This window comes from Chrysemys picta, chromosome 16 (assembly GCF_011386835.1).
Source record: "Chrysemys picta bellii isolate R12L10 chromosome 16, ASM1138683v2, whole genome shotgun sequence".
NCBI classification, from domain to species: domain Eukaryota; kingdom Metazoa; phylum Chordata; order Testudines; family Emydidae; genus Chrysemys; species Chrysemys picta.
Window position 1 is genome coordinate 29,099,951 of NC_088806.1, and position 140,166 is coordinate 29,240,116.

A 140,166-nucleotide genomic window follows, 5' to 3' on the forward strand; every position below is an offset into this window, starting at 1 on the left:
TTAGAGGGTTTTCAGGAGAGAATTTAGATCCTTTCACTTGTGTCCCCTTAAGAGAAGAGAGGACTGACTCAGGGTCTGTCTACACAGGGATAAAAGACCTGCAGCATGGCTGTGGCTGCTCTGGTTCCAGAGCTCGGGCTCCAGTCCAAGCCCAAATGTCTATGCAGCAATTTTTCAGCCCCGGAAACCAATCCCTACGAGACCTGGTCAACTGACCTGGGCCAGCCTCAGGATTTTTATCCCTGAGTAGACATAGAGCTATAGTTTAAATCCAGATGTATTAACCTGTAAATCTCCTTCTGCAAAGTTAATAATAAGACCTGGAACCACAGATAATTGCATATGGGAAACAGATCTTTATTAGGCAAGCACCGATTGGGTGGAGATTACAATTATTCACCAAGACAAATCATTCATTCAACACCATGGCCCAATGCAGCTGTCAGGCCCCAGCCAATCAGTTCAAACGGATCAATGTTGAAATCACAGCGAGGTTATAGCCAGTATTGAGGACGATGTGTAAAGTGTGAGCCATGTTCTCAATGTCGGGAGACGTTATGGCAGCTCTGAGTGGGAAAGGACCGGGATGAGGGCAGCTTTAGTGGCACAACAAGGGGTTCAAGCTAGTGCATCCTGAACAAACTGGTTCTCCAAGGTGCTTGGAGGTCATCAAAGATCCACAGCGCACATTGAGCTTCAGGCCTACCAGCATCTACAGCTAATCTATTCTGCCTCTCTACTTCCCTTGGGCTGATGTATTTTCTCTTTAATCTTCTTTGCCCTTCCCTTTGGAAGCAACTAGGTAAGAGATCTCCTCATGCTCTACCAAACTATCTGGATAGCATATGGGAGTCACCTCAAACTTCAAAATATCATAACCAGCCTCCTTCACTGCTTCCTCCAGAACCTCCTTCTCCAGAAAGAGGCAGGGAAACTTGTGTTGGCCAACTACAAAATGACTACACTTCATTGTGGTCACCATCAGCAAGTGACCCCCTGGCTTTAACAGGGAGCTGACATTCTTCAGTGCAGCACGGTAGGTACTCAGGTCATTGCAAATTCCTACTAAACAATGGCACATGAGCAGGCAGTCAGCAGGGGGCAGAGAGGCAAAAGTCAGAGGGTTGAATTTGGTGACATCACATTCCAGAACCTGCTTGACCGTTCTTCGTAACTTCTCTTCCTTCTCAGCCCACTTGTTCCTGGAAAGATAAATATAACACTGAAGAGAAATGTGCTACTGTTGTGCCAAAGAGCCCGTCATATCCAGGACCAATGCACAGTCAATATATCTGCAATCGGCTCAGTGGATGAGAGTTACATAATCACATGAAATCTCTGTTGGGTGCAATTCACCTGCTTAAGGCCAGATTTTCAGAAGAGCTCTGCTCTCATTTATCCAGAGTTGGTCACACTTTATATGAAGCTCCCATTTATAATGACACAGGGATCTTACAGACACAAATACTATGCATCGTAAATGTTCGGTTATCAGCAAATCTGTAGAAAATGGTGTAAATCTTTATAAGCTATCTATTGCTCTGTTGGGCCCTGTAACACTTTTGAGCAATAGACTAACCCGTTATTAAAACATGTACTCACCATTTATTCACCCTTTATAGCCCACTCATATAAATGGAAGATTATATAAAGTGTGGCCAATAATCTAAGGAGCTCAGCACCCCGTGTGCTGAGCTGTTTGGAATATCTAGTGCTTACAGCCCATTTTGAAGGCTAAAATGGGAGTGAAGGGGTGTCTAATCCTGAAATGTTTGCCACTCTGCCGGGGGGGAAATTACCCTTGTAGGAGTAAACCTTCCTCTTGTAAGCATTGCAAGTTCAAGCTCTGAGTCTGCTGAATTCAGAGGAATCCCTTGCTAGCGGTAGCTGGAGGGGAGTCCTGGTTCCAGACTTCTCTTAAATTTTTCCTTTACTTCAATCCAATCCACTTCTTTCTTTTTATACGTATTGAACACCACCATAATACATAACAATTATTAGGAAAAAAGTACCCCAGAGAAGATCCACAAATTAAAAGGTATTTTTACATTTTTTTTTAGTTGAATTGTAATAGAACTAGGTCTCCTCCCCATACCTGTCCCCTTCCAGTTCACACACGTATTTCACCACCGGAGTCCAGTTAAATGCTCCCGGCTCTTTCTTTAGCCATTTCTGCAGTTCCTGGCAGTTCCGATCCATATAGTTTGTGATGACGATCTCCTTAAAGGACTCACAGGCAGAGAGTAGTTCGAAAATGCTGGGCACAGCACCAATATGAATCAGGGTGTTGCCTTTAACGCCATCTGGTTTGGAATGCAAAATACCTGTGTATCAGCACATACAGCAGCAGAGGATGGGAGAGGAGGAGGTTTGGGGGGGCTAAGGGTACAAGCTGGACAATTTCCCCTCTGGGTTTATAAAGGGTTTTAAGAAGGCCAGTTCCAGGAGAGGTAAAATGCAGCGAAGGACCCCTGACTGGCTTCAAGACTGAGCTTGATAAGTTTATGGAGGGGACGGTATGATGACCTTGCCTTATAAACAGATTGAAAAGGATTAGATTTGTATCGCTAAACGTCAATAAACGTTGATTTCACCACACAAATGGAAACAGACTAAAAAGCATTTCCATTGATAATAACTGAAATATACAGATAGACAATGTAAGAGAAATCCTGACTTGGATTTAAGAATATTTAGCTGTAAAATATTTGACATGTGATATTGACAATTGGTGTTTTAAAGGTTATAAAACTTTTACTTTTTAAATCTCAGTGTCTACTGTCATTAAATAATTGTTGTCTGACTCTCCCCCGAGTGTCATATAATTTCCCACAAGTGTGAAAATTTAAATCAATAAAAATAAAGAAGCTTAAAAATAAACATTGATCTTATCCATTGAAAGTATAAAAAAATTAATATTGAATTCTGCCAATCCTGCCTGGAAGTCAGATTTTTAAGCCTTCTCTCTTTTTTTGTTGTTCTCCCCTGGGCCCTCTCCAATTTGTCCATATCTCTCTTAAAGCTGGCACCGGGAGATCTCATCTCATCTCTCATTTGAATAAATAAATTCAATTAAAGCTAGTTTCTAGCGTGAAGAGTTGTGGAGAAAGCTTAAAAAAATAACAACCCGAAAAGCTCAAAATCCAGAAGGCACCGAAACAAAACCCAAGATGTGTTGTCTTTTAAAATCTGTTATTTAAGCTCACTTGGCTTGAAGTTAGCAATACCCACACAGCCCAGGTAGCTTTAAAAGTACATTCTACAGGCCCACAAACCTAGATACACCAACAGCTTGAGAGAGAGTCCCTCTTTCGGGGACCGCTGGGGAGCTCCTTGACTGGCCACTCCTGGCTCAGAGGCACGAGCCGGCTTCTGATCTACCACCAGCCATTGGTCATCTTAATGCTGGGACCAGGGCTTGCTGGGGAATGGCACCAAGCTCTACTGCATGGGATGAGGAGCTGGTCAATCTTGTAGGGAGACTGTACTTAAGGCACAAACTAGTAAAGGAGGATTTGCTCTGTCCTGGTCTGTGCCATAACCGCTGTCACCAGTGATGTCGCCAACCACTGCACCCTACAGGACCCTGTGCACAAGCTCTGATGCATGCTCTCCCCCCCCCCCATTCCTCTCCCCTCTTCCATGCTGCCACGATCCAGGTGCACCTTCTCCGCTGTTGATTCTTCAGCCTGTAGTGGCCCCCATTTTATGCTTCATCTCAGACTCTCCTATTGACTTTGGGAGACCCATCTAGGTCATTAGCACAGCCCAGTGTTGTCATTGCACACACTAGAGGACAATACTACTCTCAACGCACCTATTGTGCCAGGCTTTTGTAATGACTATGACCAACTGTGGCCCATCATGCCATAAAGCAGGGGTAGAAGATAATTAGGGAAAATCTCCTCTGCTAAAAGAAATCCAGATCTACACACTCATGTTTCCAGCAACACGCATCCCACTATAAAACAGCCTTTGTGCAAACAGAATGGCACAAAACACACCCGACTCACCCAAAATGAAGGTCTTAAAGAAGTTTCTCAGAAGAAACATCAAAATATCATTTTTTTCACTGCTTGTGGAGTCAAAGGAATAATACATTTTCAAAAACTCTTTTGGATCAAAAAGTTTCTCCAAAGCTTCTTTCTTAGTGCGGCTCTGGTCCATTTTGTCTCTGAGTTTGCAGATGTTCAACTGCCCGGCTGTTCCCAATCTGGGTTAATATGGGGTTCCTCATCTCTTCCTGGCCATGACTCCACCTTCTTTTGTCCAAATATCAGATTACAGGCTTTCTTCATAACTCCCTCACACGCCCCTGTGACCTGGGGTGCCCGGGGCTGCCCTCACTGAAAATGCCAAGGTCAGGCCAGGCTGCAGAAGGGAGAGCAGATAGTCCCCAAACTAGTGGTTAACACTGAAGTTAAACTCACCAACCAGTCAAAGACAGTACTTCTGATCTCCCACGCTGGTTATCAAGAAGTTTAAAAAAAGAAATCCCCCCAGCCCCCTTACTGCATTCCAGTTCTCTGGCTCTCAATCAGCACCTAGGTCCAGTACAGTGAGAAGGTATTTAAAAACTCAGTTCACATATACCAAATGTTCTTCAGATCCCATAGGGTCAGCCACGTTACCAGGTCAATATTAGTTTAGATCCTACCCAAAATACCATGCTGCCAGCCAATCCTTTAGTATCTAATACTAAAGGTTTATTATAAAGAGTTATTAAATGATAAAGCACTCAAACACATATAGAGATTTCCAAGTACATATATCATGTTCTTGGGAGTATCGTGAGTTTGCTGGCTTGGAAGTCCCTCTGAAACACATCCACAGCTTGGATGGGTCTTTCAGTACTTTGTTTAGAGCTTCGTTTGTAGAAAAGTTACTCCAGTTACTACATGCCTTGCTGACTCATGAGGTGTATCCCTTGCCTTCTCTCAATGGGTCAACTGTACAGCCGATGATCCTTGATGGACCATCAAACAGACTAGGCGGTGCTGATGTCAAACTGCCTGGGGGTGTCTTCCAGAAACACAGCGGAAGTTTGGAAATACAGATATACCCTACATATCTCTAACTCACAATACAAAGGCAATACAAACATAAACAAGATTATCAGACTTGGCAAATCACCAACACCTTACACAGCATATCTAGCATAATTCATTCCAATTTTATAGTATTGCTGTTAATATTATAAATGGTCACCCATATTCCATACAGCGTCGAACTCCAGTGTCTCCCCAACCATTCATGAACCTTGAACCCTTTTCTCCCCTGGAAGGATTTTTCTCTTACTGACGCTGGCTTCCCCCAAGAGAAGTACAAAGTGGGATTCCATGGCCTTTCCTGTGGAATCTGGCTCATCTATGAGCCCTGGCTATCAGCAGAGAGGCAACTGCATCATCTCATGCCCCTCTCTAGATACTGGACAGGTGCTGTTCATCCCAACATGGCTCTGCTTGTAGGTTCTGATGCCACCATAGCCCATGATGGTGGCACTGCTGCAAGATATCCAAATGTACCACAAGAGGTTCCCTGCCTCTTTCTGGAGAAGGAGGTTCTGGAGGAAGCAGTGAAGGAGGCTGGTTATGATATTTTGAAGTTTGAGGTGACTCCCATATGCTATCCAGCTAGTTTGGGAGAGCATGAGGGGATCTCTTACCTAGTTGCTTCCAAAGGGAAGGGCAAAGAAGATTAAAGAGAAAATACATCAGCCCAAGGCAAGTAGAGAGGCAGAATAGATTAGCTGTAGGTGCTGGTAAAACTGAAGATCAATGTGCTCTATGGAGCTTTAATGACCTCCAAGCACGTTGGAGAACCGGTTTGTTCAGGATGCACTAGCTTGAACCCCTTGTTGTGCCACTAAAGCTGCCCTCATCCCGGTCCTTTCCCACTCAGAGCTGCCATAACGTCTCCCTGGCCTCCAACCCCACTGTGCTTCATCCAGTGTAGCTGCACCGCACTGGGCTTCATCCTCTCCCTGCTCTTGCCATGTTTTGCCTAGGCCATGCTGCAGCTGTGCAGCTAATTATAATTACATAATGAATCATACAAAGCTCTTCTCACTGCTAATGGACTGGAGCCTGCTCCCAGTATAAGGGGCAAAACTCCCATTGGCTTCAGTGGTGCAGGACTGGGCCCAATCAGTGCTGGGTTTGGAATCATGGGTGGATGGGGTTTAGAAAGAGGATCAAAACACATCTACAGGCCCAACCACCCCAGACTGTTAGGAACAGACATTCTGCCCCTGAGCTGCCTCTGGATTCAAATTCTGCAAATAGCTCCATTTGATAATGGGTTGAGCTACTCCTTTCTAACCCCAAATTTTGCAACTCGCTCCCATGTCATGTGTTTAGCTTTGTGCCTTTCTATGCATCTGCATTAGACTGTAAACTCCTTGGGGCAGCCATCCTGCCTACGTGGGAGTCTTGTCTCCCGGCATTGAGAACATGGCTCACACTGTACACATCATCCACACCTCCCACCGCTGCAGAATACAGCTGTAACAGATACCATTACTGTGCATTTAGCAGATGCATTATTGGGGATCCATCACGTATCACCAAAAATGATAACAGCGGCTCAGAGAGAGCCAGCAGCTTGCTCACGTGCCCTGCCCTAAGGCCCCTGAAGTTTCCTCTTAAACACTGACTCAGGTATATTTCATTCCCCCTCTCTTCCACCAACAAATACTTGCCCCCTGCCAGATTTCTGCCTTCCATTTAGCACAGAGAGTTTGAGGTTCTCGTCAGGGATGATAATATCGATGACAGCTCTGATTTCTCTGGGAAGTTCTTCATTCTCACTCGCAAAGAGGAAGCAATATAAATCCTTCGCTGAGTACGGGTAAAGGAAACCCTCCCCAAAAGAAGGGAGATAATATTTCTAATAAACATACCAATGAAATGAATGCAGTATTTTCTCCAGTAATGTTAAATACATTAACGCTTTGTTGTGAAATACACAATGTCCATGAGAAATTGTTACTGGCTAAGTACCTATAAATCAGAGCTAGAAATCTTGTTAAGTATTTTATTTTTTGTTCTTCTCTTTCTTGGATGCCTTAAAAATAGAACTTACCCAGAGATGTCCTTGTTAGGCATGAGGCTAACACAATGCAAACTTTTTAAGACCCTCAGATGCCCACAGTGAACATGTTGTTTGGTTGTGAGCAGACTGCCAGCTGTTCCAGGGACTGGGGTCCCACAAACTCTGCCAGGACATCTCAGTCTACACCCACAGCTACACCTGCTACTCCAGTGCTCGTCACCCAGAGCTCTGCTGCCCATACACCTCCCTCATACCAAGTGTGGCATTGTAGGGAGACAGGGTGGCTGCCCTCCGAACCTGAGGGTAAAGGGCCTTTCCCTCAGCCTGAGTGAGCGGGGCCAGCCCAAGCTCGCTCCACCCCCCGGAAGGGGAGGGGTGGAACAGGAAGTATAAAGGGCGGGGCCCTTAGCTCAGTTAGGGCAGCACCAGGGAGGGAGGCAGACGCAGACCGCGGGCTGCTCCCTTCAGACCCTGCTGCCACGCCGGGGGAGGCCCTGGCCCAGTGGAGACCTCGCCTGGAGGACGGACTGGGGCTGCCAGGACTGCCCGCGGCCGAGTACCCAGAGGAACTGGAGGAGCCGGAGGGGGAGCTGGAGCTGCCAGCCGCCGAGTATCCAGAGGAGCTGGAGGAGCCTGAGTCTGAGGGGGAGCTGGAGCTGCCAGCAGCAGACTATCCCGACGCACTGGCGGGACCAGAGGGATTCGGACGAGCGATCGGGTAGGAAGTAGCCCAGGGACAGAGCTGCACAGTGGTGAGTCTGTACTGCGGAAAGACCCCGCTGATCCAGTGGCAGGACCCTCGTCCTGCCACTGTCAGGGCCCTGGGCTGGAACGCAGTGGTGTAGGGTGGGCCTGCGTTCCCCTACCCGGCAGAGCCACGCCGGGACCTCTGCCGGCGCTCCCCTGCCTGAGGGGCGCGCTACTGACCTCAGCCGGCGCTCCCCTGCCTGAGGGGCGCGCTACTGACCTTTGCCGGCGCCCCCCTGCCTGAGGGGCGCGCTACTGACCTTTGCCGGCGCCCCCCTGCCTGAGGGGCGCGCTACTGACCTCTGCCGGCGCCCCCCTGCCTGAGGGGCGCGCTACTGACCTTTGCCGGCGCCCCCCTGCCTGAGGGGCGCGCTACTGACCTTTGCCGGCGCTCCCCTGCCTGAGGGGCGCGCTACTGACCTTTGCCGGCGCTCCCCTGCCTGAGGGGCGCGCTACAGACTCTGGCTGGCGGCTGCCCCGCCGCTAATTCCCCGCTGACGGAGGCGTGACCCAGGCCGGCCAGTGACCTCGTAGCTCCCCACCGCCCCCTAGCGGGTAGGTGGGCCGACACCGATCACAGGCATTCATCACACAAGTGCCTCAGCTTCACTAATTATATCCCCGTCACCGTTTTTCCTCAACATGGATTTTGAAGCCCATTGTGCATCAGGGAAAATCTTGACACAATTCCGCCTCCCCCCCTGTAATTCAGAGCTAACTTTGATTCCATTAGGAGTCCAGTTACAGGCTGCTGAGCTGAATTCACTTTGGGCCAATAGTGCAACAGCACTGGGGCTCCCCTATTACTAGCTGAAATCACAAAAGAGGTAAAGTTACTAAGAGCTGAGATCACTGAGTGCCGTGTTAACTAGTGGGGGAACCTGAAGCTATATTGCTCAGTGGCTGGCGGAGCAGTTTGCGGGGATAGCTGGAGGAGGAGCGGCTAGCAGAGCGGAGCCCTGTGGGGATAGTTGGAGCGGCCCAAGGAACGGGGAACGGAGCGGAGCTGTTTGTGGGGACGGCTGGAGCAGCTCACAGGTCAGTGAGCGGAGCAGCTGGTAGAGCAGAGCAATTCATGGGACGGCAGGAGCGGCTCACGGGACGGCTGGTGGAGTGGAGCGGCTTGTGGTGAAAGCTGCGGCAGAGCCCCACGGAGAGGCGGCCGGTCGGCCTCGGATCACGTAAGGTGCCCCTTAACACCCTGTGTGCCCCCCCCCTTTGAACTCTGGGGCTGCACTGACCAGGGACAGAGTCTTTGGGGGTGTTGGACTTTGGTGAATCTTGGGTTGCTGGACCCAAGAGACTTTGGGGGTGTTGGACTTTTGGGTGATTTTTGGGTTGCTGGTTTCAAGAACCAACGGGAAAGGACACGGCCCAATTTGCTGGGGTGGGTCTTCGCTCATGGTTTGGTCTATGAACTCTGTGTATTCCCAATTTAATGCTATGTCGTTTACCTCATGTTATTAAACATTTTCTGCTACACCGAGACTCTGTGCTTGCGAGAGGGGAAGTATTGCCTCTTCGAGGCGCCCAGGGGTGTGTGTAAGATTTTCCCAGGTCACTGGGTGGGGGCTCGAGCTGGTTTTGTGTTATGCTGTTGGGAGGGGACCCCTATGTACTGAACCCGGCCCTTGCTGCTATCAACTCAGCCTGGCAGAAGGGTCACATAAGCATAATCTGTTTTGTTGTCATCTTTGCAATTTAAACATGAGTGTCACAATATTTGGTGTTTTCTTAAAGCCCCAGCTGCTGAAGTCACCTGACGATGTGAGAATCGCAGCTTTCTTTTTTTGGAGGGGTGTGTGTGGTACAAGTGACTTTCTAGTCCTCATGGTTTTGGGGGAAAACCCTGAAAAACAAGACCTGACTGTACCCAACAGGCTCAGCAAGCAAAGAAAAAGGACCCAGCATATATTATTATTATTTTCAAGGCCCTTGATTTTTAAGCCGATCATGATTTTTTGGGGCCTTGTGGTGTTTCCATGCTTGGGGTTGTCCATACTGCTTTCCCTTGTCATTAGGGTTTCCCAAGAGAGTCCTGCTACCCTTCCCAGCAAGTCTCTCTTACGCCATTCACCTAGTTAGTGTGTAAACTTTCACACCTGGTTCCCTTTCCCCAGCGCTCTCAGAAACAGAGCGTGCGGGGCGGGCAGTCCCTTTTATAGCAGGCGTGCTTCCAGCCTGGACTCAGGTGATCCTAATCTCACGCTCTTAGGCAGTCCTGTGCTCCCCCTGCTCAGGTTTTCACCAGCATCGGCTCACCCCACCCTTCACTGGAAAACCAGGACAGTTAGAGACATGCCAAGCTGCCTTCAAGGGCGAGCTCACCTTATGATGGGGCCACAGGGAGGAGATGGAACACAGAAGCCAATGTACACAGGGCAGCGCTAGAACAAATGGTGCCCCAGGAGAGGAGTGTCCTCAGCGCCTCCTTCCCCACCACACACACACATTTGTTAAACTTTTGAATACCTTACAGCACCCTGAGCTCGGCACCCTCCCAATCCCAGCACCTGGGTCACCTTCCCCTAAATCTGGCTCTGAATGTATGTACTCCTGTCGGATTGTCACTGCACCCCTGCCCCAGATCCCTGGCTTGTGAAGTGCCCTCAGAGCATCAGTCGAACCTGTTTATCCAAGAACGTAACACGAGGCCAAGTCGGAGGTTAATCTAACTAACTGCAAATTACCCAAGAGAGTCAGGCAAGGGAACGTGGCTTAGTGGCACGTAGTCCTAGTCCACTTTCTCTGAGGTAAGATGAGGGGTTAAGTAACAAGTGCAAGAGCAATAAAAGTGTTTAGATACAAGCGATGTCAGAGCAGTGCTTCGATAAACAACATATTTCAGTTGACCTCTTCCCTCCTGTGCAGCTGGGACGCTGACCTGGTCGAGGCTGAAATGGAAGGGGTGCCTCTTCGGACACAAGGCCAAAGTCCCTGGGGGCTCAGTTGACTTTGGTGGAGTTATGCCACCAGCAGAGACTTTAGCCCAGTGCTCCTTCTACAGAGAGGCTCTTTTCCAGCCATTCGGCATCATGGCGCCTAACTTTTAGATGCCTAGAAAGTCACAGGAACAACACGGCGATCCACCAATGCAATGAATAGGGAGAGACAGGCGTCTTTGAATGGGAGCCACCAACGCCCGAATGCTAAGCACGGAGCTGCCCAAGCTAGCCCAGGGGAAATGCTGATGACAGGGCTTTGCATATTGGGGACTGCCCAGAATGTATGGAACTGTGCAACCAGCTCACCACAATGTCCCCACCGCTCCCATGTACTGTTTGTTCCTGGTTTGACTGTGATACATTTGGGTATCTTGCAGCGGTGCCACCATCACGGGCTATGGTGGCATCAGAACCTACAAGCAGAGCCATGCTGGGATGAACGGTACCTGTCCAGTAGCTAGAGAGGGGCAGGAGATGATGCAGTTCCCTCTCTGCTGATAGCCAGGGCTCAGAGAGGAGCCAGAGTCCACAGGAAAGGTCAGGGAATCCCACTTTGTACTTCTCTTGGGGGAAGCCAGTGTGAGTAAGAGAAAAATCAGCCTAGGGGAGAAAAGGGTTCAAGGTTCATGAATGGTTGGGAGACACTGGAGTTGGGGGCTGTGACATTCTATGTATTATGGTGGTCATTTATGATATTATTAACACCAATATTATAAAATTGGAATGAGTCATGCTAGATATGCTGTGTAAGGTATCAGTGAACATGTTCTGATTTGCCAAGTCCGATAACCTTGTTTATATGTTTATATCACTTTTGTATTGTGAGTTAGAGATATATAGGGTATATCTGTATTTCCAAACTTGTGCTGTGTTTCTGCATGACACCCCCAGACAGTTTGGCATCAGCACTGCCTAGCCTGTTTGATGGTCCATCAAGGATCATCGGCTGTACAATTGACCCATTGAGAGAAGGCAAGGGATACACCTTATGAGTCAGCAAGGCATGTAGTAACTTTTCTACAAACGAAGATCTAAACAAAGTAATGAAAGACCCATTCAAGCTGTGGATGTGTTCCAGAGGGACTTCCAAGCCAGCAAACTCACCAATACGCCTAAGAACATGATATATGGACTTGGAAGTCTCTGTATATATTTGAGTGCTTTATCATTTAACAACTCTTTATAATAAGCCTTTAGTTTTAGACACTAAAGGATTGGCTGGCAGCATGGTATTTTGGGTAGGATCCAAACTAATATTGACCTGGTAACATGGCTGACCCTATGGGGTCAGAAGAACATTTGGTATATGTGAGCAGAGTCTTTAAATAACTTCTCACTGTATTGGACCTCAGTGCTGATTGGGATCCAGAGAACTGGAATGCAATAAGGGGGTTGTGGGGATTTCTTTTTTTTCATTTCTTGATAACCAGCGTGGGAGATCAGAAGTACTGTCTGTGACTGGTTGGTGAGTTTAACTTCAGTGTTAAACACTAGTTTGGGGAGTATCTGCTCTCCCTTCTGCAGCCTGGCCTGACCTTGGCATTTTCAGTGAGGGCAGCCCCGGGCACCCCGGGTCACAGGGGTGTGTGAGGGAATTATGAAGAAAGCCTGTAATCTGATATTTGGAGAAAAGAAGGTGGAGTCATGGCCAGGAAGAGCTGAGGATCCCCATATTAACCCAGAACGGGAACAGCCGGGCAATTGAATGTTTGCAAACTCAGAGACAAAATGGACCAGAGCCGCACTAAGAAAGAAGCTTTTGAGACATGTTTTGATCCAAAAGATTATTTGAAAACTTATTATTCCTTTGACTCCACAAGCAGTGAAAAAAATGATATTTTGATGTTTCTTCTGAGAAACTTCTTTAAGACCTTCATTTTGGGTGAGTGGGGTGTGTTTTGTGCCATTCTGTTTGCACAAAGGCTGTTTTATAGTGGGATGCATGTTGCTGGAAACATGATTGTGTAGATCTGGATTTCTTTTAGCAGAGAAGATTTTCCCTAATTATCTTTCTACCCCTGCTTTATAGCGTGATGGGTCACAGCTGGACATCCTCATTACAAAAGCCTGCCACAATAGGTGGGTTGAGAGTAGTATTGTCCTCTAGTGTGTGCCATGACAACACCAGGCTGTGCTAATGACCTAGATGGGTCTCCCAAAGTCAATAGGAGAGTCTGAGATGAAGCATAAAATGGGGGCCACTACAGGCTGAAAAATCAACAGTGGAGAAGGTGCACCTGGATCGTGGCAGCATGGAAGAGGGGAGCGGAGGGGGGGGGGGAGAGCATGCATCAGTGCTTGTGCACAGGGTCCTGTAGGGTGCAGTGGTTGGCGACATCACTGGTGACAGCGGTTATGGCACAGACCAGGACGGAGCAAATCCTCCTTTACTAGTTTGTGCCTTAAGTACAGTCTCCCTACAAGATTGATCAGCTCCTCATCCCAGGCAGTAGAGTTCTGTGCCATTCCCCAGCAAGCCCTGATCCCAGCATTGCGATGATGAAGGGCTGGTGGTAGATCAGAAGCCGGCATGTGCCATTGAGCCAGGAGTCGCCAGTCAAGGAGCTCCCCAGCTGTCCTTGAAAGAGGGACTTTCTCCCAAGCTGTTCATGTATCTAGGCTTGTGGGTCTGTGTCATAACTATAAAGGGAAGGGTAACAGCTGTCCTGTGTACAGTACTGTAAAATCCCTCCTGGCCAGAGAGTCCAAAATCTTTTTACCTGTAAAGGATTAAGAAGCTCAGGTAACCTGGCTGACACCTGACCCAAAGGACCAATAAGGGGACAAGATACTTTCAAATCTTGGGGTGGGGGAAGGTTTTTGTTTGTGCTCTTTGTTTGGGAGTTTGTTCGCTCTTGGGACTGAGAGGGACCAGACATCAATCCAGGTTCTCCACATCTTTCTAAACAAGTCTCTCCTATTTCAAACTTTTAATTAAACAGCCAGGCAAGGCGTGTTAGTTTTACTTTGTTTTCTCAACTTGTAAATGTACCTTTTACTAAAGTGTTTATCTCTGTTTGCTGTACTTTGAACCTGAGGCTAGAGGGAGGTCCTCTGAGCTCTTTAAGTTTGATTACCCTGTAAAGTTATTTTCCATAATGATTTTACAGAGATTATTTTTATCTTTTTTCTTTAATTAAAAGCCTTCTTTTTAAGAACCTGATTGATTTTTCCTTGTTTTTAGATCCAAGGGGGTTGGATCTTGATCCACCAGGAGTTGGTGGGAGGAAGGAGGGGGGATGGTTAATTTCTCCTTGTTTTAAGATCCAAGGGGTTTGGATCTGTATTCACCAGGGAATTGGTGAAGAGTTTCTCAAGGCTTCCCAGGGAAGGGAATCCATTTGGGAATGGTGGCAGCGGACCAGATCTAAGCTGGTAGTTAAGCTTAGAAGTTTTCATGCAGGCCCCCACATTTGTACCCTAAAGTTCAGAGTGGGGAAACAGCCTTGACAGCCTGTAGAATGTACTTTTAAACCTACCTGGGCTTTGTGGGTATTGCTAACTCCAAGCCAAGTCAGCTTAAATAACAGATTTTAAAAAATAACATCTTGGGTTTTGTTTCAGTGCCTTCTGGATTTTGAGTTTTTCGGGCTGTTATTTTTTTAAGCTTTCTTCACAACTCTTCACGCTAGAAACTAGCTTTAATTTAATTTACTTATTCAAATGAAAGATGAGATCAGATCCCCTGGGGACAGCTTTAAAAAACATATGGAGAAATCAGGCAGAGCCCAGAGGAGAGCAATAAAAAAAGAGAGAAGGCTTAAAAATCTGACTTACCGGCAGGATTGGCAGAGTTCAATATTTTTTATATATATAGTTTTAATGTATAAGGTTAATGTTTATTTTTAAGTTTCTTTATTTTTATTGATTTAAATTTTCACACTTGTGGGAAATTATATGACACTCGGGTGGGGGGAGTCAAACAACAATTATTTAATGACAGTAGACGCTGAGATTTAAAATGTTAAAGTTTTATAACCTTTGAAACACCAATTGTCAATATCACATATCAAAATATTACAGCTAAATATCCTTAAATCCAAGTCAAATAAGTTCTGGAGCAGGATTTCTCTTACTTTGGCTAGCTGTATATTTCAGTTATTATCAATGGAAATGCTTTTTAGTCAGTTTGTGTGTGTGTGTGTGTGTGGTGTGAAATCAACGTTTATTGACGTTTACCGATACAAATCTAATCCTTTTCAACCTGCTTATGAGGCAACCTCATCATACCGTCCCCTCCATAAACTTATCAAGCTCAGTCTTGAAGCCAGTCAGGGGTCCTTCGCTGCATTTTACCTCTCCTGGAACTGGCCTTCTTAAAACCCTTTATAAACCCAGAGGGGAAATTGTCCAGCTTGCACCCTCGGCCCCCCAAACCTCCTCCTCTCCCATCCTCTGCTGCTGTATGTGCTGATACATGGTATTTTGCATTCCAAACCAGATGGTGTTAAAGGCAACACCTTGATTCGTATTGGCAATGCTCCCACCATTTTCGAACTGCTCTCTGCCTGTGAGTCCTTCAAGGAGATCATCGTCACAAACTATATGGATCGGAACTGCCAGGAACTGCAGAAATGGCTAAAGAAAGAGCCAGGAGAGTTTGACTGGACTCCAGTGGTGAAATACGTGTGTGAGCTGGAAGGGGACAGGTACGGGAGGGAGACCTAGTTCTGTTACAGTTCAACTTAAAATATTTTAAAAGCCCTTTTAATTTTTTGGTCTTCCTTCCCTGGGGTGCTTTTTTCCTAATAATTATTATGTATGGTGTTATGGTGGTGTTAGGGTGACCAGACAGCAAATGTGAAAAATCGGGATAGGAGTAGGGGGTAATAAGAGCCTATATAAGAAAATTACCCAAAAATCGGGACTGTCCCTATAAAATCAGGACATCTGGTCACCCTAGGTGGTGTTAAATAAGTATAAAAAGAAAGAAGTGGATTGAAGTAAAGGAAAAATTTAAAATGTCTGGAACCAGGACTCCCCTCCAGCTACCCCTAGCAAGGGATTCCTATGAATTCAGCAGGCTCAGAGCTTGAACTTGCAACGCTTATGAGAGCAAGGTTTACTCCTACAAGGGTAAATTCCCCCGCCGCAGAGTGGCAAACACTTCAGGATTAGACCCCCCTTCACTCCCATTTTAGCCTTCAAAATGGGCCGTAAGTGCCAGATGTTCCAAACAGCTGAGCACACGGGATGCTAAGCTCCTTAGATTATTGGCCACACTTTATATAATCTTCCATTTATATGAAGGGCTATAAAGGGTGAATAAATGGTGCACGATTTACACCATTTTCTACAGATTTGCTGATAACCAAACATTTACAATGCATAGTATTTGTGTCTGTAAGATGCCTGTGTCATTTACTAACCCTTATAAAACCATTAGAAATGGGAGCTTCATATAAAGTGTGACCAACTCTGGCTAAATGGGAGCTGAGCTCTTCTGAAAATCTGACCTTAAGCAGGTGAATTCCACCCAACAGAGATTTCATGTGACTATGTAACTCATCCACTGAGCCGATTGCAGATATATTGACTGTGTGCACTGGTCCTGGATATGAAGGGCTCTTTGGCACAATAGTAGCACATTTATCTTCAGTGTTATATTTATCTTTCCAGGAAAAAGTGGGCTGAGAAGGAAGAGAAATTACGAAGAACGGTCAAGCAGGTTCTGGAATGTGATGTCACCAAATTCAACTCTGTGACCTTTGCCTCTCTGCCCCCTGCTGACTGCCTGCTCTTGTGCTATTGTTTGGGAACAAATTGCAAAGACCTGAGTACCTACCGTGCTGCACTGAAGAACATCAGCTCCCTGTTAAAGCCAGGGGGTCACTTGCTGATGGTGACCACAATGAAGTGTAGTCATTTTGTAGTTGGCCAACACAAGTTTCCCTGCCTCTTTCTGGAGAAGGAGGTTCTGGAGGAAGCAGTGAAGGAGGCTGGTTATGATATTTTGAAGTTTGAGATGTCTCCCACATGCTATCCAGCTAGTTTGGTAGAGCATGAGGGGATCTCTTACCTAGTTGCTTCCAAAGGGAAGGGCAAAGAAGATTAAAGAGAAAATACATCAGCCCAAGGCAAGTAGAGAGGCAGAATAGATTAGTTGTAGGTGCTGGTAAAACTGAAGATCAATGTGCTCTATGGAGCTTTAATGACCTCCAAGCACGTTGGAGAACCTGTTTGTTCAGGATGCACTAGCTTGAACCCCTTGTTGTGCCACTAAAGGTGCCCTCATCCCGGTCCTTTCCCACTCAGAGCTGCCATAATGTCTCCCTGGCCTCCAACCCCACTGTGCTTCATCCAGTCTAGCTGCAATGCACTGGGCTTCTTCATCCTCTCCCTGCTCTTGCCATGTTTTGCCTAGCCCATGCTGCAGCTGTGCAGTTAATAATAATTACATAATGAATCATATAAAGCTCTTCTCACTGCTAATGGACTGGGGCCTGCTCCCAGTAGTCAGTGGCAAAACTCCCATTGGCTTCAGTGGTGCAGGACTGGGCCCAATAAGTGCTGGGTTTGGAATTATCGATGTATGAGGTTTAGAAAGAGGATCAAAACACATCTACAGGCCCACCCACCCCAGACTTTTAGGAACAGAGGTTCTGCCCCTGACCTGCCTCTTGATTCAAATTCTGCAAATAGCTCCATTTGATAATGGGTTGAGCTACTCCTTTCTAACCCCAAATTTTGCAACTCGCTCCCATGTCACGTGTTTAGCTTTGTGCCTTTCTATGCATCTGCATTAGACTGTAAACTCCTTGGGGCAGACATCCTGCCTCCGTGGGAGTCTTGTCTCCCGGCATTGAGAGCATGGCTCACACTGTACACATCATCCTCAATACTGGCTATAACCTCGCTGTGATTTTAACATTGAACCGTTTGAACTGATTGGCTGGGGCCTGACAGCTGCATTGGGCCATGGTGTTGGTTGAATGATTTGATTTGGTGAATAATTGTAATTTCCACCCAGTCAGTGCTTGCCTAATAAAGATCTGTTTCCCGTATACAATAGTCTGTGGTTCCTGGTCTTACTATTGCCTTTGCAGAAGGAGATTTACAGGTTAATACATCTGGATTTAAACTATATCACTATGTCTACACAGGGATAAAAATCCTGAGGCTGGCCCAGGTCAGCTGACCAGGGCTCATGGGGATTGGTTTCCGGGCTGAAAAATTGCTGCATAGACATTTGGGCTTGGACTGGAGCCCGAGCTCTGGAACCAGAGCAGCCCCGGCCATGCCGCAGGTCTTTTATCCCTGTGTAGACAGACCCTGAGTCAGTCCTCTCTTCTCTTAAGGGACACAAATGAAAGGATCTAAATTCTCTCCTGAAAACCCTCTAAAGCAGAGTCTCAATGCTGAATGTAAAAGGAAAGTTGAGTGAAATACCACTACACTTTTTCGCTCCCCAAAAGGGGAAAATTACAGCCAATGTACACCTCCCACCATTGCAGAATACAGCTAAAACAGGTGAAAAGATGTCGCAGATACCATTACTGTGCATTTGGCAGATGCATTCTTGGGGATCCATCACGCATCACCAAAAATGATAGCAGCGGCTCCGTGGGAGCCTGTAGTCTGTGACAGGACCTTGGCCTAATCTCAGAGCCCCCTCAATATGCAAGTATCTGCTTTTGAGCTCTAGAAGGGCAGAGGCTGCCTAATCTATGAACTATTTATAGAACTTTATATCAGCTTCCAGCCTGGGATTCCGTTCGGGACCTGTAATCTGCCCTGGAGTTGTGAAAAGCAAATGAGAGTAAGAAAAAAAGATTTTAAGCAACAGCAAGTTGTACATCTAACGTTAAAGACCGTAGGGGCTGAGTTCCACAGCTGCACTCTTCTTGCAGACACATGAAAGTGTTAAAAGGCAGAGTTCAGAGAGTGCGTCACTAGGGGCAGCTCACTGTGGGTAGGGGACCCTAGGAAAACCAGCACAGTTTATGTGCAGACTCGGAGCGAGCACCATGGCTCAGTTCACCGGAGGAGACGATTACCAGGCAGAGTTTGATCCAAAGGCCTATCTCGGATATTTTAAATTTGGAGAAGACACCTTGGGAGAGAAATATCTTAACTTTGCCCTGAAACACTATTGTAAAACCTTCACTTCAGGTATGGCCTGTTGGTGGGATCTGGGACTCATCCCTGGCTTGTCTATTCTTCTCTGCCGTGGCGCTGGAACATTTTTAATAGTGGGGGAGTTGAAAGGAGCCCCCTTCCCCAGTCCATGCCCCACCCAAGAGCTGGGGCTGGGAGCAGAGCCGTGTCTCCAGGAGGGGTGGACCCGAAAAGGGTAAGGGGAACGAGGCTGGGGCTGGCAGCTGGGAACCCAGGCGCGTGCCGGGAGCCTGCTGGGAGCCAGAAGCAGAGCCCCGGTGTGGGTCCGGCGGCTGCGACTCCATGTGCAGGGCCGGGAGCAGAGCCCAGCGTAAAATCTGAGGCTGCTGCAACACCTCCCACACCCCTGATTCCCGCGTCTATGCTTGTCGGTGACATTAGAAACCAGGTTATTGTCATGGCACCTTTTGGCCTGGGTTGTGGTGAAGTATCCTGTAATATGCATTAGTTATTTGGTTTCCATGGTCACGCCTATCTGATGTGCAAGAAACATGCTAGGGCAGTTCATCAACACTCACCTTGCGTCACAGGGGGGCTGAGGACCCGTCAGCTAGTGTGTCTAGATAAAAAGCCCATTAAATAGGCTAAATATTATTGTTCAGCCTTTGGAAGTACCACAGGTCCTCAGAAAGCTTTTCCCATCCTCCCCTTTCTGCAAGCATCCATGCACTACGGCCCTGGACTGAGACTCAGGACACCTGAGTTCTGTTCTCAAGCCTGACACTGACCTTCCCATTGACCCCGGGCAAGTCACATCATTGCTCTGTGCCTCATTTGTAAAACAGGGATAATGACATTAGTGTTCCGGTCCAAAGCGCTTGGAGCTGTACAAATGTAAAGCACTAGACAGAAAAGTTAGTTATTATTCATTATTATCTAGCAAATTTCCCCGTAGCCTTCTCCTGGGAGCGGAAATGAGGTCTTTTATGAAGAGCTCCAACTCTGTTCAAAAATCACCCCTGCAGTTAAATTTTTGAATATACTTGCTTGCATCCCTTACTACGAAGTAGATGTGATGCAAATTTAAATTCTGTTTACAAAGCTGTTGGATTGCAAGGGCCAGAGATATTGCATCATACTGTATTTTTCTAGTATTAACTATTGGTGTAACCATATAGATACATACATAATCGTGGGGATTGTCCTTCAGTTCAGTAACTTGTAAGGGGGAATTGCTTGGCTCATGGGGACTGGTAATAAACTTAGAGGATCTTACATTACAGAAAAACTAAAACTGAATCGAAATCTAAGTGCAATAAAAAGGGTATCTGATGCTAATTTGCATGTCAAGAAGCATTGAGGACTTGCAGCCAACGCTTTGTAACACTGAAGTCACCAGGCGTTTGGCCATTGTCTTCAATGGAAGCAAGATTAACGCTAGACGTATTAAACTAAATCAACTAAGTTTAATTGAGACGAAGTTGCATTTTGTCTGATTAAGATGCAATGAGCTCCAGGAATTCTTTATTGTGAAACAGGTGTGGTGAAAGGCGACACCCTGATTGATATTGGCAGTGGCCCCACCATCCACCAGCTCCTCTCCGCCTGCGAGTCCTTTAAGGAGATCATTGCTTCAGACTATACAGATTGGAACCTCCGGGAACTGGAGAAATGGCTGAAGAATGAGCCAGAAGCATTTGACTGGACTCCAGTGGTGAAATACGTGTGTGAGCTAGAGGGAAACAGGTACAGGGGCTGGAGAAAGCAGATTGTCTACAGTCCTTGTGTATTGCTTAGTTTGTCTGTGCATCATCATCTACTTATCCTCCTGGAAGCTGCAACATAATCAGTGGTGAATACAGGCAGAAATTTTGGGGAGAAAATAAAGAGCAGGGGGAATGTGGTTTTCAGTCATGGTAGGAGTCTGTATAGGGTCCCCAGGAGGTCTCAGCATCAAAGATCTTGGAGAGAGCTATCAACTGATAATGGCATTTTCCCGTCTGAAATGCAGAGGCCAGGGTAAATTCATCTGGTTTCAGATTTTTTAAAAATCCAAAATTCAGACAGAGGGTCCACTGAAAAAGTAGCCAGAGCTCATGTCCCGTGGAAAGGGAACTAAAGATAAAGTTAACGCAGGGTCCTACAAACACACCTCACTCTAGCGAATTATGTTTTCCTTCTAATACTCACACCTATATCATAGGAAGACACAAATTGCAGGTAACCCTTTGGAGTCCATCTTGTATTGTCCATGTGTATGTCTCTGCAGGGGAAAGGAGGCTGAGAAAGAGGCAAAATTAAGGAAAACCATCAAACAGGTTCTAAAATGTGATGTCCACAAAAGCAACCCCATGGATCCAATTGTCCTGCCTCCAGCTGACGGCCTGGTCTCATCACTGTGCTTGGAAGCTGCTTGCAAAGATCTGACCACTTATCGCATTGCTCTGAAGAACATCAGCTCCCTGTTAAAGCCAGGAGGACACTTGGTGCTGAGTGGAGTTTTGGGCTGCAGTTTCTACATGGTTGGCCTCAAAAGGTTCTCGTGTTTGGTCCTGAGAGAGGAATTTCTGAGAGAAGCCCTCAGTGAAAATGGCTTCATCATTCAGGAGTTTGAGGTTCTCGTCAGGGATGATAATATCGATGTCAGCTCTGATTTCTCTGGGAAGTTCTTCATTCTTGCTTGCAAAGAGGAAGCAATATAAATCCTTTGGGGAGTTTGGGTAAAGGACCCCCCCCCCCGAAGTAAGGGAGATAATATTACTACTAAACATACCAATGAAATGAATGCAGTATTTTCTGCATCAATGTTAAATACATTAACCCTTTCTTGTGAAATATACAATGCCCATGACCAATTGTTACGGGCTAAGTACCAATAAATCAGAGCTAGAAATCGTGTTAAGTATTTTATTTTTTGTTCTTCTCTTTCTTGGATGCCTTAAAAATAGAAGAGTATCAGAGGGGTAGCCGTGTTAGTCTGAATCTGTAAAAAGCAACAGAGGGTCCTGTGGCACCTTTGAGACTAACAGAAGTACTGGGAGCATAAGCTTTCGTGGGTAAGAACCTCACTTCTTCAGATGCCATCTGTTACTTTTTAAAAATAGAACTAACCCAGAGATGTCCTTGTTAGGCATGAGGCTAACACAATGCAAACTTTTTAAAACCCTCAGATGCCCACAGTGAACATGTTGTTTGCTTGTGAGCAGACTGCCAGCGGTTCCAGGGATTGGGATCCCACAAACTCTGCCAGGACATCTCAGTCTCCACCCACAGCTACGCTTGCTACTCCAGTGCTCATCACCCAGAGCTATGCTGCCCATACACCTCCCTCATACCAAGTGTGGCATTCATCACACAAGTGCCTCAGCTCCACTAATTATATCCCCGTCACCGTTTTTCCTCAACATGGATTTTGAAGCCCATTGTGCATCAGGGAAAATCTTGCCACATTCCCCCCCACCCCCGTAATTCACTTCACAGGCATGTCTCAGGATGTGCCTTCTGCTTTCTGAACATTAGGAGGCATCAGTGTCTAGAGCTGATCTGAAAGCAGAGTCTATAGGCAGACAGACCTGGACAGTCTGATTGATTTTTTTATTTTTTTAAGACTGAGCTCCTCAGAGCAAGGATTGTGCCTTTCTAGGTGTCTGTGCAATGCCTAGTCCACTTGGCTGCTACTGTAATACCAGTACAGATACTAACACTGCAAATGCTGGGTACCTATTAACCTAGCTAACCACTCATTCCCCTTAGGAGACGGTTGGGTTTTTTGCTTTGGCTTTTGCTCAGTGCCTTTCAGCCTGTATATTACTACAGCAGATCAGGCAAACCTAACCCGGTGAGCCAGCAGGTGGTGGAGCTGCAGGTCTTTTTGTCTTTGACTTTTCCAAGGAAAGCACATTCCCGGCCCCACAGCCAGCGTTGACACCTTCCCTCTGGCTCCCAACATTCTACTACTAACAGTCTCTCAGGGCAGACCAGCCTGGGTGGTTCACAGATGATGAGGCAGTTGCTGAGTGAGCCTCTCAGATCCACCTTGGAAAAGAGCGTGTGTGTGTGTATATGTGTGTGTGTGGGGGGGAGTGGCAGGAGTGATTGGGCACCACTCCCACCCCAGTCTGGGGGCACTGCTGTGCCTCAGTTCCCCTTCTTCTTTGCCCCCTGAGGAACTCACACACCCACCACAGGTGATTCAATTTAATCCCTCCCCCGCCCTTTGATTCGTGCTTTATTGAGCCAGAAACAAAAACACAACAACCAGTTTACTTGGCTCACCTAAGCATAATCTGTTTTGTTGTCATCTTTGCAATTTAAACCTGACTGTCACAATATTTGGTGTTTTCTTAAAGCCCCACCTGCTGAAGTCACCTGATGATGTGAGAATCTCAACTTTCTTTTTTTGGAGGGGTGTGTGTTGAGCAAGTGACTTTCTAGCCTCATGGTTTTGGGGGAAAACCCTGAAAAACACGACCTGACTGTACCCAACAGGCTCAGCAAGAAAAAAAAAGGACCCAGCATATAGTATTATTATTTTCAAGTCCCTTGATTTTTAAGCCGATCATGATTTTTTGGGGCCTTGAGGTGCGTCCATGCTTGGGGTTGGCCATACTGCTTTCCCTTGTCATTAGGGTTTCCCGAGAGAGTCCTGCTACCCTTCCCAGCAAGTCTCTCTTATGCCATTCACCTAGTTAGTGTGTAAATTTTCCCACCTGGTTCCCTTTCCCCAGCGCTCTCAGATACTGAGAGTGAGGGCTAGGGTGACCAGATGTCCCGATTTTATAGGGACAGTCCCGATTTTTGGGTCTTTTTCTTATATAGACTCCTATTACCCCCCACCCCGGTCCCGATGGTTCACACTTGCTGTCTGGTCACCCTAGTGCGGGCAGCCCCTTTTATAGCAGGTGTGCTTCCAGCCTGGACTCAGGTGATCCTAATCTCACGCTCTTAGGCAGTCCTGTGCTCCCCCTGCTCAGGTTTTCACCAGCATCGGCTCACCCCACCCTTCAGCGGAAAACCAGGAGAGTTAGAGATATGACCAAGCTGCGTTCAAGGGCGAGCTCACCTTATGATGGGGCCACAGGGAGGAGATGGAACACAGAAGCCAATGTACACAGGGCAGGCCCTAGAACAAATGGTGCCCCAGGTGAGGAGTGTCCTCAGCGCCCCCTTCTCCCCCCCCCCACATTAGTTAAACTTTTGAATACCTTACAGCACCCTGAGCTCGGCACCCTCCCAATCCCGGCACCTGGGTCACCTGCCCCTAAATCTGGCTCTGAATGTATGTACTCCTGTCAGATTGTCACTGCACCCCTGACCCAGATCCCTGGCTTGTGAAGTGTCCTCAGAGCATGACTCGAACCTGTTTATCCAAGAACGTAACACGAGGACGAGTCGGAGGTTAAACTAACTAACTGCAAATTACCCAAGAGAGTCAGGCAAGGGAACGTGGCTTAGTGGCACGTAGTCCTAGTCCACTTTCTCTGAGGTAAGATGAGGGGTTAAGTATCAAGTGCAAGAGCAATAAAACCGTTTAGATACAAGCGATGTCAGGGAAGTGCTTCGATAAACAACATATTTCAGTTGACTTCTTCCCTCCTGTGGAGATGGGACGCTGACCTGGTCGAGGCTGAAATGGAAGTGGTGCCTCTTCGGACATGAGGCCAAAGTCCCTGAGGGCTCAGTTGACTTTGGTGGAGTTACGCCACCAGCAGAGAATTTAGCCCAATGCTCCTTCTACAGAGAGGCTCCATTCCAGCCATTCGGCATCATGGCGCCTAACTTTTAGATGCCTAGAAAGTCACAGGAACAACACGGCGATCCACCAATGCAATGAATAGGGAGAGACAGGCGTCTTTGAATGGGAGCCACCAACGCCCGAATGCTAAGCACGGAGCTGCCCAAGCTAGCCCAGGGGAAATGCCGATGACAGGGCTTTGCATACTGGGGACTGCCCAGAATGTATGGAACTGTGCAACCAGCTCACCACCACATCCCCACTGCTGCCATGTACTGCTTGTTCCTGGTTTGATTGTAATACATTTGAGTATATTGCAGCGGTGCCACCATCATGGGCTATGGTGGCATCAGAACCTACAAGCAGAGCCATGCTGGGATGAACAGTACCTGTCCAGTAGCTAGAGAGGGGCAGGAGATGATGCAGTTCCCTCTCTGCTGATAGCCAGGGCTTAGAGAGGAGCCAGAGTCCACAGGAAAGGCCATGGAATCCCACTTTTACTCACTGGCATCCCCCAAGAGAAGTACAGAGAAAAATCAGCCCAGGGGAGAAAAGAGTTCAAGGGTCATGAATGGTTGGGGAGACACTGGAGTTCGGGGCGGTGATGCTGTATGGAATATGGGTTTATAATAATTTATAATATTAACAGCAATATTACAGATTGGAATGAATCATGCTAGATATGCTGTGTAAGGTGTTGGTGAAAATGGTCTGATTTGCCAAGTCTAATAATCTTGTTTATGTTTGTATTGCCTTTGTATTATGAGTTAGAGATATGTAGGGTATATCTGTATTTCCAAACTTGTGCTGTGTTTCTGGGTGACACCCCCAGGCAGTTTGACATCAGCACTGCCTAGCCTGTTTGATGGTCCATCAAGGATCATCGGCTGTACAGTTGACCCATTGAGAGAAGGCAAGGGATACATCTTATGAGTCAGCAAGGCATGTAGTAACTGGAGTAACTTTTCTACAAAAAAAGCTCTAAACAAAGTAATGAAAGACCCATCCAAGCTGTGGATGTGTTCCAGAGGGACTTCCAAACCAGCAAACTCACCAATACGCCTAAGAACATGATATATGGACTTGGAAGTTTCTATATGTGTTTGAGTGCTTTATCATTTAACAACTCTTTATAATAAACCTTTAGGTTTTGGATACTAAAGGATTGGCTGGCAGCACGGTATTTTGGGTAGGATCTAAACGAATATTGACCTGGTAATGTGGCTGACCCTATGGGGTCAGAAGAACATTTGGTATATGTGAGCAGAGTTTTTAAATGACTTCTCCCTGTACTGGACCTAGGTGCTGATTGGGAACCAGAGAACTGGAATGGAATTCGGGGACTGGTGGGGAGGGATTTTTTTTTTTTAACTTCTTGATAACCAGCGTGGGAGATCAGAAGTACGAACTGTGACTGGTTGGTGAGTTTAACTTCAGTGTTAACCACTAGTTTGGGAAGTATCTGCTCTCCCTTCTGCAGCCTGGCCTGACCTTGGCATTTTCAGTGAGGGCAGCCCCGGGCACCCCGGGTCACAGGGGTGTGTGAGGGAATTATGAAGAAAGCCTGTAATCTGATATTTGGACAAAAGAAGGTGGAGTCATGGCCAGGAAGAGCTGAGGAATCCCATATTAACCCAGATCGGGAACAGCCGGGCAGTTGAACGTCTGCAAACTCAGAGACAAAATGGACCAGAGCCGCACTAAGAAAGAAGCTTTGGAGAAACGTTTTGATCCCAAAGAGTTTTTGAAAGCTTATTATTCCTTTGACTCCACTAGCAGTGAAAAAAATGATATTTTGATGTTTTTTCTGAGAAACTTCTTTAAGACCTTCATTTTGGGTGAGTGGGGTGTGTTTTGTGCCATTCTGTTTGCACAAAGGCTGTTTTATAGTGGGATGCGTGTTGCTGGAAACATGAGTGTGTAGATCTGGATTTCTTTTAGCAGAGGAGATTTTCCCTAATTATCTTCTACCCCTGCTTTATGGTGTGATGGGCCACAGCTGGTCATCCTCATTACAAAAGCCTGGCACAATAGGTGCGTTGAGAGTAGTATTGTCCTCTAGTGTGTGCAATGACAACACTGGGCTGTGCTAATGACCTAGATGGGTCTCCCAAAGTCAATAGGAGTGTCTGAGATGAAGCATAAAATGGGGGCCACTACAGGCTGAAGAATCAACAGCGGAGAAGGTGCACCTGGATCGTGGCAGCATGGAAGAGGGGAGCGGAGCGGGGGGGAGAGCATGCATCAGAGCTTATGCACAGGGTCCTGTAGGGTGCAGTGGTTGGCGACATCACCGGTGACAGCGGTTATGGCACAGACCAGGACGGAGCAAATCCTCCTTTAGTAGTTTGTGCCTTAAGTACAGTCTCCCTACAAGATTGACCAGCTCCTCATCCCATGCAGTAGAGCTCTGTGCCATTCCCCAGCAAGCCCTGATCCCAGCATTGCGATGACGAATGGCTGGTGGTAGATCAGAAGCCGGCACGTGCCACTGAGCCAGGAGTCGCCAGTCAAGGAGCTCCCCAGTGGTCCCCGAAAGAGGGACTTTCTCTCAAGCTGTTCGTGTGTCTAGGCTTGTGGGCCCGTAGAATGTACTTTCAAAGCTACCGGGGCTGTGTGAGTATTGCTAACTCCAAGGCAAGTGAGCTTAAATAACAGATGTTAAAAGATAACACAACTTGGGTTTTGTTTCGGTGCCTTCTGGATCTTGAGGTTTTCGGGTTGTTATTTTTTTAAGCTTTCTCCACAACTCTTCACACTAGAAACTAGCTTTAATTGACTTTATTTATTCAAATGAAAGATGAGATGAGATCTCCCAGTGCCAGCTTTAAGAAAGATATGGACAAATCGGAGAGGGCCCAGGGGAGATGAACAAAAAAAGAGAGAAGGCTTAAAAATCTGACTTCCAGGCAGGATTGGCAGAATTCAATATTAATTTTTTTTATACTTTCAATGGATAAGATCAATGTTTATTTTTAAGCTTCTTTATTTTAATTGATTTAATTTTTCACACTTGTGGGAAATTATATGACACTCGGGTGGGGAGGGAGTCAGAAAACAATTATTTAATGACAGTAGACACTAAGATTTAAAACGTTAAAGTTTTATAACCTGTAAAACACCAATTGTCAATATCACATGCCAAATATTTTACAGCTAAATATCCCTAAATCCAAGTCAAATAAGTTCTGGAGCAGGATTTCTCTTACTTTGGCTAGCTGTGTATTTCAGTTATTATCAATGGAAATGCTTTTTAGTCAGTTTGTGTGTATGTGGTGAAATCAACGTTTATTGACGTTTACCGATACAAATCTAATCCTTTTCAACCTGCTTATGAGGCAACCTCATCATACCGTCCCCTCCATAAACTTATCAAGCTCAGTCTTGAAGCCAGTCAGGGGTCCTTCGCTGCATTTTACCTCTGCTGGAACTGGCCTTCTTAAAACCCTTTATAAACCCAGAGGGGAAATTGTCCAGCTTGTACCCTCGGCCCCCCAAACCTCCTCCTCTCCCATCCTCTGCTGCTGTATGTGCTGATACACAGGTATTTTGCATTCCAAACCAGATGGCGTTAAAGGCAACACCCTGATTCGTATTGGCGGTGTGCCCAGCATTCTCGAACTCCTTTCTGCCTGTGAGTCCTTCAAGGAGATCATCATCATACAGAATACGGATCGGAACTGCCAGGAACTGCAGAAATGGCTAAAGAAAGAGCCGGGAGCGTTTAACTGGACTCCGGTGGTGAAATACGCGTGTGAGCTGGAAGGGGACAGGTACGGGGAGGAGACCTAGTTCTGTTACAATTCACCTAAAGAAAATATGTAAAAATCCCTTTTAATCTGTGGATCTTCCTTCTCTGGGGTACTTTTTTCCTAATAATTGTTATGTATTATGGTGGTCTTCAATAGGTATAAAAAGAAAGAAGTGGATTGGATTGAAGTAAAGAGAAAAATTTAAGTCCTGGAACCAGGACTCCCCTCCAGCTACCGCTAGCAAGGGATTCCTCTGAATTCAGCAGACTCAGAGCTTGATCTTGCAATGCTTACAAGAGGAAGGTTTACTCCTACAAGGGTAATTCTCGCCCCCCCCCCCACCCTCCGGCAGAGTGGTGAACACTTCAGGATTAGACACCCCTTCACTCCCATTTTAGCCTTCAAAATGGGCCGTAAGCACTAGATGTTCCAAACAGCTGAGCGCACGGGGTGCTGAGCTCCTTAGATTATTGGCCACACTTTATATAATCTTCCATTTATATGAGTGGGCTATAAAGGGTGAATAAATGGTGAGTACATGTTTTAATAACGGGTTAGTCTATTGCTCAAAAGTGTTACAGGGCCCAACAGATCAATAACGATTTACACCATTTTCTACAGATTTGCTGATAACCAAACATTTATGACACATAGTATTTGTGTCTGTAAGATGCCTGTGTCATTTATTAACCCTTATAAAACCATTATAAATGGGAGCTTCATATAAAGTGTGACCATCTCTGGCTAAATGGGAGCTGAGGTCTTCTACAAATCTGGCCTTAAGCAGGTGAATTGCACCCAACAGAGATATCATGTGACCATGTAACTCATCCACTGAGCCGATTGCAGATATATTGACTGTATGTGCTGGTCCTGGATATGAAGGGCTCTTTGGCACAATAGTAGCACATTTCTCTTCAGTGTTATATTTATCTTTCCAGGAAAAAGTGGGCTGAGAAGGAAGAGAAATTACGAAGAACAGTCAAGCAGGTTCTGGAATGTGATGTCACCAAATTCAACCCTGTGACCTTTGCCTCTCTGCCCCCTGCTGACTGCCTGCTCTTGTGCCATTTAGATGCAAGTTGCAATGACCTGAGTACCTACCGTGCTGCACTGAAGAACTTCAGCTCCCTGTTAAAGCCAGGGGGTCACTTGCTGATGGTGAACGCAATGAAGTGTAGTCATTTTGTAGTTGGCCAACAGAAGTTTCCCTGCCTCTTTCTGGAGAAGGAGGTTCTGGAGGAAGCAGTGAAGGAGGCTGGTTATGATATTTTGCAGTTTGAGGTGACTCCCATATGCCATCCAGCTAGTTTGGTAGAGCATGAGGGGATCTCTTACCTAGTTGCTTCCAAAGGGAAGGGCAAAGAAGATTAAAGAGCAAATACATCAGCTCAGTGCAAGTAGAGAGGCAGAATAGATTAGCTGTAGATGCTGGTAGACCTGAAGCTCAATGTGCTCTCTGGAGCTTTGATGACCTCCAAGAACTCTGGAGAGCCAGTTTGTTCATGATGCACTAGCTTGAACCCCTTGTTGTGCCACTAAAGCTGCCCTCATCACCGTCCTTTCCCACTCAGAGCTGCTATCATATCTCCCTGGCCTCCAACCCCACTGTGCTTCATCCAGTCTAGCTGCACTCCACTCGGCTTCATCCTCTCCCTTCATCCTCTCCATCCTCTTGCCATGTTTTGCCTAGTGTCAGGCTACAGCTGTGCAGTTAATCATAATTACATAATGAATCATACAAAGCTCTTCTCACTGCTAATGGACTGGAGCCTGCTCCCAGTAGTCAGTGGAAAAACTCCCATTGGCTTCAGTGGTGCAGGACTGGGCCCAATCAGTGCTGGGTTTGGAATCATTGGTGGATGGGGTTTAGAAAGAGGATCAAAACCCATCTACAGGCCCAACCACCCCAGATTTAGGAACAGACGTTCTGCCCCTGAGCTGCCTCTGGATTCAAATTCTGCAAATAGCTCCATTTGATAATGGGTTGAGCTACTCCTTTCTAACCCCGAATTTTGCAACTCGTTCCCTTGTCACGTGTTTAGCTTTGTGCCTTTCTATGCATCTGCATTAGACTGTAAACTCCTTGGGGCAGCCATCCTGCCTCCTTGAGAGTCTTGTCTCCCGGCATTGAGAGCATGGCTCACACTGTACACATCATCCTCAATACTGCCTATAACCTCGCTGTGATTTTAACATTGATCCGTTTGAACTGATTGGCTGGGGCCTGACAGCTGCATTGGGCCATGGTGTTGGTTGAATGATTTGTCTTGGTAAATAATTGTAATCTCCACCCAATCGGTGCTTGCCTAATAAAGATCTCTTTCCGATATGAAATAATCTGTGGTTCCTGGTCTTATTATTACCTTTGCAGAAGGAGATTTACAGGTTAATACATCTGGATTTAAACTATATCACTATGTCTACACAGGGATAAAAATCCTGAGGCTGGCCCAGGTCAGCTGACCAGGGCTCGTGGGGATTGGATTCCGGGGCTAAAAAATTGCTACATAGACATTTGGGCTTGGACTGGAGCCCGAGCTCTGGAACCAGAGCAGCCACGGCCATGCCGCAGGTCTTTTATCCCTGTGTAGACAGACCCCGAGTCAGTCCTCTCTTTGCTTAAGGGACACAAATGAAAGGATCTAACTTCTCTCCTGAAAACCCTCTAAAGCAGAGTCTCAATGCTGAATGTAAAAGGAAAGTTGAGTGAAATACCACTACACTTTTTTGCTCCCCAAAAGGGGAAAATCACAGCCAATGTACACCTCCCACCGCTGCAGAATACAGCTAAAACAGGTGCAAAGATGTCACAGATACCATTACTGCGCATTTGGCAGATGCATTCTTGGGGATCCATCACACATCACCAAAAATGATGGCAGCGGCTCAGTGAGAGCCTGTAGTCTGTGACAGGAACTTGGCCTAATCTCAGAGCCCTCTCACTATGCAAGTATCTGCTTTTGAGCTCTAGAAGGGCAGAGGCTGCCTAATGCTGTTAACTATTTATACAACTTTATATCAGCTTCCAGCCTGGGATTCCGTTAGGGACCTGTAATCTGCCCTGGAGTTGTGAAAAGCAAATGAGAGTAAGAAAAAAAGTTTTTAAGCAACACCAAGTTGTACATCTAACGTTAAAAGCCGTAGGGGCTGAGTTCCACAGCTGCACTCTTCTTGCAGACACATGAAAGTGTTAAAAGGCAGAGTTCAGAGAGTGCGTCACTAGGGGCAGCTCACTGTGGGCTGGGGACCCTAGGAAAACCAGCACAGTTTATGTGCAGACTCAGAGCGAGCACCATGGCTCAGTTCACCGGAGGAGACGATTACCAGGCAGAGTTTGATCCAAAGGCCTATCTCGGATATTTTAAATTTGGAGAAGACACCTTGGGAGAGGAATATCTTAACTTTGCCCTGAAACACTATTGTAAAACCTTCACTTCAGGTATGGCCTGTTGGTGGGATCTGGGACTCATCCCTGGCTTGTCTATCCTTCTCTGCCGTGGCGCTGGAACATTTTTAATAGTGGGGGAGCTGAAAGCAGCCCCCTTCCCCAGTCCATGCCCCACCCAAGAGCTGGGGCTGGGAGCAGAGCCGTGTCTCCAGGAGGGATGGACCCGAACAGGGTAAGGGGAACGAGGCTGGGGCTGGCAGCTGGGAACCCAGGCGCGCGCCGGGAGCCTGCTGGGAGCCAGAAGCAGAGCCCCGGCTCGGGTCCGGCGGCTGGGACACCATGTGCAGGGCCGGGAGCAGAGCCCAGCGTAAAATCTGAGGCTGCTGCAACACCTCCCGCACCCCTGATTCCCGCGTCTATGCTTGTCTGTGACATTAGAAACCAGGTTATTGTCGTGGCACCTTTTGGCCTGGGTTGTGGTGAAGTATCCTGTAATATGCATTAGTTATTTGGTTTCCATGGTCACACCTATCTGATGTGCAAGAAACATGCTAGGGCAGTTCATCAACTCTCACCTTGCGGCACAGGGGGGCTGAGGACCCGTCAGCTAGTGGTCTAGATAGAAAGCCCCATTAAATAGGCTAAATATTATTGTTCAGCCTGTGGAAGTACCACAGGTCCTCAGAAAGCTTTTCCCATCCTCCCCTTTCTGCAAGCATTCATGCACTACGGCCATGGACTGAGACTCAGGACACCTGGGTTCTGTTCTCAAGCCTGACACTAACCTTCCCATTGACCCCGGGCAAGTCACATCACTGATCTGTGCCTCATTTGTAAAACAGGGATAATGACATCAGTGTTCCGGTCCAAAGCGCTTGGAGCTGTACAAATGTAAAGCACTAGACAGAAAAGTTAGTTATTATTCATTATTATCTAGCAAATTTCCCCGTAGCCTTCTCCTGGGAACGGAAATGAGGTCTTTTATGAAGAGCTCCAACTCTGTTCAAAAATCACCCCTGCAGTTAAATTTCTGAATATACTTGCTTGCATCCCTTACTACGAAGTAGATGTGATGCAAATTTAAATTCTGTTTACAAAGCTGTTGGATTGCAAGGGCCAGAGATATTGCATCATACTGTATTTTTCTAGTATTAACTATTACTGTAACCATATAGATACATGCGTAATCCTGGGGATTGTCCTTAAGTTCAGTAACTTGTAAGGGGGAATTGCTTGGCTCATGGGGACTGGTAATAAACTTAGAGGATCTTACATTACAGAAAAACTAAAACTGAATAGAAATGTAAGTGCAATAAAAAGGGTATCTGATGCTAATTTGCATGTCAAGAAGCATTGAGGACTTGCAGCCAACGCTTTGTAACACTGAAGTCACCAGGCGTTTGGCCATTGTCTTCAATGGAAGCAAGATTAACTCTAGATGTATTAAACTAAATCAACTAAGTTTAATTGAGAGGAAGTTGCATTTTGTCAGGTTAAGATGCAATGAGCGCCAGGAATTCCTTATTCTGAAACAGGTGTGCTGAAAGGCGACACCCTGATTGATATTGGCAGTGGCCCCACCATCCACCAGCTCCTCTCCGCCTGCGAATCCTTTAAGGAGATCATCGTTTCAGACTATACAGATTGGAACCTCCGGGAACTGGAGAAATGGCTGAAGAATGAGCCAGAAGCATTTGACTGGACTCCAGTGGTGAAATACGTGTGTGAGCTAGAGGGAAACAGGTACAGGGGCTGGAAATAGCAGATTGTCTAAAGTCCTTGTGTATTGCTTAGTCTGTCTGTGCAGCATCATCTACTTATCCTGATCTGCTGGAAGCTGCAACATAATCACTGGTGAATACAGGCAGAAATTTTGGAGAGAAAATAAAGAGCAGGGGGAATGTGGTTTTCAGTCATGGTAGGCGTCTGTATAGGGTCCCCAGGAGATCTCAGCATCAAAGATCTTGGAGAGAGCTATCGACTGATAATGGCATTTTCCCATCTGAAATGCAGAGGCAAGGGTCAATTCATCTGGTTTCAGATTTTTTAAAAATCCAAAATTCAGTCAGAGGGTCCACTGGAAAAGTAGCCAGAGCTCATGTCCCGTGGAAAGGGAACTAAAGATAAAGTTAACACAAGGTCCTACAAACACACATCACTCTAGCGAATTATGTTTTCCTTCTAATACTCACACCTAGATCATAGGAAGACACAAATTGCAGGTAACCCTTTGGAGTCCATCTTGTATTGTACGTGTGTATGTCTCTGCAGGGGAAAGGAGGCTGAGAAAGAGGCAAAATTAAGGAAAACCATCAAACAGGTTCTAAAATGTGATGTCCACAAAAGCAACCCCATGGATCCAATTGTCCTGCCTCCAGCTGACGGCCTGGTCTCATCACTGTGCTTGGAATCTGCTTGCAAAGATCTGACCACTTATCGCATTGCTCTGAAGAACATCAGCTCCCTGTTAAAGCCAGGAGGACCCTTGGTGCTGAGTGGAGTTTTGGGCTGCAGTTTCTACATGGTTGGCCCCAAAAGGTTCTCGTGTTTGGTGCTGAGAGAGGAATTTCTGAGAGAAGCCCTCAGTGAAACTGGCTTCATCATTCAGGAGTTTGAGGTTCTCGTCAGGGTTGATAATATCGATGACAGCTCTGATTTCTCTGGGAAGTTCTTCATTCTTGCTCGCAAAGAGGAAGCAATATAAATCCTTTGCTGAGTACGGGTAAAGGACCCCTTCCCCCACCCCCGAAGTAAGGGAGATAATATTACTACTAAACATACCAATGAAATGAATGCTGTATTTTCTCCAGCAATGTTAACTACATTAACCCTTTCTTGTGAAATACACAATGCCCATGACCAATTGTTACTGTCTAAATACCAATAAATCAGAGCTAGAAATCTTGTTAAGTATTTTATTTTTTGTTCTTCTCTTTCTTGGATGCCTTAAAAATAGAACTGACCCATAGGTGTCCTTGTTAGGCATGAGGCTAACACAATGCAAACTTTTTAAAACCCTCAGATGCCCACAGTGAACATGTTGTTTGGTTGTGAGCAGACTGCCAGCTGTTCCAGGGACTGGGGTCCCACAAACTCTGCCAGGACATCTCAGTCTCCACCCACAGCTACACCTGCTACTCCAGTGCTCATCACCCAGAGCTATGCTGCCCATACACCTCCCTCATACCAAGTGTGGCATTCATCACACAGTGCCTCAGCTTCACTAATTATATCCCTGTCACCATTTTTCCTCAACATGGATTTTGAAGCCCATTGTGCATCAGGGAAAATCTTGACATTTCTCCCCCATCCCCTGTAATTCACTTCACAGGCATGTCTCAGAATGTGCCTTCTGCTTTCTGAACATTAGGAGGCATCAGTGTCTAGGGCTGATCTGAAAGCAGAGTCTATAGGCAGACAGACCTGGACAGTCTGTTTGTTTGATTTTTTTGTTTGTTTTAAGACTGAGCTCCTCAGAGCAAGGATTGTGCCTTTCTAGGTGTCTGTGCAATGCCTAGCCCACTTGGCTGCTACGGTAATACCAGTACAGATACTAACACTGCAAATGCTGGGTACCTATTAACCTAGCTAACCATGCATTCCCCTTAGGAGATGGTTGGGTTTTTTTGCTTTGGCTTTTGCTCAGTGCCTTTCAGCCTGTATATTACTACAGCAGATCAGGCAAACCTAACCCGGTGAGCCAGCAGGTGATGGAGCTGCAGGTCTTTTTGTCTTTGACTTTTCCAAGGAAAGCACATTCCCGGCCCCACAGCCAGCGTTGACACCTTCCCTCTGGCTCCCAACATTCTACTACTAACAGTCTCTCAGGGCAGAGCAGCCCGGGTGGTTCACAGATGATGAGGCAGTTCCTGAGTGAGCCTCTCAGATCCACATTGGAAAAGAGCATGTGTGTGTGTGGGGGGGGGGTGGGAGAGTGGCCGGGGTGATTGGGCACCACTCCCATGCCAGTCTGGGGGCACTGCTGTGCCTCAGTTCCCCTCCTTCTTTGCCCCCTGAGGCACTCACACACACACACCACAGGTGATTCAATATAATCCCCACCCCCTCCCGATCCGTGCTTTATTGAGCCAGAAACAAAAACACAACAACCAGTTCACTTGGCTCACCTAAGCATAATCTGTTTTGTTGTCATCTTTGCAATTTAAACATGAGTGTCACAATATTTGGTGTTTTCTTAAAGCCCCACCTGCTGAAGTCACCTGATGATGTGAGAATCTCAACTTTCTTTTTTTGGAGGGGTGTGTATTGCGCAATTGACTTTCTAGCCCTCATGGTTTTGGGGGGAAAACCCTGAAAAACACGACCTGACTGTACCCAACAGGCTCACTAAGGAAAAAAAAAGGACCCAGCATATATTATTATTATTTCAAGTCCCTTGATTTTTTTAGCCGATCATGATTTTTTGGGGCCTTGTGGTGCTTCCATACTTGGGGTTGACCATACTGCTTTCCCTTGTCATTAGGGTTTCCCAAGAGAGTCCTGCTACCCTTCTTCGCAAGTCTCTCTTACGCCATTCACCTAGTTAGTGTGTAAACTTTCCCACCTGATTCTCTTTCCCCAGCGCTCTTAGAAACAGAGAGTGCGGGCTAGGGTGACCAGATGTCCAGATTTTATAGGGACAGTCCCGATTTTTGGGTCTTTTTCTTATATAGGCTCCTATTACCCCCCACCCCGGACCCGATTGTTCACACTTGCTGTCTGGTCACCCTAGTGCGGGCAGCCCCTTTTATAGCAGGCGTGCTTCCAGCCTGGACTCAGGTGATCCTAATCTCACGCTCTTAAGCAGTCCTGTGCTCCCCCTGCTCAGGTTTTCACCAGCATCGGCTCAGTCCCACCCTTCAGAGGAAAACTAGGACAGTTAGAGACATGCCCAAGCTGCCTTCAAGGGCGAGCTCACCTTATGATGGGGCCACAGGGAGGAGATGGAACACAGAAGCCAATGTACACAGGGCAGCCCTAGAACAAATGGTGCCCCAGGAGAGGAGTGTCCTCAGCGCCCCCTCCCCCCGCCCCACACACATTAGTTAAACTTTTGAATACCTTACAGCACCCTGAGCTCAGCACCCTCCCAATCCCTGCACCTGGGTCACCTGCCCCTAAATCAGACTCTGAATGTACGTACTCCTGTCAGATTGTCACTTGCACCCCTGACCCAGATCCCTGGCTTGTGAAGTGTCCTCAGAGCATCAGTCGAACCTGTTTATCCAAGAACGTAACATGAGGACGAGTCGGAGGTTAATCTAACTAACTGCAAATTACCCAAGAGAGTCAGGCAAGGGAACGTGGCTTAGTGGCACGTAGTCCTAGTCCACTTTCTCTGAGGTAAGATGACGGGTTAGTTAACAAGTGCAAGAGCAATAAAACCATTTAGATACAAGCTATGTCAGAACAGTGCTTCGATAAACAACATATTTCAGTTGACCTCTTCCCTCCTGTGCAGCTGGGACGCTGACCTGGTTGAGGCTAAAATGGAAGCGGTGCCTCTTCGGACATGAGGCCAAAGTCCCTGGGGGCTCAGTTGACTTTGGTGGAGTTGCGCCACCAGCAGAGAATTTAGCCCAATGCTCCTTCTACAGAGAGGCTCCTTTCCAGCCAAGCTGGATATACGTGTATGTGGCTACCTGGGGCCATTGTCACAGTCATGGGGATTGCCGCAGGTCAGCGGTTCCCTTTGCCAGAATGGGTTGAGTGCCACAGATTTTGGGTCAGTTCTCCCAGGGGAATTAGCCAGAAGAGTTTTAGGCCCGGATCCACAAAGGGACTTGGGCGTTGCAGCATTCGGCATCATGGCGCCTAACTTTTAGATGCCTAGAAAGTCACAGGAACAACACGGCGATCCACCAATGCAATGAATAGGGAGAGACAGGCCTCTTTGAACGGGAGCCACCAACGCCCGAATGCTAAGCACGGAGCTGCCCAAGCTAGCCCAGGGGAAATGCTGATGACAGGGCTTTGCATATTGGGGACTGCCCAGAATGTATGGAACTGTGCAACCAGCTCACCACCACATCCCCACTGCTGCCATGTACTGCTTGTTCCTGGTTTGATTGTAATACATTTGAGTATCTTGCAGCAGTGCCACCATCATGGGCTATGGTGGCATCAGAACCTACAAGCAGAGCCATGCTGGGATGAACGGTACCTGTCCAGTAGCTAGAGAGGGGCAGGAGATGATGCAGTTCCCTCTCTGCTGATAGCCAGGGCTCAGGCTTGGTCTACACTAAACCCCCAAATCGAACTAAGGTACGCAACTTCAGCTACGTGAATAACGTAGCTGAAGTCGACGTACCTTAGTTCGAACTTACCGCCGTCCAGACCCGGCAGGCAGGCTCCCCCGTCGACTCCGCGTACTCCTCTCGGCGAGCAGGATTACCGGAGTCGACGGGGAGCACTTCTGAGTTCGATTTATCGTGTCCAGACTAGACGCGATAAATCGAACCCAGAAGTTCGATTGCCTGCCGCCGAACCAGCGCGGTAAGTATAGACAAGCACTTAGAGAGGAGCCAGAGTTCACAGGAAAGGCCATGGAATCCCACTTTTACTCACTGGCATCCCCCAAGAGAAGGCCAGAGAAAAATCAGCCCAGGGGAGAAAAGAGTTCAAGGGTCATGAATGGTTGGGGACACACTGGAGTTCGGGGCGGTGACGCTGAATGGAATATGGATTTATAATAATTTATAATATTAACAGCAATATTACAAATTGGAATGAATCATGCTAGATATGCTGTGTAAGGTGTTGGTGAAAATGTTCTGATTTCCCAAGTCTAATAATCTTGTTTATGTTTGTATTGCCTTTGTATTGTGAGTTAGAGATATGTAGGGTATATCTGTATTTCCAAACTTGTGCTGTGTTTCTGGGTGACACCCCCAGGCAATTTGACATCAGCACTGCCCAACCTGTTTGATGGTCCATCAAGGATCATCGGCTGTACAGTTGACCCATTGAGAGAAGGCAAGGGATACATCTTATCAGTCAGCAAGGCATGTAGTAACTGGAGTAACTTTTCTACAAACAAAGCTCTAAACAAAGTACTGAAAGACCCATCCAAGCTGTGGATGTGTTCCAGAGGGACTTCCAAGCCAGCAAACTCACCAATACTCCTAAGAACATGATATATGGACTTGGAAGTTTCTATATGTGTTTGAGTGCTTTATCATTTAACAACTCTTTATAATAAACCTTTAGTTTTAGACACTAAAGGATTGGCTGGCAGCACGGTATTTTGGGTAGGATCTAAACGAATATTGACCTGGTAACGTGGCTGACCCTATGGGGTCAGAAGAACATTTGGTATATGTGAGCAGAGTTTTTAAATGACTTCTCCCTGTACTGGACCTAGGTGCTGATTGGGAACCAGAGAACTGGAATGGAATTAGGGGACTGGGGGGGATTTTTTTTTTAAACTTCTTGATAACCAGCGTGGGAGATCAGAAGTACGAACTCTGACTGGTTGGTGAGTTTAACTTCAGTGTTAACCACTAGTTTGGGGAGTATCTGCTCTCCCTTCTGCAGCCTGGCCTGACCTTGGCATTTTCAGTGAGGGCAGCTCCGGGCACCCCGGGTCACAGGGGTGTGTGAGGGAGTTATGAAGAAAGCCTGTAATCTGATATTTGGACAAAAGAAGGTGGAGCCATGGCCGGGAAGAGCTGAGGAACCCCATATTAACCCAGGTCGGGAACAGCCGGGCAGTTGAACGTCTGCAAACTCAGAGACAAAATGGACCAGAGCCGCACTAAGAAAGAAGCTTTGGAGAAACTTTTTGATCCAAAAGAGTTTTTGAAAGCTTATTATTCCTTTGACTCCACAAGCAGTGAAAAAAATGATATTTTGATGTTTCTTCTGAGAAACTTCTTTAAGACCTTCATTTTGGGTGAGTGGGGTGTGTTTTGTGCCATTCTGTTTGCACAAAGGCTGTTTCATAGTGGGATGAGTATTGCTGGAAACATGATTGTGTAGATCTAGATTTCTTTTAGAAGAGGAGATTTTCCCTAATTATCTTCTACCCCTGCTTTATGGCGTGATGGGCCACAGCTGGTCATCCTCATTACAAAAGCCTGGCACAATAGGTGGGTTGAGAGTAGTATTGTTCTCTAGTGTGTGCAATGACAACACTGGGCTGTGCTAATGACCTAGATGGGTCTCCCAAAGTCAATAGGAGAGTCTGAGATGAAGCATAAAATGGGGGCCACTACAGGCTGAAGAATCAACAGTGGAGAAGGTGCACCTGGATCGTGGCAGCATGGAAGAGGGGAGAGGAGGGCGGGGAAGAGCATGCATCAGTGCTTGTGCACAGGGTCCTGTAGGGTGCAGTGGTTGGGGACATCGCTGGTGACAGCGGGTATGGCACAGACCAGGACAGAGCAAATCCTCCTTTACTAATTTGTGCCTTAAGTACAGTCTCCCTACAAGATTGACCAGCTCCTCATCCCATGCAGTAGAGCTCTGTGCCATTCCCCAGCAAGCCCTGGTCCTAGCAGTGGGATGACGTATGGCTGGTGGTAGATCAGAAGCCGGCTCGTGCCACTGAGCCAGGAGTCGCCAGTCAAGGAGTTCCCCAGCGGTCCCCGAAAGAGGGACTTTCTCCCAAACTGTTGGTGTGTCTAGGTTTGTGGGCCTGTAGAATGTACTTTTAAAGCTACCGGGGCTGTGTGGGTATTGCTAACTCCAAACCAACAGAGCTTAAATAACAGATGTTAAAAGATAACACATCTTGAGTTTTGTTTCGGTGCATTCTGGATCTTGAGCTTTTCGGGTTGTTATTTTTTTAAGCTTTCTCCACAATTCTTCACGCTAGAAACTAGCTTTAATTGACTTTATTTATTCAAAGGGAAGATGAGATGAGATCTCCCGGTGCCAGCTTTAAGAAAGATATGGACAAATCGGAGAGGGCCCAGGGGAGATGAACAAAAAAAGAGAGAAGGCTTAAAAATCTGACTTCCAGGCAGGATTGGCAGAATTCAATATTAATTTTTTTTATACTTTCAATGGATAAGATCAATGTTTATTTTTAAGCTTCATTATTTTAATTGATTTAAATTTTCACACTTGTGGGAAATTATATGACACTCGGGTGGGGAGGGAGTCAGACAACAATTATTTAATGACAGTAGACACTAAGATTTAAAATGTTAAAGTTTTATAACCTTTAAAACACCAATTGTCAATATCACATGCCAAATATTTTACAGCTAAACATCCTTAAATCCAAGTCAAATAAGTTCTGGAGCAGGATTTCTCTTACTTTGTCTAGCTGTGTATTTCAGTTATTATCAATGGAAATGCTTTTTAGTCAGTTTGTGTGTGTGTGGTGAAATCAACGTTTATTGACATTTACTGATACAAATCTAATCCTTTTCAACCTGCTTATGAGGCAACCTCATCATACCGTCCCCTCCATAAACTTATCAAGCTCAGTCTTGAAGCCAGTCAGGGGTCCTTCGCTGCATTTTACCTCTCCTGGAACTGGCCTTCTTAATACCCTTTATAAACCAGAGGGGAAATTGTCCAGCTTGTACCCTTAGCCCCCCCAAACCTCCTCCTCTCCCATCCTCTGCTGCTGTATGTGCTGATACACAGGTATTTTGCATTCCAAACCAGATGGCGTTAAAGGCAACACCTTGATTCGAATTGGCGGTGTGCCCAGCATTCTCGAACTCCTTTCTGCCTGTGAGTCCTTCAAGGAGATCATCGTCACACACAATACGGATCGGAACTGCCAGGAACTGCAGAAATGGCTAAAGAAAGAGCCGGGAGCGTTTAACTGGATTCCGGTGGTGAAATACGCGTGTGAGCTGGAAGGGGACAGGTACGGGGAGGAGAGCTAGTTCTGTTACAATTCACCTAAAGAAAATATGTAAAAATCCCTTTTAATTTGTGGCTCTTCCATCCCTGGGGTACTTTTTTCCTAATAATTGTTATGTATTATGGTGGTGTTCAATACGTATAAAAAGAAAGAAGTGGATTGGATTGAAGTAAAGGAAAAATTTAAGAGAAGTCTGGAACCAGGACTCCCCTCCAGTTACCGCTAGCAAGGGATTCCTCTGAATTCAGCAGACTCAGAGCTTGATCTTGCAATGCTTACAAGAGGAAGGTTTACACCTACAAGGGTAATTCCTCCCCCCCGCCGCCCCGGCAGAGTGGTGAACACTTCAGGATTAGACACCCCTTCACTCCCATTTTAGCCTTCAAAATGGGCCGTAAGCACTAGATGTTCCAAACAGCTGAGCACACGGGGTGCTGAGCTCCTTAGATTATTGGCCACACTTTATATAATCTTCCATTTATATGAGTGGGCTATAAAGGGTGAATAAATGGTGAGTACATGTTTTAATAACGGGTTAGTCTATTGCTCAAAAGTGTTACAGGGCCCAACAGATCAATAACGATTTACACCATTTTCTACAGATTTGCTGATAACCAAACATTTATGACGCATCGCATTTGTGTCTGTAAGATGCCTGTGTCATTTATTAACCCTTATAAAACCATTATAAATGGGAGCTTCATATAAAGTGTGACCATCTCTGGCTAAATGGGAGCTGAGCTCTTCTGAAAATCTGACCTTAAGCAGGTGAATTGCACCCAACAGAGATTTCATGTAACTATGAAACTCTCATCCACTGAGCCGATTGCAGATATATTGACTGTGTGCACTGGTCCTGGATATGAAGGGCTTTTTGGCACAACAGTTGCACATTTATCTTCAGTGTTATATTTATCTTTCCAGGAAAAAGTGGGCTGAGAAGGAAGAGAAATTACGAAGAACGGTCAAGCAGGTTCTGGAATGTGATGTCACCAAATTCGACCCTCTGACCTTTGCCTCTCTGCCCCCTGCTGACTGCCTACTCATGTGCTATAGTTTAGTAGCAACTTGCAAAGACCTGAGTACCTACCGTGCTGCACTGAAGAACTTCAGCTCCCTGTTAAAGCCAGGGGGTCACTTGCTGATGGTGACCACAATGAAGTGTAGTCATTTTGTAGTTGGCCAACACAAGTTTCCCTGCCTCTTTCTGGAGAAGGAGGTTCTGGAGGAAGCAGTGAAGGAGGCTGGTTATGATATTTTGCAGTTTGAGATGTCTCCCACATGCCATGCAAATAATTTGATAGAGCATGAGGGGATCTCTTACCTACTTGCTGCCAAAGGGAAGGGCAAAGAAGATTAAAGAGAAAATACATCAGCTCAATGCATGTAGAGAGGCAGAATAGATTAGCTGTAGATGCTGGTAGACCTGAAGATCAATGTGCTCTATGGAGCTTTGATGACCTCGAAGAACTTTGGAGAACCAGTCTGTTCAGGATACACTAGCTTGAGGCCCTTGTTGTGCCACTAAACTGCCCTCATCCCCGTCCTTTCCCACTCAGAGCTGCCATAACGTCTCCCTGGCCTCCAACCCCACTATGCTTCATCCAGTCTAGCTGCACCCCCCTGGGCTTCATCCTCTCCCTGCTCTTGCCATGTTTTGCCTAGGCCATGCTGCAGCTGTGCAGCTAATAATAATTACATAATGAATCATATAATGTCCTTCTCACTGCTAATGGACTGGAGCCTGCTCCCAGTAGTCAGTGGCAAAACTCCCATTGGCTTCAGTGGTGCAGGACTGGGCCCAATCAGTGCTGGGTTTGGAATCATTGGTGGATGGGGTTTAGAAAGAGGATCAAAACACATCTACAGGCCCAACCACCCCAGACTTTTAGGAACAGAGGTTCTACCCCTGAGCTGCCTCTAGATTCAAATTCTGCAAATAGCTCCATTTGATAATGGGTTGAGCTACTCCTTTCTTACCTCAAATTTAGCAACTCGCTCCCATGTCATGTGTTTAGCTTTGTGCCTTTCTATGCATCTGCATTAGACTGTAAGCTCCATGGGGCAGCCATCCTGCCTCCTTGGGAGTCTTGTCTCCCAGCATTGAGAACATGGCTCACACTGTACACATCGTGCTCAAAACTGGCTATAACCTCGAGGTGATTTTAACATTGATCAGTTTGAACTGATTGGCTGGGGCCTGACAGCTGCATTGGGCCATGGTGTTGGTTGAATGATTTGTTTTGGTGAATAACTGTAATCTCCACTCAATCGGTGCTTGTCTAATAAAGATCTGTTTCCCATATGCAATAATCTGTGGTTCCGGGTCTTACTATTACCTTTGCAGAAGGAGATTTACAGGTTAATACATCTGGATTTAAACTATATCACTATGTCTACACAGGAATAAAAAACCTGAGGCTGGCCCAGGTCAGCTGACCAGGGCTCGTGGGGATTGGTTTCTGGGACTGAAAAATTGCTGCATAGACATTTGGGCTTGGACTGGAGCCCGAGCTCTGGAACCAGAGCAGCCCCGGCCATGCCGCAGGTCTTTTATCCCTGTGTAGACAGACCCTGAGTCAGTCCTCTCTTCTCTTAAGGGGACACAAGTGAAAGGATCTAAATTCTCTCCTGAAAACCCTCTAAAGCAGAGTCTCAATGCTGAATGTAAAAGGAAAGTTGAGTGAAATACCACTACACTTTTTCGCTCCCCAAAAGGGGAAAATCACAGCCAATGTACACCGCCCACCGCTGCAGAATACAGCTAAAACAGGTGCAAAGACGTCGCAGATACCATTACTGCGCATTTGGCAGATGCATTCTTGGGGATCCATCACGCATCACCAAAAATGATAACAGCGTCTCAGCAAGAGCCTGTAGCTTGCTCACGTGCCCTGTCCCTGAGGCTTTCCCTTAAACACTGACTCAGGTATATTTCATTCCCCCTCTCTTCCACCAACAAATACTTTTCTGCTTCCTGTGGGTTCTGCAAGTGTCTACCTCGGTGTGAAGAATGAAACTCCCCAATGGATACATGAAGAATGCAATTTGCATGTGCAATAAGGGGTTAAAGTGTCAACCGGAAGGACTACTGGTATCCAGCAGGATCAGAGGGCAGGACACAGATCCATTGTGTAAGATGTAATGTCCAGATACGTTTATCCCCCGTTATGCTACCAGACATGGGCAGGAGATAGTGAATAGAAATGGATGAGAAATGCTTTCCTGTCATGGCCAAACTTATGGCATTTTAGAAATGTTCCTGTTCTGCATTGCGAGGGACCTGAGACATCTCAAGTTTTCCTCAAATAACTAGCGGTAGTGAAAGACCAAGCCCAGACTAGCCTGAGGGGTAAGGCATTCACCTGGAAACACCAGGTTCAAAGTCCTGCTCTGCCTTATTTAAAGCACTGACATAAACTTCTCCCACACCCCCGCTGATTGCCCAAACCACCAGGCTATTAGCTATTCTTAGGTGGTGAATCTCTGCTGTGTTTTGCTCTGCGCTGTCTACACCAATGCTGCATTTTAGCTGTAGATATTATAACTGAAACATGATTGCACACCTGGAGATTGTCTTAGTTACCTTTCACCTCTAGTGGTAGGATGGGATGGGTCAGTCATTCTTGTTAAAAGAGCCTGTCAGCACAGCTGCACTGAGTGTAGCATTGTCCTCCAGAAAATGGCCACAACATGACTGTGCCCAGGAGTCAGGTGGGTCATCCACAGTCAATGGGAGAGGATGAGGGGAAGCATAAAACTGGGGCTGCTCCGAGTCCAAGGATCAACACTGGGGGAGGTGGAACAGTACCAGGCCATGGCAGCATAAAGGGGAGAGTGCAGGGGTCAGAGAGAGCATGGGAGATGGTGCTCACTGCCCAAACCAGGACAGAGTAAATTATCCCATCTCACCCCTTGCCTGGAATACAGTCTCTCTACAGGCGTGATCAGCTCCTCTTTCCATGCAATCCTCCATCCAGCCCTAGTCCCAGAATTGCACGGATGAGTCGGTGATATTAAACAGGGCCGGCTCTGGCTTTTTTGCCGCCCCCACCGCTGCCATGTACAGCTTGTTCCTGGTTTCATTGTGATGCATTTGGCTATCCATCACAGGCTATGGTGGCATCAGAACCTACAAGCAGAACCATGCTGGGAGGAACAGCACCTGCCCAGTAACTAGAGAGGAGAATGAGATGATGCAGTTCTCTCTCTGCTGATTGCTAGGGCTCAGAGAGGAGCCAGAGTCCACAGGAAAGGTCAGGGAATCCCACTTTGTACTTCTCTTGGGGGAAGCCAGTGTGAGTAAGAGAAAAATCAGCCTAGGGGAGAAAAGGGTTCAAGGTTCATGAATGGTTGGGAGACACTGGAGTTGGGGGCTGTGACATTCTATGTATTATGGTGGTCATTTATGATATTATTAACACCAATATTATAAAATTGGAATGAGTCATACTAGATATGCTGTGTAAGGTATCAGTGAACATGTTCTGATTTGCCAAGTCCGATAACCTTGTTTATATGTTTATATCACTTTTGTATTGTGAGTTAGAGATATATAGGGTATATCTGTATTTCCAAACTTGTGCTGTGTTTCTGCATGACACCCCCAGACAGTTTGGCATCAGCACTGCCTAGCCTGTTTGATGGTCCATCAAGGATCATCGGCTGTACAATTGACCCATTGAGAGAAGGCAAGGGATACACCTTATGAGTCAGCAAGGCATGTAGTAACTTTTCTACAAACGAAGATCTAAACAAAGTAATGAAAGACCCATTCAAGCTGTGGATGTGTTCCAGAGGGACTTCCAAGCCAGCAAACTCACCAATACGCCTAAGAACATGATATATGGACTTGGAAGTCTCTGTATATATTTGAGTACTTTATCATTTAACAACTCTTTATAATAAGCCTTTAGTTTTAGACACTAAAGGATTGGCTGGCAGCATGGTATTTTGGGTAGGATCCAAACTAATATTGACCTGGTAACATGGCTGACCCTATGGGGTCAGAAGAACATTTGGTATATGTGAGCAGAGTCTTTAAATAACTTCTCACTGTATTGGACCTCAGTGCTGATTGGGATCCAGAGAACTGGAATGCAATAAGGGGGTTGTGGGGATTTCTTTTTTTTCATTTCTTGATAACCAGCGTGGGAGATCAGAAGTACTGTCTGTGACTGGTTGGTGAGTTTAACTTCAGTGTTAAACACTAGTTTGGGGAGTATCTGCTCTCCCTTCTGCAGCCTGGCCTGACCTTGGCATTTTCAGTGAGGGCAGCCCCGGGCACCCCGGGTCACAGGGGTGTGTGAGGGAATTATGAAGAAAGCCTGTAATCTGATATTTGGAGAAAAGAAGGTGGAGTCATGGCCAGGAAGAGCTGAGGATCCCCATATTAACCCAGAACGGGAACAGCCGGGCAATTGAATGTTTGCAAACTCAGAGACAAAATGGACCAGAGCCGCACTAAGAAAGAAGCTTTTGAGACATGTTTTGATCCAAAAGATTATTTGAAAACTTATTATTCCTTTGACTCCACAAGCAGTGAAAAAAATGATATTTTGATGTTTCTTCTGAGAAACTTCTTTAAGACCTTCATTTTGGGTGAGTGGGGTGTGTTTTGTGCCATTCTGTTTGCACAAAGGCTGTTTTATAGTGGGATGCATGTTGCTGGAAACATGATTGTGTAGATCTGGATTTCTTTTAGCAGAGAAGATTTTCCCTAATTATCTTTCTACCCCTGCTTTATAGCGTGATGGGTCACAGCTGGACATCCTCATTACAAAAGCCTGCCACAATAGGTGGGTTGAGAGTAGTATTGTCCTCTAGTGTGTGCCATGACAACACCAGGCTGTGCTAATGACCTAGATCATAGAATCATAGAATATCAGAGTTGGAAGGGACCTCAAGAGGTCATCTAGTCCAACCCCCTGCTCAAAGCAGGACCAATTCCCAGCTAAATCATCCCAGCCAGGGCTTTGTCAAGCCGGGCCTTAAAAACCTCCAAGGAAGGAGACTCCACCACCTCCCTAGGTAACGCATTCCAGTGTTTCACCACCCTCCTAGTGAAATAGTTTTTCCTGATATCCAACCTGGACTTCCCCCACCGCAACTTGAGACCATTGCTCCTTGTTCTGTCATCTGCCACCACTGAGAACAGCCGAGCTCCATCCTCTTTGGAACCCCCCTTCAGGTAGTTGAAGGCTGCTATCAAATCCCCCCTCATTCTTCTCTTCTGGAGACTAAACAATCCCAGTTCTCTCAGCCTCTCCTCATAAGTCATATGCTCCAGACCCCTAATCATTTTTGTTGCCCTCCGCTGGACTCTTTCCAATTTTTCCACATCCTTCTTGTAGTGTGGGGCCCAAAACTGGACACAGTATTCCAGATGAGGCCTCACCAATGTCGAATAAAGGGGAACGATCACGTTCCTCGATCTGCTGGCAATGCCCCTACTTATACAGCCCAAAATGCCGTTAGCCTTCTTGGCAACAAGAGCACACTGTTGACTCATATCCAGCTTCTCGTCCACTGTGACCCCTAGGTCCTTTTCAGCAGAACTGCTACCTAGCCATTCGGTCCCTAGTCTGTAGCAGTGCATGGGATTCTTCCGTCCTAAGTGCAGGACTCTGCACTTGTCCTTGTTGAACCTCATCAGGTTTTTTTCTGCCCAATCCTCTAATTTGTCTAGGTCCCTCTGTATCCGATCCCTACCCTCTAGTGTATCTATCACGCCTCCTAGTTTAGTGTCATCTGCAAACTTGCTGAGAGTGCAGTCCACACCATCCTCCAGATCATTAATAAAGATATTAAACAAAACCGGCCCCAGGACCGACCCCTGGGGCACTCCACTTGAAACCGGCTGCCAACTAGACATGGAGCCATTGATCACTACCCGTTGAGCCCGACGATCTAGCCAGCTTTCTATCCACCTTACAGTCCATTCATCCAGCCCATACTTCTTTAACTTGGTGGCAAGAATACTGTGGGAGACAGTATCAAAAGCTTTGCTAAAGTCAAGAAATAACACATCCACTGCTTTCCCCTCATCCACAGAGCCAGTTATCTCATCATAGAAGGCAATTAGGTTAGTCAGGCACGACTTCCCCTTCGTGAATCCATGCTGACTGTTCCTGATCACTTTCCTTTCCTCTAAATGTTTCATAATTGATTCCTTGAGGACCTGCTCCATAATTTTTCCAGGGACTGAGGTGAGGCTGACTGGCCTGTAGTTCCCCGGATCCTCCTTCTTCCCTTTTTTAAAGATGGGCACTACATTAGCCTTTTTCCAGTCATCTGGGACCTCCCCCGATCGCCATGAGTTTTCAAAAATAATGGCTAATGGCTCTGCAATCTCACCCGCCAACTCCTTTAGCACCCTCGGATGCAGCGCATCCGGCCCCATGGACTTGTGCACGTCCAGTTTTTCTAAATAGTCCCGAACCACTTCTTTCTCCACAGAGGGCTGGTCACCTTCTCCCCATGCTGTACTGCCCAGTGCAGCAATCTGGGAGCTGACCTTGTGCGTGAAGACAGAGGCAAAAAAATCATTGAGTACATTAGCTTTTTCCACATCCTCGGTCACTAGGTTGCCTCCCTCATTCAGTAAGGGGCCCACACTTTCCTTGATTTTCTTCTTGTTGCTAACATACCTGAAGAAACCCTTCTTGTTACTCTTAACATCTCTTGCTAACTGCAACTCCAAGTGTGATTTGGCCTTCCTGATTTCACTCCTGCACGCCTGAGCAATATTTTTATACTCCTCCCTGGTCATTTGTCCAATCTTCCACTTCTTATAAGCCTCTTTTTTGCGTTTAAGATCAGCAAGGATTTCACTGTTTAGCCAAGCTGGTCGCCTGCCATATTTACTATTCTTTCTACACATCGGGATGGTTTGTTCCTGCAACCTCAATAAGGATTCTTTAAAATACAGCCAGCTCTCCTGGACCCCTTTGCCCTTCATGTTATTCTCCCAGGGGATCCTGCCCATCTGTTCCCTGAGGGAGTCAAAGTCTGCTTTTCTGAAGTCCAGGGTCCATATTCTGCTGCTCTCCTTTCTTCCTTGTGTCAGGATCCTGAACTCGACCATCTCATGGTCACTGCCTCCCAGGTTCCCATCCACTTTTGCTTCCCCTACTAGTTCTTCCCTGTTTGTGAGCAGCAGGTCAAGAAAAGCTTTGCCCCTAGTTGGTTCCTCCAGTACTTGCACCAGGAAATTGTCCCCTACGCTTTCCAAAAATTTCCTGGATTGCTTGTGCACCGCTGTATTGCTCTCCCAGCAGATATCAGGGTGATTAAAGTCTCCCATGAGAACCAGGGCCTGCGATCTAGCAACTTCTGCTAGTTGCCAGAAGAAAGCCTCGTCCACCTCATCCCCCTGGTCTGGTGGTCTATAGCAGACTCCAACCACGACATCACCCTTGTTGCTCCCACTTCTCAACTTTATCCAGAGACACTCAGGTTTTTCTGCAGTATCATACCGGAGCTCTGAGCAGTCATACTCCTCTCTTACATACAATGCAACTCCCCCACCTTTTCTGCCCTGCCTGTCCTTCCTGAACAGTTTATATCCATCCATGACAGTACTCCAGTCATGTGAGTTATCCCACCAAGTCTCTGTTATTCCAATCACATCATAGTTCCCTGACTGTGCCAGGACTTCCAGTTCTCCCTGCTTGTTTCCCATGAGTCTCCCAAAGTCAATAGGAGAGTCTGAGATGAAGCATAAAATGGGGGCCACTACAGGCTGAAAAATCAACAGTGGAGAAGGTGCACCTGGATCGTGGCAGCATGGAAGAGGGGAGCGGAGGGGGGGGGAGAGCATGCATCAGTGCTTGTGCACAGGGTCCTGTAGGGTGCAGTGGTTGGCGACATCACTGGTGACAGCGGTTATGGCACAGACCAGGACGGAGCAAATCCTCCTTTACTAGTTTGTGCCTTAAGTACAGTCTCCCTACAAGATTGATCAGCTCCTCATCCCATGCAGTAGAGCTCTGTGCCATTCCCCAGCAAGCCCTGATCCCAGCATTGCGATGATGAAGGGCTGGTGGTAGATCAGAAGCCGGCATGTGCCATTGAGCCAGGAGTCGCCAGTCAAGGAGCTCCCCAGCTGTCCTTGAAAGAGGGACTTTCTCCCAAGCTGTTCATGTATCTAGGCTTGTGGGTCTGTGTCATAACTATAAAGGGAAGGGTAACAGCTGTCCTGTGTACAGTACTGTAAAATCCCTCCTGGCCAGAGAGTCCAAAATCTTTTTACCTGTAAAGGGTTAAGAAGCTCAGGTAACCTGGCTGACACCTGACCCAAAGGACCAATAAGGGGACAAGATACTTTCAAATCTTGGGGTGGGGGAAGGTTTTTGTTTGTGCTCTTTGTTTGGGAGTTTTTTCGCTCTTGGGACTGAGAGGGACCAGACATCAATCCAGGTTCTCCACATCTTTCTAAACAAGTCTCTCCTATTTCAAACTTTTAATTAAACAGCCAGGCAAGGCGTGTTAGTTTTACTTTGTTTTCTCAACTTGTAAATGTACCTTTTACTAAAGTGTTTATCTCTGTTTGCTGTACTTTGAACCTGAGGCTAGAGGGAGGTCCTCTGAGCTCTTTAAGTTTGATTACCCTGTAAAGTTATTTTCCATAATGATTTTACAGAGATTATTTTTATCTTTTTTCTTTAATTAAAAGCCTTCTTTTTAAGAACCTGATTGATTTTTCCTTGTTTTTAGATCCAAGGGGGTTGGATCTTGATCCACCAGGAGTTGGTGGGAGGAAGGAGGGGGGATGGTTAATTTCTCCTTGTTTTAAGATCCAAGGGGTTTGGATCTGTATTCACCAGGGAATTGGTGAAGAGTTTCTCAAGGCTTCCCAGGGAAGGGAATCCATTTGGGAATGGTGGCAGCGGACCAGATCTAAGCTGGTAGTTAAGCTTAGAAGTTTTCATGCAGGCCCCCACATTTGTACCCTAAAGTTCAGAGTGGGGAAGCAGCCTTGACAGCCTGTAGAATGTACTTTTAAACCTACCTGGGCTTTGTGGGTATTGCTAACTCCAAGCCAAGTCAGCTTAAATAACAGATTTTAAAAAATAACATCTTGGGTTTTGTTTCGGTGCCTTCTGGATTTTGAGTTTTTCGGGCTGTTATTTTTTTAAGCTTTCTTCACAACTCTTCACGCTAGAAACTAGCTTTAATTTAATTTATTTATTCAAATGAAAGATGAGATCAGATCCCCTGGGGACAGCTTTAAAAAACATATGGAGAAATCAGGCAGAGCCCAGAGGAGAGCAATAAAAAAAGAGAGAAGGCTTAAAAATCTGACTTACCGGCAGGATTGGCAGAGTTCAATATTTTTTATATATATGGTTAATGTTTATTTTTAAGTTTCTTTATTTTTATTGATTTAAATTTTCACACTTGTGGGAAATTATATGACACTCGGGTGGGGGGAGTCAAACAACAATTATTTAATGACAGTAGATGCTGAGATTTAAAATGTTAAAGTTTTATAACCTTTGAAACACCAATTGTCAATATCACATATCAAAATATTACAGCTAAATATCCTTAAATCCAAGTCAAATAAGTTCTGGAGCAGGATTTCTCTTACTTTGGCTAGCTGTATATTTCAGTTATTATCAATGGAAATGCTTTTTAGTCAGTTTGTGTGTGTGTGGTGTGAAATCAACGTTTATTGACGTTTACCGATACAAATCTAATCCTTTTCAACCTGCTTATGAGGCAACCTCATCATACCGTCCCCTCCATAAACTTATCAAGCTCAGTCTTGAAGCCAGTCAGGGGTCCTTCGCTGCATTTTACCTCTCCTGGAACTGGCCTTCTTAAAACCCTTTATAAACCCAGAGGGGAAATTGTCCAGCTTGCACCCTCGGCCCCCCAAACCTCCTCCTCTCCCATCCTCTGCTGCTGTATGTGCTGATACATGGTATTTTGCATTCCAAACCAGATGGTGTTAAAGGCAACACCTTGATTCGTATTGGCAATGCTCCCACCATTTTCGAACTGCTCTCTGCCTGTGAGTCCTTCAAGGAGATCATCGTCACAAACTATATGGATCGGAACTGCCAGGAACTGCAGAAATGGCTAAAGAAAGAGCCAGGAGAGTTTGACTGGACTCCAGTGGTGAAATACGTGTGTGAGCTGGAAGGGGACAGGTACGGGAGGGAGACCTAGTTCTGTTACAGTTCAACTTAAAATATTTTAAAAGCCCTTTTAATTTTTTGGTCTTCCTTCCCTGGGGTGCTTTTTTCCTAATAATTATTATGTATGGTGTTATGGTGGTGTTAGGGTGACCAGACAGCAAATGTGAAAAATCGGGATAGGAGTAGGGGGTAATAAGAGCCTATATAAGAAAATTACCCAAAAATCGGGACTGTCCCTATAAAATCAGGACATCTGGTCACCCTAGGTGGTGTTAAATAAGTATAAAAAGAAAGAAGTGGATTGAAGTAAAGGAAAAATTTAAAATGTCTGGAACCAGGACTCCCCTCCAGCTACCCCTAGCAAGGGATTCCTATGAATTCAGCAGACTCAGAGCTTGAACTTGCAACGCTTATGAGAGCAAGGTTTACTCCTACAAGGGTAAATTCCCCCGCCGCAGAGTGGCAAACACTTCAGGATTAGACCCCCCTTCACTCCCATTTTAGCCTTCAAAATGGGCCGTAAGTGCCAGATGTTCCAAACAGCTGAGCACACGGGATGCTGAGCTCCTTAGATTATTGGCCACTCTTTATATAATCTTCCATTTATATGAAGGGCTATAAAGGGTGAATAAATGGTGCACGATTTACACCATTTTCTACAGATTTGCTGATAACCAAACATTTACAATGCATAGTATTTGTGTCTGCAAGATGCCTGTGTCATTTACTAACCCTTATAAAACCATTAGAAATGGGAGCTTCATATAAAGTGTGACCAACTCTGGCTAAATGGGAGCTGAGCTCTTCTGAAAATCTGACCTTAAGCAGGTGAATTCCACCCAACAGAGATTTCATGTGACTATGTAACTCATCCACTGAGCCGATTGCAGATATATTGACTGTGTGCACTGGTCCTGGATATGAAGGACTCTTTGGCACAATAGTAGCACATTTCTCTTCAGTGTTATATTTATCTTTCCAGGAAAAAGTGGGCTGAGAAGGAAGAGAAATTACGAAGAACGGTCAAGCAGGTTCTGGAATGTGATGTCACCAAATTCAACTCTGTGACCTTTGCCTCTCTGCCCCCTGCTGACTGCCTGCTCTTGTGCTATTGTTTGGGAACAAATTGCAAAGACCTGAGTACCTACCGTGCTGCACTGAAGAACATCAGCTCCCTGTTAAAGCCAGGGGGTCACTTGCTGATGGTGACCACAATGAAGTGTAGTCATTTTGTAGTTGGCCAACACAAGTTTCCCTGCCTCTTTCTGGAGAAGGAGGTTCTGGAGGAAGCAGTGAAGGAGGCTGGTTATGATATTTTGAAGTTTGAGATGTCTCCCACATGCTATCCAGCTAGTTTGGTAGAGCATGAGGGGATCTCTTACCTAGTTGCTTCTAAAGGGAAGGGCAAAGAAGATTAAAGAGAAAATACATCAGCCCAAGGCAAGTAGAGAGGCAGAATAGATTAGTTGTAGGTGCTGGTAAAACTGAAGATCAATGTGCTCTATGGAGCTTTAATGACCTCCAAGCACCTTGGAGAACCTGTTTGTTCAGGATGCACTAGCTTGAACCCCTTGTTGTGCCACTAAAGGTGCCCTCATCCCGGTCCTTTCCCACTCAGAGCTGCCATAATGTCTCCCTGGCCTCCAACCCCACTGTGCTTCATCCAGTCTAGCTGCACCGCACTGGGCTTCTTCATCCTCTCCCTCCTCTTGCCATGTTTTGCCTAGGCCATGCTGCAGCTGTGCAGCTAATAATAATTACATAATGAATCATATAAAGTCCTTCTCACTGCTAACGGACTGGAGCCTGCTCCCAGTAGTCAGTGGCATAACTCCCATTGGCTTCATTGGTGCAGGACTGGGCCCAATCAGTGCTGGGTTTGGAATCATTGGTGGATGGGGTTTAGAAAGAGGATCAAAACCCATTTACAGGCCCAACCACCCCAGACTGTTAGGAACAGAGGTTCTGCCCCTGAGCTGCCTCTAGATTCAAATTCTGCAAATAGCTCCATTTGATAATGGGTTGAGCTACTCCTTTCTAACCCCAAATTTTGCAACTCGCTCCCATGTCATGTGTTTAGCTTTGTGCCTTTCTATGCATCTGCATTAGACTGTAAGCTCCATGGGGCAGCCATCCTGCCTCCTTGGGAGTCTTGTCTCCCGGCATTGAGAACATGGCTCACACTGTACACATCATCCTCAATACTGGCTATAACCTCGCTGTGATTTTAACATTGAACCGTTTGAACTGATTGGCTGGGGCGTGACAGCAGCATTGGGCCATGGTGTTGGTTGAATGATTTGTTTTGGTGAATAATTGTAATCTCCACCCAATCGGTGCTTACCTAGTAAAGATCTGTTTCCCATATGCAATAATCTGTGGTTCCGGGTCTTACTATTACCTTTGCAGAAGGAGATTTATAGGTTAATATATTTGGATTTAAACTATATCACTATGTCTACACAGGGATAAAAATCCTGAGGCTGGCCCAGGTCAGCTGACCAGGGCTCATGGGGATTGGATTCCGGGGCTGAAAAATTGCTGCATAGACATTTGGGCTTGGACTGGAGCCCGAGCTCTGGAACCAGAGCAGCCCCGGCCATGCCGCAGGTCTTTTATCCCTGTGTAGACAGACCCTGAGTCAGTCCTCTCTTCTCTTAAGGGGACACAAATGAAAGGATCTAAATTCTCTCCTGAAAACCCTCTAAAGCAGAGTCTCAATGCTGAATGTAAAAGGAAAGTTGAGTGAAATACCACTACACTTTTTCGCTCCCCAAAAGGGGAAAATCACAGCCAATGTACATCGCCCATCGCTGCAGAATACAGCTAAAACAAGTGAAAAGACGTCACAGATACCATTACTGCGCATTTGGCAGATGCATTCTTGGGGATCCATCACGCATCACCAAAAATGATAACAGCGGCTCAGCGAGAGCCTGTAGCTTGCTCATGTGCCCTGCCCCAGTGCCCCTGAGGCTTCCTCTTAAACACTGACTCAGGTATATTTCATTCCCCCTCTCTTCCACCAACAAATACTTTTCTGCTTCCTGTGGGTTCTGCAAGTGTCTACCTCGGTGTGAAGAATTAAACTCCCCAATGGATACATGAAGAATGCAATTTGCATGTGCAATAAGGGGTTAAAGTGTCAACTGGAAGGACTACCGGTATCCAGCAGGATCAGAGGGCAGGATACAGATCCATTGTGTAAGATGTAATGTCCAGATACGTTTATCCCCCGTTATGCTACCAGACATAGGCAGGAGATAGTGAATAGAAATGGATGAGAAATGCTTTCTTGTCATGGCCAAACTTACGACATTTCAAAAATGTTCCTGTTCTGCATTGCGAGGGACCTGAGACTTTTCAAGTTTTTCTCAAATAACTAGCGGTAGTGAAAGACCAAGCCCAGACTTGCCAGTAGCCTGAGGGGTAGGGCATTCACCTGCAAACACCAGGTTCAAGGTCCTGCTCTGCCTTATTTAAAGCACTGACATAAACTTCTCCCGCCCCCTGCTGATTGCCCAAACCACCAGGCTATTAGCTATTCTTAGGTGTTGAATCTCTGCTGTGTTTTGCTCTGCGCTGTCCACACCAATGCTGCATTATAGCTGCAGATATTATAACTGAAACATGATTTCACACCTGGAGATTGTCTTAGTTACCTTTCACCTCTAGTGGTAGGATGAGATGGGTCAGTCATTCTCGTTAAAAGAGCCTGTCAGCACAGCTGCACTGAGTGTAGCATTGTCCTCCAGAAAATTGCCAGCAACTCCAGTTTGTGCTGTGACAACATGACTGTGCCCAGGAGTCAGGCAGGCCATCCAAAGTCAATGGGAGAGTATGAGGGGAAGCATAAAAATAGGGCCTCTCAGAATCCAAGGGTATGTCTACACTACGGGATTAATCCGAATTTATATAATTCGAATTTTGGAAACAGATCGTATAAAGTCAAATGTATGCGGCCACACTAAGCACATTAATTCGGCGTTGTGCGTCCATGTTCCGGGGCTAGCGTTGATTTCTGGAGCATTGCACTGTGGGTAGCTGTCCCATAATTCCCACAATCTCCTCCGCCCATTGGAATTGTGGGTTGAGATCCCAATGCCGGATGGGGCCAAAAACATTGTCACGGGTGGTTCTGGGTACATCCTCCCCCCTCTCCAGGGAGGTAACGACAGACAACCGTTTCGCGCCTTTTTCCTGGGTGAACAGTGCAGACGCCATACCATGGCAAGCATGGAGCCTGCTCAGCTCAAGACAGCAGTCATGAACATTGTAAACACCTCACACGTTATCGTGCAGTTTATGCTGAACCAGAACCTGCAAAACCAGGCAGCGAGGAGTAGGCTACGGCAGCGTGGCGGCGAGCGTGGTGAGGACATGGACATGGAATTCTATCAAACCGCGGGCCCCGGTGCTTTGGAGATCATGCTGTTAATGGGGCAGGTTATAGCCATGGAACGCCGATTCTGGGCCCGGGAAACAAGCACAGACTGGTGGGACCGCATAGTGTTGCAGGTGTGGGACGATTCCCAGTGGCTGTGAAACTTTCACATGCGTAAGGGCACTTTCATGAAACTTTGTGACTTGCTTTCCCCTGCCCTGAAGCGCCAGAATACCAAGATGAGAGCAGCCCTCACAGTTGAGAAGTGAGTGGTGATAGCCCTGTGGAAGCTTGCAACGCCAGACAGCTACCAGTCAGTCGGGAATCAATTTGGAGTCGGCAAATCTACTGTGGAGGCTGCTGTCATGCAAGTAGCCAAAGCAATCACTGAGCTGCTGCTATGAAAGGTAGTGACTCTGGGAAATGTGCAGGTCATAGTGGATGGCTTTGCTGCAATGGGATTCCCTAACTGTGGTGGGGCGATAGATGGAACCCATATCCCTATCTTGGCACCGGAGTACCAGGGAACCCAGTACACAAACCGCAAGGGGTACTTTTCAATGGTGCTGCAAGCACTTGTGGATTTCAAGGGACATTTCACCAACATCAACGTGGGCTGGCCGGGAAGGGTTCATGACACTCGCGTCTTCAGGAACACTACTCTGTTTAAACGGCTGCAGCAAGGGACTTACTTCCCGGACCAGAAAATAACCGTTGGGGATGTTGAAATGCCTATAGTTATCCTTGGGGACCCAGCCTACTCCTTAATGCCATGGCTCATGAAGCCATACACAGACAGCCTGGACAGGAGTCAGGAGCTGTTCAACTACAGGCTGAGCAAGTGCAGAATGGTGGTAGAACGTGCATTTGGACGTTTAAAAGGTCGCTGGCACTCGTTACTGATTCGGTCAGACCTCAGCCAAACCAATATCGCCATTGTTATTGCTGCTTGCTGTGTGCCCCACAATCTCTGTGACAGTAAGGGGGAGACCTTTATGGCAGGGTGGGAGGCTGAGGCAAATCGCCTGGCTGCTGATTATGCGCAGCCAGACACCAGGGCGATTAGAAGATCACACCAGGAAGCGCTGCGCATCAGAGAAGCTTTGAAAACCAGTTTCATGACTGACCAGGCTACGGTGTGAAAGTTCTGTTTGTTGAAAACCCGCCCCCTTGATTGACTCATTCCCTGTAAGCAAACCACCCTCCCCCCTTAAATCACAGCTTGCTTTTAAAATAAATAAAGTCACTATCGTTTAAAAATCATGTATTCTTTATTAATTGATTATAAACATAGGGAGAGAACCAACAAGGTAACCCGGATGAGGTTTGGGAGGAGGATAGGAGGGAAGTAAAAGGTCACTGAAAAAATTCAATATAATGACTGCCTTTTGGTTGAGCTGTCCACTGGGGTGGAGTGGGAGGATGCACGGAGCCTCACCCCCCCCACGTTCTTACACGTCTGGGTGAGGAGGATATGGAACATGGTGAGGGGGGAGGGAGGTTATACAGTGGCTGCAGCAGCACTCTGTTATCCTGCTGCCGTTCCTGAAGCTCCACCAGACACCGGAGCATGTCCGTTTGATCACGCAGCACCCCCAGCGTTGCAGCCTGCCACCTCTCATCTCGAGCGTCCCTCATGACCTCACGTTCACTGGCATCTTTCCTGTACTTAGATACCGTGTCCTTCCACTCATTCAAATGAGCTCTTTCATTGCGGGTGCATTCCATTATTTCCGAGAACATCTCGTCTCACGTCCTCTTTCTCCGCCACCTTATCTGAGATAGCGTTCGGGATGGAGGAGGGAGGCGTGAAAAATTTGCAGCTGCTGGAGGGATGGAAAAAAGGAGAGAAGTTTTTAAAAAGATACATTTTACAGAATAATGCTTATACTCTTTCACGGTGAAAAACACTATTCACATTACATAGCACATGTGATTTCAGTACAAGGTCGCATATTCCATCTTAATATTGAGTGCCTGTGGCTTTGGTGTTAGAGATCACAGACGCAGGTCCGGAAAACAGAATTTGGCTTGCATGTGGCCATGGTAAGCCATTGTCTTTTGGCTTCTGCGCCCTCCTTTCCCACATACCAAGCAAAGCCCATTGACTGCTGCAGTTTTCCTGTTAACCTTCAGCAGCAGAAAACAAACTAACCCCCCCCCCCCATCTAATTCTCTGGGATGATCGCTTTATCCCTCCCACCATCACGTGGCTGGTATCAGGGAAGATCCCTGCAGAAACCAAACTAACCCCCCGATCCTCCCACCCGCCATGAATTATCTGGGATGATCGCTGTACCCCTCCCCCCACCGTGTGGCTGGTATCAGGGAAGATCCCTGCTAGCCAAAGGCAAAAAGCTCAGCACCAATCCCCCCCGTCCCCGCGCTTGGCTAACTCCAGGGAAGGATTTCTTTTCAGCCACAGGCAAACAGCCCAGTAGGAAGGGCCACCTCTGTCCCCTTAATTAAATTCCCATATTTCAACCAGGTTACCATGAGCGATATCACTCTCATGAGGATTACACAGCGAGATAAAAAACGGTGTTGCTTGAATGCCAGCAAACACCGGGACCATACGCTGCCAGGTTTTGTCATGCAATGATACCAGATTACTTGCTACTAGAATGGCATGGTCAAGTGTCCTACCATGGAGGATGGAATAAGGCTGCACTGCCCAGAAACCTTCTGCAAAGGCTTTTGGAGAAGGAGAGCTTCATGGAGATGTCCCTGGAGGAGTTCCGCTCCGTCCCCAGACATGTTAACAGACTTTTCCAGTAGCTGTACTGGCCACGAATGCATCCCAAGTCCTCAGGGCAAATTAATCATTAAAAACCGCTTGCTTTTAAACCATGTTTTATATTTTAAAAGCTAAACTCACCTGACGTCTCTTCCATGGGGTCATGGTCTTGGGTACTGGCTTGGGAGGGCACTTCAGTCAGGGTGAGAAAAAGATCCTGGCTGTCGGGGAGAACGGAGTGCTGTGTGCTCTCCGCAAGCTCGTCCTCCTCCTCTTCCCCATCCGCAGAATCCTCAGGTGTGGCTGATGAAATTACCCCCGCCTCGGAATCCATGGTCAGAGGTGGGGTAGTGGTGGCGGCCCCCCCTAGAACTGCATGCAGCTCGGCGTAGAAGCGGCATGTCCGCGGCTCTGACCCGGAGCGACCGTTTGCCTCCTTTGTTTTTTGATAGGCTTGTCTGAGCTCCTTGACTTTCACGCGGCACTGCTCTGAGTCCCTATTGTGGCCTCTCTCCATCATGCCCTTGGAGATTTTTTCAAAAGTTTTGGCATTTCGTCTTTTCAAACGAAGTTCTGCTAGCACTGAATCCTCTCCCCATATAGCGATCAGATCCAGTACCTCCCGTACGGTCCATGCTGGTGCTCTTTTTCGATTATCGGCCTGCATGGTTACCTGTGCTGATGAGCTCTCTGTGGTCACCTATGCTCTCCTGTGCTGGGCAAACAGAAAATGAAATTTAAATGTTCGCGGGGCTTTTCCTGTCTACCTGGCCAGTGCATCTGAGTTCAGATTGCTGTCCAGAGCGGTCACAATGGTGCACTGTGGGATAGCTCCCGGAGGCCAATACCATCAAATTGCGGCCACACTAACCCTAATTGGAAATGACAATATCGATTTTGGTGCTACTCCGCTCGTCGGGGAGGAGTACAGAAATCGATTTTAAGAGCCCTTTATTTCGAAATAAATGGCTTTGTTGTGTGGATGGGTGCAGGGTTAATTCGATTTAACGCTGCTAAATTTGAATTAAACTCAGTATAGACCAGGCCCAAGGATCAACACTGGGGAGGTGGAACAGTACCGGGCCATGGCAGCTTAAAGGGGAGAGAAAAGGTGCAGGGGTCAGAGCGAGCATGGGAGATGGTGCTCACTGCCCAAATCAGGGCAGAGTAAATGATCCCATCTCATCCATTGCCTGGAATACAGTCTCTCTAGAGGTGTGATCAGCTCCTCAGCCCATGCAATCCTCCATCCCTCCCTAGTCCCAGAATTGCACGGATGAGTCAGTGATATTAAAGAAGCCAGCGAGGGCCATCAAGCCAGGAGCTGCCAGTCAAGTAGTTTCCATGGTGCCACTCGCAGCGGGTGTTTGTCCCGGGCTGTTCATGCTCCAGGGCTTGTGGTCACCTGGAAGGTACTTAAAGTTCCAGCTGTAAAGAAAAATGGCAAATACTGCGAAACTCACAATTAATATGATAAGATGATGCAATGCTGCTGCTTTATTTCTTCCCCCACTTTGGACCCAGGGTACTTCTATGAGCAATGTTGGATGGAAGGTGAGCCATAGCCATGCCCTGTTTCTTGGCAGTGCACCATCTTGGCAGTGCACCAGCAGTGCATACAGCTACTGGGCATTGCAATCAAGGGCTGCCTATCCTGACCAGCGCAGGGCATGTAAGGGGACTCTTCCTACTTCAATGGGCCAGATCTCGAAGTTCTCATCTGAATGGGGCTCACGCAAGCCTAAGTGACAACCTCAGTTTTTAGCCATGTATTCAGACTGTTGTCTCTATTGAGCATTTTCACAATAGCCCTTTCACATGCTGATCTCAAAGCACTTTACAGACATCCCTGTGTGGGGGGAATGCGGTATACAGGGTCCTTTGTTGCGTTTTACCTCTCATGGGAAACGGCCTTCTGAAACCCTTAAGAAAGGTAGAGAAGAAATCCTTAAGCTTGCTAAACTCAGCCTCTATCCATCCAACTTTATCATCTATCCCCTGCTGCTGTATGTCCCGAGAAGTTGGGATTGTTTATTCCAAATCAGACGATATTAAAGGGGAGACCCTGATTGATATCTGCACCAGCCCCACCATATACCAGCAAAAGCTTCAAAGAGATCATTGCCACAGACTAGATGGATCAGAACCCCCAGGAGATGCAGAAATGGCTGAGGAATGAGCTGGGAGCATTTGACTGAGCTCCAGACCAGACCAGATCATCTGAGCTCAGGACCAGATCATCATCCCACGGCTAGTGTAGACGTAGCCTCAGACTAGGGTGACCATATGTCCCATTTTGGCTGGGACAGTCCCTTTTTAAAGCCCTGTCCCAACCGTCCCCACTTTTTTTGGCATTTGTCCCGTTTGTTCTTGCCAACTGATCATCAGTTGGCAACAGCAAATGGGACAAATGCCTAGTTTGGCAACAAAAGTGGGGTGCACCCCCTAGCGGGGCACGGAGGAATGTGCGGGTGGAGGTGGGAGAGTGGCAATGCCAGCCCTGAGAGGAAGGGAAGGAAGGCTCAGGAGAGCAGCTTGGGCTGGGCCAGCCCCATGTGGGTGGGTGGCAGGGGGCTTCAGGCTGGCCCCGTGCAGGGGGGCCTCGGGCCAGCCCCACACAGTGTCCCATTTTCCCTTTGGGACAATATGGTCACCCTGCCTCAGACACACTTTCTTCCCCGTATATTCTTTTCAGCTGCTGCTTCTTTTGATTCTGCAGACTGAGAAAATCTTGCAGAACCTGTGGGGGTTTTTTTCAGCCTGAAAAATGTCTTAGTCTGAAGTGAAATTGAAAATTGTCAGTACAAGGAGGGGTTAAAGTATCAACAGGAGGAGCTATCCGCCTCCTCTGGGAACAAACGCAGAGCAGAGGTTGTTTGTGCAAGATGGAATCTCCAGCTAGTTTCACGGGGGGAGAAGCTCACCAGAAAGATTTTGACCCTGCAGCGTATTTGAAAACCTACTATTCCTTCGGTTCCAGTCATTGCCAAGGGAATGAAATTCTGGAATTAAACCTGAGAAGCCTGTTTAAGATATTCATTTCAGGTGAGTATAGTGTCCTGCGGGCATAGTGCCCTAGGGCTGAGAAGTTCTCAGCTCCTCCCCTGTCCTGTCATCGCATGCTCGTTTAATAATGCTGTCTGGCGGGAAATGACGAGGCTCTATAAGGGTAGTAAGGCTTTGGGGACAGGCGTCTTGTCTTCATACTCATGGCATGTTCGGGGCATGCACATAATAAATAACATTGAGAGTGTTTCTTACTTTAATTAGCAGCTGCAGAGGCCATGATGGTTCAGTATGATGTGGGGTTTTGTATGTCACACACCCTAATCTCTAGAGCTACATACTCACACCAAGCTACTGAAAGTATGTCAGCCCCTTCATTTTCTAAGTGTTGCCGCTAGTGTTAGCTACTTGATTTTCCCCTTTAAAATCCATATGTCGGGGCAATCTCAATTTTGGAGAGGTCGAGGGCTGGAATAATGGGAGGTGCTGTGGGTCAGGATTGAGGGGTATTGGCAGAGCTGGGGCTGGGGGAGACCTAGCCTAGAGAAAGGTAGGGACGGTGAGTCAGGATTGAAGAGCGTCTGCAGAGCCGTGTATAGTGAAGCTCGGGATTAGAATAACAAGCGTATTGTAGTATAGGATTGAGCTGCATTAGCAGAGCAGTGTGTGGTCCAGCCCAGGAGGGGAAGAGCGAGTGGAAGCTGAGGCTCAAGAATAAGATGCAATGGCAGAATTGAGGGTGAGGCCCAAGGCTGGAATGGCAGAATCAGGAGGGGGGACCCAGAGTAGGGAGCCATCTGTGTCATCAACCCCAGACTTCCACGAGAATTAAAATCACTGACTCGGCTGGACTGCAAATTGCAACTAGTAAAAGGAGCAGGTGACCTGGCTCCCTGCATCCTGTTATGATCAATGTTGCAATCTGGAACTGTCCTCACTGTTGCACAAGCAGTTAAACCCTTGAATATCACAGGAATTAAAAAAAAAACCTGCCTCTTCATAAATTAATCTGATTTCTTTCCTGTTATATATTATGAAAAGTAACAGATGTTGCTAGCTGGATTCTAAACCTGGAAATGGACTAGGGGTGACTGATGTTACTACAAACCCTGGAGAACTTCTCCACAGGATTTTATAGCATATGATTGGGCTCACCGCTAAGCAGTTTATAACTCGGCTATTCTGGGTTACCTTTTCCACTGCCGGTTCCCTACTCTGGTTTTCTAGTTTTTTAATCTAACCTAGCAACATTTTTAAAGCATGTTCAGGATCATGGTATCAGAACAGCTATGATAATGAGCTTCTATAGAATGATTATTGTGATAGTGTAGAGAGTCCCCAGCTGAGATCGGGACCCTGTTTGTGCTGAGCGCTGTACACGCACATAGGAAGTCCTTTCCCTAGAGAGCTCTGAGACTGAAGTCGGTTCCTTATTCATGGTTCCTAGACCCTTATTCAAAGACCAACATTATTTAAAAATGTATTGATCAGTGTGATTGAACCGATGAAAATGTAAAAGATAATGATCTGATTATTCAATTACTAACGAAGTAAGGAGCTGGGTTTTGACGGGCCGAACATGACAAAATTAGTCTTGGGTCACCCCAAGTGACACACCCCGGTCACTGTTAGACTATTCCGAAGGAACTGAGGCATGCCGCTGGCTGAGTTTAAGTTTTGTTACTGCGCAATGTCACACTGCCAATCCACTTCTTTGGTCATTCAATTAATAAATAAGTAATCAATCATTTACATTTTTAGCACATTCAATCACATACATTTGATGAAATTTCTAAAAATAATTAATCTTACATTGACATATTTTTAAATAATTGTGGAGGTTAAATACACAGCTGGGAACAATGGATAGGAAGCTGGTACCACAAACAAGGAATTGGGAATAAGGAGCCAACTTCAGCCTTGGCAGAGAGTTTATAATCTAAATAGACAAAATGTACAAGGCAGGATTGTTATTCCCACTTAACACACGAAGGATTGAGGCTCAGACAGATTAAGTGACGCACCAAAGTCACACAGCGAGTCGGTGGCAGATTTATTTAGTCCTAGGCAAAGGCCCTAACTAGGACACACCTCCTTAGATGATGAGGCTGTTGCTGGAGGAGTGTTCCATCCTACATACCATTCGCATGAGGCATCAAAGGAGCAAATAAAACAAACAAACAAACAAAAAGCCCCCCCCCCCCCAGAAAACCCCCAACCAGCAGTGAGTACAACTTCTCCGACTTATGGGTCGTGCAATGCGCCAATGTAACTTCGTTCCCCGACGTTCCAAACCAGGTGGGGTGAAAGGCGACACCCTGATTGACATCGGCAGCGGCCCCACCATTTATCAGCTCCTCTCCGCCTGCGAGAACTTTAAGGAGATCATCGCTTCGGACTATACCGACCGGAACCGCCAGGAACTGGAGAAATGGCTGAAGAATGAGCCAGGAGCGTTCGACTGGACTCCAGTGGTGAAATACGTGTGTGAGCTGGAAGGAGATAGGTAAGGGAGGGAGACCTGGCTACTGATGATGAAAGGAAACATGTCTTGTCACTGAAATGAACCCCTGCAGGGGAGGGGACCTCTTACTAGAGTATGATGTAAAAACACAGGACTAGGTCACCCAACAGGCTGACATACGACAGACGCAGGGAGGCTCAAGAAATGAGAATCTACTGGAAGCGCTCGCTCATGGATCCAACTGCCATGTGTGGAAGCTGCCAGCTGAACCCTATAGGTCATGCGTCACTCTTATTATTAGTTATAATTATTATGATATTATCTTAATTACCATAGTACCCACAAGCCATAGCCACATAGTTGCTGGAACTAGGGATGCCGCAGTACCACCTGGATTGAACTGGTTTCCATCATATACAGGGTTTACAGTTTGGTTTAATGGCTCTCAGCACCTCCCCTATACAAATTGTTCCAGCACCCCTGCGCTGTAGTAATACAAATAATCAATAATAATACATTGCCTGAAGTGAAGCAGTGTATAAGTGTTTCAGGATCAGGGCTTAGGGCTTATCTCTGTGTTGTGTAAAATTTTTGACTAGAATAGTGCTGCACACAGAACAACAGTCCTCTCTTTTCAGCCTTTATTATAAAACAACTCAGAAGAATGATCCTGTCACACATTCTCTGTAGCTGCTATCAGGAAACCCTCCCATACCTCTCTCAGAGCGCTGAAGCCTGCATGCTTCTCAAACTTAAGTAACTAATTTTTTTTTTTTTTTTTTTTTACTAATTGCAGCTGGTTGGAAAACAAAAAAAAAACCATGGACATCTTCGTGTAACTTCCCCACATCATTTTCCATCAAAGTTGGGTTTGGACATTTTTCTGACCAATTCTGCACATTTTCCCAGGGGACTAGTTTTTTGGGTGCATTAAATGAGATGCTGTAAAAGAGGCCCAAATCTAGCATGTCCTAAGCACTTCCCACGTGAAAATCAGGCTCCCTTTAAGGTAGCTCAAGTTGGACACCCAAAAAGAGTCTCCCAAAATCACTAGTCACTTTTGAAAATGTAGAGCATCCATTCTCTTTGTGCATAGAATTTGTCATTTTTCCTTTCATGCTTGGTGCCTTTAATAATAATTCTCAGGACAAAATTTCATGTTGACACCCCTCTATTTCAAAAGGATCCACCTTAGGGAGACTTTTATAGGTAACATGATGCGTTGCATGCATTGGTGCTGGAAGTAAGGAGGCTGGGGATGCAGCAGTACCCCCTGGCTTGAAGTTGATTGCATTATATCCAGGGTTTACAATTGGGTTCAATGGCTGTCAGCACCCCCACTCTAAAAATTGTTTCAGCATAGCCATGGACCAGGGACCCCCTTGTGTTAGGTGCTGTACAAACATACAGCAAAAAGAAGGTCCCTGCTCCATGGAGCTTACAATCTAAATTTCACACTATTGTACTGAAATAACTATTCTAATATGTACTAATACTTCACAATTTTCAATCACCTTCCATCTCATAAGAACTGTCATACCGGGTCAGACCAAAGATCCATCTAGCAGAGTATCCTGTCTTCCGACAGTGGCCAATTTTTTATTTTTTTTATTGGATGGAAGTTGGTCCAATAAAAGATATTATCTCACCCACCTGGAGTCTCTAATTTCGTGTGACCAACATGGCTACAACTACACTGCATAGACAGATAAGGAAGCATTTTTATCTCCATTTTAAAGATGGGGCGACTAAGGTGCAGAGAGGGAAAGTGGCATGCCCAAGATCACACAGGAAGTCAGTGGCAGAGTGAGAACTAGAACGCCGGTCTTTGCTTTGACTGCATGACCATTGCTCCCACCATAGATGGAAAGGACTGAGTGTGTGTCTTTCAAAAGCATATGTGGAGGGATTTGAAACCTGAATCCAAAGTCATATTGAAATGAACAACCGGGACACAGACCTTTACTTAAATTCCCCAGTTCTGGTAAGCAGGTTTCTATACACATCACCTTTGCTGCGCCATGCCAGAGTTTCTCCTTACTTGATAATTTCCAGATTTGTAGTTCTGGGCATTACCCCTCCCAGGACATTCATTCAGTGGAGTGCAAGTAGTTACTGCCAACTGTGTAAGTGCAGCTGTACAAACACTGATCCCACTCCTGCTTCTCTCAATTCGTCCTTTTTCCGCTCTGGTTGAATACGGTTCAGTCATTGTAGCCTGCGGCTTGGCCAATGCAGGGAACGTGGATGCCTCTTGCTTTTTAGTTTCCTGTGGGGTTATGGTTTAAACAGGAAATTGAAATCTGGAAAACCACACAAACTGTATTTCCTAATAGCGTGTAAATATCTTTAAAATTCCACTCTGGGCCAGCAGGGGCCTCTCATGGGACCTTGTTGAGATCTTGTCTAGAATAAAGAACAGGAGTACTTGTGGCACCTTAGAGACTAACAAATTTATTTGAGCATAAGCTTTCGTGGGCTACAGCCCACTTCTTTGGATGAATAGAATGGAACATATATTGAGGAGATATATATACACACATACCGAGAGCATGAAAAGGTGGGAGTTTTCTTACCAACTCTAAGAGGCCAATTAAGTAAGAGAAAAAAACCTTTTGAAGTGATAATCAAGATAGCCCAGTCCCGACTCTCTGTATGTGTGTATATATATCTCCTCAATATATGTTCCATTCTATGCATCCGAAGAAGTGGGCTGTAGCCCACAAAAGCTTATGCTCTAATAAATGTGTTAGTCTCTAAGGTGCCACAAGTACTCCTGTTCTTTTTGCGGATACAGATTAACACGGCTGCTACTTTGAAACCTGTCTAGAATAAAAAGTTCTAGTTAGTCTTGGAACAGGGCTCGTGTCTTTACACAGGTCTGCAAATGGCCATGGTGTGAATGAGTTAACAAAACTGATCAATAATAAAACAACCGTTGTATCTAGATAGAGCATCTGTCTCTGTGTATGGCAGCGATGCTGTTTCAGTCCGATGTGGGGCTTTGTGTTGCAGAGACTTGCTATCTAATCTCTCTCCAGAGCTAAACATCCACATAAATATTTCCAAGTACATCAGCCCTTCTATTTTCAGAGTGAATAGTTGTAGCTACTTGATTTTAATTGAAATCCACACCAGTGGCAGTCTCAGTTCAGGAGAGGTGCCAGGTTGGAAGAGCAAGGAGTGCTGTAGGTTAGGACTCAGGGGCATCAGCAGAGCTGTGTATCTGTGTGTAGGGGGAGCAGGACTGGCCTAGCAAGGGTCAGGGAACGCAGGTCTGGATAGAGGTGCATTGGCAAAGCTGGAGGGGTGGGGAGAGCCCAGGACTGGAACAACAGGGGGGCTGTTCAGGCAGAGCTGTTGAAGGGTGCAGCCCAGGACTGGAATGATGGGGGGTTGGGGGAAGAAGGGCTGCAGAAGAGGCATGAGACTATTTATCTGAGAACTCATACAGCCCCAATCGCCATAGTGTCTGAGAGACTCTCTATTTTTATTAATGCATTGACTCTCAACACCCTTGTGACATTACCCCCATTATCCAGAGAGGGAACTGAGGCACAGAGCGACGGCGACTTATTCAAAGCCACGCAGAAGGATCTGTGGCAGAGCACAGAACTGAATGCAGGTCTCCGGGGTTCTAGGTTAGCATGCTAAACACTGGAGCCTCCTCCTTCCCGGCATAGATCAGAAGCACAGAAGGTGTTGAGGCAAAGAGAAAATGCTGAGCTGCCCAAAGCTCCGCATGCTCCTGGATCAGTAGGAATGGAGAGTCACACCAATATCCTCTCTTGCTACTGCTGCATTGCTCTGCAGTTTGACAATTGTGAAATGCCTAGCACCCAGGGAACGTTTCCTCCTAACTCCAGCTAGTCAGGGCTTCGCTTATGCCCTGAAGCAGGAGGGTTTATAGCCCTTCAGGGCTCAGTTATGATTAATCCCTACTGTAATGTAACTGGCTATTATCCATGTAAATATCAGATCCTTTTGTCTAATTCTTGGCCTCAGCGATGTCTTGTGACAATGAGTTCCACTGGTTAATCGCGTGCCGTATGGAAAAAGCGTCCCCTCTTATTAGTTTTAAATATGCTGCCTTTCGAGTCCATTGAACATCCCCTTGCTGCGATCTAATGGACAGACTGAAAATCATGCAATAGTACACAATATAACATTTCTTGCAGGGAAAAGTGGGCTGAGAAGGAAGAGAAGTTGAGAAAGAAAGTCAAGCAGGTTCTGAAATGCGATGTGTCCAAATCCAACATTTTGGCCCCTGCGTCTCTGCCCCAGGCCGACTGCCTGCTCTCCGCACTGTGCTTGGAAGCTGCCTGCAAAGACCTGAACAGCTATCGTGCAGCACTGAAGAACATCAGTTCTCTGTTAAAGCCAGGAGGCCACTTGGTGATGGTGATAGTCCTGAAAGAAACCTACTACATGGTAGGCCAACGCAGGTTCTCCTGCCTCTACCTGGAGCGGGAGTCGGTGGAGGAAGCCCTGAGAGAGGCCGGGTATGATGTACAATGTATGGAGGTGACTCCAAACCGTTCCCAACGCACATTTTCAGATTTTGAGGCTGTGCTGAGTCTGGTTGCGTGCAAGCGGCCTGCTTAGTCCTGCTGAAAATGAGCAAGAAAGAGCCTTGGCGCAAGGGAAAGGGCCGGGCTGGCCTTAGGGAAAAAGGCGCCTGGGGCAAACTTGTATTTTGGCTCTGTGAGGGGCAGGGAGTTGTAGGGAGCGTGGAGCACAGGGAGCTGGGGTGGGGGCTTCTCAGAGCCAAACCTGCACGTGATTTTGCATTGGCATGTGCATTAATCAAAGAATGTAGAATTGAGAGATAGGACATGTGACCCAAGGACCCCTTGATGCCAACTGGCAGATGGCCCCAGGGTACATAGGTGTAGAGGGATCTCCTGGGTTCGTCAAAAGGGGTCACGTAAGGTCTCTAATGAAGCCTGTGTCACACTGATCGTCATAATCATTGCAAGATATATGTATGGAAAAGATGTGAATAGTTATGGATCTATACTAAAAATGATGTTCCCTAGGACTGTGAATTAAGGCAGGCCACCAGGTGATCCACATACCTCTGTCATGCAAGACAGAGATGCGTATGTCACGCTGGCTCATCATGTGCAAACTGAGCATTGTGTGGTTCCCAAAGGACACCCATTTACAATCTGAGCCAAATGCTAATCAATTGATTGCAGGGGCTTCAGGAAAAAATAAGCCAGCAGGGGTTATCTTGATTAGGCATAAGGCAATGAACTTTTGAAACTATATCGGGGGTGCAGATGAACCTCCAGTTATTCCTTCAGTCTGTGAGGACTGCCAGCAGGATTGATTTGATGAGAAGGGATCTCAGCTAAACTGGTTGAAAATTCTGAGAAAAGGATGTGGGGTAAGCTATCTCGTAGGAGATAGCGGAATGCCTGGTTAGGTGAGTGCCGGCTCTAGAAAACACGTTATGATTTTGTTTGATATGTAACCACTGCTTTGCAATATCCTCACTTGCTGTCCTTGAATCTCTGTTTTGATAATAAACTTATTCCTGTTTTCACTCTGTGTATATATTGAAGTGTGTTGAGTTGAGTGGTGATCCTCAGTTGAATCTTGCAAGCTGGTGTGTTTTTCCTTTAGGGAGTAGCAGCTCAGAGTTCTGTAACTGTTCAGTGGAACATGGGCTGGGCGTACCAGAGGCCATTCCGAGAACTCAGCGGGAGGTATGTGCCCAGCGGTAATCTGTACTGAGACAGTGAGGCCTACGAAGGGCAGGAAGGCAGTGCTTCTGCTGCCGGAGGCTAGTGGTTTCACATTGCGTGCACAGACAAGACTTCCTCACGCTGAGGGCAAGCAGTGGCAAGGTGCCTGAAAACCCTGGTACCCGAAGGAAGTGTCACAATACAAGCACCAGCTATCCTATTCCTCCAGCCCCCTCAGCCAATCCAGGCTGCTCTCGAGAGTACAGTTTCCCATGCTGTGTCCAGTCCAGGTTTAAATGTCGCAAGTGATGGAGTTCACAGCTAGAGCTGGGCAAAAAAATTTTTGGCCAAAATTGTTTTTGGTGGAAAAAAATACAGATTCGGTGATACCAAAAATGTCACAAATTTGTGTTGGTTTCACTGAATTGTTTTGACCGAAAAAAACAAAATATCTGCTGTTTTGACTTATTCCAACCCTGGAATACTTTCAAAATGAAAAGTTTTAATGACTTTTCATTTCAAAATGTCCTTCAATTTACTTTAAAAATACAGCAATATAAAAACAAAACAAAAACAACAAAACTCAAAATCTAGAGAAAACACAGTTTCCTGTCGAACTAAATATTTCATTTGACCCAAAATGAATTTTCTTTTACTTTTTGATTCACCAAAAATTCAGCAAAATATTTTTTTTCAGGTCGACTCAAACGAATGTTTAAAAAAAATATTTCAGCATGGCCAGAGAACCCCAACATTCATTATTTGGAACTGGGATTCCAACAGAAAGTAGGCAGCCAATGCCAACCCTTGGAGCCAAGCTTTGAACGGAACCGGTTGGCTATTTCCATTGGCGGCAACAGGTGATCTTAGACAAGCTACCTAGCAAGGGGGTGGCTGAGCAGTAGTGCGCTGCAATGCCATGAGGGACAGACTTAGATTTGGTTTGAGCAGACCTGGAAAGCGTTTCAGGGCATGGCGAAGAGCACTGGTCTGGGAATGTCCAAGGTGAGGATCAACAAAAAGCAGATAGTCTGGGCTCAAAATCACTGCCTAATCCAGGCTCCAAGATTCATCTGACCTTTATTAATTCATCCTAAACAAATACTTCTATAACCCAGAGGGGGAGGCAGGTGACTCCCTGCAGCTTCTCCTTGTCTTTATGGGGCTCTCATCCAAGAACAGTGCTGGCCCCACCCTGCTTAGTTTATGAGACCTAAGGAGGTCACAATCTATCACAGCTCAGCTACACTCGGTGCTGAAAGTGTGTGTGGGGGTGGGTGCCTCAAGGGGGTCACAACCCCAACCAAAAACTGAAACCAACCTGGGGATGTACTTTAAGCACTGCTACTTGTAGATGATGATAGAGCCGCCAACCCCACACATTCTTTTCATGCTGCTTTAAGCCCCGGCTGCAAGTCTGAGCAGTTGTTGACACCAGAGATGCGAATAGCTTCAGAAAAGCGCTCCCTTTCTATCCAATCAAAAGCAGATTGTTCTTTCCAAGTTACAATTGCTAACTTGTGGGGGGAAAACCACCCCACCCTCTTGCGTGACACTCTCAAAGTGGTGTCACCCGGACTGGTGGAATCTGGAGAGAAACGACGGCTTTGTTTAGAATTAGTTGGACCAGGTCCACTGGGCTAGGGCTGTGCCTGCACATGGCCCCCATTAACTCGGCTGGGAGTGAGTTACAGGAAAGCTGATTAGCCTGAAGGGAAACTGCTGTATTCAAAACAGCCTATGCCTCACTTTCTCCATCTGTGCAGGACTGTAGCCAGTAGGTTGAGGGATTGGGCAAAGGAGCAATAGTGCTGGGGTATTTACTCGAGTTCTCTATCTATGGAAAAGGGACAACGTGAGCAGCAGTAAGACAATCTTTCCCCATACATACATCCTCTCCTTCCTGCCTAAGAACTTAGAAAACAGTCCTGGAAACACTCTGTGCTAGGGCTCGCAGCCATTTGCTGGTAACTGTACTGAGATCCATCAAATGATTTCACAGAGGGCGCCACCAAACAGCAGCAGTTTTTGGTTACTGTTGACCTGAGGCAGACAGAATCATACTAGGGAAATACTCCGTGGTCCACTCCCGATCCCCAGAGCCAGCCAGTTGCCCACAAGGGGGCTTTTTCATTAGGTTAATCAGGCTTGTAAGGCAAGGAGCAGCCCCAAACAGTCCCAAGGGTCTGTGAAAATATTACACACATACCTCCAGCCTGTGTAAATACCCTTTCAAAAACTTGCATGGGGGAGGCCCCTCCCAGACACACACACCAGCACCCGAATCCTCTTCCACATTACTGTAATTCTCAATGGCCTGAAAAGAAAGGACAAGTAATGGGAATGGGGAGATTCTTATGTGCAATATTTTCAACTGAGTCAGGCCATTCCCACCACACAGACTAGGGCCCCTAGTTTCTAATTACCGTAACTCATGCTTCACGAAAGAAAGAAATACACACGCTTCCTGGAGCATAGGAAAGAGTGATTGCAACAGAGATACAGTTTCCCCATCTGAATGTTTACCAAGCAGCAGGGGCTCCATTAGAGCACAGGGATTTTCTGCCCTCTGGAAGAAAAATGTTGTGGAGTGAAAGGTTTTGAGAAGCCCTGAAAAGAAAATGGATCTGAGGCTGAAGACTTGACCCCAGTAGATTTTTCCATTGATGGCAGCAGCAGGGAGAGCTTTACTGGACCCTGTGGGATCCCAGGTTCTTTACTTCAGCTCTATAAATCCTAGGGCATGAGAGCACCGTCTCTTGGTTAGACAAGTCACCTTGCATATTGATTAAAAATAAGGATTTTTGTATGGAAAAAAGCCAACCATCCTCTAACTGACTCTGAACTATGGAAGCTACAAACATGTGGCAAATGCTCGTTTCTGGCTCTTTTGAATGTGCAGATACCATAGGCCTAGCCACACCTTGTAAAGGCAGCTGGAGAATCAGCTGCAATATTCCACCGCGTGCAGTCACTTTAATCTGACCATTTTTTGCCCTGGGCATCTCTCTTTGGCAGCCATGCAAGAAGAGCTGGAATAAAATGTAGCTGCATCAAGTTGATGTTGCAAAAAAATGATAGTGTGTTTATTTCATTTTTATCTTTCTGAAAGGATGTGGGGCTTCCACCCCTAACCCTCCCATAGCTGTTGCCTTTCTTGGGTGGAGCCCTGCCTCTGTCTCCCTCCTGACTGGGGTATTTCCAGGCTGAACAGTTCCCGGACTTCATTGTGTTATTTCCAGCAAATGACAGTCTAACTAAGAAGGCCTGTTTTGCTTCCGCCTCTGAGGTTGACAACCGTGCAACTTCCCGCAGTTATAAATTACCACACAGCTCTTTCTAAACAAGCAGTCTCCTGGGATTTAGTGTGACTCCATTGTGCCTTTTTTGTCCTAATCCCAAGAGATGTCCTGACCAGACCAGGCCAAAGAGAGGGACCTCAGATGACCTCACCATGCCCACCAGATCTGGCTAACCCCTGAGCACTACCTGGGATGGGAAACTAGTGCCTCACATAGACACATACTCCTATGTGCCCTTTCCTTTCCCGCACCTTAGTTCTTTTCTTTCCTAGCCCTCTCCTTTTCCCTTCTGTCTAATAATAGTATGGCTTAGCTGGCCAAGACCATATATTTTGCAACACTTTTCCTTTTGTTTCTGTATCTTTAATAAAAGTTTAAAAGCATCTTTAGTGGTGTGTTGGCCAGGGTATTAAACAGGCTGAGGTCTCTGTACACAAAAACCCGAACCTTGTTTAATGTTGGGTAGTTTCATGGTTACATTAACACCTTTGATTCTTTGGCCCCGTATATTAATCCAACATGAAACAAACTTGTAGGGAGACACTTGTATACAAATCCTTTTTTATTGTATCTTGTTACAATATATTTGCGTACCAATAGAGAAAAACATGTTAATCTGGTTAATTCAAAAGCGCAAAGCAATTAATTATGGAGAAATGCTTCTAAAAGGACAGGCTGGTGCTTGTGCATGATGCAGCTTCTGGCTGGCAGTCTCAGTGGTGCCGAGGACTCCCCTTTCTGCGCCCAGTTGGCTCTTTGAGTAGGTAGGAGGGCTCGCACTGGATACATGGCTATTGTCCAGCGCCGGTGAGTTTTTCGAAGAGGACGCTGGCTTCTATCACTTGGCGGTTCTCCCCACTACCACTACGACAATTATAATGATGAGGAAAATTACTCCTATGACAATCCCGATGATATTCAGTATGCGGGCAGTGCGGGAAGCTTGGGACGCTCGCTCCATGTCACCTGTCCCAGCTGCATTCTCTACCTGGAAGGGAAGCACAGCCCACCCCACCCATCAAAACAGTTATTTAAATTCCAGGCTAATAAAACCCCACCCCAAAGGGCGTCCGTCCAACGCGCCGTGTGACGTCAATATACACAAGGACATAGGAATTACAAAGAAACAATCAAAAAGCAGCTGCATGTCTTCCTCTCACCTACCACATGTCAGTTGATTAAATGTCACATGACCAACGTAGCTTAAAACGCATAAGAACAGCCATATTGGCTCAGACCAGTGGTCCATCTAGCCCAGTATCCTGTCTTCTGACAGTGCCAGGTGCTTCAGTGGGAATGAACAGAACGGGGCAATTATCGAGTGAGCCATCCCCTGTCGTCCACTCCAGCTTCTGGCAGTCAGAGGCTTAGGGACACCCAGAGCATGGGGTTGCATCCCTGACCAGCTTGGCTGTTAGCCATTGATGGACCTATCCTCCATGAACTTATCTAGTTCTTTTTTGAACCCAGTTGTACTTGTGGCATTTTACAGCATCCCCTGGCAAGTAGTTCCACAGGTTAATTGTGTGTTGTGTGAAGAAGTACTTCCTCATATTTGTTTTAAACTTGCTGCCTATTAATTTCATTGGGTGACCCCTGGTTCTTGTGTTATGTGTTAAGGGGTTAGTACCACTTCCCTATTCACTTTCTCTACAACCTTCATGATTTTATAGACCTCTATTATGTCCCCCCTTAGTCGTCTCTTTTCTAAGCTTAACAGTCTTTTTAATCTCGCCTCAGATGGAACCTGTTCCAGACCCCTAATTCTAATATATATATTTTGAGATGAGACAACCAGAACTGCACACAGTATTCAAGGTGTGGGCATATCATGAATGTATATACTGGCATTATTTTCTGTCTTATCTATCCCTATCCTAGTGTCTCCTAACAATGTTAGCTTTTTTGACTGCCGCTGCACATTGAGCAGATGTTTTCAGCAAACTATCCATGATGTCTCCAAGATCTTTCCTCCCATATTGCATTTTTCCACCAGTCAGAAATCCCACCATTAGCTGTTTTAGCCTTTGGACATACCCATTCAAAGAGATGGGCTTTCCACCATGCTTTGAGGTTCAACAAATTCTGGGGGAATCCATCTATCCTAGGTACTTATCTGTCCCCATCACAATGGTAACTGAACCCCTCACAGTCACTAGTGAATTTATCCTACAGCACCCCAGTGAGGTAGGGGAGAGCGACTATGCCCATTTTACAGGTGGGGAAGTAAGTCACAAGGTGGCTAGCATCCTTTCCATCTGACCATCACGGGAGGAGGCTGAACACTCCAGAGGAAAGGGGGTTAGGTTTCCAGATGGAGGTCAGTGACATGCAGGACGAGAGCTGGTCAAAGTGTGAATGGAAAACATTAAAAAAAATTCATCAACATTCCTGTGATTTTTGGGGGGGAGTTCCTTTTATTTTTAATCAGCTCTCTTCAGGATCTTCCTGTCACACCCTGTTTGCTGCATTACACAGTATGGTTGGGGAGGAAGGGAGGGTGGAATAATACAAAGCAAGAAATTCAATCATTCAATCACCAAAAGAAAAGAAAAGGTTAAGAGATTCTGGGTTTTTTATAAGTAAATTTGACAGGCCTCAAGACTAAAGCCCCGATCCTGCAAAGCCTTACTGCATGCACATAGCTTTACACGTCTGAGTAACCCCATGGACATCGGTAGAACTACTCATCTTCACAGTGTTAGGCCTGTGCAGAATTAGGGCTTAACACCCTTGCTCCACAGAACAAGCATGCCTGGATAGAGCTGGGGAAGTACAGTCGTAATACGATTTATTTCCCAAATTTTACTCCTCCTGTCTGTGACTGGCCTGCAAACAGACTGGCTGTTATTTCATTATTGGAAGTTACTGGGTGGGTAGTTTTGTGAATAACTTGTGGTGGCTTGTGCCTCCGTAGGCAGCTTATTGAATGTTTGCAGTATTCAGAATGTGATCTACCCGTTTTCTAAAGAATTCAGAGCTTTTAAGGCCAGAAGGAATCACTCTGATCATTTAGTCCGAGCTCCTGTATAACACAGGCCAGAGAATTTCACCCTGTCATTCCTGCTGTGGAAGAAGTTGCTCTTCTCAGTATACAAGTGAACACTATTGAGACCCGTATCAGAGGGGTAGTGGTGTTAGTCTGGATCTGTAAAAAGCGACAGAGAGTCCTGTGGCACCTTATAGACTAACAGACGTATTGGAGCATAAGAATCCAATGCGTCTGACCAAGTGGGTATTCACCCACGAAAGCTTATGCTCCAATACGTCTGTTAGTCTATAAGGTGCCACAGGACTCTGTCGCTTTTTACTATTGAGACCAATAACTTGTGGCAGAACTAGAGCATTTCTCTTAGGAAGATGTGCACTGTCTGTTTAAAGACTCCTACGATGGTGAATTTAGCACTTTCTTTGGTAAGTTGTTCCAGTGTTTAATTACCCTCACTGCTAAAAGACTGAGTCTTATTTCCGATTTGAATGTTTCTAGCTGCAGCTTCCAGCCATTGGACCTTGTTCTGTCTCTGCTAGCCTAAAGATAGCCTTAATGTCAGATAGCTTCTTGCTGTGTAAGTACTCAGGGCAGATTTTAAAAAATATTTAGGATTTCAATGGGAATAAGGTGTCTAGGTGCGTCTGAAAATCCCACTAGGCGATTATCTGAATCTTTAGGTGCCTAAATAGGTTTGTAAATCTGGCTTTTAGCGACGGTGAACGTATCACCTTGCGACAACGGATGCTATGGAGTCATCACCAGTTTCATGAGCTATGTACATAATTATTCCTTCTTCTGAAAATCAACATCTGCAAAAGGAACTTTTGTTTCCATCACTGGAATTAAATAAGGAATAAGTTCTCTCCACTGCAGAAACCCTAAAAATCCATGAAGGAGGAAGAAACCCAGGCATACAGAGAAACTGATTCTCCTGGGAAAGTGACCTTAGATTAGATATCAGGGAAAGGCCTTCTAAAGGCCCTTAATACTGGGAAAAGAATGTGAGATCAAACCCAGCAAAATATCCTTAGCACAACTGTAATGGCAGCTGATAAGGCCAAGCACGAGCTGTGAGAAAAGAGCAGAAAATGAAGGTGACTGGAAATATTGCCCCTCGCCCTCCCTGACTTCTAACCTTTCAAATGCCTTTAACCCTCTTTCCCTCCCATTCCCTCCTCAAATTCCATAGTCATCTGGTTTGTGTTCTTCCCCATGGAAAGGACCTCTCTCTGATGAGATAACCTTACTCCCAGTCTAGTGGGAGAGGCTGCTGCCAGTTTAAACCATGTTTTCTAGTGGGAAGAAGCAGATCTGGCTAAGCACCGGTCACATGCCCCCTCTCCACTTGGCCAGTCACCAACCCTGTCACAGACCGGACACATGTTGGCATTGAAACCCAGCCACGCACTTCGTCTTTGCTCAAAGAGATTGCATGGCTAATTAAGGTGGAGCCACATTCCTCATCAGAGTATCGGTGGTGGCCATGCTGTCATCCCTGTGTATTTACTTCATCGAGCAACAAGTTTCTTAGGGCAATGACAGCTTCAATATGCCACTTGGTTATTGCTCAGAAGAAAATACACATCAGCTGGGTATCTCAATAAAACTGGGAAAAAAACGACCTTTCACAGACAAAGGTTTCAAGTAGAGGAATTTTCCTACTCAGCACATTAACCCTACTGATGGATTTGCCTATAAAATTCCATATCTGTGGGAGCTGGGAAAAAACCAGTACAAATGATTTGTATAGATGCAAAAATGCAATTCCTAATGAATCCTCATGAAAGAGGCAGTGCTGTCAGGGACTGATGGCCTCTGTTTACTCCCAGAATTGTCCCAGCACATATTCATAACTGTGACTATCTACATGGTTAGTTGTGTGATGTGAATAAACAGAAAGAGGATTAAGTATGCATTGGTCACAATGAAACTCATGGCAGAATTTGATCACTCCAGGACAAAGGTCCTCAGCTACTGTCCCAAGGAGGCGAAAATCCCCATCCTTAAGCTAATGGTCAGAACACTGGACACAGAACTCAGCGCTGCGTCTCTCCACTCACAAGGCACACAAACAGCCCACACTCCAGTGCTCACACACATCCTTCATTTACACCCAACACCACCACCAAAGCAACAGTTTAAGAGAAATGTCTCTTTCCAGTCAATTCAACTTTGGAAGCAACAATTCCCACAACTTGCTTAAAGTAGCCCTAGAAAATTGCACTGTTCCCTATAACTTCTGGGAATAAAATCCAAATGTTTCAACACCTTTGCATTGAAAATTAGGGTTAGCTTCTCCAACTCTCTCTGTAACAGACATTTTAAGACCATATTTGTAAATCAAAGTTTGGAAATGTATCAACGAAAAAATAAATACGCTTAAATAAATGCCAGACTTACTCTGAGAGAATAGATGAGAGCAGCTATTCCAAGTGGGAGGCAGCAACACAACAAGTTAAAGATCGACAGGGCAAGGTAAGTAGGGACATTTCTTTGAGTTGTCTCCATCTTCAGAAGCTTCCTGTTTAAATTCTCTATTGCTGAAGCTAGGAAGGCTTTGAAGAATAGTAACACTGCTTCCTCTGTTAAATCTTGCAATGGGGAGGGGGGAGTAACCAAGGGAAACACTGCTGAGCAAAGCATGCACTTGCGTGCATGGTTTACAGACTCCTTTCCCAATCCCATCCCATAAACTACTGGCTGCGTTTGTAACCAAGCTACACACCTGTTTCAAATTAAATTTCTGTGATGAATCTAGTAGGATTTTCAGACTAGAATTCTGTATGGGGGGGTGCGACTGGACTGCTAATAAACGCTTGATAGTGTAAACCAGAATGCTGTTCTTGAGGAGTGGGCAATTCAGCTTCCAGCTGTCTTATGATATAAAAAAATAGAGCTGCTCAGAAAAACTTCAGCTGAGCCATTCTCCATCAGAGACGGCAGTGCCATCAGAAAGGAAACACTTCTCAAAATGCCTATTTCACAGACATTTCATTTTGGAGAAAACCTGGGGGAAGGAGGGGGAAGTTGTCCCATTTCAACATTTGTAGAACAAAATATTTTTAGCTTCCATTTCAATATTTTTTGTTGTTTTGTATTATAAGATAGAGCAGGGGTCGGCAACCTTTCAGAAGTGGTGTGCCGAGTCTCCATTTATTCACTCTAATTTAAGGTTTTGCGTGCCAGTCATACGTTTTAAAGTTTTTAGAAGGTCTCTTTCTATAAGTCTGTAATATATAACTAAACTATTGTTGTATGTAAAGTAAATGAGGTTTTTAAAATGTTTAAGAGGCTTCATTTAAAATGAAATTAAAATGCAGAGCCCCCCTGACCGGGGACCAGGACCTGGGCAGTGTGAGTGCCACTGAAAAGCAGCTCGTGTGCCGCGTTCGGCACGCGTGCCATAGGTTGCCTACCCCTGAGATAGATTACACCACTCTACAGCCAAAATGCTTCTGAAATAAATGTAGTCAAACTTTACTAATTCTGGGTCACTGAGAACGAAAATGATGCTTAAAATTGTTGATTGGCTCTAGTTTTCAAGATATGCTATTGGGTCAGTATATACGACCCTTGACTTGGGAATGGTGGAGGATAAGTGAGTTATAAAGGGAAGAGATCTCAATTTAAACCAGAAATGACTAAAATACATCTTTGACTGGATCTATGAATAAATCTATGACTGGGTTTGGACAGTACTTGCTTTTTAAGCAAAACAATGAATGATGCAATCTGAAGCTGGTATTGCGTCATACATGATATGAATTGCATCATGTTATTCCTAGAAGTCATGGATGATACAATCATAACGAAGCTTACATCACTCTGCTGAACAAATTGCCCTAGATCAGCTCTAGAAATCATCCAGTGTCGTGCTCTCTTATTTGTCAGTGTTTGATTTTGCAAAGGGACACATTTCTGTTTAGCCAAAGTGAGCAGAGATGCCTCGTACTTGTGTGAACAGTGCAGATAACTTCTGCTCTGTTTGTGGTGAAGTGACTTTTGCATCACAAAAGCGCCGTATAACCACTATGGTTAAGAAAGCCTATCACCTTTATTTTGGCTGCAAAATTGGAGATCAGGACAAGAAGTGGGCCCCACACGTATGCTGCAACACTTGTGCAACAAATCTTCGCCAGTGGTTGAACAGGAAAAGGAAATCTATGCCTTTTGCAGTGCCAATGATTTGGAGAGAGCCAACAGATCATACCAGCAATTGTTACTTCTGCATGGTGCCTCCAATTGGGAAAGGTGTGTCAAAGAAGAAAAAGTGGACTGTGCATTATCCAAACATTCCATCAGCTATACGCCCCGTACCCCACGGAGAAGGACTGCCGGTTCCTGATGCACCAGAATCATTCTCACTTGAGTCAGACGAGGAAGAGGAAGAGGATGAAACTTCTGGTCCTGAACCATCAATGTCACAGGACCCACATTTTCTCCCATCCTCCTCCTCTGAACCACACCTCATAACACAAGGTGAACTGAATGACCTTGTCAGGGATTTGGAACTACCCAAGAGTAAGGCAGAGCTGTTGGGCTCCAGACTACAGCAGTGGAATCTCCTGGCAGGTGATGTTAGGGTTTCCATGTTCCGTGACCCTCAAAAGGATCTTGTCCCATTCTTCTTCTTGGAAGGTGATCTTGTAGCCTGCAACAACATCGATGGTGTGATGGCAGCCCTCAGCATCGTTCACGATCCAGATGAGTGGAGACTGTTCATGGATTCATCGAAGACCAGTCTTAAAGCTTTTTTACTGCATAATGGCAATGTTTTGCCATCAATTCCAGTTGGTCATGCAGTCCATATGAAGGAAACCTATGACAACATGAAACAACTTTTGAGGTGCATAAACTATGACCAACATCAGTGGCAGCTTTGTGGCAATTTGAAGGTTGTTGCTCTCTTGCTTGGTCTGCAGACTGGATACACAAAGTACTGTTGTTTTCTCTGCGAATGGGATAGTCGTGCAAGAGATTCCCACTACATCGAGAAAGATTGGCCACTCCGACAGTCATTGGAGCCTGGGAGGAAAAGTGTTCAGCATCCACCACTTGTTGAATCAAGGAAGATTTTGTTACCACCCTTACACATCAAGCTGGGTCTGATGAAGAACTTTGTCAAGGCCATTGACAAAACACAAGCAGCTTTCAAGTACCTCTGTGGAAAATTTCCAAGACTAAGTGAAGCTACGATAAAGGAAGGTGTCTTTGTTGGTCCTCAGATTCGTGAACTTCTTCGAGATGATGCATTTGACCAGGCACTGCGTGGCAAGGAAAAGACGGCATGGAAAGCCTTCCAGTTAGTGGCAATAAATTTTCTCGAAAACAACAAGGCAGACAACTACAGGTTGTGGGTGGAAAACCTCCTCAAGGCATACAAAAGCCTTGGTTGCAGCATGTCACTAAAGCTATATTTTTTGCACTCTCATCTAGATTTTTTTCCACCGACCTGCAGAGCAGTGAGCAACGAGCACGGCGAGCGATTTCACCAGGACATTGCAACAATGGAGAAACGCTATCAGGGCAAATGGAGCCCATCAATGCTTGCACACTATTGCTGAATAGTGACAAGAGATGCTCAATTTAATGAATACAAGAGACAAGCCAAGAAGCACCGAGTAGACACTGAATAGGACTAAACTATGTACAGAATAGTTTTTTGCCTTTTGTTTCATAATCAATTTTATTTATATAACCCTTTTGCTGATTTTTAAAGTGTTACATAAACAGGACAGGTGAAATATTATCATGTAAAGCAACCATAAACACATGAAAAGACCTAGGTTTACAATTTATGATTAAAACTCTACTATCTACACAATATACATAGACATCAAATGTAAAAACTTAAATATCTTAGAAACAGTAGCCAATCAGTTGTTTTAATTGTTAATATTTGAATTCAGCACATCAAAATACATAATAAATAGCACATTTTATCCCTGAAGCAGACGACTTCTCAAAAATTGTAGACCAGTGTTATAATATACATTGAAAAAGCCAAGAATTGTCTTTTGTGGAGAATTTCAAAGTTTGAATGAAAGCCAAATTTCAACACCGCAAAACCCCTTTGCAAAATGGAATTTCCATGCTCCTCGCAGACCTAACAGCAAGTTATTTACGGGGGCTTTTTCTATAGGGTTTTTTTTTTCTGGTTTACAACACCAAGCATCACCTGTGGCTTGAGCATTTCTTTCTTTTGGGGGCAGGCACTTCGCAACCCGCGGGGGAGTATCGGTTTCAAGCAGCCATGAGTTATTGTTTATATTACAGTAGCATCTAGAGGCTGCAACTGAGATCAGGGTCCACTGTGCTCCATGCTGCCCAGACACACGCTGAGAGACAGTCCCTTCCAATCTCAAAAGATAAAACAAAGGGAGGGAAGAAAGGAAATGTTATTGTTCTCGTTTTACAGAGGAGAAGCTGAGTTGGAGAGAGATTAAGTGACTTGACCAGAAAATCTGTGGCAAAGCAGATGCTGAATACAGATCTCCTGAGTCCCTGTCTAGTGCCCATAAAACTGTTATTCCCCTCCCACTCAGTCATCATCCCACCTCCTCCTTCAATTCCACTCTGCTATTCCCTGTGGCCCTGAGGAGGAACAGAAGAGCTCCTCAACCACTTAACAGCAGGAAGAGAAAGGCAGTCAAGATGAGAACATCGTGTCTTGCTCATGCACCAGTACATGATTATGTTGAATTGTAGCAGCACAACATTAAGATGCAGATGCTAACATGAGATGTCAAGAGGTTGTAACTGTACTTTATAGGGGCTCCCGCTGACTCCATGTGACAGCAAAGGGGCTCACTCTCAGGCAGGCAGGGATGAAGTTTTGCACCTGTGGAGGTCAACCTGGCTGTTGTGTTCATTGTGCAGCTGAACTGGATGTATGTTTATATTAGGGAGGCAACGAGAGTTATACTGCTCTTCCTCCCAGCTGACCCATGGACTCCCACTGGCCTAGCTAGGGAGAAAGAACATGCCTAACTCTGACATGTGTGGAGTCATTCACAGCGCTCGGGGTGCCAGCCTGAGCAGAACCGCTGCTGCATTATGGCACATGTCCAAACGAGGCTGACAAGTCCCATTGTCTTTTGGAAAGCAACAACAAATCCTACAAACACGGCACCACACCTGCATGCCCCCTACGCTTCCTCAAGCCCTCAGAGAATTTACTACATGACCTAACACCTCACTGGCTGGCTGCCCTCAGATCACACTTGGATATGGATTTCAGGACATGCATAGCCAGTGCAAGTGATCTTTGATCCCAACCCTTTGAATAAAAGCACACACAAGCTAGCATTGTCTTAAATGCCACTCTGACATGCCTTCTGCTCACAGAGGAGGGGACAAAATGGGTTGCAGCTAAAGCAGTGCTCAGAGGAATATAACAGAGCAACCACTGCACAAGGTACATAGGCATAGGGGACAACCCTACAGCCCCCGGCTTTGGCAAGACTCCTGATTCATTTGCCCAAGGCTCTAGGAAGAGCTGTGGTCTTCTGAACTCAAGACATTCCCTTGTGGGATTTGTTCTCCAGGACAGTGCGAGGTGGAGTTTTCTGACATTGAACGAGGAGAACAGGGAAGGGACTGTGGAGATTTGCTGTGCTTGGAAGTTCTGCAGACCCCTCTTTCCAGGGGCTTGGCTGGCTGAAAGAGTCAATGTGACAGGAATCCGCTAATGGCTGCTATATTCATATATTATATATTACAGTCTAGTTTAAATGTCCATAACTCCTTTCATCCCAAATTTCTAAACAAGCTGTAAGTGCTACGGACCTGAATTCCAGGCAGATGACACTCTGTGAGTTTGTTCACAACTTAAAAAACTGAGTTCCCCATTTCACCGACAAAATGCAGCCTCCTCTGGAGTGGAGCATAGTAATCAGAACCCTGCACAATAGTGAAGGGAAGGGCAAATGTTGGCCAAGGATATTGGGGCAGATCCCTGCCTCCATGAAAGTGCCCATGAGACATATCAAGTCCATGCAGAGTAGACAGAACCCAGGTTTTTAAGACCTCCTCCCCTCTGCTCTCCCCAAGAGAAGAATGGGTTCCAAGCAGGAGGAAACAACTTGTAAACAATGCAGCAAGCCCCTGTCTGAACTAGGGGTTTGCACAGGTGCAGCTACTGATGGCTGAGTAAAGCCTGAGGAACATTTTTGTGATGGACTCTAAGGAAGTGCTTTGGCTCTGTCCTGCCTTTCACTGCTGAGCTGCGCCTGCATCTCTCCAATGTGATTTGTGTGCTGGCAACCTACTGTGCGCCTGTGCTGACCCATAGTCAGCACACTCCCCTCTCTGGGGGGACTCTTCCCTTTCTTATGCTGGGAACATTGCTTGGCTGCAGGCATTGTTAAACACACTGGAATAAATTGCCTAGGCAGGTTGTGGAATCTCCGTCTCTGGAGATATTTAAGAGTAGGTTAGATAAATGTCTATCAGGGATGGTCTAGACGGTATTCGGTCCTGCCATGCGGGCAGGGGACTGGACTCGATGACCTCTCGAGGTCCCTTCCAGTCCTAGAATCTATGAATCTATGAATTGTTATTGCAGCTTGATCTAGGAGTGATAATACATGTGCATGCCTGTGTGAATGCTTGTAGTGGCAAAATGCTGCTCGGTCAGCACTTCCATAGAGTCCGTCAAAGGCTCTAGCCTCAGCAAGGATTGATACTGTAACCCTCATAAGCTTATTTCCCCACTGAAGCAATGAAATGAAACTAAGGCCTTGGAGATTTCATCACAATGGTAGCTGCATCTGTGCAAGTCCCCGGTATAAGCAGGCCAAGCGACTCTCCGTTAGGGTTTTGCCTCAGGTTCTGCTCAACCCTGATTGTGCCGAAGGGATGGAGACATAGAAGTCTTCACAGACCGCACACCACCTACCTGCTCACCAGGGAACCAGGCCTGCTGTATCCCATGCTGAAATGCAGACAGGTCAGCGAAACAGGGATTACTTTTACAATGGGAGAGCCCTGGTGCTAACCGTGATTGCCTCAACAGGTCCGACTCAGGTCCAAACCCTGCAATTCTGTTCCCTCCAAGGCAATAACAGTAGTAATCCATGACCAAAACCAAGAATCATTTATTTATAACCGAAGCATTTCAGAGAAAACAGATCTTAACAATTAAACAGATTATATGCCTGGCTGGTTAATCATCTTCCACACGGGGATCCTCATAGAGCTAATCCTTATTAACTCTTCCACAGAACCTCTCGCCTTGGTGTCAGCTTCTCTTCCTGACGGAGCTTCGCCCCGGCAACTCACCCTCCGTCACAGGAATCTAGTCACTTTTCCCACTGTTTATAGCCCTTCTCAGCCCTCGCAAAGCAAGGTTTGCAACTTGTTGGAAACGGGATCCTAGACGTTAATAGTTTGCCCCATTGTCTTTCCAGCGTGTGTTTTGCTGGTCTTATTTGGAAAGCAATTGTGTCACTTCTCTGCACAGATTCCCATTGAATTTGAGCATTGTAGGTACATAATAAACATCCCAATACAAGTTAGATCAGTACACTCACACACGAGATTCTAATAGCCCATTATACAATAACGCCCCCTCACTGACCTGGTCAATTACAGTGTTTATAAAATCGTTACATCTCCGTATTTGTAACATTATTACATACCAGCCCCAAGTCTGTCCAGACAATAATCTTTTTCTTAATCAGATAAAACATGCCTCAATAAGACAGGGATTTATCAACTGGAGCAGCACATGGGGAATAGGAGACTTTAGCCAGAAAGCACATGGGAACAAAAGAACCCAGTTAATTCAAGGGCTTCTTCCTGAAAAATATAGAGAATTAGTCTCTTCCATGAAGTCATATATCTGCAGGCTTGGTGCACAAGAAACCTCTACAATCTGCTGCATAAAGGGGAACAAAAAATTGCACATTCCTTTCCTTGCCTCTGTGACACCAGCGACTTTTCAAACACAGCTGCAACCCTTCCGTGTCTACTTTTCCTATCTGAGTCGAAACAGCAAAGACAGACATCCTGGCTATCTCGATTCCAAACTCCAGTGCCAATAGGAGCAATTTCCCAGGCTCCTGCCTCAGAAAGGCAAGTCTGCCTTTGAGTAAAACCAGAACTAAAGGTAAGACATGACATCCTCCCCACAGCAGAATACAGGAGATAAGAGAAACCAGAGAGTGAGATGACAAAAGAGAAGGCTATGGAGCATTGGGCTGATTGTGAAGAATAGAGGATAACACCCCTTCCCTCTGGAACAGATGTAGTTATTTCGTTTTGGAGCTTCTGGCGTGTTTCATTTATGAAAGGCCATAATTTGACAACCCTAGTGACTGCAGTCCTCTCTTCACCCACAGAGCAGTTACAACACAGTGCAAGTTCCTCCAGTCGATGTGCATCAGTCCTGCCATGAAAAAGCCACTACAAAAAGTGAAGGAGAAGTTCATTCTCCAGGGCTGAGTTGATCATTGGCCACTCTGATGAAGCACTAGCTGTGGTAGCTTTTGTCATACGGACATCTGTTTGCTGCTGAGTCCCACCAAACTCATTTCACAGAGGCTGCTCAACGGCCATCTGAAGGTAAATGATTTTCTCCTATGACACACAGGCCCAACTGGGTGCCAACTGGCAAAAGGTTCATTGTGCTTTATATGCAACTCCTGTCTCCGACCTGACAAACTCACTACATGGAATACATGGCTTTCATGGAATTTATCCCTAAAGGGTAGCATGTGAGGTCTTTCCTGAAAGCATGTAACTTATCAATATTCAAAATCACTGTGAGATGTGTGCATGGTTGATATTTAAGGAATAATGTAACTGTATTGAAAATTATGTCTTAGGGCCTGGAAATGAAAATGAGTCAACAGGGCATCACCTGTCTCATTGCTAGCCCATTCAAGTGGGTGGCGGGTAGCTGTCACCCCTCTTTGGCCAGATGATTTTGTAACCTGTTGCTCAACTGTCCACGATAGCAACAACCCAGAACAGTGGAAAATCATCAGAGAGAAACTATAAATATCAAAGTCACTTGGCAATGAAAAGGAATGACGAGAAGCAAGTGGAATCCCCTATCTGTGAATAAAAGACAAAAGGCCGATTCAGTACATCATGGTGGAGACAGGCACACTCTGTGTCCATTCACTGAGGAGTGGGGTGCTTCATGAAAGATTGGGTTCTGACTCCTTGGGGCCAGCAAATGCAGCAAAACACTGAACTGCGGGGTGAGAATCAACTTTATTAGACTGGAAAGGTAAAGGGTAGGCCCTAGGTTGCGGTTTTCTATTTTGTTTTGTATGTAACCATTTGATTCCATCCCCCACACTTGTTCCTTTCTATTTGAATCTCTATTCTTTCTTAAATAACTCTCCTTTTGGTTTAACATAATTGAACTCAAGTGCTGCATGTGATACAGGAGGGGTGGGCTAAGGTAAAACTGGGGTACAGTGTTCCTTTGGGAATAGAGGGTCTGGGATTTCTGTGGGTATCCAGTGATTAGGAGCTAGACACCACCAGAGGACATTTTGAAGAGGCTAAGTGGCACCTATTGTCAACCTACAGGGGAAAGGCAGGACTGGTATAGCCCAGAGTGGCTGATAGAATTAGGGGCTAACACTCAGCTGACACAGACAAGAATCCCGCACACAGGAGGCAGGTGGCAACATGTTGCCTCACAGCTCTAGAGGTGGTGAAATCACTTCCACCACTACCAGTATAGAAGTGGAAGGCTCTTTACCCCATTCCCAGTCCCCGTGCTTCCCATTATTGACCATTTAGAGTATTTTTAAATACATGCCGCTCCAAAGATTTGTTTCTGTCACAAAGAACAGTAAGCACATGCCATGTACATTGATTTCTTCTGGCTCACATTAGAAGCACGTAAATGCAAGAGCTTTATGGGCACAGAACTATAGGAAAGCTGGAAGAGAGCAGCTAGTAACAGAACATTCAGTCCATCTCTCCCTATCCTCAAGCCAGGACAGAGTTGTTCTCCACAGCACGAGCGCCGATGCTTTAAGGCTGCCACTGATAGGGCTCCCTCTCCTTCTGCTGAAAGACTCCCCCACTGCCTGTTCTATCTCAGGTCTGCTCTGCTATTCCCCCTACAATTTCCTTGCCTTCTCATTGCCCTCTTTTGTATAATTAGATAAATATTCCCCTTCCCTCATTGGGGCTTACTCCCCTCAGGTACTTGTAGGTAGCAGCTCTGTCTCCCCTGAGAGCACAATCGTGCAAAGATCTCCTTGCAGAAATGTCCCTGTTCCCTTGAGGATCATAGCTATTGCCATAGCCATAATCATCACTCAGCTCCACTGTTTGCATTTCACTCTCCTTTCTCCTCCTCACCCAGTCCCTCTGGCCCCTGGAGAATTTATCTAACCTCCCGCTATTCATTGCATGCTAGGAAGGGAAACTACTGATATAGTTTATGTTGTTGCTCAGTCGGCTCCACTCCTCTTAACAATACCTACAGGATTCTTCCCTTTTAATCATGTTCTTGCTTCTGCATCAAGATTCCCCTCTCCCAGCCCAGCTGAAGCATTTACCACACATCCATGCTACAAACATGAGCCACATGGTCTCAAAAAACTACAGCTTGGGTTATTCAGGGGCAGGAAAAGAAGCAACAACCAAGAGACATAGGGTTCAAATAAAGTAAATAAGATTCTTTACACCCATCCTCCTGAGACAAGTCTAATCCCCCCAGCTAAATCCAAACCTAGAATAAAAGTGGCACACATTCCTTTCTCTTTATGGTCTCTCAGATAATTTGCTTCAGCTGAGTTCAACCACATACTCCCCTTCTTGGCTGGGCCCTCAGGCAAATTTCTGCAATAATGGCCAACACCTGGCAGGCTCATTCAGCTCACAAGAAACGGTTTAACCCTTTCCCCAGTGCATGGGACCCACTCACTGCCACTGCAAGCAGGTTGGCAGTTTTCAGTTACGTAGCTGCCTTTCAGCCCTTGTATCTTCTCTACTGCTTCCAGTGCAGGCAGCCCCTCACCCTCCACATGGATGCACCCACCCATATCCCAGACTTCCTAGCACGCTATCAAAATATGGCTACTCTAGCCCTTTGTTTGCAGTGCAGTGTGGGAAAACTTGACTGTCCACCAAACTTGACCTGACCAGAGGACAAGGAAAGGCAGCCCATGGAATTGTGGGATATTTTTGGCAGACTCTTAGAGCGTGAGTCCAGTGGGGCTGCATCTACACTGCAAAGCAACAGGTCTTGAACCCTGGGTCCCAGCTTGACTCAGGCTTGGACCCTCCATCCTTGTGGGATTCTGGGACCCTGGGTTAGCACAATTTGTGTGTGGATAGAAGCAGGATTAGGCTTGATCCTGAGTTTAAACCCTGGTCTTACATTGCAGTATAGACATACCATTAGGCCTTGCAGTGCTGAGCGAAGCAATGTCTAGGTACATTTAAAAATGTAAGCCCAAGACCTTGGATTTCTCCCAGACATGGGATTCTCTTTGCAAATATTTTGGTTTGCTTAATTCATTATTAGTAATGCCGAGAGCACTACGCTAGGCACTGTACAGACATGCAGTGAGAGTCACTGGCTTGAAGAGTTTATCATCTAAAAAACAATTACTACAAATACAGCAGGCAAACTGACTGTTGGACTGATTGTTATAAGATATATCGTGTTGTACTGAATTCAGCCTCAAATTGTGCTAAATGCTCATCCTCAGTATGGCACATTTTGGTCCACGATGGGGTTTTAGGCTGAGACAGATCCCAATTTGTGAGAGAAATGTGTAAATGATTGTTGCTTTTTTAAAATGCCAAGTGTACTGACTCCTACAAAGGGCGGTGTGAGGAGATGTTTATAGAAAGTCGTCTGGAGTACAACGGGTAACATGAGGCTCTCCACAACAAGGTGCAGGGTCAAATTGAAGAAAGAAGGAATATTTTAAAGTGTCATCTAGTTCCATGATAGCAGCCTGGTTCCCACAACGATAACAGACAAGACAGCCATTGGATGGGACAAAGGAAGTGTGACGTTATTGACATCAACTGTGACTGTATAGATCATTGTTGCAACCAGGGTCCTATGGTTGCATCAGGTCTTGTATAGAGGAGGTCAAATGGGGTGTCTATGGAAAGGTTGTCAAGTATCAGGGGGTAGCCGTGTTAGTCTGTATCTACAAAAACAACAAGGAGTCTGGTGGCACCTTAAAGACTAACAGATTTATTTGGGCATAAGCTTTCGTGAGTTAAAACCTCACTTCTTCGGATGCATAGAGTGAAAGTTACAGATGCAGGCAGACTCCTTGTTGTTTTTATGGAAAGGTTGTAGTTTGCTGGGTATGATTTTGCTATCTGTATGTGTGTATCATTTTTGTATTTGAAGTTATGAATATTGGCTATGTACTTGTATCTTAATGTGTTTGATTCTAAGTAGCCTCAGTGAAGCATTTGGTCAGCTTCTTGAGAAAAGGACTATTCTCAGTAAGTGTCCAATCAAGAAACACTTAACTGACAATAAGAACAGGAGTACTTGTGGCACCTTAGAGACTAACAAATTTATTTGAACATAAGCTTTCGTGGGCTACAGCCCACTTCTTTGGATGAATAGAATGGAACATATATTGAGGAGATATATATACACATACAGAGAGCATGAAAAGGTGGGAGTTGTCTTACCAACTCTGAGAGGCCAATTAAGTAAGAGAAAAAAACTTTTGAAGTGATAATCAAGCTTGCCCAGTACAGTTTGATAAGAAGTGTGAGAATACTTACAAGGGGAGATAGATTCAATGTTTGTAATGGCACAGCCATTCCCAGTCCCTATTCAAGCCTAAGTTGATTGTGTCTAGTTTGCATATTAATTCCACCTCAGCAGTTTCTCCTTGGAGTCTGTTTTTGAAGCTTTTCTGTTGCAAAATTGCCACCCGCAGGTCTGTCATTGAATGACCAGACTGACAATTTGGGAGATGCCAATCCACATCTGAGCTTTCCTGGGAACGTTCAAACTAACATGTAAACAATGGTGTCGGCCTGCAAAAAGCTGAATCATTCATGGACATGTGACTTGCCCAGGTCACTACAAACTCCATCTTGTATCTGTGATTTTGCACAGGAGAACAAAAGGGGTTTCCGCCCACAAGAGAGAGAATATAAGAGGCCCTGGAAACCACTCCATTTTGTCTTCAGCTGGCTCAAGAGATGACCTCTCCACCCCAAAAAGATGCCTGAAAGAAACTGGAAAAAAGGATAGTAACTATGGGGGTGTGAGTGATTGCTGGACCCAGGCCATAAACTACAACATTGGTCTGAAAAGGATTAGGCCCAAACTGGCAGAGAAAATGGGCTCAGAGGTAGTCTCAGCACATCAGGTGGCAGTCCCAAGGGGGTCTCTGTGACTGAACCCGTCACAGGAAGCATTTTTAACTGCATTTAATTGACATGGAGGCTGAAGCAGAGGAAAATCAAGCCATTAGCCCAAGTATGGGAGGAACTGACCTCATCTCTCTGCAGTCCCAAGCTCCTGCCTTGTTTACAAAGCCATCCTTCCTCTCATAAACAGCCAGCAGGCAAGTAAATTCTACTAACTAATGGGAAAAAAAGTTCCCTATTTTATGAATTATATGTATATTATCCCAGTTTTAATAGAGGATGAAATTAAAGCCAGAAAGTTAAATGACTTTCCTACGGTCACAAAGTGACTCAGTCAGACAAGGCAGAGCTGGATTTAGCTCTTAGGAGCTCCTGGCTCCTAGCCCCCAGGCTGTGCCATCAAGTGCTTCAGATCCGAGCGAAGTGGAGACTTGCACTAGTACTAGGGTTACCATATCTAATAAATAAAAAAAGAGGACCCTCCACGGGCCCTGGCCCCGCCCATTTCCCCACCCCTAGCCCCGCCCAACTCCGCCCCTTCCCCGCCCTAACTCCACCCCCTCCTCCCTCCCACTCCCAGCCACGGGGAAAGGGCTGCCCCAGCGCTACCGGCTTCACGGTTTGCCGAGCAGCCCCCAGACCCTGCGCCCCCGGCCGGCGCTTCCCCAGCGTAGCTGGAGCCCGGGAGGGGAAGCGCCCAGCCGGGGGCGCAGGGTCTGGAGGCTGCCCGGCAAACCGTGAAGCCGGTAGCGCTCGGGCTTTGGGCAGCCCCTATGCTTCCGGACCCTGCGCCCCCAGCCGGGCACTTCCCCTCCCGGGCTCCGGCGGCGCAGGGTCCGGAGGCACGGGGGCTGCCCGAAGCCGGTAGCGCTCGGGCAGCCTGGCTCTTAAACAGAGCCGAAGAGTCGGGGAGGAGCAGAGCCACCATTTTCCCGGACATGTTCGGCTTTTTGGCAATTCCCCCCGGACGGGGGTTTGACTGCCGAAAAGCCGGACATGTCCGGGAAAAAGAGGACGTATGGTAACCCTAACTAGTACAATGGGCTGGCTGTGACACGCTGGCCAGATCAGGCCTGGTGTCTGTGAGTTTGCAAATGGCTGTGGGGCGCACAAGGGTGTTGTTTTTCTTTTCTTTAAAATGACTTGGTGCAACCTTTTCTCAATGCTATGTGAAAAGTCCTGTGCAAGACATCCAGAAAAACCATTTAATTGCGCCTCTCTACCTCCCAGCGTTCGACTGACTTTCACAGCAAAGTCTTTAATACCCTGAGCTGCTGGATCCGAACAGCACTCCCTCTTGCTTGGAATCAAGGGTTATTTGTAAGAGTGGAAGCAGAACCTTGGACAAATTATGGAAAGTAAACATTTAGTTTTCAGCACTGCCAGCACTAGTGGTCTGGAAACAACATTTCTTCTGTTGTTCAGGAAAAACAGGCGGAGGGGAGGGGAATCCTGCTTTTCACTGATAGCTACTCCACTTAGTGACTGTCAGGGGAGCTCGTGCCCCCACCAAGGTACAAGGGGCTTATGGACTTTGCTCAACTCTCACTGTTGGTTCCATGACAAAAGACTTTGAGGAGCAAGCCTCTATGTGAGATCTTTGCAAGATTTTACTCATATAAGTAACATGGCGAAGTCACATAGAGAGAGGCTGGTTTTCTGATCCAGGAACCAGATAAGAGGTACGGAGTAATTTCCCATCTCTGCTACAGACTCCCGGTGTGACCCTGGGCAAGTCACTTAGCCTCTGTGTGTATTGTGTGTTGTAGCCCACGAAAGCTTATGCTCTAATAAATTTGTTAGTCTCTAAGGTGCCACAAGTACTCCTATTCTTTTTGAGGATACAGACTAACACGGCTGCTACTCTGAAATTAGCCTCTGTGTGTCTCAGTTCCATACCAGTAAAACGAGAATGATAATGCTCCCATTGTCTGGCTTCTCAGTTTAGATTTTAGAAACTTTTTGGTGTCTCTTGCTATGATCTGCATGGCACCTAGTATAATGGGCTTCTTGGCATTACTCTAATGTAAATAACTTATTTATTGCCTTCCCTCTTCCTTGTGTTGGATGACTCCAGCAGGGTTTTGCAGCTCTAATACCCACTGAAATGATTTGGCAATAGATGAAAACCAAAATGGATCAGAAGGGATTCTCTCTGTCTCTTATATCAACGGTGGTGACTTTGGCAGCTCTGTCACTCACTACGTAGCCTGTATATAATGTTATTGTTTCCAAAAAGGCCGTCGTGGACTTCACTGTGGGAAAATAAATTCAGGAACATAGTTGTTGCAGGCATTTCCTTTGGAAAAAAACCTGCCTAGGTCTTGTATTGCTGGTGTCTTTAATGGCTGTTTACTGTTTGAACATCAGAATTGCTGGAGATTTTTATGGTCTGTTTAAACAGCACAATGATTCCCTACATGGAGAAGTGTGTAGCTACAATTGCCCTTCTGTTGCAGGCTGCCAGGTGTAATTGAGAGTTCTTTTCCAGCTAGTAGGCTGGGAGGCACTCTGATTGCCTTTTGAGCTCTCTGACAGAAATCGGGGGTGGCTCCTGCTGGAGTCAGGGAGAAAGGATACAAATCAGGGATACTGCAAAGGAGGAAGAATGGCTCAAAAGACTGTGGGTTTGTTTCTCCCCCTCTTTACACCAGTGTATAGTAAAGTAGAGGTGACTGCACTGCAATCAGTGGAGTTCTAGCAATGCATAACCAGAATACTTGAGAGGACAACCAGGCCCTGCCCATTAGAAAGACACGTTAGTCTAGTCACTTATATGAAACCTATTACCATAATATCAGAGCGCCTCACAATCATTGGTGAATTTACCCTCACAACAATCCTGTTCAAACCAGGTTCAATGTCCAAGTCCACCACAGATTTCCTGTATGACATTGGGCAAGTCACTTAAGATATGCGTACTTTGCACACAAAAAACAAGTTAAAATAGCAGTACTGACACAGGAGCTTGGTTTTTAACTCAGGCTAGCTGCTGGAGTTCAACCCCAGGTCGATTTCGGGTACACTGCAGCAGGGAGGTGTCCGATTCCCAGCACAGGAAGACAGACTCGCACTAGCTCAACTCGAGTTAGTGCACGAAAAAGAGCAGTGTGGATATTGTGCCAGTAGAGGCATCTTGGGCCAGCCACCCAAGCTTGGATCCAGGGGATTGAACAGCTACCATGAGCCACTACTACAGCCACAACATCCACACGGTTATTTCTAGTGCGCTAGCTAGTGCAAGTCTGTCTACCGATGTTGGAAATTTATACCTCTCAGCTGCAGTGTAGACAAACCCCTGGAGGCTTGAACTTGAGCTGCTAACCCAAAGACAGTGAGTTTCTGTGTCTTCACTGCTATTTTAACTTATGTTAGCTAATTCAGGTTGGCTAACCTGAGCAGTGCAGACATACCCTTGGTCCCTCTGACCCAGCTCCTCAAAAATATTTAGGCTCCTAACTCCCATTGAAATCAATGAAGGTTAGGGGTCTAAATACCTTTGAGGGTCTGGGCCTCAGCTGTGAAGTGGGGATAATAGAACTTTCATACCTCAGTATATATACATATATACATTAAACATTGTGAAGGGTGTCGCCCAATCGATAGCTAGCTAGAGGGGGTGTATGAGGATGGATGGATAGATAGATAGATAGATAACTTAAGAACCCCCCAGTTACTTTGAGGGTTGACAGGTTCTTGTCCCAAGACCAGGCACAGTTATTCAACTTATTATATAGTTGGGAACCCCAAGAAGCACAGTTGCAACACTTCCACTATAGGAAATCCTCTATATTTACAAATAGTTTATTAATACATTTTGCACAGCCACAAATATCCCAACTCAAATAAGGTAGATGAAGATACTACAGAATGTACATCTGCACATCCATTTACTCACACCATCCCTTGTTAGCCATCATCTTCTTCATCACCATCACCTTCCCCCTCATCACCAGTGTCCATCATTCTGATACCTCCTTCTCTTACTGCCCCTAGGCTGGGATGCAACTTTTATATTAGGATATGCTGATGCCCCCATGTTTGACGCATATTCAGTAGAGGTTTTTCCTCTTTTCTTGATGTGTATATTCTCACCTTACTAATGTTGGAGGGTCTTTCTCCTATAGGTTAATATACCAATGATTTCAACTTATTATCATAGACATCAATTTGTTACCATGGCCCTCTTATGGTTAGGTATGTGCAGATGTAGTTTGTGGATCTGTTATATAGGTCAATTCGATACCATGACACTCATGTGGCTGGGTCATGTTCCTGTGGTCAGAAATTCACCTTAAAACACTCTCTTGTCAGCTCCCCAGTACTTGGGGTTTTCCGTTGGTCTGTTCAAAATGTATAGGCCTCAAGCCTTATGATAACTTGCTGAAGCCAATGTCCTACAGGATACCGGGCTGTAGGTTCCTTGCATTACTGCTGAATATAATGCTAAGCAGTGAATATAATAAAGGCAAGCTAGCCCTATGGACTACAGTGGCTCAGATACTACATGATGAAGGCTATACAAGTACCTAATACAGATACACTAATGTTTCCTTTCATGCCACTATATTGGATATAAAGGATGGCTTTCAGGATACTCGCTGCTAGGACCACAGGCCTTTGAACTGTGTTTCCCCACCTTGATTTGTAAGAGCTCAAGTTTGTTACCCTTTAGGGCAAGCTACAAAGTCACTTCTCTGTTGGCCATGAGTGGATGGGCATTAGGCAGAGCCGAGTAGCGGTGGCATGGGGACTTTATGAGGGATCTTAATTAGCTTGTTGTATTTATATTGCTGGTGGGGGAGATGTTATTTGATTTGATAGTGGAGTAACTGATGGGCTGGTTTATTTGTTAGTTATTTCTAAAAGACTGAGGGCACCAGAGTGCTGGAATGGCACAGAGTAGTAAAAGTCCACAGAAAGGAACAAGCAAGGCTAAGTTATTAGACTTTCAAACAATATTCACTACAATAGAGCATTAACTGTGGGAAAGAAATACAAGGGCAAGAACTCCCCCATCTCTCTCTCTTCTATTGCTTTCATATTCATCATTCTTGCCTCCTTTTCTCTTCCTTGCCCTGTGTGTTATATTCTGTCTCTTCCATTTTCAGTTCAATGACTTATTCCTAGTCGCTCCCACCCCCCGCATATATAAATATGCAGCTGAGGAATTGAGGCAGAAAGACCATTTGCGTGCAGTTTATTCAGCAGAGACGGCAGCCGTCATCTTTCTCGGCCTCTCTCTCTCTCTCTTTGTACAGATGTCAATCAGCCCACAGATGTTCAATAGCAGTAATGAAAATTGCGAACAGGGGTAAGGTGGACTGTTATTGTATTAGCAAGTGTCACCCGTTCTTCTAGGCTCTCTCGTGAAATAACTGTCATTTGCAGTGGCTTTGCCCGACTGATCTCTCTATCATTTAGTGTAATTATGGGTAACCGTTTTCTGGTAGGATAGCGGGGCCCAGAGAATTTTCAAGTATCCACTTTTGATTGTGTAGCCCCCATTACCATAGTGCTGAAAAGATTGTCATCTGGATGGGAAAGTCATTCAAGCAGCTGAATAACCTGTGGAATGTGAATGCAATCAGACGACAGGAAGATACAGCTGACATCTGCAATCAGCTCTGAAGACAGAGGCTGCATATCAGTAATATAAATGACAGGCCTTGCTGTTGAATGCCTGCCAAGTTTAGAATACTAGACAGTCTGAGGTCTAGCACCTACATGTAGAAGACAGTACCTAGGGAATCAATAACTTTAGAATATTGACCTGTAAAACAGCCCAATAAAATGTACAAGCCTGGAAGCTCTCTGATGCATTTACTTAATCAGTGTTTTTGCCTGAAAAATTTCGACCTTTGATAAAAGGAAATACGCATTTTACCTAACATATAATTAGCCTGTGGGACTTGTTGCCACAAGGTATTATTGAGACCAAAAGTTTAGTATGATTAAAAAAAATAAAATAAAAGGGGGACTGGATGTTTAACATAAACAATATCCACAGATACATTAGAGACAATAAAACTGTCTGAAGGGACAGTGATTCAGAACACGCCCATGTTCTGAATCGCAGGGCCTAGGGAAAAGTCTCCTATTGGGCAGAATGTTACATAATTGTCCACTACAAAGTTTCACACACTATCCTTTGAAACATCTGATAATGTCAGTATCAGAGACAGATCATCAGACTAAGTCAACTATTGGTCTGATCCTGCATAACAATTCCTGTGTAAGATCAACAGACAATTAAAAATAGTGCACTTAAGCAACCTGCCTTTGCGTTCTCTATACATAATATACAAATATGGATTGGGACTGAAATTTATTGGTCAGTGCAAGGGACTAAGAAGGGGTTGTGGGACCCAGGCTTGTGAACTCAGCATTTCCAAGCCAGTGCTTCAACGCCCACATTGCATTGTAAACCTGGGTTTACAATGCAAGGACCCAGGTCTCACAGCCATGCTCATGTGTTCATACTGCACGGCACAGAACTTCTGACATGGGTCTGTCATTGACCTGTGTCCACACTGCAAAATGACAGGTCTTGGACCTGAGTCATACTCTGACTCACCCCCATAGTATGGTCCTAGGACTCAGGTCCTGGGGGCTTGGTGACCCAAGTCAGAATAATTTGTATGTAGACATAAGGGTGGCTTAGGCTCAAAACTAAATCAGAGCCCGGGCTTAGTGTGCAGCATAGACATATCCATAGATTCTGGTCCTTGGGGAAGGTCATAACTTGTTGGTGTCTCTTTGTTTTACCACCTTTATAACCAGTCGAATATTTATCTATTTTACCAGAAGTAAGAAGGCTGCACTTGTTAGAGCCAAGTCATCGGAGGATGTGGTAGAGCTTTGCCAAAGTATCACTATAAACTATGTTTCAGTTTTCCAAGAAAAAGGCACAGAGATTTTCATTCTTGTTTTCGAGTCTGTGATTAGTGAAAGCAACTCTTTGTACTATACTGTTACTGGCAGTAGGCCTTTAAAATGACCTCTCACTCTTTTTTTTAAAACAAGGATGGGAAATCTAGACAAGTCCCATATTGAAGTCAATGGGAGTCTTTCCACTGAATTCCATGATAGCTAGGTCAAGACTCTGGCTTTTGAGCATAAATTTAATCAAATTATGTAGATTCCTGAAGCAAATAAGCATTTGTTTATAGATGAGTGTTTACATATGATCCATGCCCTCCCCCAAAATTAAAGTTACTAAACACAAAACCCGTATGTAGGCATGTTCAGCCAAAGCAGCTTTTTGAACACAGACGCGGCCAAAAAAGAACAAAACCTTAGCTTGTTCCAGCTCTTATCCATCTGCACGTCCTTAAAACCAGCTCCCTAATGAATAGAGAGGTCAATAATAGGACAACTTTTGGAGCAGTGTTCCAAGTTCTAACCCTGTTTATGTCCAAGAAATCCATATGGCCACAGCATGATAAACAGATGACAAGTGGAAAGTTGTGCAACGGGATCTCATGACCATATGTTCTTGTTCACCAGAACGAATCACAATTACAGTCCATCAGATGCAAAGGCCACAATAAACATAAACCATCAAGGGCAGTGTCAAATATTTTAAATACTTTTTACTCTTTTTCATTATAGCTACATTCTTCTACTCACTTAGAATTGTTTCCACCCTAATTTGGGCAGAATTTTTGTCTCCACCACAGTTTATTTAACCTCCTTGTTTAGTTAGTAGCACAGTTGATGGCATTGTTGCTATCCACAATAGCTCTGGGAGTATGGTTAGGTCTTAATAGAGCTAGGCAATTTTTTGTGTGTGTGCGTGTGTGTTTGTGAATAGTCAATTCACGGTTGCCCACTGAAGCTGGGACAAGAATTAATGGGCTTAATCTGCAGCAAGACAGATTTAGGTTAGATGTTAGGAAAAACTTTCTAACTATAACGATATTTAAGCACTGGAGTAGGCTTCCAAGGGAGGCTGTAGAATCCCTGTCACTGGAGGTTTTTAAGAACCCATTAGACAAAACACCTGTCAGGTATGGTCTAGGTTTATTTGGTCCTGCCTCAGCACAGGTGGTTGGACTAGATGATCTCTCGAGGTCCCTTCCAGCCCTGCATTTCTATGATTACAATAGCATCTGAGTGCTCACAATCTTTAATGCATTTATCTTCATAACACCCCTACGAGGTAAGAAAGTACTACTGTCCTCATTTTTCCATATGGGGATTAATGTCAGACTAAAAGTATGGCTACACTGCGGTCATGGGTTGTGACTGCAGCTTGTGTAGATATACCTGAGCTAACTTTAATCTAGCTTGCTCGAGTACCACAGCAGTGAAGCTGCAGTAGCGTGACCTGTACAATCCCGCCTAGCATCCTGAGTAATTACTCAGGTGGCTACCGGTATCTGCAGCTTCACTGCTCTAGTACCAGATTAAATCGGGCTGAGGAACGTGTATAGGAGTTGCAATCACACCCCAAGACTGCAGTGTAGACACACCTTCGGTATCTTGCTCAACATCACACTGAAGTCTGCCAGAACAAGACATTGAACCTGGTCTCCGAAGTCCCAGGTCTGTGTCCTGACCACTGGGCCAGCCTCTCTGTTCTACTGTTAGCGCTTCACGGCTGAACTTGGAAAGGTTTTAGAAGCAAAACAAAACAAACTTCTGAACTACTTAAAACAAAAAATAGTCTAAATTCAAATTCTGAGAAGAGCATTTCCCTCAAATGAATTACTTGCTGATTTCAGCTCCAACAGCTCTTCAGAAATATATGTAGTTCTTCAAATCTGTGCCCAAATTCTACGTAATTAATGACCATAAGTGCTCAGAAATATGCGAGTGGTATTCAGAACAATAAAGACCAGAGCCAGCACGAATCAGGAAGGTACTGCCTTACTGGGGTTGTCTTCCCAAATCTTTTCACACAACATCATAAATGATAATTAATGGGGGGAAAGGGTGATTAGCAATACTGTAAAAAAATCATTAATGGTTTGATCCAAAGCCCACTGAAGTCAGTGGAAAGGCTCCCACAAGTAGAACTGTTTATAATTTTGTTTATACTTTTTTTAAATTTAAAAATGTCCTTTTTTGAAAATTAAGTTTGTTAAAAAAATTGTTTATCAAAATTTTCTCCTCCCCCCATGGGAAACACATGGTTTTTTATTTTCCTTTCTTTCCTTTTTCTGTTTTTTCAGTAGCAAAATGAAAAAAGTGGGAGAAAAGGAGAAAAAAATAAAAATAATGAAAATCAAAAAAAATGCTGGTAAATGTTTGCAAAAACAATAATAAAAAAAATCAATCCTTTTTAAAAATTTCAAAAATGTTCATGAATTTTTGTTGTTATTTTTTGACCAACGGATTATGCAACTACCCTGTGCTTGGGCACACTGCCCTTGACTTCAGTGGGGCTCCGAATGGGAGCAGCACCATATGGAGTAACTTACAGCATCGGGACGTTAGCTTGGAGATGCCAAGCTTTGGGACTGGGTCAGACTCCAAGAGACCAAGAACGTTACTTTTGGTGATGAGACGAGACATCAGACTAAGTGACAACAGAGTCCTCTGGCAGCTCGCTTCTAAGACTGTCTCTATCACACATGGAGAAAATCATTATTGATATAAATATCACACGCACACTCTGCTAGGCAAACCTGAGGGGATCCAACGAGAAAACTAAATGAGTCTCCAGGGAAATTAAGCCAAACTGAAAGTCGTGGCAGAGCTGGTTAATAATTTCCGCTTTGAATGAGTAATTGTTTAGAATTTAACCAGGCAAACATGATTAAAAGAAATCAATATAAATTCTAGGTCTGGTAATAATAAGTAATGACCTGAAGGAAATGAAAAGGGAACAATTAACAAGAAAATAGGATATTCCATAGTGCATTGAAATCCAATGAAAAATGCAGGTTTAACTTCCCCTTTCAAATTTTCTGCCACATGGAAAGAAATGTTCTACTTCTTACATGTTCTGAAATATCCAGAGGGCTAAATTTCCTGTCAAGAACTGTACTTACCATTTAATGAAACAAATGTAGGAAGGGAAACTGCTTTTGCAAAGCACAAAAGAAACCTCAATTAAGTCAGAGATCTGACGGTTCAGAACTCTGCCCGAATATAAAAACACAAATAGCATATTCACATTAAAGAGCAACCCAGCTGTTTAAAGTAGAAACACAAAGTCGCATGTTCCTCATTAGTGTCATTGCACGAGGCAATATTGTGAATGGTGGAGGCCATCAAAAGGAATATACACCAACGAAGTCGAATGAAGAAATGAAATGCTCCATTCTCTTGCTGTTTGCATATATGCATCTCCTTATTTATTATACAAGACTCTCTGGCTACATTTAGATTAGGAGTATGTCTACACTACAAGCTCTATAGCTGAACAGCTATAGTACTGTAGTGTAGACACTGACGACAGCAATGGAAGGGGGTTTTCCGTCGCTGTAGTAAATCCATTCCTTTTATGTAAATTGAAGAGATCCTCCATCTGCCTAGCTCCATCTACAGTGGGTGTTAGGTCAACCTAACTACATCACACAGGGCATGAAATTTTTCACAGCCCTGAGAGATGTCGCTAGGTTGACCTAAATTTAGATGTATACCATGCCCAGAGAAATGAATTAATGATAATTGAACTAGTGAGACAGCACTGCTGTTAGAAGTGTGTGTACCCTAGCAATTTTGGGTGTAGTTTTGCCCCATGTCCACACTTGGACCCCAATCTAAATTAAGCACATACATGTTTGCAGGATTTGGGCTTTGTATTACATTATACCATTGCCATTACACTACTCTTGAGATATCTATTCCCAGAAGAGTTCTTTGAAACAACTCCTTTCGGGAGATTTTTAAAAGGCTTTCTGAAAGCCCATGGGAGAAGCAACCAAGCTTCCATAATCCTCTGGTAAACTCACAACTCTCAGGAACAGGGGCCATTTCCAAGATACCAGGATACACACAAAGCTCTTGCCCCAGCTTGGCAAGAAAGGTCAATCACTGGCAAAATAGCATGCAAATGAGCTCCACAGTGCATGCTGCACTATTTGTGCAACTAAGTGGCATCTGGCAAACTTGACCCCTATGGAGTAGATTGTGGGATGATTGTTTCCATCACGGGGTCTTTCAGACCAATGATTCCCATCCACATTGCTATAGTACCTGTGGGGATTGACAAGGTGAACAGTGATCACTTGGCAGTATTTTTGTATGTGGGCACATGGAGGAAAATCCTCAGATGGCGTAAACTGTCCTAGCTCCATTAAGGTCAATTATGACAATTATTATTATGACAATTTACACCAAGGCTCTTCCCCATGACATGTTACAGGTGTGTTAGGGTGGTTAGCAGGACATATTTATAGATGAGACTATGTCTAGAATGGTCGGTAATTGCATATTTATATTGACCCGGTACGTTAGGATTGTTGTAAATATGCTGCAGCCTTCACTCAATTTAAAATTTAAGACCCTTTAAAAACAGTAATTAAAAGTTCACCTACAGGAAATTAGTACCAACCGTAGTCATAAAGCAATAATGGTATTGCCAAAGGCCTGAAAGGCTTCTGAGAGGGAAGTTGGACTAGGAAATATGTCTCATTTAAAAAAAAGATCAGTTTAGGTTTATAATTGTGTAGCAACATTGTTTTCCTCTTGTAGAAATTTTTAATGGCTTTTGAATAATATTGTACTAGGCAAGTTATTTTTATATTTATCGGGTATTTGTGTTCTTGAAGTGCAACATTTTGGCCTTTTTCCCTTCAGTCAATTGAAGTACAATAGTTTAACTAGGCTTTGAAAATAACCCTTCAGTGAGATCAATGAGCTCCTGGGATGATAGAATTCTCACCTCAGAAAGATGAAGTGGATGGAGTAAGTCCTCAACCTTTGCCCAGCTGTCATTTAGCTGAAAACAGTTTTCTGCAAGGCTGAGTTAACAAAGGGGCAAAAGAAGCCTAATTGATTTCAAAGGGCTTTGGATCAGGTCAAGAGCTTGTTACTTCCGTGATTGCTTTTGTCATTTACCTTTTAGTTTTTTTGTATATTCACAATATAAATGCTCTCATCCTCTACCTTAAATAAAATAAAATCACAGCCCGAAACCCAATTCTATAAATCTATATCAGAAATACATTTTAAAACAATCCTTAGCGGTTCAACTGATGTTTCCCACGCCCTACTCTAAAACTGTGTGGCTCTAGTCCCCCAGGACTGGCTGGAGTTGGCTCTACATTCTAAGAAGTGCAACTTGTTTCATGGGATTGCAGCACTGCTCAGGTTTGGCCCAGCTAATCCTCTGTCATGACGACTGGGACCGGCTGGGGCAAATTTGAGTGACTGGTGCTGCGAGCTCATATGCCAGGTCACAACAACACTCGCACATATTTTTCGGGTTATAAAAAAATACAAACCACACTGAATACAAAATAAAGACTTAAAAAAGAGAAGGGGAGCAGGAAACCTCCGAAAGTTATATTTGAAATGGCAGCACTCGCTTATTTTCCTGTATGGGGCAACTTTACATCTGTCCTTTCAGAATGATGGGCTAAAAACAACACATGCAAGGCTATTTTTAAAAAATATTTAAATAATCATAGACTAGTTTCCAGTAAACTTCAGGCATGGATCACAGACTGAATTTCACAGCAGTTTCTGTGTACAGCAATCTAGAATACTCTCAGCAGAAGTTTTGGTGGTGAATCTATCATTCTTAACTGTTTTGGGGAAACCATGATTATAAAGCCCCCTAGTGTTGTGAAAACTTTTAACGCTAGAAAGAAACAAGCATTTACAAAACTACCTTAGGGCTTGTCTAAAGTGGAGAAATTTAAACTGCTGTAACTACACACATCCTGTGTTACACCATTGTAGCATATCTATACTGAGGGTTGCATCCCTGAAGGTGCATGAGTGTACCACCACTGGGGGGGGGGTAAAGGGGGGGCAAAAAAACCTCAAACATCACAGCCAGGACATTAAGATTTTGTACAACCCAGCACCATAGTATCTAGGCACTGGAAAGTTTTTTTGTGTATGTGCGTGCGTGATCAGTTTCTACCAGAACTGGTTTTGCCATGATACTCCCATCAGTTCCTGCAGAATCTGAACTTTCCTATAAATAAGAAAATATGTAAAATTACCCCCATTGCCAGAATCTCCTGGAGCACCTTGTCTGATCTTTGCTTCTAGATTGTATGCCCCTGGGGGCAGCAGCCATGTTTTCATTTCTACCCGGTGTACTGTACTTCACCTCGACTGATTAACATCCTTCTGCAGGCTTCAATGCCCAGCTGTGTTCCTGAGTCTGCAGGGAATCAGCCTGTTGCCTTCTTTTGTGTCATATGGTTATGGGTGGTCTTCACTTTTATTCTGTCCCTTCCTTCTTCCCAGAGCTCGGCATTTCTCCCTCCGCTCCCCAGAACTGAGCAATTGAATTAAATTCAATGAGACTTCAGCTTTACCTCTTGGCACTGTGCAAGAGAAAGTCAGACCCCCTCAGGTATCTGTCAGAGGTGGGTACCACCCACCCAGAATAGGATTACATACTGAGTTTGGGGTATGAGTTTCTCTGCCCATTTGTCTTTACTGTCCATTCTGGATCAGCTGGCAGGTTGTTACACAGCAGAATGCCATCTTTCAAGGTAAGGCACAGGTTTGTTTGTTGTATGATAAATCTTGGGATTCCTGGTAGTATCTTTCTTACACTTTCTCATATTTGGTGTTATTGGGCATAATACTTTGTGTCACGCCCCTCAGCTATCGGTGTGGTTAGTTTCTTGCAAAACAAACGTCCCTTGCCGCTGCTGGGAAACATTCGCTCTCTCTCTCAACAACATGGCACATACTGGAACTTGTGCTTTCTACAGCTTTTCCTTCCCCCCCATATGCTTATACAGCACATCCCAGACATATAGATTTTAAAGGTCCAAAATGATCATTTAGGCTGAGCTCCTGCTAAGCAAGTCACCCACTGATTCCTGTATCATTTTACAGTGTTGCCAACTCTCACAATAGGAGGGGTTTCTCTAGAAGCCGCAGCTTCTGGAGTCATATGATTATATGAGACTTAATGAAAAACAGGTTTCCAAGCCCTGACAGTTGAGGGGAAATGCTTGAACTGTGCCCTAAAGGCACAACATCTGCAAGGCAAAGAAAGCCACCCCCAATTCACCATAGATTGGGAATTTCATTATTTTTAAATCAACCTCCTGATGTTTGCAGGACTATGGTTAACAGACAGTCCAGCTGCAGCCCTACGCCTGCCCTCTCCCACCTTAGCAGCAACCACTCCCCACACAGTGCCCCCCAGTCTCCTCACAAAGGTGGAACACGTGGCTTTTATACCATGCCTCCTAGGGCTGCGCATGCGCAGAGCAGAGACTCTCTCTTTCCCCCTCCCCCATGCTCTTGCCACCGTGAAGCTCTCGCGTGAAGGCGTAAAGGTCTCGCCCTGGCGAGCGCGCGACAAGCGACGCCTCGCCCTCAAACGGCTGCGCCTGCGCAATACACGGCCGGCGCCTGCGCAGTAAGTCGGGGCCCGTGTGTGGAGATGGGCGCGGCGGCGGCCGAGGCCAACCGGACCCTGTTCGTGGGGAACCTGGACCCCCGGGTCACCGAGGAGCTGATCTTCGAGCTCTTCCACCAGGTATCGGCTGCCGCGCTCCCCTGGGGGCGGGATCTGAGAGGGCGGGAAGAGACCGGGCGGTTTCCGGCAGCAGCCGCCCCCCCTCCCCCACCGCGCGCGCGCTGCGAGTGGGTGTCAGCCTCGCCCCCATGCCAGGCTCCGCCCGCGGGCCTGGCCGCACGGTCTGGCCCAGCCTGGGGTGACCAGACCCGCGGGGAGGGTGCCGCACACGCAGCCCCCTCCGCCCCGGGGCAGGCCGGGCTCCCCTTCCGCCGCTGCGGGGGAAGCGCCCGTGGGCAGCCCGGCGGAGGTCAGGACGGGTCTCCCCTGCGCGCTAACCCGCGCTCTGAGCCGGTGGACGAGCATCCACCCCGCACTGGAAAGCGGGGCTTGCGCTCCCTGGAGCCGGGTCTGTCGCGCGGCCTTGCTAACACGTCCACACGGCACTGGCCACGCCTGGCCTGAGGCTCTGAGCTGCAGCCACCCTGCAACATGTTACAGCGGGACTCGGATGCCGACCCACCCCTCCAGCAGGGTCCGGAATGCGTGCTGGCTTCAGTCAGATTGATTTGGACCACGGGGGGGGGTCTTAGGCTCAAACCTGAGTCAGAGCTTGGGCTTAGTTGTGCAGTGGAGACATACTCCGATTTTAAAGCCCGAAACAACCATTCTGATTATCTTGTCCAGTGATTCTCAAACTTCATTGCACACAAATTACTACACAACCCCACGAGGTGAGATCAAAGCCTCAGCCTGCCTGAACACCACCATCCCAGGTGGAGGGGCCAAAGCTTAAGCCTCACCACCCCATGCAGCGGGCGGGGAGCAAAGCTGAAGCCCAGGGCTTCAGCCCCCGGCAGGGGACTTGTAACCTGAGCCCCACTGCCCAGGGCTGAAGCCCTGGGCTTCAGTCCTGGGCCCCAGCAAGTCTAACACCAGCCCTGGTGACCCCATTAAAACTGGGTCGTGACCCATTTTGCGGTCCTGAGCCACAGTTTGAGAGCCCCTGATCTAGTCTGACCTCCTGCAAAAGGCAGATCAGAGCATTTTGCATGTCAAATCCTGCATCAACACCATTAAACTTTTACAATTTTATTGCCACGCTCATGATATTGTGTGTTTTTGTGAAGGCACAACAGCTGAAGTAGATTGAAGAATAATACCACACTTCTTACAGCACTTTATATTAGCAGATCTCAGAGCACTTTGCCATATTTTAATGTATTGTCCTCAATACTCTGAGGTGGAGGAATAGTCTCATTTTTATAGGTGAAGTACTGAGGGACAGAGAGGCTACATGAATTAACCAAGATCATACAGGAAGTCACCAGTCTTGAACTCTAATATCCCACTTATTAGGATAGGCCAGTGCCTCACCACTGAACCATCAACTAACACTTTAAAAAAAAAATCCATCATAATTGTGAAGGAAAGCTTGAAATGTGACCTGGTGGTGATCTAAAGGCTCAAACCTGGAAACATAGAAATCAAAACTTATTATTGTTAGATGTCATGATTTTTAAACCAATGTCACTATTTTTGATTGCTTGTGGCTGGCAGTATTGATCAAGCCTATTCCTTGGTCTCTTTCTTCCCTTTCTAATTTGATGTAGTCTTACCCTTCTATTGCAGTAAACGTTTTGCTCTTAGAGTGGCATAGGTGGCTTGCATAACTATAACTGCTTCTTATTACTATTACTCTTTGTATTGTGGTAGTGCCTAGAGGACACTATCTCAACATTGTATGCATGCATAATAAAAAGATACTCCTTGCCCCACACAGCTTCACTTAAATACAGATGCATGTAACCTGTCTCTGCAGAACGAGCATGGGTGTGGTGGTCTTTATGTGCTTGCTTATGAGTTTCTTGATTTCCCTTTTTCCATTTCTTTGTAAGAGTAAAACTCTTCTGAACTTGCTCCATTTTTATTTAACATTTTTTGTTTCTTGATTTGCAGGCAGGTCCAGTAATTAAAGTTAAAATACCTAAGGATAGAGATGGTAAACCAAAGCAATTTGCATTTGTGAATTTCAAACATGAAGAATCTGTCCCTTATGGAATGAGTCTGCTTAATGGGATCAAACTTTTTGGAAGGCCCATCAAAATTCAGTTCCGATCAGGTATCCATGAAATAAACATTTAAACAATCTAGTTGTTTTAGGCAAAGTGGAGTTATCTTTCCCCCCTTCACAAAAAACTTGACTATTTATATTTAATATTTTTAGATAAAAAGGATATTCATTGTAGGATATCAAATTGTCATTAACTTTTCTAATGGTTGGTATATTTGTGAAATGAAGGTGTCAGAACAGATGGTACACTAGCCTTTCCTTATTATACTTTTCCTGAAGCAAGAAACTTGTCTGTCAGTTCTGCCTGAACATAAGTTGCTTTTTTTGTGTGTAACTTTGATTTCAGGTTTTGTTTTTTACACTGCAAATATTGTGTGAATGGTGACTATAGTAATCCTAATCAGTCAATTACATCTGTGTATCTAGAGAACTTCTACATTTTCCTCAAGGCTGTTCAGATTCATAGTACGGGGGGGGAGCCTTCCGATTTAGTTGAGTATATACCCAAAGTTGTCTTAATAGCATTGAAACAGCAGAAATGGCTCAGACTCAAATGATGGGATTTGTTTTTCACAAAAGTCCTGGTCTCTCACCTCAGTTTTGATTATTGACCAAGAAGTGAGGTCTTGTATTAGTGTACAGGGAGTAACAAGGTTTGCCAGAGAGGAAGATACAGAGGGTGCAAATTATTGAAGATATTTTGGAAATGGATAGGATGGCAAATGAAGATCTCTCAAGTAGGGATAAATTGCTGCTGTTGAACAAATTCAAGAGAGTTGGAATTTGCATGTTCAGAAAGAGGGGAATCTTTTTGTTTTTAGTTTTTTTTTTTTTTTTCCCTGTGATGCTAATGAGGTTTTGAAGAGGCACAGTCATGAGGTTGTATAATGTTCTGGAGGCAACAATATAGAGTCTGAGTGAATGCCTGGGTTTGCCAGTGGGACTGACTGTGATGCCTGAAAAGAGGAAGGAAATAAATATTGGAATTCTTGGTTAAGAGTGCTCAAAAAGTGGTGGTAATCCTTTAGATCAGTGGTGCCCACCCTTATTACACAGGAGGGCCACATAAACCCAACTTTGTGTGGGTCAAACAGATTCTACATATTTTAGTAAGATTTAAAGTCACCTATATTGATTTATATTTTAAGTTCAGCATGTTTTGTATGTATTTAGATAGACAATACTGTACACAGAAAACCTTTTAACACACTTGTGCAAACTAAAATGATGCAAGCATGACAAAATGCTAATAAATTGGCTGTTAGCGTATTGTGTTGGAGCAGGCTGCGAGCCTTATGAAATGCTCTGGTGGTCCATGTACAGCCCGTGGGCCATAGAATTCATTTTATTTTCTTGGGTTTCATGCAAAAGGTTTATATATGTAGTACCAGATAAGTGGGGTCCGTAAACAATTAAATATATTCATGCCTATTACATCGGTGAAAAAATGGAGTTCAGTGAATGCACAGTTTAGTCATTTGGAGTGTAATACAGTATACACTGGAGTCAGAGGCAAAGCTCAGATTATTAATACGTTATGATAGTATCTAGTGGCTGCAACTAAGATTACTGCCCTATTGTGCTTAGTGCTGTATAGTAAAAGAGATGGTCCCTGCCTTGATGAGTCCATTGCTTTCAAGAGGTGAGGCTCAAAGCATTAGTGAAATGAGTTGCCTTAGGAAACATAAGCTTTCCTACAAGGTAAGGAGAGCTCACTCTAAAGGTTTCCTGCTATATGTTTAGATTATCTATTTTATAGCTCCAAGAGATACTCTAAACCAGTGGCTCTGAACCTTTCCACACTACTGTACCCCTTTCAAGAGTCTGATTTGTCTTGTGTAACCCCCAAGTTTCACCTGACTTAAACTTACAAAATCCGACATAAAAATACAAAAGTGTCACAGCACGCTATTACTGAAAAATTGCTTACTTTCTCATTTTTACTATACAATTATAAAATAAATCAATTGAAATATAAATATTGTATTTACGTTTCAGTGTATAATACACAGAGCAGTATAAACAAATCATGGTCTATTAAATTTTAGTTTGTACTGGCTTCACTAGTGCTTTTATGTAGCCTGTTGTAAAAACTAGGCAAATATCAAGATGAGTTGATGTACCCCCTGGAAGACCTCTGAGTACCGCCGGGGTACATGTACCCCTGGTTGAGGATCACTGCTCTAAACTCCTCATAGCTTTAGTTTTGTGGGGGGTAGGGGGGTATTGGTTTGATTATTATTTTTTTTTAAACAAATTACTGTTACTGGCATGTTAGTAACAGTTGCATCTGATTGCAGTTAAACTAGGTTTATTAGCAAGAATGTTGCAAGTTGATTGCATCTTTACCATTGGGTATTAAAACAATTGCAACACCCTGTTTTGTAAACCGGATTGTGTGCCTTGGCGGTTCACTGATGAAACCGCAAAGCTAATTAAGCAATGCAAAAGTGTTTCCATCTTCTAACAGATGTTCACTTCTTATCCGAACTTCCATTCATTCTTTAGGTTGTCTTTTAAAAATGTTTGTTTTAATTCAGGGAGTAGTCATGCATCTCAAGATGGCAATTCATCTTATTCCCAGCATGGAACTGCTAATACAAGTCCTTCCAGCACACCACATTCAACACCAAATTCCAACAGGTAAAGACTTCTGTCCCACCTCCCAGCAAGTGCTTATCAAATAAATACTTTAGTCATTTAATATATGGGGACTTTGCTGTAGTTGCTGTCCTGCTTCTGGGCAGAGTAGCAGTTGTACCTTCTTTCCAGTGTGAGGCCCTCTTCCTAGTCATTTATACCGTTTGTAGGTAGAGCACAGTTGTATCTCCTGGGCAACAAAATAAAAATTAGGAACCTACTGTGAGGAAAAGTATTTGGTGGGTTTTTTTTTTTTTTTTAAAACAAGTTTGAAAAATGTATGCCCCATGTGAAACACTACTTTCTAAAGCTTTCCACTTTATATGCTGTAGTGAGCTGTGTTCTTTTAGGGAAAATCTAGTGACATTTTGTAGTTATTTAGGGCAGGACTACACTACTGCTTAAGTTGATCTAACTTATATCACTCGGGTGTGGAAAAAGGCCCCCACACTCCCTCAGCGATGCAAGTTTCGTGCTGTCCACACCAGTGTTATATTGGCAGAAGATGCTCTCCCACTGATAGCTTCCGCTTCTCGCCAAGCGGGAGTAATTATGCCAATGGGAGAATGTTAAAGGTATGCTGTTACCTTGATGACTAGTCCCTTTTGAGAAAAGCTAAAAGCACTTTCAGGTATTATCACTCCTGTCTCAAAGTCCACCTGCCAATTCTTGTGGTCTGAGTCACTTCCCTGTTTAAGAATATTTTTCCATTGCTGTGTGAAAGACCCACACAGAAAAGGGGAAATAAGTGGGCAAAGGGCTGTCAAATGCACACAATAAGCAAGCCTTTAAACAAAGTTACAGCACTACGTGGTTTAAAACAAACAAACAAACAAACAAAACTAATGTGATTAGGCTGCTGATGCACCTTTAACTTGCACAATGATGGTATGAAACACTAAAGACTAAAATTCCTAATCTTTTTTCAGCAGATATGATAGGAGCACAGATAACACGTTAGCAACAGGATTCACATCCGTGCAGATGCTGCAGAGGTCTTTCTCATCTCCTGATAACCTTCAGAGACAAGTGGTATGCTGTTAAGTTAATAGAAACAGAAAATCTAAAGCTAGTGGTCATAAGCAGTAGGTGGATAACACATGAAAGAACTCTCTCCTTTTAATTTTAAGTACTTTTTACTGAGGGATGCTTATTTAACAGATACCGATTCACAGGAATGTGTTTATGGAGTGTTGAAAGTACGATTGCAGTTCCTGCCACTAAAGTGTTTAGTGCCTGGAAACTCTTTGAACCAAAGAGTAACTATAGATAAAGCAATCAGTGTACACTTCTAAACTTATTCTGTGAACCTGCATCCAGTCCTTCTGTTGTTAGTAAGTATTCACATCAAAGCTTTTCAGTTGAGGAGCAAATATGGTTCCACAAAGGACAACTTAGCATCCGTATGAATAAAACCATCAGCTCTGATTTCTTTCGTGCTGCTTGAGTGTAAACTTCTGAAAACAAATGCTCACTAGCCAAAAATAGGTCAGTATGTTACATATTTTCTTTTTGTCTCCTTTGGGTCATCTGTTTCTTAGCTCAGTGTAATCACTTCAACCAAAACCATCTCAAAGAAATTAAACGCTCTTGCTTTTTATCCTGAATTTTGTTTAGTATATCATTTAGAAGAGAGGAGTTAAGCAGGCCCAGTTCATTAGAGGGATGAAAATGCTGTATGATGTTAGTGTCCAGTAGAGAGAGTGTGGCTGCCATGAATGCTGATGCACAGTGCATGGTATTCCCCCTGTATTTACTATTTATGTAATGCAGAACTCCTAGCCCCTTTATAAGCATTTAAAAAACTGTCCTAAGTCTTGCACCATGGACTGTTAAGCTGTTCCATCAGTCATCCAGTCTCAGCAGAACCAAATGCTGATTCAGTATCCATCAACTCAGCTAGACTTCTTTCTTGATTAGCCTTTTTTCCCCCCAGATGAATAGTGGTACATGGCAGCAGTCACAATACAGTGGGAAGTATGGTTCTCCGCATTCAGATCAGTCCACTTATACCTCACCGGGGCAGCAGCAGAGTCATTCATTTAATCAGTCTTCAGGCTCACAAATGCAGCGTCGTCCAGATGGCTCATCAGCACAGCGCAAGAACAGGCTGAACTCCCATCCTTATCATATGGACAGCAGACATTTTAACCGTGAGCAGCGTTTTGGAGACTACGGATCTGATCATCATTACAGGGGGAACAGAGATGAGTACAGCTATGAAGACAGGAGTCCTCATGACCCTGGATCTGATCACTACTCCAGGGGGAACAGAGATGAGTACAGCTATGAAGACAGGAGTCCTCATGACCCTGGATCTGATCACTACTCCAGAGGGAACAGGGATGAGTACTGCTATGAAGACAGGAGCCACGATGGCTGGAGCCATGACTATAACCGAAGAGAGAACTACAGAGATGGCAAATGGCGCCCATCCCGGCATTAGCCAGTATTAAAAGTGGGCTCTCAAGAACTTTTATGGGCTCTCTCCTCCAGGTCTCAAATTGATTTTAACAGTGTATAGAGTAACATCGTAAGTTACCTTTTAAAAAAGTTTGTAAAGTCACGTGCATTACCTTTTTTTAAAAGAAAAAGCAGCTTCATTTTTATTGTATTAACCTTTCACCTCAGGGTTTTATGTAGAGAAATGTGCCACAACTTTAAAAAAAAAATCATTGTAGTTTGGTGAAATTGTACAGCTTGGTTGTATTATAAAGAAAATTTGTATTTTTTTAGTGTAATTAAAAAAAGTAGTCTCTGCAACAGGTCTGGTGGTAATCCCATTAAACAAATTCCTTGTAATATGATACATGTGGCAGTTTAAATATTGAAGACAGTGTTTTCATACTGAAATAAATGTTGCTTTTGAAAATGTATTGAAGAATAGTATTTAATGTAATTGCCCTGTAAAATCTGTGGATAAAACAATTTCAGTGTTCCAAATTCTTGCATTTAAGGACTTAATATGCTCTCCTTTGTTCCAATCTTGGGCCTTTTGATTTTAATAATTGTTTTAAAATTATGTGCAGTAGCCTAAAATGTTTGAAGAAATTATGTTTATGTAACTAAAACCACTCAGGAACTGATTGCATGCCTTGAAGTAGGTTGTCTATATTTTACAAAATCTAAATTTAGCTTGTACCTCTTGATGTAAAGAATTTTTGTTTAATGCATAGGAGAAACAGGGGTGCCTATTTTATAAGTATTTTCAATGTATGCCCCTAATTTTTATGCAATATTACTTATTTAACTTTTAAATCAGTTGCTGAAAAATTGTGGTATGACTGAGGTACAGTATCCAAAAATAATAAGGGTTGATTTTTTTCTTTGATTAGTAACTAAGAGGCTGTTAGTGTGACAGAATTTCACATGTATTGAAACCTTGTTTAAATAACTGAACTCTATTCATGTGCCCAGATCACCTTTTAATATATGCATTCCTATGTTTCAGTATAGCAATAAACTTTTTTATAAAAGCATATTCAGTGAAAAGTTTCAGAGGATGTTGAGAAGTAAACTCTACAGTAAGCGGCTTCTCTTCAGCTTGCATCTTAGTGTCTCTCCTACATAGCTAGTGATTGTCAAACTGATGGTTGAGTGAGAATTGAGTGGTAATTAGAAATACAGAACCAACTAGAGGACTTACTGAAGAGTCTAATTCTTTCAGACTTTTGATTTAATGTCTTTTACATAAGAAACATTCTAAGTCACAGCGACTTGCTCAAAACCAAACTAGTCAGAGTAAGGAAAATAGAATAGCCAGTATTGTCAAGAGGAATGAATATGCTCAGTGTTTTCCTGAAAGATTTAAAGAACTGAGATATCACTAAAGACCCTATCTTTATTTAAAGCTTGGCATTGGATGACAAGTTGCAGTACTGAGACATGGAGACTAAACTCTAGATTTTAATAGTTCAAATCTACTTGGCCTATATAAAATTTGTTAGTTGCTTGTCTCCTAGTCTTTGCCTCTTCTCATGTATTGTAATTGTCAGGCTCCATAATTCATTTTTTTTTTAAATATAACATGTTCCATAAAGTTTCTTTTCAGATCAAACTGATGTGTGTTTGAGAACTTGTACTACTGTGTGACTAAAGAGGATTTCCATTTAATATCAGACTCCATTTTTGACTAGCACAAAAATTCACCCAACTATGAGAATAAAATATTGTAATCAGTTACGCAAGGTGCAAATAATATGAAGAGAAGTAACTTTAATGCTGTGATGCTCTTAGAACATTTTCTGTTACATATGTGTGATGGTCTGTGCCCCTAAGGTCAGGGCAGTGCAGCCTAGCAGCCAGAGTTCAATGGAGCCACCCTTGGGGTGCAGAGCAGCCTGGCCTAGCGGCCAGAATTCAATGAGGGTGGGGCACCCACCAAGGGGTGTAGTTGCCCCTGTAGGGGGACCCAGGCCCACCCGACTCCACTGGGCGCTACGAGTGGCATGGCAACTTGCCACTCACTCAGAAGGGGCATCCTACAAAAACACTGAGGTTTCCCGGGTGGAAGGTACCACTCCATTACCGTCTCTGGGTCATTTCCTACCAGTACCTGCGTTAGGGTCTCCCATAAGATTTCGGATGCCCCATGGTCAGTTGGGCCGGTTGCCTCCTGTGGCTCCTCCAGCTGCCGGGGTTCAAGCGGGCCTGGGGAGGCTCTGATTCCTGGCGTAGTCAGGAGCTGTGGTTGGCCCTCCACAGGAGCTTCCCAGAAAGGTCCTTCCTCCGCAGCCTTCAGCCCAGAATGAGCTGGGCTTCCTTCCTTTATACTGCTAGAGTATTTGGAGCATGCCCAGTCCTGCTGGGGAGGCGGGACTTCACCCTGTCTGGGCTAGTGCGGGGTAAGCAGACCCCGTCACACACCCTCCCCCTTAAGAAGGGCCCCCAAGGGCGGTCCGTCTCCTCTTCCTCCCCTCCCTGTCTAGAAAAAAGTCTGCGTTAACGTGGGTCTTACCTGAATGATGAAATATGCAAAAGTCGTAAGGTTGGAGTGAGAGGTCAGCGCATAAGCCGGGGGTTCGTGTCCTTCATGCTGTGTATCCACCTGAGGGGGGCATGGTCCGTGATCAATTTGAAGGTGTTCCCCAGCAGGTAATAGCGCAGGGCGTCAATAGCCCATTTCACGGCTGGGGCCTCTTTCTCTTTTGTTGAGTAATGTTCCCGAGGAAATAATTTGCAACTCAAGTACATTACTGGGTGTTTTTCTTCCTCCAGCTCTTGGGAGAGTACGGCCTCTAAGCCCACCTCTGAGGTGTCTGGATTATGAACTCCTTTGTAAAGTCGGGGTGTCGCAGGACTGGTTCCTGTGTGAGTTGCTCTTTCAGAGTCTTGGAAGGCCTCGTTGCACTGGTCAGACTACTGCACCTGTCACAGCTGAGAGTTTGTCAGGTCCGAAAGGGGGCGGGCTACGGTTGCAAAGTCTGGTACGAAACAGCGATAGTACCCAGCCAGTCCCAAAAACTGGCATACCTGTTTTTTTGTCTTGGGTGTGGGTGTATCCATAAGGGCTTGTACCTTTTTGATTAGGGGGTGCAATTTCCCTCCCCCTACAACATACCCGAGGTATGTTACCTCCTCCTGCTTGATCGCACTTTGCCAGGTTGGCCTTGAGGCCAGCTGTTCTAAGGGCCTGGAACACCCCAGTGAGGTGTCGAAGGTGGTCCTCCCAGTTACTACTGTAGACTACAGTGTTGTCTATATAAGCCACTGCATACTGATCGTGAGGCAGCAAGATCTCATTCATCAGCTGCTGAAAAGTCGTTGCGGCTCCGTGTAGCCCGAACAGCATGGTTACAAAGTGGAAGAGGCCGAATGGCGTTGGAAAGACCGTTTTTTCCCCTGGTATTAGGGGGATTTGCCAGTACCCTTCTAGTTAAGTCTAGGGTTGATAGATACCTCGCTCCCCCGAGTCGTTCTATGAGTTCTTTTGCACAGAGCATTGGGTACGCATCAAACCGGGAGATAGCATTGACCTGGGAATCGAGTGTTCCCATCGGGTTTTGGGACCAGAACGATTGGGCTTCGCCATTCACTCTTGACGCCCTGACCACCCCCATCTCAAGCATTGTATCCAGTTCCTGTCGTACTGCGGCCCACATCTTCTGGGGCAGCAGATTGTGGTCGTCCCTCACTCTCTGACTGGGTGTTGTCACAATGTGATGGCTCAGAAGGTTGGTTCATCCCGGGCAGGTTAATAGAACATCGGGGAAGTCCCATATGAGCTGCTGTATTTGCTCCTGCTGTGCTGGGGTGAGTCCTGCCCTAAGCGTAGCCTGCCTTGGATCTAGGGGTTCCTCCGCTAGCAGTCCAAGTTCTGGGGCCAGCAGTGACGGGGTGATGAACAGGGCCTCTCTTGCTTTCCAGGCCTTCAAAAGATTTATGTGATACGTACGGTTATCCCTCCATCATCCTGGCAGCCGGACCTCGTAATCTACTGGCCCGACCCGCCGGGTCACCTCGGCTAGGAGCTTTGACTCTGCAGAGGGCAATAAAAGCAACTCCCAATCCCCCGGGTCAAAACTCCGCACCTTACTTCCTCTGTTATAGATCCGTTCTTGTGTCTTTTGGGCCCGCATCAGGTTCTCTCGGGCGAAAGCACTCAAGGCTCAGAGCCGCTTTTGGAGGTGTAACACATACTGGGTGATCCTGAGTACTCGTGCCTCCTGTGCCTTCCAGTCTTCCCTCAGGAGGTCCAGGATTCTTCTGGGTTGTCTGCCATATAAGAGTTCAAAGGGTGAGAACCCAGTCGATGCTTAGGGCACCTCCCTTATAGCGAACAGCAGGGCTGGCAATAGTGCATCCCAATGGCTGGGGTCCTCCTCCACGATTTTCTGCAACATGGACTTCAGGGTACCGTTAAAGCGCTCCACTAGACAGTCTGTGAATGGTAAACTGACACCCGGAGTGTCCATATATTCAGGAGGCGGCTCCAGGGGCCACTGGGCGGCTGTAGCGACCCGCTCGAAAGTGACCAGGAACGCCTCGGGGTTGTCCCCTGGCCCCACCTTAGTGAGGCATATCGGCAGCCCTGCCAAAGTCTCTCCAGATCCCGCCCCGGTGGGCATGGCGGCTGGGGCTCCCGGTGGGCGTAGTAGAGTTGCCACTTGCTGGACCAGGCGTTCTTGTTGTACTTGTTGCTGGGCAGCCAAGTCACGAAGGAGTTGCTGCTGTTGTTCCTGATGCTGGCTCGCCATCTGCTGCATCATGTGAGCCTGTTGCTGTCGCTGTTGGGCCGCCTGCTCTTGCTGACTCTCCAGCATCCACTTTAGAAGCTTCTCGGTATCCATCTTGGATGGCAGTGGGGCTCCCATCGTCTAGATTCCTTCCCCTGGACCTTTCAGCTGGTCCCGGGCGTTGCCCACATTCTCCACCATGTGTGACTGTCTACGCCCCTAGGGTCAGGGCAGTGCGGCCTAGCGGCCAGAGTCAATGGACCAGCCCTTGGGTGCAGGGCAGTATGGCCTAGCAGCCAGAGTTCAATGGGGGTGGGGCGCCCACCAAGCGGTGTGGCTGCCTCTGTAACAGTAGCAACTTGCCACTAACTCAGCTGGGGGGGGGGGGAGGGGGGGAGGGGAGAGGCCCTACCAGGATCTGTGTTGGGGTCTCCCATGAGACTTCGGATTCTCCGTGGTCAGTTGGGCTGGTCGCCTCCTGTGGCTCCTATGAAGCAAAGATGGAGGACTTGATACATGATATGGTAGCTAACATTTCATTTTATGTTAATTGGAAGATTTAAAAAAATAAATTAAAAAAATACTTTTGGCAGAAGACTTTTGGAATAACAAATGGATGTCTTTCAAAGACTCCATCCTTAATTTTACAGAACTCAACCATTTTGGCTTGGCCTTTGGGAGTTTTTTTGTTTTTTTTTAATTGTAGGCTATACAGTAGATACTCAGCAAAGTTGACATTTTACTACTACGTGTTAGTACATCAATCAGAAAACCAATCCTCTGCAAATAGTAACTATTTGCTGTCTCCTTTTCCCTAGCTGATATACAGTATAACACTCAAATTTAAAAAAACTTACCAATCCATTTAATTTAATAACATGCAAAGAATGAAATATCAATCATAATTTAACTCACCTTTTCCTTCTGTGTAGTGCTAGTTCTAGAAAGTTAAGCTGTTCACGTTCTGAGTTAGCATGACCTGTTCTGCTCTCTGAATAAGTTATTGGGCATGATTTTCAGAACAGGTGCAGTGAATTTAATTAGAAGCTGAATGAGCTGCAGGGAAGACAGAAAACCACATCTTGCTTACAAACTTTGGATATGAGCCTAACCATACAATTTGCCAGAAAATATCAATTATTTTGTAAATAAGAAAGAAGCGATTGGTTTTAGCTGAGTAAATATAAGTGTGTTCATCCTGTCACAGTTTCAGAACGCTTGTTTAAAAAGTTTTGGTATGAAAAATAAGAAGGGGAAGTTTAGCAGGATGCAGGTGATTTTTTCTCTCTCTCTGCTAGTTCACCAATTTCTTTGAAGCACACATCATAATGGAAGTGTTGGGATAGCATCTGGGAAACTGCTGAAAAAGTGCAGACTCCCTTATTTCTTGTAGCACTGAAAACTAGCATTTGTGATCCTTGTGCAGTATACATTCTGGAAAAGTATTTTTTTAAACTGGTGTAGACATAGCTAAGTTGACTTTTCTTGCTTGGATAACAGTTTCAATGTAAAAACTACAAGTTAGTTTAATAAATCATGTATTTTGTCTTAATGTTCTTTTTACTTAAAAATGCTAGCAGTAGTACCAGGCAATAAGATCTAGTGCTAAAATTCCTCATAAATTAGATTTTAATAGATGTGGTAATGTGACAATTTCATAATAAACACTCAAGGCCAGATTTTACTATGAAAAATATATTAGAATTCTTTACCTTTTCTAAAATATTTTTCACATACCACCTTCTATTTCACAATGAGATATTTCATGACTTGTAAGATCTGTGACTGCAACAGCAGAAAACTACCATATTAAAAACATATCCATAAGACATCTTGGACATTTAGATATTGATTCTGTAGGATGCTAGTTGAAATTAGAAATGTAAAAATTAAAAGTACCATTGGTATTTTATGCATATATCCATGAACTGCTTGTAAATCACCTGGATTTATGCACCAAGTGTGCTGAATAGGTGTTCTGATTTTAGAATGCCAGGGCCATTAAATAGGACCTGGGTTTTCTGTTTTGTGGGAAATTCTGCAGTTTTGAGTTTGTTTTGAAACTTAACAAAACCAAACATTTTGAAATGATCCAAACATAAGAACAGCCAAACTGGGTCAGACCAAAGGTCCATCTAGCCCAGTATCTTGTCGTCCGACAGTGGCCAATGCCAAGTGCCCCAGAGGGAACGAACAGAACAGGTAATCATCAAGTGATCCATCCTCAGCTTCTGGCAAAAAATTTTGTAATTGACTTTTTAAACTTTTAATGTTTATTTAAAAATGCATTTCCTTCCGAAAAATTGTTTTGAAATAAATGTTTTCTTTAAAGAATTACTGCTCCCCCTGGAATTAAAAAAAATACAAACATTTCTAGTGGATATAGGCTTTAAAAAGTTAGTTTGTTTTGGGACAAATTTGTTTTGGGACAAATTTGTTAGTAGTTTACTTTAACTTTGTCTATTGACAAACGAGACAAACAAATTCAGCACTTTCCTCTCTGGAAAGCACTGAGAACCTTGAGAGCAGCTTTCAGCAAACATCTAAGTTTTTAGTTTCAAGAAATCAGTAAAAGCACAAGTTCGTTAGGGGCCACAAGCCACCTCCAGTTGTAGTGAAGTTGGAGAAACTGCCACAAGAAGCTGTTGTTTGGATTTACCAAACCGCATTTAAACACATTTATGAGAAAGGTGCACATGTGTGTACCTAAGCTCCCGTTATTGAAACCAGCTTGAATATAACTTCTTGGTGCTGTGCTTGAAAACAAGATATATTTGCAATTAAGCACCAAATTACCAGCCATTGTTGGCATATCGGTGAATTCATTTTGTAAATTAAGGGTCATATTACTGCTGTCAAAAAAAAAAAAAAAATGCTGTGCCCATCACTCCAGTGCCCTGCTGTGATATTGCTTTGATGCAATGAGACAGCCCTAACCACAGGGGGGAAAGCTTTATTTATTTAAAATAAACTTGCTTTTTCCATGGTGATATGCTACCTGATGGGAAATCCAAGCAGCACTAGGTTTTTTTTTAAATTGAACACCCTAACGTGGCTCATACTTCACTCTGCCGCCTATGCTACAACCACAATGCAGTAGTTTCTGCTTCCTAACTGGCTACTTTAGGGCCTCAAGAACATTTCTGTGTGCTTCACGTGAGCAAACAAAGTTGGACTTACACATGAAATTAAAAATGGTTGGGGAGGGTTCAATGATTTGACAATGGGGCACAGACCCTTTCTCCTCTTGATTCTTCATTTGAGCGCAGGTCAGGTTGGGAATGGCTTTCCCACCAGATGTCACTATCTAATGGCTGTTCCGTAACCCCTACATGAAATGACTTGGTGGGTTTTGGTCCACTTTCTAGTGGACAGGTTTTGCATTATAAAAAACCATCCTCATTTGGCATTCTTGTTGGCAGCCTCAGGAGAGTCTGAAGTCCCCCCTCGCTCCTGGAGGTTGTTCCTACATGAAGGCTGATGCCCATTTGCTGGGAGCAGTGCCTATACTGTACCTGTCCTAGACGCAGAGGAGTTCATTATCCAATTTCCAGTTTCAGCCAATTTGGCACTTTTCACCAGCACAAAATACAAATTTGAGAGGGAATGATTATTTTCCAGAGCAAATGGAAAGGAAATATGGGCCTGGGGATTAAGGGGCAACTGTGATCACTTTGTTTCCTCCCACCTTTTGTCTGTCTTCCCTGTTTTGACTGTGGGATCTTTGGGGCAGGGATCTTCTATGTTTGCACAGTGCCTGGTGCAGTGGCGTCCAGGTACTATAATTAAGGCTGCAATTTAGTCATGGAGGTCACAGATTCCGTGACTTCCAAAGCCCTCCGTGATTTCAGCCAGCTCCAGCTGGGAGCAGCAGGGTCCTTTGCTGCCTGCGGAGGCAGGGAGCTGCGGGGTACCCCTACTGCCCCAGGTGGTGGGAGCCCCCTGCAGCTGCCGGCAGCAGGCGGACCCCCTGCTGCTCCTGGCCGCCGCAGGCGGCAAGTGGGACCCCCACTGCTCAGAGCCACCAGCAGAAGGGGACCCTGGAGCTCCCAACCTGTCTACAGCTGCCCAGGCGCCTCGTTTTGTCATGGATATTTGTAGTAAAAGTCAGAGACAGGGCTTGGGCGTCCGTGAATTTTTCATTATTGCCCATGACCTGTCCGTGACTTTTACTACAAATATCTGTGACAAAATCTTAGCCTTAACTATAATACAAATAAGTGACAACTAATCAGGGTTCTGATTGTCCCATTCATGTCACAGTGGCTCACTCTATGAATTATTTTGTTATTTATTTGTGTTTTATGGGAGACTAGGCTATTGATGATGCAGCTGCGTCAATGAGCAATATTAGAGGCCCCGGCCTTGAGGAAGTAAATGGAATTTACTTCTTTTAAATTATTGGTATTATCTTAGTGCCTAGGAGCCCCAGTCATGGACTAGAACCTGCAACCCAAACAGCCCTCAGTGTAAAATACTCCCTGTAGAGGCGCGCTTGGAGCAGAGTAAAAACTAAGCATCTGCCCTTGAGAGTTAGCAGCAGTACAGACGTGGAGATAGGGGACGTGTGGAGACTACAAGCCCCAGCATGCACTGCTGTTTGGGAGGGTGGAAATATTCCTTCCTGTGATGCCCGGGGGGGGTGACTACATTTCCCAGCAGGCGCCGGGCCAGACCAGTCACAGGACTGAGTGGGGAGATGGCGCATGGGCGTCTGGGAATTGTAGTCCCCAGGTTGACACTTTGCGGCCTGTCGCGATGCGTGCTTGGTTGCTGGGCTCAGCCGGGGGCCGGCTGCTGGCGGCACTGGGAGCCGGGGTCCGGGACGCAGCGGCCATGGCTGGGGGCAGCATGGGGCAGAGGATGGTCTGGGTGGATCTGGAGGTGAGGGGCAGGAGCACCCCCCTCTGGGGGGACGCAGGTCGGCTGTGAGGGATGTTTCCATGGGGATGTGCCTGGCTGAGGGGGGCAGGATTGGGGGAGGGGTCCCCCATGTCAGACAGGTACTGGGGGGGGTCCCCTATGTCAGACAAGTGCTGGGGGGGGGGTCCCCTATGTCAGACAGGTGCCGGGGGGGAAGGGTCCCCATGTCAGACAGGTGCTGGAGGGTCCCCCATGTCAGACAGGTTCCGGGGGGGAGGGTCCCCTATGTCAGACAGGTGCCGGGTGGGGAAGGGTCCCCATGTCAGACAGGTGCTGGAGGGTCCCCCATGTCAGACAGGTTCCGGGGGGGAGGGTCCCCCATGTCAGACAGGTGCCGGGGGGGAAGGGTCCCCATGTCAGACTGTTGCTGGGGGGGTCCCCCATGTCAGACAGGTGCCGGGGGGGAAGGGTCCCCATGTCAGACAGGTGCTGGGGGGGGGTCCCCTATGTCAGACAGGTGCTGGGGGGGGGGTCCCCTATGTCAGACAGGTGCCGGGGGGGAAGGGTCCCCATGTCAGACTGGTGCTGGGGGGGGGGGAAGGGTCCCCATGTCAGACAGGTGCCGGGGGGGAAGGGTCCCCATGTCAGACTGGTGCTGGGGGGGTCCCCCATGTCAGACAGGTACCGGGGGGGGGGGAAGGGTCCCCATGTCAGACTGGTGCTGGGGGGGAAGGGTTCCCATGTCAGACAGGTACCGGGGGGGGGGGGGAAGGGTCCCCATGTCAGACAGGTGCTGGGGGGGGGGTCGCACTTGGAGGGAGGTGTGCAAGGGGAAAGCCAGGCTGGGTGTCAGGAGGAGATCCCTGCCCCTAGGGACTGCCTAGGGGTGGCATTGCCTGGGGTGTTTAAGACTAGGCTGCACAGAGCGTAGGGAAACACATCTCTGAGACCAAGCCCTGGTCTGGGTCGGCTCCCTGCACTAACAGAGCCTTTCCCTCTCTTTGATCCTGCCAGGCTGTAGGTTGGCCTGCACTTTGCTGCTTCAGCTGGCAGGGAAGCATCCGGTTCAGATTCAGGCCCTGGGGGGTTCCAGCTGTCGAGCTCTCTTTTCTAGTTGTGGCTGAGCAGTTCTGCTCTAAATTCACTCTCCAAGTATTTGCACAGCCCACTGAGAAGCTTTGGAAAATGTCGTTTCCTTTCTTAGTTTGGCAAACACTGATTATTTCCCTTCTACTGGTGATTGAAATCAGTGCAAAGCGTTTGTGAAAAAACCCAAACATTACAGCAGTGTTAGCCCAACTCTGGGATTAAAGTGTTGTTAAGACATACATTCCCTGCAAAGTATAAAACATAGCTCTTCTCTCTTCTTACAATTGTTGCTTGTGCGTTTGCAGATGACCGGACTGGACATAGAGAAGGACCAGATCATTGAGATGGCTTGTCTCATAACTGATCCTGATTTAAACATTTTGGCTGAGGTAGGTTAGAGTTTGGAGTCAATGTGCACTGGTGTATGTCTGATTACTAGCTCCTGGTACTGTTACTTTGTTATACTTGAAGGTGCATCTGCCCATTAGGTTAGAGTGGAATATTTTTATCTTTGATGTTTTGTGAACCATCTGGCTAACAAGCAGCCAGCGTGGTATGTGCCATTTCATAAGTATAGTTTCCAGATGTGTGCAGCCTGTGGAATGCAAAACGAGTCAAACAACAATTTATAGTACATGCTTTTGAGGGCTGTTTGGATTGTGGCTGTGTGTAAAATGTTAGTGGCAGATATCCTGCATTCTTGAACAACCTTGTCGACAGTGTAGTATGTCACTTTTTAGTACTGTAAGGTTTGCCAGCTGCTGACTCCAAAATGCCTGTTTTTAAGATGTGATTATAACCTGGAAGATGTCCCTGTAAAATTGGCAGTATCTTACTGAACAGACCTGTGCTTCCTTTTTACACATTATGAGTCATATGTTCTTGCTTTAGTGACAAGAATAAGGTTTCACTACTACTCAGCGCTGCAAAATACACACAGTGCTGGGAGAGGCAACTGGATTCAGTTCTGACACATGGATCATCGTTTGTCAAATAAGTTCCAGTTACAGAATCCAATCAAATGATGCATGAGCCTGAAAGAACTTGACTTGATATTCACATTCCAGATTGAGTTATTGACTGTGGAAGAAAGAACACCACTGTGCCTTTTCATTTGTAGACTAAGAAAACTTGATGTTAGAAGCCATTGAGAGACCAACTGGAACTACATGTATTATCCATACAGAAACACTTGATAGTTTATACCAGGTCAGGGAGGCATTTCCCACCACATGGGCTTTAAGATAGCTGCCCATCTTGCTCTGCACAGCATTCTCGTAATTTCCTTAAAGCTAGACGTGTCAACAGGAGGTAGACAGATTCCTCTGATAAGCGTTAGAATGATTTTTTTGTTAGGATATGATTATATTACTATTTTTTTCTCATTAACAGGGTCCCAACCTGATTATAAACCAGCCAGATGAGTTGCTGGATGGCATGTCAGAATGGTGTAGAGAGCATCATGGGAAGGTAAAGGTTCTAGAGCAATAGTACCAGAATCACTGTTTCCGTGTAACTAGTAGCAACTTTATCATTCTTAATCTCAAAATTGTGTTAGGTGCTATATGAACACTTTAGAGACAGTTCCTGTTCTGAAGAGCTTACATTCTAAATGTAGATGACAAAAGGTGGGAGAAAGGAAATATCCCCATTTTACAGATGGGGAACTGAGGCAGAGAGAGGTTGTGATTTGCCCAGGATCTCACAAAAAGTCCATGTCTGAACTGAAAATTGAATCCAGATCTTCTGAGATCCAATCCAGTGCCTTAACCACAAGACTAACCTGAAACAGACTATCCAAAGGGCCTTAACAACCTCGACTTGCAGCAACTTTGAACAGGCCTTGAAAATTTTACTAGACACCTTCTAGCTAGAGAAATAAACCTACCAACAATGGCTGATGTTAACTGCTGCTTGGGAAAGCTCTGAGCAGCAGTGTGAAACTGACACGATTCTTGCTAGTTTTACTGATGTTCACAGGGTTCTGGATTTAAGCAGCTATACTGACCAGCATCTTGTCTGGTCCACAATGCTATCATCTGTCCCTTAGCTAGGATTGAAGTGGATAAACACTGATGCACTTGGTAAAACGTTAAGACCTTCCAAAAGGTTACATTTAAGTGTTAAGTTGTCATCTTTTTTAATACTTCTGGGCATTAAATGTGCCATTAGTTGGTTTTGACTGCTACTTAAATATGCTAGAAGTATTTTTAAATAATGGTAAATATTTGATTGGTGATGGATGCCTCTTTCTTGCAGTCTGGCCTTACTAAGGCAGTGAAAGAAAGTACAATTTCATTGCAGCAAGCAGAGTATGAATTTCTGTCCTTTGTACGACAGCAAACACCACCCGGTCTCTGCCCTCTTGCAGGTAAAATGTGTACTTATATTTTTAATACTAATAAAATCAATCCTCCTTTCATTCCCAGTGGGGCTTTGAAAAGCCTGTTAATGCACAATGTAGGAGTGATTTCATCTCCTACCTGGAGATCTGCATGCAATCAAATTTCATTAATCAGGGGAAGTTCAGCAATAGGTATCATCCATTCTATAAATTGCCTGAAGCAAATATTATGTATGGATTTCTGAAAATCCCCATAGCTCTGCAGGAAACTTAAATTCCTGTTACTAGTAATATTTCATTATTGGTGCGACTTAGTGTTGTTAGCCTTTTGTGAATGCAAAAGAAAAATAGGGAACTAACTGCTGATATGAATCCAATCAGCCTCTAAGTACCGCTATTCTGAATGTCCTGTTACTTAATGGTGACTCAGAACCCTGACTCACAGAGGTCAAAAGGATGACCTGAGGAAAATATATTAAACAAACAGTAAAGCTTATTTACCCTTAGTGGAAAACCTGGTTGTTTGTGTAATATTTTTATTTTTATTGAAATAATTATGTTTGTGACACAGAAATTGTAGAGTATCAGAGGGGTAGCCGTGTTAGTCTGGATCTGTAAAAAGCAACAGAGTCTCCTGTGGCACCTTTAAGACTAGCAGATGTATTGGTGCATAAGCTTTCGTGGGTGAATGCCCACTTCATCGGATGCATGGGACCGACGAAGTTGGCATTCACCCACGAAAGCTTATGCAGAAACATTTAGAAGTCATATGTGATTTCCTCAGTCTGCATAGCCTACCTCTAGTTCAGATGTAATTCACTGTAGCTTTGTAAAGTCTTTGAAAGAAATATCTGTTTTGTCTTTATCTAGGAAACTCTGTTCATGCAGATAAGAAGTTTCTTGACAAATATATGCCTCAGTTCATGAGGCACGTTCATTACAGGATAATTGATGTGAGCACTGTCAAAGAACTTTGCAGGTAAATACCATACAAAGTTATTGTAAAAAGATCTAAGGAGCTCTATTATATTTTACTAATTTTCTTCTAAAACAACAGAGGAGGACAGCAGGAAAAGAGCAGTGTGCAGCCATTTAGTTCTTTCAGATATTCCACTAGGATCAAACAGAAAAAGGACGAGGACCTACTTACTGAACTGCACGCAGAGTGGGGAGGTGTTTAGCTCTCACATGGATTATATTATTTTGATGCTTATAACAGTAACTTTTCTGAATGACAGTGAAATTCAAATTTTTGCACTGAAGAGACATTTCCCATTGTAGCAAACCCAAAGAGACCTCTGACTATGTATTTAAGATGTATGGATTTAAAACTCAATTTCTTCCATATACAGGCGCTGGTATCCAGAAGAATTTGAATTTGCACCAAAGAAGGTGGCTTCTCACAGGTGAGACTTCCACTGTTGCCTTTAAATGTAGTACATTTGTCATATCTTTAAGCTACAGTACTCTCTTCTACTAGAATATGGAGCATACCAATTTCTTTGAAAACCTGACATGTTAGTTCTATTGGCAATGGCACTGGAAGTCTGTGTAATTCTATTCCTTGCCATATCTCTCTCTTTAAAGTCTGATTATGGCAAAAAAAGTTACTCTGTAAAAATACAGAAAACAGAAGTAATTTATTATCCATTAATGACTTGCTCAGTTTACTAAGCCAAGATATTTGTCCTGACAAATACATGTTCACAGCACTTACATAGCACAGAGCTAAGCATCTCAGAAAAAACTAAGAACATTCATAAGTTTTGTATTGAAGCAAAGCTGTTACCAGAGGACCAGTAGTGAAAGCAGAGGATTGGGAGATTGGGTTTGTGATGTATTGATGCCTGTTTCCCTATCTGTGAAGTGGGGTTAACCTTGATTTACTACCTAACTGATGTTCCGAGGCATAGTTAACATTGATAACTTGCTTTCAGATCCTCTGATGAAAGGTGCTGTGTAGTTGAAAGTATTAAAACTTTCTCCTAGATCGTTTCAGGGCCAGCACCAGGAATCTGACCCAGAGCCCTGTGGAGTCTAGATGAGTTTTGCCGTTGACTCGAGAGGGGCAGGATTGGTCCCCCTGTTTTTCCGAATATTGTGCCTAGCACAGCGAGGCCTCAGTTCTGACTTAGGCCTCTGGGTACTATTGTAATATAAACATTTACTTTGTTTATTTCATAAATAAAGATCTGGAAAACAGAACTTGTCTGGCAGATTGCTGCTGCTATCCAAAGTGGAGCAATAAAGCTCTATCGGCTCAACAGGACTGATGGCGGTTTTAACTCATTCCCATTGGGAAACGAAGCAACGATGACTTAGCATAAATAAGAAGCCAACAGGAACAGTACTGAGATGCCTTCCCTCTGGGCGCATAACGCCATTGGCAGATGGTCCCTTTTACATCAAAAGTTAAAATGAGCATAAGTTATTTTTACGGCCTCTTGAAACCTCTCCTGTTTTAGGATAAGGGACAGTTCTTTCATGCAGGGATGGAGAAAAGTTGTTGCTAATTGCATGGGAATCTTTGGGAAAAGGAGTAACTGAATCTTCAAGTACCTCTTTCCCTAGCTCTCTGATGCATGGGCTCTGTAAGATGGGCACATGAAGGCTCAGGGTTCAAAGGGAGCAGCCTGCATCATAGCCAGGCCTTTGCCTTCTAAAGCCTGGCATATTGCAGAAGGTGATTCCCAGCCATTCCATCCTACTGCTAAAGATTGGTGTTTAAAACTGTTGTGCATTAAAATACAAAGATGGCTAGGGAGGTTATGGGGACATTTTGGTTACTGCTGATGCTTGCTGGATGCTGGCATGTTTTTGGCACAGTTTCAGGACGCATTTGTTGGAACGAAACATCATCATCATCAAGTAAAGATTGGCTGATGGTGCCCTGATTTCAGGAAGCACTGTCTTCTGGAATCTGGTATTTAGCTAGGGCTTTACTTAGATTTCAGAGTGACCGGAATCTAGGTCCTGATTCGATTTTTTGTTTGTTGGGTTTTACTAAATACTGTTCTTGACAACTGTCCTTTTCTAATAATTATTTGTATTATGGTACGTTAGAGGCCCTACCTGAAGTCAGGGTCCATTTGTGCTAGGCACTGTACAAATACATAATGAAAGCGTCTCTGCCCCAAAGAGTTTACATAGACCAGACAAAGGGTGGGAGGAGAAACAGACAAGTAAAGCAATTTGCTCAGGGTCTCTCAGCAGCTAATTGGCCAAACCAGGAATAGAATCTGGGTCTCTTGAGTTCTTGACCATTGTTAGGCATCTCAGACTAATACCGATACTTGTTTTAATAGCTGAAGTCGTGCAGTGATTTTAAAAAACAAAAGTGGGTAAACTAACCTCTTTGGTTTTCAGGCCAGGTAGTGTTAAATTCCATATTCATCAACATGGACATGTTCAGCTCAGTTTACCTGCCCTTGCCCTCAACTACGCTAGAATCATAGGACTGGAAGGGACCTCTAGAGGTTATCTAGTCCAGTCCTCTGAAGTCATGGAATCTATTGGCTTGCTAGAGCTTATGCCTTGCATAATAGCACAAACCAATAAGTAATGTGTTACTTCCTTGCATGCCTGTCCTGCTGAACTTTTACTGTTTCCTGTATTACTCAGTCTAGATAAGGTGGTTTTATTACTGACAGATTTGTGCATGATATATTTCTCAGTGTTCTACTATTTTTTTTTACAGTTTAGAATTTGTGAAATGCATCAGAATCCAAATTTAGCCTGAGTGTTTGTGCATTTTGAAACCTTCCTTAATTCTCTTGCAGGGCACTCGATGACATCAGGGAAAGCATCAAAGAACTTCAGTTCTACAGAAATAGCATCTTCAAGAGGAAAACAGATGAAAAGAAAAGAAAATTAATAGAAAATGGAGAAAGTGATAAAACTGTGAGCTGATCTTCCATCTCACAATGCCATCCCATAGTACCACTGGATGTATCTCCTGTTGTTTTTCTGTTCACCAGTGTTTAAGGAAGAGGCTTCTTTCAGTTTCCTTGTTTCTTAACCATTAGGAAAGCAGCAGTATTTCAGACTTCTGTCTGCTTTAACATGTTTGAGCTGTGAATTGGCCATTTAAGTCTCAGCAGCTCCTTTGTTTTATGTACCAGATCACTTTTGCTCTTTGATACATCTCTTCATTTACTTCTAGATGCACTCTTTTGTTACAAAATAAAACCAGTCCTGCTGAAAGATTTTTTTTACACCTTCTCTTTTCTTTTGCAGCAGCCTTGGTTATAAGACTTTGTATATAATGTTCATCTAAAAGATGAACCCGCCTCCCTCAGATTTTCAAAATAAAATGTTATGGGAAATCTGTTGCATAGAGATAAATAAATAAAGATTGGCTGATGGTGCCCTGTCCTACAGTGGTCATATATGTGTGTACTTAACAAGAATTCCTCTGTAAAATACACAGTGCCATTTGAAGACAGACTGAACATGTGCATCACTTAATGTAGCCTGATGAGCAGTGGCCTTCTCTGCTTGTGGTGTCAAAGGTATGATCAGCTTAGCTCTTGACAGCTAATTCAAGTAACAAGCTCTTTTTAGTTCCATGGTGGACATGTATCCGCTTTACAAAACTCTCACGCAGGCAGCAGTCTGTGCTCAAAGGATGCTAGGGAGGAGCTGCACAAAAAGCTGATTTGTGATCCAGCAGATGAAATTTCAATATAAAAAACGTAAAGGCTGCAGGCCAGGAATGAAGTGCATTGGCATGACAAGCGGGTCAGCCTGTAATACTCACTTTAAAAGAATTTATGGTTAGAACGTGTCCGGTTTTCACAGGCTGTTCCTGTGGCTAGGAAACAGCTAAATGAGTCCATGGACTTCACTGCCCTTTGGATCAGGCTCTAGAAGAGGACGCTGCTGCCATTTAACTTGTCAACATGACCACAAGTCCGTGCTAACCCATAAATAAGCTAGGGTGTTATTTAAAACAGATGTGTGTTAAACATATTCATTTGATTCCTAACTACATGATCTGGTGCGTGAACACTGGTTGTGGCATAGTCGATAGTCATATCCCAGAAATCAGGGACACCAATGTTTAGATACTGAAAAACATCCTTCAATTTTCCAGGTATTGGACATAGCCATAGTCCCCAAATAGCTCTGGATCTGTGTGTCTCTCGCTGGCACTTTCTGCTTTGATGATTAGTTTTAGGCTTCTAAAGAAGAGGTTAGGGCTTTGTGGACTTTAAGCACTCTTCTAATGAAAGTATCAAAGGGGAAGGATCTGAAGTACTGGCCCAGAACTATGACAGTCCCCTGCCAGTTTGTCAATTTCATGAGCAACATATTTATTTTTTAACTGCTTACTCATGGTCTCTGAGTGTGGGATGTCAATGTTTTTTCCATTGAACTTGACTTTCAATCCATATCCACACCAAGCAAAGTCCAAAGCTTCCCAGTTCCATGGAGACCAAAATATTTAAGTGCTGATGGAGAAAAAGAAACAAAGACTATCTTTAAATTATTAAAGAAAATAAATAACTGCAGCTTTCACTCCATGGATGAATGTACCAAATTAGAGTCTCTGTACTCTCCTAACTATGTTCTTTCTAGCTTTGGTGGTTTTGTTTCATGGGCTGGTGCAAACTCTTCCTTCTGTTTCAATTTGCAAATTCTTACTTTGCCTCCAAATTTTGCTTTGAGTTCCATATCTGTATTATTTGTATTCTGGTAGCTCCCAATCAAGATCAAGCCCTGCTACACTAGACACATACTCAATAAATGAAACTTATTTGAAACCACAAGGTCACAGATTCAAGTTGACATGTGCCTTGTTCTTTCTCGGTTTACGCAAGGTGAGCAACTTTTAACAAAATTTTGAGCGGGCCTGGTCTGATTTCAAGTTTCTCTTGAAATTCCTAAGCAGATGCGTTTGTCATGCTTTTGAGTTGTCTACTGAACAAGTCACATACCTTTACCGATACATAAATGTACATTAAGTATGGTAAAATTGGTCACCTCAAATAAGTAGTTAAAATTATTAATGGAAAGTAAAATAAATATTCCCTAGCCAAGTGTTTTGCTATTGAAAGGAAATGTAAACAAGGTAAAACAAAAAGAGCCACTGCTATATCGTTGATTCTAAGAAAACAGAGCTTGATATCATTTAACCTAATAGGGAAAACCTACTGTTTGCTGTCTTTGTGAAATACTTGATCCACTGACACTGTTGAATCTCCCATCAGGTAAATCAATTTTTCTCTTCAAACAAGTATTAATTTGAGCCATAGTTGTGAAGTTAGATATGTTGCAGAAAGCAGGCTTCCACCTGTTTTGCCTGATAAAGCCACTGGGGAAAGGGATCTCCTTCTAATCTTGCATTTTTCATTTGATAATATCTTGCTGACTGACAAAATGAGTGACAAATGTCAGCAGGTCATGTCTATGGTTGAAAATAGGCATTAATAAGAATTTTAGTGGCAGTATAATCCCTAGCACCTTCTCATGTCTACACGGAAGTCTTACAAATGAGAAAACCCCATGAAGTTGTAGATATTAAATTAGCCACCGGAGGGAGACCCATACAATGTGTGACTAACAAAAATACATTAGTAAAAACAGTTGATTCAAGCATTTATGTAAAGGTTACAGCATGTACATTCACTTAGATCATACTATAACTCAGCATTTGTGCCAAGGTTCATGAGATGGAACCCTCAGAGCAGGGGAGTGGAAGTCAGGACTCCCAGATCCTATTTGCAGTTACTGATTTGTTGATAAGTCGCTTTCGGACAACACTTTGAATGGCTAAAATGAGGCAACCTTCCTGCAGAAAATGTGGCTTGGTTTCAAGAGCTGCGGAGCGCACATAGGGACTGGAATCAGAGCCCCTGAAAAATCAAACCACTTATTTAGGTGACTAACTTGAGGCACTTAAAAGTTTGCAAATTTTGGCCTTAACCTCTCTCTGTCAATCTGTTGCCACATTTGCAAAATGAGTATTAACCCATCACACAAGGCTTAATGTTTGTAAAACGCTCTAGAGAAGTATAAAGTTACTGATCAGTGGTTATTCTGCTGCTTGTGTGAAATACAGAGGGTGGGGGCGTTTCACTGGTGTGCAGGATTCCTAGAATAATAGCAGTTAAAGACAGACAAGATCTCGCTCTTTGTAGGAATTTGTAACTTGCTCATTTCCAGATTATCCAGGCACTGTTTGACCTGTTAGGACATGCAGGCTAGCCAGATTGCTGGTCACGTGCAGAACAGGAAGCTGAGAGTGGCTTACCGTGGTCCCTTATTTACATGCACGTTTCCACTTGCACACTTAGATTTCCCACCCCCTTTTTCAATTCCATTTATTGCATGTGACTTTGCCATTACTCCTGGCACATGCAAATGGATGGCTTAAGCCCTGAACCTCCAAAAATTTATGCACATGCTTAACAGATGTCAAAGGGATTATTTATTGCCTAAAGGATTTTTTGTTTTAAGGATCAAGCCCTTAGAAAGCAGTAGATTCACTACTCTAACAGATAACTACAAAAAAACAAAAACCCTGTATGGGCAACATATGGTAATATTTATTTGATAGTTTAAGCACTGGTTAATTTGAGTATTTGTTTAATTTACTCAAACCCTCAGGAATCAAAATAATGCATCTTCCACCTTTAATTTGATCGTTTGGGGGTTCGTATAGTCATTGGCTCTAGGAAGTTGCTATGCACTTAGTAAGGAAAGACTAAATTGTGAAAAGAAGAAGAAAAACTGTTCCAGGAAAACTGTTGTAATGTTAATCGATGACTAGGACTAAAAGTTGCCTTATGCAGACTGGGCTAGTGGCATTGTAACCCTTAGCATATGTTATGATCTGTCCCTGGGAGGTCTGTCGTTAACAAGACAAGCCGCTTAGTGAGTTAAAGGGATGGTCACACCTAAACTCTGAAGGAATTGCACCATCAAATTATATGTATTAACTCTTAGTACTCATATCAATCAGCCCCATAGAGACATCCAACTGACCCACGCACCCTTTTCTCAGGTTTGGCTCAATGTTCAGCAGACTGCCTTGTGGCAAGTAGACTGGCTGCTTGAATCGAGATGGGACATTGTATGCAGGGACCTGGAGCCTCTCCCAGCCATGCCTCAGTGTAAGGGTGACCAGATGTCCTGGGACAGTGCCAATATTTGGGGCTTCATCTTATATAGGTGCCTATTACCGCCCACCCCTGTCCCAATTTTTCATGCTTGCTGTCTGGTCACCCTACTCAGTACAGAAGATGGAGATGGCTGCAAGTTGATCCATTTCATACAGAACAAGTCTTTAGGCTCTTAGCATGACAACAGTGCGGCAGTTGATTGGCAGAGTCTTGCGTGATGCCTGTCCTATCACATGGTTAATTTGAGGGAGGGTCATGTTCCACCTTGATTCCCCTGACTGTACTCTGGCACTGCAATATACACCCCCAAATATGCACCGACCCCGTAAGCCGACAGCTCACTCATCCATTGATTGCATTTGCTGTACAGTGTTTAGAGTTGTTCCTGTAAAACGTTCCATGGAAGCAAAGCTGCACGTTACCACATGACATCAGTTTGTTTGGAGTGCAGCATCCCTGGGCCATTAGGGAACTGTTTCTCTTCCTTTCCAAATCCATTAAACAATAGAAGTGAAATAAGGACAAGCGGTAAGGGCTGCAAAGCATGCTGCTACTTGAACTTCTAGTCCAGAGCTTTGTTAGTCAATTTGGCAGCATAAACAGCACTAAAGACCAAACAGATGCTGTTAGTGGCATACCACTAGCTGCTAATATTTGAGACAACTCAGAGGAAGGGGGGGTGACCAGCCGTTACAGTCTGGGATACAGGAGACCCACCTTCGAGTTCACCACAGATTTTCCATGCAACCTTGGCCAAATCATTTAGTCTCTGTTCCTCAGTTCCCCATCTGTAAACAAGGACACTAGCACTTCCCTTTCCTCTTGGGTATGGTGAGGATAAATACGGTACATACGTTTAGAATGGCAATATTTCAGGTTTTCAGAGCAACAGAGGGGAATTAACCTACTTTGTTCTGGGTTGGATCCATTGTGGCTCTTTATTCACTACTATAGAAAGGCTCTGAGGATGCTTGCTTACACATTTTCACCAATCGCCTCTCTTTCAAAGGCTACCACTAAAGGCTAGAAAGAGAAGACAACAACCACGAATTCTTCCGGCCAGTCTGAATCTTAGAACTGGTGAAGACATTTGCTTAACAGAAGCTGGGGGGGCGGGGACCCAGTGTACTAGAGTGATATCTTTAATCTGATTCTTTTTGGAATGAGTAAATTATCGTGTCATTGCTAGAAAGATAGCAAAGATTTTTGAAATCGTGATGATTTTTAATTGTGTAGGGTTTTTTGTTTGTTTTGGTTTTTTTACACAAATTTCAAACTTTTCCATATTTTTGATTAACTTTCAAAGTATCAACTTTTTGGGGGGAAAGATTATTTTGGGGGGGCTGGAGGGGATTGGTGAAATTTCCCTTTGTCCTCCCAACCAGCTCTAATCAAGTGCTTTGTTCTCAAGTTATAGCCTGTTTTTCATTTTAGATCAATATCAGCTAACACGTACATTAAACACACACTGATTTGGTTCCCAACCACATGATCGGGTGGGTGAATTTTGTGGCATATGCTATAGTCATAGACCAGGCATCAATGATACCCACCTTAAGACTCTGAAAAATGTCCGTCATTGCCATATATTGGACATATTCATGAATGTCACTGAATTGCTCCATGTCTATGTGCATCCCCCTGGTATTTTCTGCTTTGATGATTACTTTTGTGTCTGGGCATCTAAGTAAAAGGCGTGGGATGGCTTTGTGAACATCCATCACCCTCCTGATGAAAGCATCAATACGGCAGGGGCTAAAGTGCAGGCCCAGTGTTATGGCCCTGTCTTTCTGTCCCACTAGCCTGTTGATTTCATGTGTGATGTAGTCATCTTTTTATGAGAAAGACACACAAAGGGGTGCCCATGAATCTCTCACTGAATTTGAATGTTCCTCTCCTTATCTATTGCCACATGGGTTTTGAACCATCCATTCCTGTGGTGCTCAAAGACCTTCAGAGAGCTAACAAAGGAGAAATGGGTGGAACTTTAAACCACTGATTTTGTCACCATTTCCTTCATTTTAAAGAATGGATTCAACTATTCACAGTGGGTGAAATTCACCCCTTGTGCACTACTTAAACACAACTTTATTTGGGCATAATCTTTTGTAGGTAAAAAACCTCACATCTTCAGATGCATATGAAGAAGTGAGGTTTTTTTACCTACAAAAGATTATGCCCAAATAAATCTGTTAGTCTTTAAGGTGCCACCAGACAACTTCTTGTTTTTGTGGATACAGACTAACACGGCTACACCCTGATACTTAAATACAAAACTCCCATTGATTCCAAGGGGCCAGAATTTCACCTACCGGGAGGAATTCACCCTTGCCCTGGAGGGGTTGGTCTCTCTGTGCAGACCTCAAACAGAATTTCCTTAAACCTTGGATGGGTAAAGAGTAGAATTCTATTATTAATTATTATTATTATTAATAATCATGTTTTACGGCAGTGTCTAAGAGCCAGCAAAGAACAAGATCCCATTGTGCTGTACAGACACAGAATCGCAGACAGTCCCTGTAGGGTGTTTGTGTGTCTGTGATCTATCATACACATGGGTCTAGAGAAGTGTGGCCCCACCTGTGCCCCATTTTACCACTTCTTCCCCCCGCTCTCCAATGCAGCAGTCTCAGCTTTGGCTGGTTGTGAAGCTGCTCCTACCAGCTGGACTCTCCAGCTGACACGGTTTCAGACCTGCACGGCAGTACTTCCCTATTTTTCCATCTAGCATTCTATTGTGCTGCAGCACTGCAAGAGATCCCCCTTCTGGCTTCCCTTTCCACTTTGAACATTGATTCTCCTAGTCATTAAATGTCATGAACTGTATCTAGAATTTACTACCAATTGATCATCCTTCATTTAAGGCAAGCTACAAAGCAGCAGAATGGAATAATGGAGCCTCCAAGTACTTCATGTAAGGGCAAATAGTTTAAAAAACTCATCGATACCAGTTAGAAAGACCCCTGCAAATTTCAGTGGGTGAAAGGAGAGGCCAAAGAGACCAGAATGCTACTAAAATTCTAGCATGTGTTTTGAAATTAACATCTAGGAAGAATGTACTCATCATGCCTTCAAATCCCTCCTTAAAACTCTCTTTTGCTGCGATGCCTACAAAAAACTTAACAACCTCTAGGCTACCGGTGTGCTGAGATCACTGCCCCCCCATGTATGACCTGTTTACTTGGGCTTCCCCACCATTCAGTCTCTATCCACCCATTGTCTCTTAGATTGTAAGCTCTTTTGGGGGCAGGAACTGCCTTTGTGTGCGTGTTTGCACAGCACCTAGAGTCACAGTTCAGGGCAACTTGGTACAGCAAGAGCATCCACTCTCAGGCTTCCTGCTGTTGCTTCTCTTGCGTGGAGACCCACTTCTCTCCCTTCTGATCAGGGTGCATCCAGGCTGAACAGTTCCCTGCCTTCACTGGATTATTCTCAGCAACAGACTCTGCTTAAGGAGGCCTACTTCCCTTCCCTTCCCTTCAGAGACTAACGGAGTAATCACCCATATTATAAGGTACCACACAGCACTTCCCATGCAAGCCTATTTTATTCTTAAGGTAAAAGCACTACAGAGAAACCATAGAAACAAAGAAGGAACACAGTACATGCTTGCTTATAAGTTTACTAGAGCTCACCCAACTCTAACCTGGGCTCTGGCAGGAGCAGGCCTTCTAAGCCCCACTCAAGGGGCTTCCTTGTGAGTTCAAGGTCCTCACAGCTTCAGCTCTGAACAAGCAGCCTCACAGGTTTAACCTCCATTTCATAAGGTTCTGGGGTCTTTCAGCTGGGGCTTCCAAGAACAGATCAATTGCATGCAATTGGTTTTCCTCCCCAGGGCATAGCTTCAAAAAGGATGGATTTGAAGTGGGTCGTTTGCATTCCCCTCACCTCCAGACATTTCCTAGGGAATCTACTTTATATGCATTTCCCCCAAAAGTCCTTTGCGGTTCCTAATGTTTACATTAGTCAAGTTACATACAATCCTACAACAGCTCAAACAATTGTATTTTTAATACAATGGACCCAAAGTTATTATACCTAGTTCACTAGGTTTAACTTAATTCAACAACGTTTAGCTTAATTCCGTAACGTTTTTCCTGGACATTGCAGCATATGGCCAGTCTGTCACTCCTAGAACAATGGGTCCTGCTCTGTGACCAGGGCTCCGAGGTGCTACCTCAACACGAATAATAATTATAATAATCCTCCACTTCTAGATTGGCCTCAGTGAAGCGACACAGATTTACACCAGCAGCAGACCTGATCTTTGTGCTAGAACACTGTTGGCTTGGGTCAGAAAAGGGACGTTCTAAAAATGGTTGTGCCTTTTTCAGCACAACTGTGCCATGCGTCTCTTATGTTACTGACAAAAACAAGCTTTTACTAGCATTATCAAGCTCTGCACCACCTTTCCCATCATCAGAGCTGTCCGCTGAGTTCTAATTGAAAAAATCTATCACTGGTGATGAGCAAGGGAGCTTTGCAAATCCCAGGCTCAGCTCTCAGAGCTGGTCAGAAAAAAAATTTTTTTTTGACATGTGAACAGAGTAAATATTATGTGAAAATCACTGAAAGAAAATATATGTGGAGCCCCATCCTGTCATTTTTCAGAGGAAATCAGCACTTTAGAGTGTTGCAACATGCACTATGGTAACACGAGGTGCTGACTTG

The 140,166-nt window shown here is 45.0% G+C and overlaps 9 protein-coding genes and 1 long non-coding RNA gene across 16 annotated transcripts; 7 read left to right on the top strand and 3 right to left on the bottom strand.

Annotated features, from left to right (window-relative positions):
• Positions 1-344: 344 nt before the first annotated feature.
• Positions 345-4,456, bottom strand: LOC135976008 (nicotinamide N-methyltransferase-like). Its single transcript, XM_065570227.1, has 3 exons — positions 4,014-4,456; positions 2,096-2,303; positions 345-1,202 (listed from the first exon to the last, which is right to left on the bottom strand). Exons 1-3 carry the CDS (start codon positions 4,165-4,167, stop codon positions 767-769), a joined length of 798 nt encoding a protein of 265 aa, XP_065426299.1. The 5' UTR covers positions 4,168-4,456; the 3' UTR covers positions 345-766.
• Positions 4,457-11,540: 7,084 nt separating this feature from the next.
• Positions 11,541-17,807, top strand: LOC135976003 (nicotinamide N-methyltransferase-like). Its single transcript, XM_065570199.1, has 3 exons — positions 11,541-12,627; positions 15,187-15,394; positions 16,365-17,807. The coding sequence occupies exons 1-3, from the start codon at positions 12,474-12,476 to the stop codon at positions 16,798-16,800; spliced, it is 798 nt and encodes a 265-aa protein (XP_065426271.1). The 5' UTR covers positions 11,541-12,473; the 3' UTR covers positions 16,801-17,807.
• Positions 17,808-18,557: 750 nt separating this feature from the next.
• LOC101943202 (nicotinamide N-methyltransferase-like) lies at positions 18,558-21,699 on the top strand. The gene is made up of 3 exons (XM_065569152.1): positions 18,558-18,857; positions 20,342-20,549; positions 21,073-21,699. The coding sequence occupies exons 1-3, from the start codon at positions 18,689-18,691 to the stop codon at positions 21,503-21,505; spliced, it is 810 nt and encodes a 269-aa protein (XP_065425224.1). The 5' UTR covers positions 18,558-18,688; the 3' UTR covers positions 21,506-21,699.
• A 112-nt stretch (positions 21,700-21,811) lies between these two features.
• Positions 21,812-30,620, top strand: LOC101952940 (nicotinamide N-methyltransferase-like). The gene is made up of 3 exons (XM_065569153.1): positions 21,812-26,375; positions 28,103-28,310; positions 29,231-30,620. Exons 1-3 carry the CDS (start codon positions 26,222-26,224, stop codon positions 29,661-29,663), a joined length of 795 nt encoding a protein of 264 aa, XP_065425225.1. The 5' UTR covers positions 21,812-26,221; the 3' UTR covers positions 29,664-30,620.
• Positions 30,621-31,385: 765 nt separating this feature from the next.
• On the top strand, positions 31,386-70,795 carry LOC101938004 (nicotinamide N-methyltransferase-like). Of its 5 annotated transcripts, none has more exons than XM_065568971.1 (3): positions 31,386-31,731; positions 33,216-33,423; positions 33,952-34,593. In XM_065568971.1, exons 1-3 carry the CDS (start codon positions 31,563-31,565, stop codon positions 34,382-34,384), a joined length of 810 nt encoding a protein of 269 aa, XP_065425043.1. In that variant the 5' UTR covers positions 31,386-31,562; the 3' UTR covers positions 34,385-34,593. The 5 variants fall into 5 exon arrangements, with proteins under 5 accessions (XP_065425043.1, XP_065425040.1, XP_065425041.1 ...); XM_065568968.1 differs by lacking the exons at positions 33,216-33,423; positions 33,952-34,593 and adding exons at positions 41,302-41,509; positions 42,431-43,813 and having other exon boundaries at positions 31,485-31,731; XM_065568969.1 differs by lacking the exons at positions 33,216-33,423; positions 33,952-34,593 and adding exons at positions 65,079-65,286; positions 69,423-70,795 and having other exon boundaries at positions 31,498-31,731.
• LOC101943292 (nicotinamide N-methyltransferase-like) lies at positions 46,021-55,017 on the top strand. Its single transcript, XM_065568972.1, has 3 exons — positions 46,021-47,107; positions 52,458-52,665; positions 53,636-55,017. Exons 1-3 carry the CDS (start codon positions 46,954-46,956, stop codon positions 54,069-54,071), a joined length of 798 nt encoding a protein of 265 aa, XP_065425044.1. The 5' UTR covers positions 46,021-46,953; the 3' UTR covers positions 54,072-55,017.
• On the bottom strand, positions 58,290-81,998 carry LOC112060154 (uncharacterized). Its single transcript, XR_002889452.3, has 4 exons — positions 79,632-81,998; positions 73,147-75,227; positions 59,916-67,513; positions 58,290-58,863 (listed from the first exon to the last, which is right to left on the bottom strand). It is a non-coding gene; the product is annotated as an uncharacterized LOC112060154 (long non-coding RNA).
• Positions 81,999-106,995: 24,997 nt separating this feature from the next.
• RBM7 (RNA binding motif protein 7) lies at positions 106,996-115,377 on the top strand. 2 transcript variants are annotated; one of them, XM_005291395.4, is made up of 5 exons: positions 106,996-107,205; positions 109,144-109,306; positions 111,799-111,901; positions 112,828-112,930; positions 113,835-115,377. In XM_005291395.4, the coding sequence occupies exons 1-5, from the start codon at positions 107,110-107,112 to the stop codon at positions 114,342-114,344; spliced, it is 975 nt and encodes a 324-aa protein (XP_005291452.1). In that variant the 5' UTR covers positions 106,996-107,109; the 3' UTR covers positions 114,345-115,377. The 2 variants fall into 2 exon arrangements, with proteins under 2 accessions (XP_005291452.1, XP_005291453.1); XM_005291396.4 differs by having other exon boundaries at positions 112,831-112,930.
• Positions 115,378-123,796: 8,419 nt separating this feature from the next.
• REXO2 (RNA exonuclease 2) lies at positions 123,797-131,572 on the top strand. Of its 2 annotated transcripts, none has more exons than XR_010592963.1 (7): positions 123,797-123,957; positions 125,331-125,414; positions 126,418-126,495; positions 127,285-127,396; positions 128,240-128,348; positions 128,722-130,339; positions 130,844-131,572. XR_010592963.1 is itself a non-coding variant. In XM_065568974.1 (7 exons), the coding sequence occupies exons 1-7, from the start codon at positions 123,832-123,834 to the stop codon at positions 131,276-131,278; spliced, it is 693 nt and encodes a 230-aa protein (XP_065425046.1). In that variant the 5' UTR covers positions 123,797-123,831; the 3' UTR covers positions 131,279-131,572. The 2 variants fall into 2 exon arrangements, 1 of the variants encoding a protein (XP_065425046.1); XM_065568974.1 differs by having other exon boundaries at positions 128,722-128,775; positions 131,149-131,572.
• Positions 131,573-136,886: 5,314 nt separating this feature from the next.
• On the bottom strand, positions 136,887-138,086 carry LOC101943193 (NXPE family member 1). The gene is given in 4 exon segments (XM_065570423.1): positions 136,887-137,003; positions 137,006-137,344; positions 137,347-137,456; positions 138,076-138,086. Coding segments are annotated over 4 exon segments (543 nt in total). The 3' UTR covers positions 136,887-136,920.
• Between the last annotated feature and the right edge of the window lie 2,080 nt (positions 138,087-140,166).

What these genes read in the sequence shown, in the direction of transcription:
- LOC135976003 (XM_065570199.1), top strand. Translation starts at nt 12,474, where the DNA reads ATGGACCAGAGCCGCACTAAGAAAGAAGCTTTTGAGACATGTTTTGAT. An exon ending in CTTTAAGACCTTCATTTTGG is followed by an intron (nt 12,628 to 15,186) that starts GTGAGTGGGGTG and finishes ATTCCAAACCAG; the next exon opens with ATGGTGTTAAAGGCAACACC. An exon ending in TGTGAGCTGGAAGGGGACAG is followed by an intron (nt 15,395 to 16,364) that starts GTACGGGAGGGA and finishes TTATCTTTCCAG; the next exon opens with GAAAAAGTGGGCTGAGAAGG.
- LOC101952940 (XM_065569153.1), top strand. Translation starts at nt 26,222, where the DNA reads ATGGACCAGAGCCGCACTAAGAAAGAAGCTTTGGAGAAACGTTTTGAT. An exon ending in CTTTAAGACCTTCATTTTGG is followed by an intron (nt 26,376 to 28,102) that starts GTGAGTGGGGTG and finishes ATTCCAAACCAG; the next exon opens with ATGGCGTTAAAGGCAACACC. An exon ending in TGTGAGCTGGAAGGGGACAG is followed by an intron (nt 28,311 to 29,230) that starts GTACGGGGAGGA and finishes TTATCTTTCCAG; the next exon opens with GAAAAAGTGGGCTGAGAAGG.
- RBM7 (XM_005291395.4), top strand. Translation starts at nt 107,110, where the DNA reads ATGGGCGCGGCGGCGGCCGAGGCCAACCGGACCCTGTTCGTGGGGAAC. An exon ending in TCAACACCAAATTCCAACAG is followed by an intron (nt 111,902 to 112,827) that starts GTAAAGACTTCT and finishes ATCTTTTTTCAG; the next exon opens with CAGATATGATAGGAGCACAG. An exon ending in ATAACCTTCAGAGACAAGTG is followed by an intron (nt 112,931 to 113,834) that starts GTATGCTGTTAA and finishes TTTTCCCCCCAG; the next exon opens with ATGAATAGTGGTACATGGCA.
- LOC101938004 (XM_065568968.1), top strand. Translation starts at nt 31,563, where the DNA reads ATGTGCAGACTCAGAGCGAGCACCATGGCTCAGTTCACCGGAGGAGAC. An exon ending in TTGTAAAACCTTCACTTCAG is followed by an intron (nt 31,732 to 41,301) that starts GTATGGCCTGTT and finishes ATTCCAAACCAG; the next exon opens with ATGGCGTTAAAGGCAACACC. An exon ending in TGTGAGCTGGAAGGGGACAG is followed by an intron (nt 41,510 to 42,430) that starts GTACGGGGAGGA and finishes TTATCTTTCCAG; the next exon opens with GAAAAAGTGGGCTGAGAAGG.
- REXO2 (XM_065568974.1), top strand. Translation starts at nt 123,832, where the DNA reads ATGCGTGCTTGGTTGCTGGGCTCAGCCGGGGGCCGGCTGCTGGCGGCA. An exon ending in GTAGAGAGCATCATGGGAAG is followed by an intron (nt 126,496 to 127,284) that starts GTAAAGGTTCTA and finishes TCTTTCTTGCAG; the next exon opens with TCTGGCCTTACTAAGGCAGT. An exon ending in AAGAAGGTGGCTTCTCACAG is followed by an intron (nt 128,776 to 131,148) that starts GTGAGACTTCCA and finishes ATTCTCTTGCAG; the next exon opens with GGCACTCGATGACATCAGGG.
- LOC135976008 (XM_065570227.1), bottom strand. Translation starts at nt 4,167, where the DNA reads ATGGACCAGAGCCGCACTAAGAAAGAAGCTTTGGAGAAACTTTTTGAT. An exon ending in CTTTAAGACCTTCATTTTGG is followed by an intron (nt 2,304 to 4,013) that starts GTGAGTCGGGTG and finishes ATTCCAAACCAG; the next exon opens with ATGGCGTTAAAGGCAACACC. An exon ending in TGTGAACTGGAAGGGGACAG is followed by an intron (nt 1,203 to 2,095) that starts GTATGGGGAGGA and finishes TTATCTTTCCAG; the next exon opens with GAACAAGTGGGCTGAGAAGG.
- LOC101943202 (XM_065569152.1), top strand. Translation starts at nt 18,689, where the DNA reads ATGTGCAGACTCGGAGCGAGCACCATGGCTCAGTTCACCGGAGGAGAC. An exon ending in TTGTAAAACCTTCACTTCAG is followed by an intron (nt 18,858 to 20,341) that starts GTATGGCCTGTT and finishes ATTGTGAAACAG; the next exon opens with GTGTGGTGAAAGGCGACACC. An exon ending in TGTGAGCTAGAGGGAAACAG is followed by an intron (nt 20,550 to 21,072) that starts GTACAGGGGCTG and finishes ATGTCTCTGCAG; the next exon opens with GGGAAAGGAGGCTGAGAAAG.
- LOC101943292 (XM_065568972.1), top strand. Translation starts at nt 46,954, where the DNA reads ATGGACCAGAGCCGCACTAAGAAAGAAGCTTTTGAGACATGTTTTGAT. An exon ending in CTTTAAGACCTTCATTTTGG is followed by an intron (nt 47,108 to 52,457) that starts GTGAGTGGGGTG and finishes ATTCCAAACCAG; the next exon opens with ATGGTGTTAAAGGCAACACC. An exon ending in TGTGAGCTGGAAGGGGACAG is followed by an intron (nt 52,666 to 53,635) that starts GTACGGGAGGGA and finishes TTATCTTTCCAG; the next exon opens with GAAAAAGTGGGCTGAGAAGG.